The sequence below is a fragment of the Sphaeramia orbicularis genome, chromosome 5 (genome assembly GCF_902148855.1).
Source record: "Sphaeramia orbicularis chromosome 5, fSphaOr1.1, whole genome shotgun sequence".
NCBI classification, from domain to species: Eukaryota; Metazoa; Chordata; class Actinopteri; order Kurtiformes; family Apogonidae; genus Sphaeramia; species Sphaeramia orbicularis.
The window spans coordinates 8405283-8533054 of NC_043961.1; the positions used below are offsets into that span (position 1 = coordinate 8405283).

The following is a 127772-nucleotide window of genomic DNA, read 5'->3' on the forward strand; positions in this document are numbered from 1 at the left end:
CAATAATAATAATAATAATACATCGGTTTATATAGCACTGTTCTAAGTACTTAAAGATGCTTAAGTATTTGAGTATGAGATAGAGGGGTAATACATAATAATAATGAATATATCTGTAAATCAATGTGATATTCACGTTCGTTGCCATTGCGCAAATATAACTTGCGCATAAAAAATTTACCTAATGGAAAAACAGCAATTCCGCCAAAAGTCTCATTTTTCAATTAAAATTTTTTGCGCCGGCAGGAGGTGGTTTTTCAGGCATAACGCAGATGGTATATCATGCAAAACTGCAACAGAAAGACCTTTTTTCGCAACTAGAGTCAGGTGAATTAAAAAAACGGATGTTGGCGTATGTTGCAACAGGTGAAGAAGAAGAAACGTGTGTCAGTATGTGTGGACACACCAGGAAACCCAATCATTTTAGAATTTAGTAGGAGATAGAGGGGTAATATATAATAATAATGAATATATCTGTAAATCAACACCATATTTACGTTCGTCGCCATGTTTATGGAATGAGTTCTCGTGTCATTTCGCGAAAATAAATAAACAAATCATCGCGTTTGTGATTTAATGGAAAAACCGACATTACGCACTTCTGTTTTTTTCAATATTTAGTAAATATCGGTAAAGTTTTGCGACGATGTCCGATGGAAAAGCGACCCCTGTGAACCTTCTTCACAGCTGATAATAAAGCATAGATTTACTCCAGTAGATCCTCCTAAATCTTACATTTTGAACCTTTAACCCTTTCATGCATGAATTATGAGAACCTTGATCATGATTTTTGTCATTCCTCTTTAGACATGAAAAAAAATGCAATTGACAGCTTTTTATGAACCTATTTTTCATGGAGTTGCAAAAATGTCCACTCAAATGGATACGATGCGTTTAATTTTTGAAGCAAAGAAACATGTATTTACTGATATACAGTGAAAACTATGAAATATAAACACTTTTAATGCAGCTAATCTGATGTTTTCTCATATTTAAACATACTCTAATACTAGTTCTTACTCACTTCATGGAGATAATATACAAAAAAACCATTTTGTTAAAGAAAAAAATGATAATTACAGTCTAATAACAATTGATTTACACTCAAACATGTTACTGTAGAGCAGGTTTATCAAGAACAGCAAAGTTACATATGCGTAAGTGTCCACTGTGTTGGCTGATATGGAACGAAAACAACAAAACCCATGAATATACAAGAGAACAGCTAAAGAAGAACTGTCCACTGGAGTGACCAGTATGCATGAAAGGGTTAACTTCTGAATGAACTGACTTTTACTGGTTTCTTGTCACCGGTGGCTCCTCTACTGGTTTGAACATCACACATTCTACAAAAAGCTCAAACCGATTTGTCATCAGGAGGGTGTGGGCCTCATAAAAGGATCCTGAAAAAGCCTCAAACACATGAAGATTCTGCAGAACAAACTGAAAATACTGATTCAAGCAGGTCTTTCCATTGACATACATTAACATCATGTGAATCATTAACAGTTAATTCACTTTTGGACTTTATCCTGTAACAAGTAAAGATCAAACCTTTTAAATCGACCACCAGCTCCGAACATCTTATTTATTTCATCATCTGTGAGTTTTCAGGGTTTTTTTCCAACATAAATTGAAATTTTAGCTTTAATTTAGTGCTAAAATATGAAGCTTTTACCCTGATGGAGGATCTGCACATTCTGTTTTTGTGATATTTGGAGCAGATTCATACATATAGGACTAAAATACAACAGAATCTCTGAATATTCTGTAAAAATCCTCCTGTTTTCCTGTTGATCTTTTCAGTAACAGTCACACTTTTCCACCAGATACTAATAATAGACTGTGCAAATAAAATTAGGTCTGATCCTATATTTATTTAGGTCCATTAAAATAATTTAGGCCTCATTAAAAATAAGCAGAGCCGCTTTTTTTCTCTGTTATCAGTTGGAACATTTACGCATTCAGAGTTCTCTCTCCGGAGCCTCTCCAAAGCACTCAGAATAAATCCTGCTGGAGAGATACTGCTGCCCCACGCACTTTTACACCCACGGCGCATGCAAATTTCTTCTTACAATAAAAAAAAAACAGAAAAAAAAAGAGTTGGTTTATGGGCGTAAAAGATGCGTAATATCCAACCAAGAACAAGTGCAGAAAGTGTCCAAATATGAACACAAGGCTGAGATGTGCAGCGACACAACAAACAGACTTTCATGGAAAAATGCGCAGAAATGTGCGCGTAAAATGTGAATGTGTAACAAGTGCGTGGATCCGTGTTTTCTTTTTGTACCTGCAGGAGACGGTGACTTCAATCTTCGTGGCAGGTACCGTGGAGTTGAGTGGGTCGAATTCCCCTATTGTCGCCATGGCCGGTGTGTTTTCCTTCTTTCTTCTTCTTCTTCTTGTTCAATCACTTCTTGTCAATGTGTGAAGTTCGCAGTCAAAATGCGCAGCGCGTGTCCCCTGTGGCCGTGGGCTGTGCGTTCCATCCACCTGAGGAGGAAAAGCCGCCGAGTGGACGCGCGCGTCGGATCCGGTCTGAGGAGTTGGTGCTGATGCTGCAGCTGAGGGTTAGGACTCATACCTGAGGATGAGGATGAGGATGAGGAAGAGCAGGAGCCGTTCATTCATGGCGAGAGAGAGAGAGAGAGAGAGAGACGCGCACCGGAGAGCTCTAGACGCAGATCCGCCAGCTCTTCTCCTCTCTTCTCCCCTCCCCTCCCCTCCTCTCCTCTGTTCGTTTCTCTCCATCCATCGCCAGGTGGAGGCAGAGACCTCCACAACTTCAGCTGAAGGCGGAGGAGCGACCTGTGGACCTATGGTATGGAGGCAGAGAGGAGCCAAAAGGAGCAGCAGGAGGAGAAGGAGGAGAAAGGTGGAAGGAGGTGAAGCTCCAAGGGTTCCATGAGGAGGTCTGCTCTGAAATATGAGCCCTGGAACCCACGGGTGTCCAGCTGTAGGACCAGGAGCAAAAGTGGTGTTGTGTCTAGGTATGGATCCCCCCTCAGAATTGTTTTTAATCTTATAATTAGAAATTAGCATGGGGATGTTTTTGGGTTTTTTTCAGTGGAGGAAACAGGCTTCCATACATAGGAAGGTCTTAATTATGAGACATAAAGTCATAATTATGAGATAACAAAAAAAAAAAAAAAAAAAAAGTCATAATTATGAGATTAAAAAGTCATAATTATGAGAGGAAAAAAAGTCAAAATTGTGAGATGAAAAGACATTATTAGGACATAAAAAGTCATAAATATGAGACAAAAAGTTGAAATTGTGAGATAAAAAATACATAATTGTGAGATTAAAAAGTCATAATTGAGATAAAAAAAAATCATCATGAGATAAAAAAAAATCATCATGAGATAAAAAAGTCAAAATTGTGAGATAAAGAGTCATAATTACAAGATAAAAACTCATAATCATAAGATATAAAATCATAATTATGGAATATAAAGTGGAAGTCCTGCTCCCACAGCCAGGGGAAACACTTCTGAGCAGGGATCCATACCTTGGTCCCACACCTGCCACCAAAGGGTCTAGTGTGGCCCCTGGGGTGAATTTATGAAAACTCCACTGAAGACATGAATAATCAAAGGGGTCAAAGTCATTTTAGTTCAGGAGCAAAATTCAGACCAATATGATCTAAAGTAAAATAACAGCATCACCGATAAATAAAGACTAAACTAGTCCAGTTGAACCAAGAACAGTGACCACCAGAGCAAATGAGAAACTGAATGAGAAACTGTTGTTATTTTAGTTCCAAACTCCAAAGTTTTAATAATATTCGACCTTTTACCACGTTTGTGTAACACTGTGTGTAAACGTACATGTATATATCAGTTAAGGCAGAATATTGTTAAAACTGCACTGATTTTTCTTACAAAACTGAATTTTTTTTCAGGTTATTCACACGTTTTTTGTGAAAACATAGTTTGTAAATGTGAATATTTTCACAATTTAATGTTTTTATTGCATGAAAACAGTTTCTCAGCACCCCCCCGATGTTCGGTGGTAACATCCATTGTGCCCCCCCCCACACACACACACACTCATTTTATACTTTTTCCCTTGGAAACCCCTTTACCCGGATGTAAGAAAAGTTGAGCCTTGCCCAAGGACACAACGGCCAATAACCAAGACAGAGCAGGATTCGAATCTCCAACCCTTCTCTTAATCCTGGTCCTCCTTGACCTAAGTGCTGCATTTGATACAATTGATCATGACATCCTGATTAATCGACTAGAAAAGCTCGTAGGTCTCTCTGACAGTGTACTACAGTGGTTCAAAACGTACATTAAGGGAAGACAGTACTACGTCAGGCTTGGAGATCACGTGTCAAACACACATGATACATGCTATGGGGTTCCACAAGGGAGCTGCCTGGGTCCACTACTATTCTCCTTATATATGCTACCACTTGGAGATATCATCAGAAAACATAATGTTAGCTTCCATAGCTACGCGGACGACACACAAATATACATCTCCGCAGAACCCAATGACGTGACAGCCATCCATTCCATTACAAACTGCCTCACAGCAATGAATCAATGGATGTGCAGGAACTTTCTGAAACTGAATGAGGAAAAAACTGAAATCCTGCTTGTTGGCCCAAAAGCAAAAAGGGAAATGCTGATGAGTAGGATGGGCAAACTCACTTCCTGGATCAAACCAGAAGTGACAAGTCTGGGAGTCATTATAGACTCAGACTTAAACTTTAAGTCCCACATAAAGAAAGTCACTAAAACGTCATTCTTCCACCTCAGAAACATAGCCAAAGTAATGCCGGTTATAAATCGAAAGGATGCTGAAAAACTGGTCCATGCTTTTATCTCCAGCAGACTGGACTACTGTAATGCACTCCTTACAGGTCTCCCAAAAAGCAGCACAGACAGACTTCAGCTGATTCAGAACTCTGCAGCTAGGTTATTAACCAAAACCAAGAAGAGAGAGCACATTACTCCAGTGTTGGTTTCCCTGCACTGGCTACCGGTAACCTACAGAATTGATTTTAAGATACTACTCCTCACGTATAAAGCTCTAAATGGAACCGGACCAAGTTACATTGCAAACTCACTGATCAATTATGTACAAACTAGAACACTGAGGTCATCAAACGCAGGGTTACTAGCGACTCCCAGAAATATTACAAAGAAAATGGGGGACGCAGCCTTTACTAACTATGCACCAAAGTTATGGAATACAATTCCAAAAGACATTAGAGAAGCCAGTTCACTGATATATTTAAAACCAAATTAAAAACATTTTTATTCTCATTAGCCTTTGAAAGGAGATAAAAATGGGGTCACAATTCAGGAACCAGGAATGTGCGGTTTTTATTTTTATTTTATTTTATTGTATTTCTGTTTTTATTTTTTATTTTATTGTATTTCAAATTTCATCTTATTTCTTGCACTTCAAAGATTCTATGCATAATCAAATATTTTAATGTGCGCTGTTTTTATATTTATTTTTATTTTATTGTATTTCTCTCAAATTTCATTTTATTTCTTGATGTATAATCAAATCTTAATGTATTTTAATATTGTATTTTTTCAATCAATATGAAGCACTTTGGGCTACAATTTCTGTATGAAAGGTGCTATACAAATAAAGTTTATTATTATTATTATTATTATTATTATTATTATTGGATGGCCTGCTCTACCTCACAGGACAAATGCTGACATTTGATTGGCTCTGTGGAAATAGACACACCCATATTTGGTGCATCAGTTCTGTGGCAGTAGACACTGGCTAAAAATACATTTAGAGTTTTATAAAAGGCACGAGAAAGAGAGAAATGAGCAGAAAAAACCCAATGCATCATGGGAAACCCGTCATGACGTTCGTCCGTGGCGTGCGTCACTCGTTCCCAAACTCATCCCATCTGAACACGTTCCATAAGCAGCGAGAGCCGCCATTAAACATCCATTAACCAATGAAAGCTCTTAGTGTTCAAACCTCTGAGCAGCAGAACGACGGCGGCATGAACATGACCAACCAACCAACCAGACGGGTTTATTCCCAGCATGCATCTGGGGCTGACTTTGACCTCTGACCTCCTATTACACAGGGACAAACAGAGCAGTAAAAGGTCGCATTAAAGTCAGCGAAGCACAGATGGATTCGACCTAAATTCAATCACAGCGATCAGTAACAGGTTCCATTTAGAACCATGGAGCTTCTATAATACTGTTACAGGACACGCTGTGTTTATGTCGATTTGTCTGTCACAAAACCCAGTTATCAAGTCCTTTACAGTGACACACGTCTGTGTTTTTAGAATTTATGTTTCTGATACTTCCTACAGTTCTTATCCATCATTTCTACTTCTTACATTTTCAAAACATGCTTTAATTATTGATAATATTGAGACAAATATTAACTAATAACATGACAATAATGTTGAGAAAAGATGATTCCTCTGTGCACGTCATCCATGAGGAAGAAAACAAAAGGAAAGTAAAAGATGAAATTAATTTAAAGACAAAATAATATGAAGCGAGACAAAATGACAAAAAAGATGCAACAAGACGAAAAATAAAAAACAGGACACGGTAAAAAAAATAAAAAATAAAAAAAAGTAAAAGACATAAGGGGAAAGTGGTTTAAAAGATGAAACTAGATGAAAATGACAGAAATGCAATGAGATGAAAAAGGTGAAAAGGACGAAAAAAGACAAAAAGACTAAAAATTAAAATATATATATATATATATATACATATATGAAACTGGCCAAAAATGATAAAAAAAAAAAAAATCACCAGATGAGAAACATCAGAAAAAACACAAGACAGAAGCAGAAAAGATGCACCAGGACAAAAAAAGATGGAAAAAATAGATGGAAAAGAGGAAAAAAAGATTTTAAAAATTCATTAAAAAATTTGAACTTTGACCTACTTTTCCCAAAATGTAACCACATCTATTTTGGGTCCCTGACAATCTATAAACCCAATTAGATACGAATTCAACCAACAGTTTTGCTGCTAAAGTGTAAACAAACGAACCAAAAGCAATAGCCCCTCCCTCCCTTTGGGGTGTGTGTGTGTGTGTGTGTGTGTGTGTGTGTGTGTGTGTGTGTGTGTAATTGTTAGTTTCGTCTAAACAGTGGCTGATAGTGAATAAATCCAAAGGACTACAGAGCTACTTAGATCTGTTTTAAAAAACACTCATTAACAAAAGGAGTCAGTCACCTTAAAATAATGTTTTTGTCTTTATTCACAATTGCCACCATTTCCTCCGTTCACTTTTCAACGTAGCCTGTCACCTGCCGACAATTAAAAGCAATTTATAACAAAAAAAAAAAGTCAAATTGCTTAAAAATGCATCAGCTGTACAAAGAAGAAAACTCTTTACACAGAGAACGAGTGCAAAGCAGCAATTTGATAAAAGATTCTGAAATAGAATTCATTTCTGTAAAAACAAATGTCACATTACAACCGAGGCCGACGCGGAGGATGTCACGAAAAAAAACAACAAAAAAAAACCAGTAAAATAGAAAACACATGTTCTAACGAGCTGTTTTCAAAGGTCTGTTTTGCATAATTTCTGATTGACTGACGGCTCATCAGCTCTGATATGAAGAAACGACACAGATCCAAACGGGAAAGCCTTCAACGACCCGACGCCAGACTCGTCTGAAGTCGAACAGAGCAGATTGTTCTTCTGATATTTCGCTGGAAGAAGACGTTTAAACTAGTGGGACGGCATTTATTTCACGCCGTTACATGAAACAATACAAGTGACCTCATCAATCATGTGAAGAAATAAAAACATGCAGCTTCAAAACATCTCTAGTGAATCCGTCCGGTGGTAAAACAACAACAAACGTCTTTGAAAAATTGGTGCAGAATAAATGAAACGGTGCTCGTTTAGGAAAAAATGGTTAAAAGTGTAGATTTCTTTCCGACAGTGAGAAGAAAAGATTGATTATACTCGTTTTGGTCTGTATTAGGAGACATGATAGAGTATTTGTACTAATTTTACCCCATGAGTTAAATGTGTTTAGTGTGAAAGTCCTGCATAGACAAGAAATAACAGTTAGCATTAGCGTTAGCATCCTGGTTCCCTCACGTCAAAGCCCATGTGAATTTTTTTGTTTTTTTTTAGTTAAATAGGATCGGAGGTTGACACAAACTGAAGAGATTTTCACAAAATAAAAAATGCAATGGGTGAAAAAAATAAATCCCATGTAGACTTAAAAATATTTGCTAGCAAGTGACTGTTAAACATCATCGTGCTAAAAGCAAAAACTCCACATTTAAAGCTTCATGTCGAGTTCTCACATAAAGAAAAGGCTTTTGCAGATTTAATTGCATGACATCATTAAAATTGAACTTCAGTGGTGGTGACAGCCAAGTCCTGCCACCGCCGTTTAGCCTGTTTGTAGCTAAATGTTAGCATTTTACCTTTCCGATTACGTTTATACTTGAAAATGCTAAAGTGGTAAAATCACAGAGGTTGTTTTCAGTAATAATCCAAACGCCAATGGAAAAATGTGATGTTTTTTTTTTGGTCGAAGGAACCAGAGTGATGCTGTTTTTGAGGCTAGCTTAGCAAAACGCGCTAGCATTGTTGGTAAAGAATCAGATGTATTAAAGGCCTTTAAACACATATGTACCTGTAAAGCTAACAGGAATTCACTTCTGAAGAACATTAAGGGGCAACCTCAAGTGTAATCCATGCAATACAGTGGTTAGCATTATGATGACATTAGCTTAGCTTAGCATAAAAAAATAGAAGCAGACGGCCTCAAATCCAAGATACTTTAGTTCCATTCAAACAATACATACTTTTTACACTTTATCGACTAAAAGCAGAGTATAAATTAGTGAAGTGAAGAAATATCACTACAGAATTTAGCACTTAACAGCTAAGTCTGGCTTTTTGCTAAGCTAAGCTAGGCTAGGCTAATCACTGTCACGCCAAATGCCAATTCACCCCTTAGCCCTACCCCTACATTTTGCATGTTCACATGAAGGGGTAGGGGTGTCCTGATTCTTGATAAGTCAGAGGGGAGGGGCTAACAGGGAGGGGCTGTTTGTCTGAGAAATCTCCCATAATTTTGTTCAAATCATTGGCAAAATGGAGGTAAACACAGCCAAAAAGTGCAAAAGTTACGAAAGAAACACACAAATGTACAAATTTTCTTCGTAGACAACTTAATCATTTGATTGTCCGTTTAATGACGTTTCAATGTGTTATAGATCGCATTTCTGTGGTTTGCGGTTAAGTCGCAAAAAAATGAACAAAGCCCATGGAACAGAGATGGTTACGGCATGGGGAACTCTGTCGCAAACAAAGCTATCACATTTGTTTATAGCGGCATTAATGACTGATGATGATATAACAGGCCGAGGCCGTTTCAAGGGGGAGGGGCCAAGGGGGAGGAGCCATGGGGTGAATTGGGATTGGGTCTCAGTCTCCAACACAGACATGAGTATTATCAATCTTCTCAACTCCGAAAAAAAAACAACAAACAAATAACATACATTTTGTGAAACTGATCTTAGCAACAGGTTTTCAAAGGCAGATGTGAAATGTTTGTGTTGGCGTAATATTTCCACCTCAGCAGCCTTCGTAACAGAGTCCGTAAGACTCGGCTGTAATAAGTAACGACGCAGATTTAAACCTGCAATAAAGTGTGAAAATGGAAAAAGAGGCGTTTAACCCAACCATTATGAAATGCGTTATTGTAAAGCTAACGCCGTTAATGCTATCCGATCAAAACTTTTATTAACAATCAGCTGAAAACCCTCAAACACATGACAGAACACAAGGAAACACCTGAACCAGGACCAGGACCAGGACCGAAGAACCTGATCCACCGGTAAAAGTAGATTTAAAAAAAGGCACAACAAAAGGTCCTGAGGTAAAGCAGCAGCTGTTGAAACCGTTTGGCAACATGGACGACTTTAAAGTACGATCTCTGGAAAGGACTCTCGAGAGTAAGACCAGTTGTTGTGCCGAGTTAGTCCGGTAGAGAATGTGTCCACGTTGGCGCTGGAGGGAACGTCAGCACCGGCAGGATTCGAGCGGACCTCGGATCACGGTCCAGTCCCGGCACACAGAACGGTTTAAAGGCCTTCCGGTCACTAAAGGGGCTACCCACGATGCTCTGCGACTCCTGCGTTACCGTGTCAACGCTACAGAAGAAGAAGAAGACAACAGTGACGACTGGTTTGGACCGAAGATGAGCCAGAACATCCCAGTCTGGATCTGGTCTGGATCTGGTCTCCGTGGTTCATCTTCTGGTTTAGGATTTCCTACGTCAGGTGTTCCAGGGAGGAGCCCCCCTGAGGAGGCGGGACGATCCAAACTAGACTTTATTTAAAGAATCTATCACATAAAAGTCACGTTAATGTGTTCAAGTTTGTTTTAGGTTTGTACACTACGTATGTTGAATGACGTTTGGTCATGTGACCCTACCGGCAGGCGGAGGTGGAGCTTCTGGAGAAACTACGCTTTAACAGACGGAGAACTACGATAGTGAATTAGCGCCACATCGGAAAAATAAAAACAGTCACTACGAGAATAAAGCTGTAATGCTAGAAGAATAAAGTCATAGTTTAAAAAAAAAAACTCAATTTAATGAAAATAATGTCTTCATCTTGGTATTTTTATGTGATTACAGTCGTAATATTAGGAGAATAATGTCGTACTTTAAAAAAAACTCAATTTAACGAAAATAGTGTTTGTCTGTACTTTACTAAGATTAAAGTCGTAATACTAGGAGAATAAAGTCGTAGTTTGAAAAAAACTCAATTTAATGAAAATAGTGTTTGTACTTTAATGGGATTAAAGTTGTAATATTAGGAGAATAATGTCATAGTTTTAAAAAAACTCAATTTAACGAAAATAGTGTTTGTCTGTACTTACATGAGATTAAAGTCGAAATATAAGAATAAAGTCGTAGTTAAAAAAAAACTCAATTTAAAAAAAAAAATGTTTGTCTCTGTACTTTTATGAGATTAAAGTCATAATATTTTGAAAATAAATTCACAATAGTGCGATAAAAGTCATAATTTTTTTGAAATTGTAAGCCTTAAACCTTGTTGATGACAGTTTCTGGTTGCAGCGCTAGCCTTACAGTCGACCACTTCTAGTCAGTTCCTCCTCTATAAAACAGGTAGTTTGCTCAAAATCTGTTCGGTTTTATTGACGAAACAAACCCAAACATGTGCGAACTGTCTTCAAAGTCCTTCGATTAATGCTAATGTGTTGATGATGGGTGGGGCTAATAGGCTCAGTGTTTGGTCTTAGACGAAAACATATTTCACTTAAAACAATCCAGATGCAGAATCCTATTGACCTAGTGCTGTCGTAGATATAAAAAAAACCCAAAAAAACAGTCAAACAGATCCTAAATGAAAGCAGAATGTCACTAAAACTGTTTAAAATCCTTTAAAAATAACTAATATGGTGGCACTGGTAAAATCTTCTGGGAATTAATTTTCTTAGACTTAGACTATTTTTGCACAAATACTGTTTCGTCAAACCAACAAAACTAAACGTTTTCGCCTCGTGTTCACATGTTGTTTTTACGTTGATGATTTGCTTTGGGCCTTTGTTTTGTTTTTGTTGTTGGTTGCATTATGTGTTTTTGTACGTCCAAAATAAAACACATTCATTCACTATTTCTTAAACCACAGCTCCATCCTCTTGCCTCATTAATGATCACATTTGGTTTCCATATATATGAAAAAAACAGGGGCTTTTCTTTCCGTTTTTGTTCTATAACATACAAAGTCAAACCATTATTTTTCCAATTTTGTCCATCACTTATTGACAAAAAAGACCAACACCCCGAATAAAATTTTGTGTATTAAATTGAAAATCAAATGACCTTTCTCCTAATTTTAATTCCGCTTTCCAAAACAAACACCGACCCTGAAGCTTCCCATTAGTTTCAGCTCATTATCGGCAGCATTTTTACTCCATACACACATTGTGGAGTCGTGGGTTAAAGCGTAGTCTCTCCAGAGGAATCACCAAACAACACCTGTCATTTAGCTTCATATTAACGATTTTAGAATATTGTGTTATGGTAGACTTGAAAAACAAAACACTTTTTTAAAGTTTCCTTTCTTTCTACAGCTCACGTATAGAAAGCTAATTAAGTTTTCCCAAATCACTAGAAGACAAAGCTTGATGCCATTTGTGCGAAAACACATTAAGTGTTTCAACATCAATCTAATCTTAATTTCACTGTTTTGCTTCGATGAGTAAAGAATAGCAGCAAAAAAAAAAAAAAAAAAAATCAACTCAGAACAAATCGCTTCCTGTGTGGGACGGCAAGAGACTCCATAAGGGATTAAAAAGAACAAACAATACAGGGTTAGTTTGGTGTCAAAATATTCAAGTGCCTAAGATAGAAATGTGTTCATATTAGTTTATAGTTGTGCAAAAAATAAATCTATAAAAATAAATGAATTGTGTGCATTTTATCAGAATACGAATGAATAAGTTTAGACAAGAATTAAAAACAGGAAATACAACTGTACAATTGTGCTTTCGAATTCACCAACGTGACTCTACTGTCAACAAGTGGTACCAGGCACAACAAGCCCCGCCCCTCGCATGTATTTTGTCCATTATAAGTAAATGGGAAGATTTTTTAAAAACATTTTAAAAAATTGAACTCTGACCTACCTTTCCCACACTATCTATAAACCCAATTTGGTATGAATTGAAGTTTGGACAAGAATTACAAACAGGAAATCCAACTGTGCGATTGTTCTTTCTCCGATATCACAAATACAAACTCACCAACGTGACTCTGCTGTCATAAATCCGTCCTCACTTCACAGACATTATTTCTGGCGCAGAGGATTCACAGACTGACCATGAGTTCAGGTTCCTTCTCCATGGTCAGAACATCGGACTAATGGTTGGATTGGACCTGGTTTCGTTCTCGGACTTGGTCGTCCATCTTGGACAGTGATCCTGCCTGATCTGGACCCGATCTGGAACCTGAACTCATCGTCAGTCTATGAGTCCATGGATCCTCTGCTCCAGAAATAATGTCTGTGAAGTGGGGATGGATTTTTACCCCACCTACCCGAAAGGGAGGCAAGGGGTATTGATTCTGGTTCGGTTTGTTTGTTTGTCAACACTTCAGCAACAAAAACTATTGGTTGAATTCATACCAAATTGGGTTTATAGATAGTTTCGGAAAGGTAGGTCAAAGTTAAATTAAAAAAAATTTTTTTTTTTTTTAATCTTCCCATTTACTTATAATGGGCGAAATACGTGCGAGGGGCGGGGTTTGTTGTGCCTGGTACCAATGAATACTGTGAATTCGAAAGCACAATTGGAAAGCTGCATTTCCTGTTTGTAATTCTTGTCTAAACTTATTCATTCTAATTCCGATAAAATACACACAATACATTTAATGTATGACTGAACTCATTCAAGAGTTTACACAGATTTATATTTTTGCACATCTACAGACTAATATGCACACATATCTGTCTTTTGCACATGAATATTTTGATACCATTCTTACCCCATAGATTAGAGCAAAGTAGATCTAATTCTAATCTGACAGGTACAGACTCCACAGTTGTAACCATTTACCTGCCGGCAGCAAAAAAAACAAGCTTTCCCACTTTCCCTTTTTGATACTCAGGCTCGATCAGCTTCACTCTGAATCTGACGACTCAGACAGTTCAAAGTCCAGGGAAAAACAAACTGGTAACATATGAAATAAAGTAATTAAAGCATAAACAAAAAAGGAAATTAATGCTTCATCCCTGGACTGAACAGAGACGTTTGGCACTTTTTTGTAGTCCGGACTGGTTCGATGGTCTCGGATGGATGGATGGAAGAAGGAGAAGAGGCATGTGCGGTCACATTGAGGAAGGAGGGGGGGTATTCAGACGATGGCGTTGGTTCCTCGGAGGCCGACCCCGCGAGCGAACTGCTCCAGCAGCCCGGAGATGGCGCCGGAGGGGCTGGGGGCCGTGGACTTGAGGCCCACGGTGGAGCTGTAGGCCGCCAGGAAGACTTCCCGCACAGCTTCGAGACGGGCTTGGCGCTCGGAGGGTAACGGACACCTGGAGAGGAGGAAGCAAGAGGGAGGGAAGTCAGACGGATTAGGGAGGGAACCTGCTTTTTGAAGTACAGGAACTAGAATTACCAGCTCGCTGTTGTGCGCCGCCATCAACCAGACAGGTTACAGCAGTGGTTCCAACCTTTTTTGGCTCATGACCCCATTTTAACGTCACAAATTTCTGCCGACCCCTATACTATGTTGCAAATAAATGTTAATTTTAGAGGACATTTAGTCTATATAATGTATATTATTCTGGATGGAGGCAGAAAAGCCAGGTGTAGATTACTGCACAAAGGGAGACATTTATTTTCCATGGTCAGGATATGTACAGTCAGTCCAGCTTGGATTTACAAGGCTGACAATTAATACTGAACAAACAAGAACTTAAACTATGAATTATGAAAAAGCTGCAGCATCTGAAACCGACCACAATGAACATTTGACAGATAAACAGAACCACAGTGCTTCAGTTTCACACTCACAGTTTGTCATGTCTTTTATGGATTGTGATTGTCTCTCTCTACTCACCGTATACTTTTTATTAGTACTTTTATTTATTTTTTAAATTACTACAAATTTCAGGTGACCCCATTTGAATTCCAGGCGACCCCACATGGGGTCCCGACCCCAAAGTTGAAAAACATTGGGTTACAGTTTACGTCCAAGACTTACACTATGTGGACGAAAGTATGTGGACGGGCGTTTGTTTTCTAACAGGGGTCAAAACAGGGGATCCAAAACAATAAGGACTAATGTCAGAATATAGGTTTATATTATGGAATAAGTATCATTTCATTGGTTCGTTTGGGTTAAATTGTTATCTTTGTTTCCAAAATAACTCAGAGATGATTTTTATTTAATTTCTCTCAACACTGATTTTTCTTTTTTTTTGTTTTGTTTTTATTAAATCTGTGACTATGATTTTATTTTAAATGTTCTAACCCTAACCTTCAAGCCTGGACACATTTTCTTGCCTTACTTTTCTCTCATGCCCTCTGGGTGGCACTACTATACACCCCCTAGGGAACGAACAGATATTCAGACTCATTTACAGAGCTTTTTCTATTGCTGCCCCAAACCTCTGGAACCCCCCCCCCCCCACCTACCATCCGACACTGCTCCCACCTCAACACCTTCAAATCCCTTTGAAAAACTCACTTATTTAAGATTGCTTTTAATGTTTAACTGTTTTATATTCATATACCTGCCTTTTGCACCTGCTTTTATCTGTTTTTAAATGTGTTTGGTTCCTGTTTATATCTGCTTTATGTAAAGTGTCTTTGAGTTCCATGAAAAGCTCTATACAAATAAAATGCATTATTATTATTATCATTATTATTATTATTATTGTATTGGGGGGGGGCGTACAGTGAAAGTGAAACTAAAGAGGCTTTACTAATTCCTGTATTGCTGCATTTCCACTAAGTGTAACCGGTTCGACTCGGCCCACCTCCCGTTGTTGTGCACCTCATTTCCTTTCCTCTACCTTCGTAAACTTGTATTTGAGGGGGTACGATGTTTGTTGCCCGCACCGGAACTGGAACTGGGCCTGAATGATGGCCTGGTGTTCAGTCTGCCGCTAGATTCACAAGCGCCACTAAGTAGCGAATCAAATACGCGACATTCCTGTACATGAATCACACGCTGTGGACAAATGTTTGAACACACTGGAGGGATTCCACCCTTCTGAAGAAATGCAAGCTTTGACAGTGTTCCAGTGGACCTGGTGTCGTCTTTTTAGACCGTTTCTGCCTCAAAGCCATGTTGGCTACGTTCTGACTAAAACAATGCAGCGTACACGTGACGCCATCGCGAACGAAGGCGGAATCGATAAGCAGAATCATTAAGCAGCCAGACAAACGATTCCAAGGAATCGAGCTACTGGGATCCGGTTCTCAAAAAGAAGCGGTTCTCAATTCCCATCCCTACTGATATGATTATTTTCCGTATCGCCCAGCCTTAACACAAAACCTTTCGTAAATCAAGCTTTTAATGCTTTTGACACAGAGGCTTAAAAATAAGACATGGAGGTAAGAAGGTGAAGTGTGCCAAGGAAACACAACAGAGGAGCAGAATGACGCAGGCAGATGCAGACGGAGGCTCTTTGTGTTCGGATCAGCCCCACATGGGCTACAGTATCCTCCTGAATTAACCATCACACACATTCAAAACAATCTGTGCGCTCCCTCAGCCTCCACCGCATTAAGAAGGAAACACCAGACCAGACTGGGCTGGAATTATGCGAACACGCTCGATTTGGCAGTCAGATCAGGCAGAAATTAAAATGTGTCCCCCTTTGACAGCGCACAGAAGATGAGTCAGAGGGAGAACCCGGTGGAAAATACATCTCCCAGGATTCTCCATCAGTGGGTTTTTGTGTGTGGGACTCAAACTGCAGCTTCCCACAAGGATGGCGTTGGCGCTGGAACCAAACCACTGCAGTCGAGTGTCCATCACTGTGTGTTCATGACTCATTCAACTATAATTATTGTTATATTCCTGTATTTTTTGGCAGATGCACACATATACACACACACACACACAGTTTGTCAGTTAGCGTTCACATCTGTTCTGTCCTTTAAAAAAACAATGTAATATTTAAAAAAACATGGACCAAATGGTGGGATGATGCAGCTCAGTATTAATGCAGTAATTCAACAAACACACAACAAAGTTAGACACACATCCACTGTGTTCCACATTTTCTCTAAACCCCCAGGTGCTCAGATCATCTATGACAGGCCTGTCAAACTCATTTTAGTTCAGTTCCACATTCAGCCCAATATGATCTAAAGAGTAAAATAATAACAGTGAAAAAAGTTAAATTACATGATAAAAATATTATTAACAGGCAGAATATTGTTAAAATTCCACTAACTTCTCTTAAGAACTTTCATGTTGTTTATATTTGTAAATGTAAACAATTTCATGTCATGTTTTTTTAGTTTTTTTATACTAAAGCAAAGAGAAAAAAAATTGGATTTGTCATTATTTATTGGATTTTATGATAGTATTTTACTGGCTGACTCATTTTAGTTCATATTGGTTTGTATGTAGAACCTGAACTACAATGATTCTGACACCTTTAATTGTTAATGGTGGGTGCGAGAGGTGTGTGCATTTTTTCCTATATTGCTTAAAATCCCCTACACACCCTGATTACAACCAATTAATTAAATGCGCTAACACAAAAATAAAACATTTTAGTCACCTGTGGAACGGACAGGACTGAAAAAACACCATCCAATCATTTTAACTGACCCATCGAAATGATTGAATGGTGATATGTCTATCAAACTCAACTGTCATTTGTCCTTCCCCCCTCTGTTCGTACCCCTCTTCGTGCATGAATTGTGCGCTCTCAAAGGTTTGGAGCAACTGGTACAGGAAACAAAGACAGAGCTAGAGCTTGGATATATTAGTTATATTAGCTACATTAATTATATTATCTATATAAGCTATATTAGTTAATTAGTTATATTAGCTATATTAAATTAGTTATATTGGTTATTTAGTTATATTAGGATGGAAAGTTCACCAGTATACTGTTTAGTCACTAACTTAAACAAGTGTTCAGAGAACGCAAACCTCTGCCAAGCACCCCGAACGGTGTGCATGTGTAGATCGACTATTTCTTTTTAAATTAAACAGTTTCAAGCTTGTGCCATACAGCAGAAAAAGTTGAAGCTTGGATCCAGTCATGTGTATGTCAAATTATATTAAATTCCAATCATATATATAATGAAATGTGTGGTAAATGGGATTTTCAATGTTAAATTGAAATGTTCACAGAGTCCACATTCCACAGTGGACGTGGACAATTTTGTGCCAGATACAAGATATTGTTATAAGCTACAGGTGTGTCAAATTGGAGGCTAATCGGAGTCGTGTTGAATTTTTTATGAATTTTCGAAAATTGCTCAATGATGAAAGATAGGAAAATTTGAGAATTTGTGACCTTGCTGTGACCTTGAACTTTGGCCTACTTGGCCCAAAATTTAATGGGTTGGTCCCAGGGCCTAGGCCTATCTGTGGGTACAATTTGGTAAAGATGGTTGGAATAGTTTTCCTGTAAAATTGCTAACAAACAAACAAACACGCAAACAAACAAACACACAAAGCAAAGTGATCACAATACCTCCTGGCGGAGATAATCAGTAGGAAATGTAACATTAGTCTGATAGGTATGAACTGGGGATGTTCTGTAAGAGCGGGGGGGTCAGAGGAGACTGAGTGAGGTATGCATGGATCGGAGCCGGAACGTATCTCTCATCTCCTGATCCAATTCAGCAGCACCACAGACAGACAGACAGACAGGAGGGACTGTAGTGGTGGGGGTGTGGAGTGACTTACATGCGCCCACTGGGACCTTCATCCTGAAAACTGAAGGGCAGTGGGGAGTCGTAGGCAGCAGCGACAGCAGATGAGGTGGAGGAGGCCGAGGCCACAGGAGGAGGGAAGTGGGCGTGGTCATGGATGCTGCCGCAACCCGAAACTATCTGCCAACTGCCGTAGTCTGTGGAAACAGAGGAGCCGGACCGCGCATAGTCCACCGCTAACCTGAGAGACGTGAGGAGACGAATCAAAGATACAATAAGACACAAGAAGACTGGAGGCACAGCGACGCTTCACCACCAGCTCTGTCTAGTACTTTTAACAAAACCAGCTTGTTTTTTTAGTCAAGTCTGTGGCGAACACGGAAAAAAGAATTCTTTTTTTTTCTTGTGCTTTCTTTTTATGGTTTCTTTTTTAAGAACATGTAGCAGATATGGACATACAGAAGGAAGACAAAAACAATAGAAAAGCACTCATAGAGCGCAGACCTCCAACAAGGCAGATCAGTCCCCCTGATCACCACCAAAATGTAATAATTTGTTCCTGTGCCAGTATCAACATTTCCTGAAAATTTCTTCAAAATCCTTCCATAACTTTTTGAGTTATCTTGCTAACAGACAAACACTCAAACAAACAAACAACCCCCCCCAGACAAACAAACCCTGATGAAAACATAACCTCCTCCCTTTCTCTTTGTCTTACAGCTGTACTAGACTAAGGAACTGAAAACCCTTTGATTGACAAACAATGGACTGATCCACACCACTGCTTCTTCTTCTTGGTTTTTATGGCGGTTGCCACAGCAACAACGTGCACTGTGTAGTGGTGAAATGCATGAAATCTAAGCAATTTAGATTTATTATTATGGGCTGTATTTATCGGTGAAAACCTTAATTATCATAATTATGGTACTACAGTATTTTCAACAAAAGCAATGCAAGATATTAAAAAAATAAATGGAAAAATAGTTTTCAAGTGTCAAAAAGAAGTCAACAGAAAGTCACAACGTGACGCAAACACCTGTACTTATTATAATAAGCAAAGAAGAAAGTGATTTTGTCATTTAGGAATTTTTCCTGATTTTCTGACTGCCAAGTTTTGATTTACTGAAGTAACTCACCATCGTTTCCAGCCCTACAGTCAGGTTAGCTGATAACAGCCCGCTCTGTTATTCTATCTGTCAAGGTCACTTTAAACTGTATTTGTGGATTAGTCACTTCTTTTACTGTGAAAATAAGAGGGGATGACCTATATTGTGTTCCCTTGTGGAAACTGTCCTTCAGCACAAAATAGAATAAAAATTAAAGTACTGTGAGCTTTCATGTATCTGACCAGTACTGTGTTGGTACAAGGCTTTAAAGTGAACCACAGAACAGACAGAGGCTGCACTTTTATCAAACGAAAACTATTCTGTGGTTTGATGCTGTAAATGTACAAAGATTGAGACACTACAATGATCTATGTTTTAACCACAGACAACAACAACAACAACAAACTTGTCTGTTTGTTTATTTGTTAGCAAGATAACTCAAAAAGTTATGGACAGATTTTGATGAACTTTTCAGGAAATGTTGATACTGGCACAACGAAAAAATGATAAAATTTTGGTGGTGTACTTGCTCTATCAACATCAAATAAAATATGGGAGAGTGTTTCAAGTCTCTTCTTCTTCTCCTCCTCCTTCTTTTCATATAAAAAAAATAATTGCTATATAGTGATCATAAGGAATAGAGACTGGGGGTAGCAAAATATAAGTTTTTATTTCTTCCTACTCCTTTTCGAGCATGTATAATTTCATTTCATTTATTGTATTTATTTATTTCCTTTTTTTCCCCTTTTGTTTACTTATCAACCTTTTATGTGCCAGTATTAATATTTTGTTGGTTTATTTTTGTTTTGATTTCACCGTCTACATCTTCTAAATAAATATTTCAATCAACCAAAAAAAATCCCCAGTGGTCTACGTGACTAACTCCCAATGCTGCGACGTGTTAAAAATGTCATGTGATTCAGTCACGGAGGCCGTGACCGTGGACCCCTAAGGGCTAAATCACACATTATTAAAATTATTTAGTATTTTAATAAGGATGCTGCTCAAAAACTGATGATCCAGTCGTCAGCTGGTTCCAGCCTTATCGGTTCATTTCATTGGTGCTGGCATGTTTTTGCTGACAATTGCATCACGACAGTTGCATGTTTCATCTACGCCGCAGGGAACGAGTAAGAATATGGAGCCACAGTGAAGGGAAGAAACACACCGATGCACTGTTTCACAGAGAAAGATGACCACAGATAATGAGGAGGCTGTCGTGCTGCTGCTGAAAACCTGTGTGGGCCTAATTTTTTTATAAATGTGGGGATCATTAATCAGCTTCATCATTCTACTATTATGTGTGAAGCCAAAGAAAAGCCTGTCTCATTATCCATGTATGAGCTGTTTTTTCGTCTTCAGGCTCAGACAGTCGAGCTGTTTGTGCATAAAATGAAGGAGCTCCAGAGCGGCAGCACTGTGCCTCTGGTGATCATCCAAAATTTACACAAGTCTACTTAAGTGGGTGTTGAAAAAAAAAAAAAAAAAAAAAAAAAAAGCCTGTCACGCAAAGTTGGACTTGCTAATGAAGTTGTAAAGACTCTCACCTTCTCCCGGGGACAGCCAATGGACTACTGCCAGTGCGTGTGACGCCATGCTCTGATTGGTTGGATGATGAGGAGCTGGAAGACCTGGCCTCGTTCAGTTGATGGGATGCACATTCCTCCAGAGGGTTCTGTTTATTCCACACCACCATCTGAGGAGAAGAGGTGGTGCCTTTTCTCCTGAGGACATAAAGAAAACAAAAAAACAGCAACATCAGCAGAGCTTTTTGTTAAAGGAGGGTTTTTATACATACAGTAGGTCCTTTGTTTTTTTATTAAACATAGGTCTTTTTTATTTTATTTTTCTATTTTTTTTTTTTATTTTATTGTTTTATTTAATAGGGACCATGTACATTTTTGAACATTGCTGTATAAAAAAATATACCAATGCAAATACGCCAAAATTTACTGTTTTTTACTGTTTTTATCTGTCTTATTTGCTTTCAAAATTCTGAGAAAAAAGGCAGAATTCTGAGAGAAAAAAAAGCCAGAATTCTGAGTTTATAGTCAGAATTCTGAGATTAAAGCCTGAATTCTGAAAAAAAAAAAAAAAAAGTCAGAATTCTGGGGAAAAAAAGTTAGAATTCTGAAAAAAAAAATTCAGAATTCTGACTTTTCTCTCATATTTATAATAAAAAAATATATACTGGACCTTAATTATTTTTTTTTCCCCCAAATGGCCCAAATCGTCTTCCGTAGTGTTCACTTTATGACAATAACTGACTTTATTTGTCTTGAACCACCTTAAAATACCACAGAAAAGTTCAGTAGAAAAGCTACAGTTTTGACAATATGTTCCTTCTAATACATTGATCTTGGCTGTATATTAAATTCTGCCTGAACATCCGTCAAATATAACCCAGATACAAGTGAAAACCATTGAAACAATACAAACCCTCCAATTTTTGTTCCAATCCAATCTAGTAAAGTGACAACCGCTGTGGGAAATGTTCCCACACTATCCCCCTGAGTGGAGAACCCACACACTTTAATTAACATCTCTGTGTGATTACTGTTTGTACCAGAGTGCAGGAGGCTGTCAGGATTCAATCAGCTGTTCCAAGTCATTCCATCTGAGAATAGACCTTTCTCTGGACAATAAGACTGAGCCCACACCTACACCTTGTAAAACCAGCACTAGCAGGTAGTTTTGTCTAACAATGAACTGTGTAAAGACCCCAGCATGGGGAAATATAATGCACTTTCACTTCTTTGGTAATAATCTACTATACTTAGTAATTTTATAAAGCAAACCCAGTGCTTTTTATCTTTGTAAGTTATAAGACAAGGCAGATGTATTTGTAAAACACAATTCATACACAGGACAATTCATAGTGTTTTAGTTAAAAACACACAATTAAAACATAATCAATAAAAGTTAAATAATAATCCTTTAAAATAAAGTAAAAGAGCAGAGGTCAGATAGAACCCTTTTCAGTAGTAGAACCTTTTCAGTTGTTGTAGGTCAGAGGTCAGACAGAACCCATTCAGTTGTTCTAAGGTCTAAGGTCAGACAGAACCCGTTCAGTTGTTCTAGGTCAGAGGTCAGATAGAACCCTTTCAGTTGTTCTAGGTCAGAGGTCAGATAGAACCCTTTCAGTTGTTCTAAGGTCAGAGGTCAGATAGAACCCTTTCAGTTGTTCTAGGTCAGAGGTCACAGTAGAGGTCTGCTTCACTGTTCCACAGTTTAGCTCGTGGAACTGAAACGCAGTTTCACCTGTTTAGTCCTGACTCTGGGCTCCAGCAGAAGTTCTCAGGGTCCCAGATGGTTCCTATGGGACCAACATGTCCCAGGTGGACTTTGGTTCTAGACCATGGACAGACTTCTAGGCCAGCAGAGCTGTTTTAAAGTCTATTCTCTGAGCCACAGGAAGCCAGTGCACAGACCTGGACCAAGACTAATATGGTGGTCCTTCCTGGTTCTAGTCAGAACCCCAGCAGGAGTGTTCTGGATGTTCTGCAACTGTCTTACAGCTGGTTTAGAGAGTCCAATCAGAAGGCTGGTACAGTAGTCTTCTAACTTGCTCCAGATAAATGCAAAGATAAGTAACATGTAAAGACTGAACAAGAGAGGTCCCTGGATGGACCCCTGAGGGACCCCACATGTCACTGCCATTTGTCTGACACACAGTTTCCCATTTGAACAAAATACTTCCCGTCCTCCAGATAGGACTGGAACCATTTCAGGGCAGGACCAGACACTCCCCCCAGTCCTCTAACCTCTGAAACAAGGCTGTAATAGAACTGTATGTCTATATGATGCTTTACAAAATAAAATGCTATAGTTTATAGGACATGTTTTCATTGTTTTTTTTTAATCTTGTACTGTCTTTCATATCTTTTTTTTATGCTAAGCTCTTGCAACTTGTTTTCCAAAGTAGTTTTTCTACAAATGGCAAATAAACTGATTCTGATGTTTTGTTTGTTTTGGCAGAACATTGACTCCACACTGAAGTCCAGTTATAATTTTTATTTCATATGTGTGTTTGTAAATTAAATACTGACCAGCTGGAGGCCTGGGGCTGGCTGGAGTACGGGTCTACAGTGTCGTTGGTGAGGCTCGAGGCTCCGCCCACCTCCTCAGTGATGAGGGAGAACTCGCTGCTCAGACTCGTCACACTGCCACGATCCCTCGAATCTGGGAGCGAACACAGCAGGACCATTAGTTCAGGAGCACCATAAAGAAGCACTCTTACAATGAGAGATTAAACACTGAATAGAATAGTTCTGTTTCACTGCAACGTTGTATCTAATCCAACGCCTGTGTCGGGCTCTACTGAGAGCTAAAAGCCTGCAGACACGCAGCTCCTGACGCAATATGTTTTGAATTCATGCTGTGAAATTTTTCACAAAGATGAAAGCTCTGTGTTATCACCCAGAGTTTCACTCCTTTGTCTCTGCTCCAGCACTCGTTTGCATCAGACCAGAGGTATATGGCAGAAGATCCTGCTGCGATGGTACATTTCATACATTCCTTCAAAACTTTGTCACTTATGGATAAAAAAGTATCAAGAAAAACAGGAGACAAGAAGATATTTAACCCTTTCCCGCATGACGTCCATATTTGTGGACACATAGTTGAATTCACTTTTCAAAGGTAAGGTAAAGCTAAAGGTAATATTGTCCAAAGCACAAGGGTTCAGTCTGTACAGACCCTCAGACACACAATGAACTAAAGGATCGTCTGAGTTTTACAATGTGGACTGATCTGTGATCTCATAAAGTTAACCTCCTCAGACCCAGACATGGGTTTACTGTCCACATTTATGGGCAAGAGTGTCACAGCTTTAAAGAAAAAAAAAAAAATGTCCACCGCAAAAGGACATTCCATAAAAACTTTAAAAACTGCATCTGAAACTGTTGCATCACAATGTTTCCAATATCGGCAATTATTTATTTTTTTAAAAAAAGCCCAAACTTGTACTTTCCTGGGTCTGAGAAGGTTAAATATCTTCTTAATAAAACCATATTCTTAAAAACATTCAAAATGCATTTCAACTTCATCCTAATTTTGCAAAATAAAATCAATCTTAAAAAAAATCTAGATACTTTTTTCATAATTCATGCATGAAAGGGTTAATATTATGTATGTATTATGTGTTTGTAGTAGAACACACAGCTAGCTGGGACACATTATTTCTTTAATATGTCATGAAAATGAATGACTTGAATGTATTTCTGTAAAATTATTTTTTACCAAATCCTTTCCAAATTGTACATTAAAAACTCTACACTTTACCTTCAGCTCTTTTCTCCGAGAAATTAAAAAATATATATATATATATTAACAGCACACTACATGAGTGGGGAAAAACAACATAAAAAATAAATAAATAAATAATAATAATAATAATAATTATTAAGTAAAACAAAATAACCAGTTAAAGAAAAATGCATTTCTAGAAAATCATCAGGGGAAAAAAATCTAATGTGACCTGTGACACGAACTTCATCTGTATGTACGAGTCAAATCTGGAGACATTTACTGAACAAATATTCACTATTTCATATGTTCTCTGTATTTATTATTATGAATGAATGAATGAATGAATTTTTATTTTTGGTTTGGTTTGTACATCAATCATTGCACTTAGTACAATAATTATAATAAACATAAAAACCAAAAAAGGTATAGGCTAGAAGCAAAACCTTATTTTTTTGCCTATCCCTTTCACCTGATGCACTGTTTACATTAAATTAAATGTGTACAGCATCAAGCATTCACACCATGAAGTAAAAAAAAAAAAAAAAAAAAAAAAAAAACAACAAAAACATATCTACTATCTCAATTCAATATTCTTAAATAATTTTAAACTTAAGGCATTTTTTTTCTTTGCCAAAGGAGTGAATAACTTAAATTCATCATCAGGTCCACTCCATGATTTCACACCCACAACCCCATTATTATTATTATTATTATTATTATTATTATTATTATTATTATTATTATTATCATTATTATTCTATTGTCTGTGTAGATGTAACCAGCTTATTCATCTGTAACATGGATCTCTCTTTTTTCCACAGACTGAGCTTCATTGTTTCACTGGTTGCCAAGTTTCTTCTTTAGGAAACACCATGTGACGCTCATTTTACAAACTAAACAACTCCAAAGCCTTTTAAAGGTTTTCTAACAGTTCGAGTTGGAACAACAGGTTGAAGGGTTCGACCTCCTGTTCGTCACACACGGACTTACTTAACTGGCAGAGGTCTTCCACAGTGAAATCACTGTCTTTGAAGTGGGAGTTCTTCCTTCTGAAATAAAAAAAGAGACATGATGAAATAACATCAGAGATGAAAAGATCAAACAGCGTCTCATGTCTATTACTGTATCAGCACGTTATCTGATCACCATCTGCTTAAACTGTATCTGTGTCAAATAAAAAGCTGCAAACCAACCAGAAAGAATAAAAAAATGTAAAAGGAGGGCACATGGAACATCAGAAATGAGTGATAAATAATGAATGCAGAACACACCTCTGTTTCCTAACAGCAGAGAACTTCTCTGAGACAATGTGCTTCAAAAAATTGAAGCAAAAAAAGAAAATCTAAAGGAGGGGAAAAAAACATTTGGATCAGAAAAAGGACACAACAATCAAAACAAACAATGATTCATAATTTAATTTTGGACGACAGTGAAGCAAACCCCATGACTCAGAGGTCAGCTGACACAGTTCTGTTTGTGTCTTAAAAGGGCAGAAGAATTCCCCTCAAACCCAACAGTATATAATCCAGTCACACATCTACTATACAGACACGCTCGTGTGTCCAAATGCTGGAGACACACTTACCTCCTCCCCTTTGGAGAGTCGATCTGGCAGCATGTGACTGGAGACACAAACACAAGTCTGTTACATACAAGGTTAGGTTTCAATAAAACTACAAACAAAAACATTTAAATCACATTAAAGACAAAAGTACGGTTTCCACACAAGCATCACTTTACACTAGAGCTGGATGATACAGATTTAGGAAAAAAAATATATATATCATCTCTAAATATGATGAGGGTGAATAGTGATGATTGGAATCTCAGTTTTTATTCTGAAGTGAGAAAAGAATTCCAATTGTAAAACCAAAGATGTGACAAAGGCATTCATCAGGAGGCACCTTTAATCAGAAAAGGGTTAGCGTTAGATTTATCAACTGAATCCAAACTAATTTTCTGACAATAAGGTGGGCACTTGCATCTATCGAAATGAAGGTTGAACATGACAAATCAACACAGCCTACACCAGCGTTGCCAGACGTACAATAATTATCACATTTGTACGATAATTTCACCCCCTGTACGATTAACAATTCCAAAAATCCCATAACGTACAATAATTTCCATTTCGATGTCCCTAACATCAAACTCAGTTTCGTTTGATGTACTTTACATTGTACTGTGCTGTCAAATGACAATAAAAGCAATTCTGATTCAAATTTGACATACATGGTTATTAGCAAACACAAACAGGATACATCCTGCACTGCACCTGATGTTACCCATTGTCTCACGTGCCTCTTCACAGCCAGTCAGCGCAAGACATAGCACGAGCAATAATAATAATAATAATAATAATAATAATAATAATAGATTACATTTTTTATTTAACTCAAAGCGCATACAGTGGATCCATTATGCATTCACTCTCACATTCTCCCTCTGGTGGTGGTAAACTACATCTGTATCCACAGCTGTCCTGGGGCAGACTGACGGAAGCGTGGCTGCCAGTTCGTGCCTACGGCCCCTCCCACTACCACTCAACATTCATACACTAGTGTGACACAACAGCACATGTCTGGGATAGAGCGGGATTCAAACTGCCGACCCTTCAGCGACTCCGCCGACCCATGGCTCAGTTGGCTCTACCAACTGAGCCATGGCCGCCCCGAGGGAAGCACAACGTGGCACGGCAACACAAAACGTAAACAGCAATGGACAATGAGTGGGTCATGGCATAAAAAAAACGATCAGCTGTATAGTTGTTGTAGCTGCAAATGCTGTTTTTTTTTTTAAATGTATGTTTAAATGTAGCCATGAAGTATAATGTTGAATTAACCTAATTTGCAAATTGGTTTTACCTCAGGTCAAATGTTGTTCTTTGAAGGGAGGCATGATTGTTAATATTATTATTTAATATTATTAGTTTATTGTATCGTGGACAATCCCAAATAATGAACTATATCAATAACAATAAAAAGGGGCAGCTTTAGCCAACATGGCCAGTATCCTGCTGGACTAAGGACTAAGTGAGATTACTTTGTCTTGTTGCATATTCGAAATAAACTAAAAAAAAAAAAAAAAAAAAGTAAAACAGCGTTCTTCAGCAAGTTCTTCAATTATCAGCATGTTAGTGGTTGAAGTGGGTTGACTGGTGTTTATTTGTGATGTATAAACAGATTAAGTCTCCAAATATTTATGACACAGGACCTTGACACATGAGGATTCAGAGGATGGTTCAATCTTCTTGATATTCTGGGCTGTTCCTCCTCCTCCACACAGGTCAGGAACAGATAGGAGTAAATAACCTACTGCTAATGACATCTGTCATTACAGTCCTGCTGGGTTTGAGGTTTAATTAAGATAAACCGTAGTGTTAACGCAGCCCAGAGACACTGAATAACCTGATATAAAGGAACCAACTAATAATTCAGGGTCTGAGTCCACCTGTTCCAGTTCAGGTGTACTTCACTGACTCTAAAACTGCACTGGGTCAGGTCAGACTGATGCTAAGAGGAGCATGACATTTGTGATATAAATAAAAAGAAATGGAACATAACAGTAGGAGAAAGAAAATATCAGCATTGTCAGGTGGAAACCCCTTAAGTCCATTTTTGGTTGTTTTTTTTTTCTTTGTTATAAAACGATTCTCTTGGTCAGTTTTCATGTTGGCCTGATGGTTTTAGAAATATTTAACCAATGAAAAGTGTTGAAAACGGCTTGTGACTACATCTCTTAACTCCATTTATTTATTGAAAGGGTTCGTACACATTTATCAAGGTCAAATTCAAGCACTTTTAAGGGTCATTTTCATGTTTTTCCCAGCAAAGCACCTTATCGCTGGAGTAAAACACATATCTACAGGAAACACATAAACTCAGGATTAGTTTTGTCACTTTTTATCCCAATAATGTACATTGTTTTATGTATAAACATCTAAAATTATGTTTACCAATAGCAAAAATGTTAGAAATTAAAGGAGAACACTAAGTTTTATCCAAAAAAAAGGGAAGCCACTTGTTGTTCCTCAGACACACTGGCACCAAAGAGATAAAGATTCAGAGAAAAATGTACCTGGAGTCGACCTGAGAACACCTGGAATTTACTTTATGACATAAAGTTTTTTTTTTCTAAATGTATCACCTCTGTGTAAGTAGGTTTGACTTGAGTTAATATTAAAAATAAATAAATGAATCACATCACAGAGTTATAATTCCAAGCACGTTCAAGCACTTCAACTAAAATTCAGGGTTCGTACACATTTTTCAAGGTCAAATTCAAGCACTTTTAAGGGTTATTTTCACCTTATCACTGAGGTCAAATCCATCTCTACAGGAACACATACACTCAGGATTATTTTATTCACTTTTTATCACAATGATGTACAATGTATTATGGTGTAAACATCTAAAATTATGTTTCATAACAGCAAAAGTTCAGAAATGAAAGGAGAACACACAGTTTTATCCGAAAAAAGGAAGCCACTTGGCGTTCTTCAGACAAAGATTCAGATAAAACTGGACCTGGAGTCGACCTGAGAACACCTGGAATTTACTTTATGACATGAAGTTTTATTTTTCTAAATGTATCACCTCTATAAGTAAAGTTTGACCTGAGTTAATGTTAAAAATCAATAAATAAATCACATCACAGTTAGAATTCCAAGCACGTTCAAGCACTTCAACTAAAATTCAAGCACTTTTCAGACCTTGAAAACACAACATTGAAATTCAAGCATTTTCAAGGATTTCAAGCATCCGTACCAACCCTGTTTTTTGGTTGATTTATTTCCATATATTGTCCTTTTAAATCTGGAATTTATTTTGCCTACTTCTGTGTGAAATAAAGTCTATCTATATCCATATTTTTGGAGTATTTAAGTTTGCACCTACTCGCTGAGAGCTAAACTGATGACACTAAACATTCTTAAATCTTTTCAGCAGATAGGGTTTTGTTTTGTTTTTTTTTTTTAATTAAGCTGCATAATTTTTGTCCCCTACAGAGGACACAGATGCATTACTGGATCTCAGGAGGATATTAAAGTTTTGTACATTATTAGATTTAGCTTTGGTATCAGCATGAAGATAATAATATACCAGAGGTCGACCGGAGAACACCTGATAATGTTCTTTTTTGACATAAAGTTTTATTTTTCTGCATGTATCACCTCTGTAAGTAGCTTTGGTTTGCCATCTAACCTGGCAGAGTTAATATTAAAAATAAAAAATAAATAAATCACATTACAGAGTGATAATTCCAAGTACTTTAAAGCACAAACCCTGTATTTAGAACATAAATTGTTTTTCTAGTTTCCTGAAAAATAACCATTTTGGAAATACAAGGTTTCTGCCCGACTGGTCATAAATCACTCTACATTTGGATGGAAACCTGGCTGCTATCTGCTTCAACCCATATATTCTCTCGGAAAATAAAATCCAGGATGGTGTCTCCAAATGTGCGAAACATGCTGTGAAGTTCCAGACAGAGCGCGACACCTGTTCACCTTCGCTCCAACAGCACACCGAGTCGAACGGCCCGCTTTGGCAGCTAAAATGTGACTCACAGGGGAACACGTGGATCTAATCGAACTGGAAAAGGTGCAGAACTACTCCACAAATTGCATGTAATTTAGCAGCTCATTTACTGAGAGTCATTATGTAATCTGCCTATTGTCAGAGTTCTGTCTTCATGATCACGACTGGATTGAATATTCGGATATTTATGCAGGAGTATTGTTCGGCGCTAGCGTCATTTAAGATTCATCTGGAAACTGTGTGCAACTCACATGCTTCTGGTTTCATATCCTCTTGAGACCCAGGAAAGGAAAACTTTTGGTGTTTTTTAGATTTTAAATAATTGTCTTGATTGGAAACAGCATGAGACAACAGTTTATCAGAAACATTTTTAATTATTTATTTATTTATATATTTATTTATGGAGTGTCCTTTTGTCCATATTCTTATAGTGTGTTTTAGATTTATTTTATTTATTTTCCAGAGATACAGGAACAGTAAACAGGAGTAGAACAGTAATAGTTATTGATGGTATGTTCTCATTTGTTGTCTTTTCTTATAATTCAATAACTGTCCTATTCTTTGTATGGACTGTGTACATTAGCTGATTAGCCAAGTCATGTCAAACTGGAGTTGGACAACACAAGCTCGGCTTCTTCCTACTCTTTTTCAGATATTAGGTCAGTAGAACCCAACCTTTTTTATCTCGTGACCCCGTTTTAACATCACAAATTGCAGGTGACCCCAGACCTTCAAAACGGAGACTTTTTTTTTTTTTTTTTTTTTGCTAAAACTAAAACAGTTTGCTAAAATATGTTTCAAATAAATGTTAATTTTAGATGTTGGTTTGTTTGTCTGTCTGTCTGTCTGTCTGTCTGCCCGTGTGCAAGATAACTCAAAAAGTTAGGGACAGATTTGGATGAAAATTTCAGGAAATGTTGATACTGGCACAAGGAACAAATGATTAAATTTTGGTGGTGACTGGGGGGGTGCTCCAAGTGCTTTTCTAGTTAATGACTGTATTTGTAGTAAATCTTTAAAGTGCATAAAAATATTATAGTTTATATTAAAAACGGCTGATTATGTAAATCTGATGGTGTGTGAGGTGACTAAAACAGTGTATGTGAATGGTTTGTGTTACTGTAAAAATATACAGAAGAAAAGGTGTGTTAACAAAGCAAAGGAAGCGGATTTCATTTAATTATTAGTTTGTAAAAAGGGGTGGGAGTCTATAAGTTATACTTCTTCCCACTTCTTTTTGAGCGCAGAAAAATTTTCTTTGACCATGTTGTATGGTTCTGTGTCATCTGATGATTCTATGTGTTCAAAATAAAACTACACTACTACTACTACATATAAACACATTAGACCAAATGAAACTGAATCCAATATAAGTCATTTGTAGGTGATGAGGTGTAGTCCTCCGTCTGCCTCTCCACTTTATCCAACTCCTCCTTCCTTTTTCACACATTCACTCCAGCCTGGGCCAAAGTCCTCGGGGCTTTGGCAGGCCTGCTCATATATAATTACATGGGCTAGCTGGCAGTGAAGGGGGTAGCCTCTGATGAGCTCAAATTGGAGAGCTGCTGTCGGTAATTATGAAAGGAGAACCCCAAGAGGGAGCTTGTGTGCATGGGCGTGTGAGAGGCCGGGAGGATGGAAGACGCGGTCGAGAGCGAACACACAGTCGTACAAGTTGCTTTTTTTTTTGCTGGCGTTGTCCTCGACTGCCTCCCCCAGCGCTTCATTACGAGTCGTTTTTCAATTATGCGCGGCAGACAAACGCGGTACGTCTCAGAGCAGATGGCAGAGTGAAGCCGCAAATGCACCTCTAAAGTATTTATGCCGCCTAATGCGCTGTGAGTTACACTTAACTACAAACTCATCAAATTCTGAAGGTGTTCTGTGGTGGGAATGACTGTTTGTTACCCGAACAGAAACCAGTCGTAGGCGATGGTCAGGTACAGGATCTCTGCTGGCTCTAGACTGGAGTGCACCGCGCCGTCCTGTGAAAAATACATGACAACAACCCACGTTACGTACAAATAAAAGCCGTCTGCATGGAGCCGTACATTCAAAACCGTATTACTCATTCTGTCTGAGAAGCGTTATATAAGTGTGGTCTGCGGTTTAGGAGACGCTTGTGCAAACTTAAGTCTTAAAGGTTTAATTCATAGGAGTAAGAATCAATAATTAATGCCTTCTATAAACACAGGAGGGCAGCATTGTATCAGAAAGTTGAGGTGGTGGCAAACAGACTGAATAGAAAGGTGATCCTTAGTACAGTTTAAGTGTACACCCTGTACTCAGACAGCTGCAGTTTTTACTGTTGTGTTTCAACTATTGTTTTTATTTTTATTTTTTTAAGTTTGTGGATACTGCTGGAACTTAGGGGTGTAAGAAAATATTGTTTCTGCAATATATCGCGATATTTCATTTCACGATACCGTATTGATAATAAAAAGTACTGTATCAATATTTTTTGGTATTTATTTAAATGCAGATATTGTGGAGGCTCATTTTTGTTTTTTGTTTATATTTTATTTATTATTATTTAACACTGTTTTATTAAATAATGTTAGTTCCTTTGTTGGGTTTGCACAAAAATACTGTTCTGATGTTAGTTCTGAACTAATAGAATACGAACATTTGAACAGGATCTTAAACTGTAATGTCTGTAAAACAGAATTTCAGTTTTAACACAGGAACATTTTGTGATATAGCATTAGATCCTGTTGTGATCAAATAAGAATGTGTTTAGTATTTGTGCAGATTTCTGGTGTAATTCAATTCTTCAAGGAAATAATCAATCACAAAAAGAAAGAAACAAAAAAAATTGCCTTTTTAACAGTTTCATGATATATCGCGATATATCGTATCGTGATTCTAGTATTGTGATTTGTATCGTATCACCAGATTCTTGCCAATACACAGCCCTACTGGAACCTGGAAATTTACCTCTGGGATGGATGGATGGGTGGATGGGTGGATGGATGAATGGTTAGGGTTAGTTCTGTAGTTAATTTTGAATGACATGCTTTTCCAAATAAAGAATGGAAAGAAACTGATTTGAGATCAGGGTCCACATATAGTCCACTTGGTCTCAAGCGGGTCAGACTAGTACAATAATAGCATAATAACCTATAAATAATACCACTGACATGTTTGATAACCCGATCTTCTGATGTTTTTTCTTACCCTCTGATAGTTTCAGTTCATATTTTAAGGTTTTAAGGTAGAATTATAACACTGGAGCCAAGATGGTGAACACTGAGGGGGCTCATTAAGGTGCACGGAGAGGTATAAATGAGGTGGGGTACTGGGGCCGAGGCAGATGGATTCAGTGCGGGATTAGCAAAGTCGCTAATGAATGCTGGAAGGACCAAATGAGCTGCCGGGTGTCTGGGTGTCATGTGGAGCGCCACCGGGGGAGAAGAAAGGGGTTCTGAAAAAGCACAAGGAGAGGAAGGAGAGCGAACTTACTGCCCACAGGGAGAGCCTGAGGAGGGACACAAACAGAGGCGTCCGGTCCCAGCCTGATATGCAGTGCACCAGGAGGCCACTCTCATCTGAAACAACAGACAGGAGCACTTAGAAGAGCCTGGTGGTTCCAAAGCACAAATACACTACATGCACTTAAAGAAACAGAAAGATTTCTACACCCGAGAGACCACAAAACAAAAACACCTGAAAATAGAAAGGTGTCGCATTATGTTCAAGGCCCGGTGTGATTTTCAGTGACATCTAGGGGTGAAGTTACAAACTGAAAATACCTACAGACGTATGCACACTCTCTAACAGCTGTCCCACAAATAAAAACATTCCAGCATTGGAGTCTTTACTGTCGATTATGAGCTTTTATTAACACACAGACAAAGTAACTGATAATAAAAACAAAAGAAAGTAAAAGAGGAAGCATGTTCTCATCCACTGTAGACATATCCGGCTTTTTTACTCCCTGATATACTCATAAAAATATATGTATTATCATATTTATTTATTTAATATCTGTTTGATATATTTCTGCAATTATATCTTCCCCAAATCCTCCTAAATATTACACACTGGTCCTTCGAGTAAAAACCTCTTCAATGAGCTGTTTACAGGTCCTGTTTCCACCATATGTAGTGATATACAGACAACTTTCACTGGAATATTTCAACCCATAAAACCCAAAACATCCACTGGTGACCAAAATCATCTACTGATCTAAACCGTTTAATACATGTTGATCCACTAATCCTATCAATACATGTCAATAACTGGTGTAAAATACAGCCATTCATCTTTTCATGGTCATCAGATATGACCCATTTGGATGTTCAGACACTCCGTCGTTACCGTGGAAACACCGTCATCTTCTACAACATTGATTCACCAGTAAAACCTATGGAGTTGGATCAATGACAGTGGATGGACACACTGGGTTTATATATGAAAAAAGAAAATGGGGAAAAAAATAATAAAAGCTTTTCAAAATCCTAAATAAATTGAAAAATATTAGAAAAATTAAGTAAAAAAACAATAAAGTAAGCACCAAGATAAACACAAACAGCCAGAGTGATCAATAAAATGAATAAAATAAGCCACAAACTGAACAAAATTGAATAAACAATAATAAACCTATGGAGTTGGATCAATGACAGTGGATGGACACACTAGGTTTATGTTCAGTTAATGATATTTTTGCTGAAAAAGTCACTTTTTCTTCAGGTTTTTTCTATAATAACCTTTGAATTTACTCTGATCTTTAATGAACATCTACTTGATCAGTAAATTAAATATAAGAAAATACATATTTTACACTGAAAAAATGCAAAATACAAAGGATAATATTATAAATGGTGATAAATTACTTTAAAAAATTAAATATAGAAGAGAAATTCATTTGGGAGCTACTGGGTCTTCATGGGTTAATAATAAAACCTGATAACTGTGCATGGTAACTACACCTTCTACAGTTCATATTAAAGAGCCTAATATCGTGTTTATTGCTATTTTCTGGGTTGTGTTACATCATTAGTCCTGTGTTGTATACGCTGAAACAAAATCCTGAGATTTTTCATATTATTCTTCACTATGTGCTGTATCGAGTCATTTTAACACTTTCAGTGCCATGGGCCGATTAAATCGGCTTTACGAAAACAACCTGTAAAGTGCAACGGGCCGATCAGATCGGCTTTGGAGAACACGCCATATTTGTGTGCAAACAAACCATCCACCCCCATTTCTTTCTCACATTTCGATGACGTTCTTTCTGTGTCCCCCTTTTGAGACCAAGCAGACGGGAATTTGAGGTCACGCGACCGAATAATATTTTTATATCTTTTTGATGTTTCTTATTCTCCGGTGTTTCATCAGAGGGAGCCCTCCATGCCGGGGGGCGGCTGTGGACTCCGGGGGCTGTGGCGCCTTCTCTCACTGGGGTCCGCTCCTTTCTGGTGGGTGGGGGTCCCAGTTGGCCCTCTCCCACTAGTTGGGATGCGGGGCTGTGTTGCTGGTGCCTGGTCGCCGGGGTCGGCGGCTGCATCCTGGTGCGGATGGCTCCCTGAGACAGCGCCTCCTAAATTGATGTTTTACTTTTACGTGTACATTTTTGTTCTGGTCTACCCGTGCTCAGTCAGTCTTCTTAAGTATGTGTGAGCTTGTGGGTTTGCATGTGTGTGTGTGTGTGCGGGTGAGTGGGTGGGTGTGGGGCGGTACTGATTTTTAAACTGATATGTAAAGCACTTTATGCTACAGTTTTTAATGTATGAAAATATAAATAAAGATTACTATTATTATTATTATTATAAATTATGCAAATTACGATCAATAATGAATCGGCTGCGTCCGGTGCGTTTTGGATCTAATCAGCAATCGGTCGGATGTTACCGAGCGGTCTCCTGCAGGATTCTTCAAATATTATAAAAACGACGCGAAATACTGAAAAACGGCCAAATTCTGTGGCACTTTTAAGGCTTATTAGCCCCTTAACTGTCTGGCACTTAAAGAGTTAAGTTCATCACACCAAAGCCTGATTTTGATTGGTTCTGATCCAACAAACACACCTGAACCACCTACCATCACTGTTGATGATGTGGAGCAGCAGCTTCAGGTAGTTCTGGGTCTGCTCCACCAGGTCCCATGACTGAAATGCACAAACACACAATTAAACACACACACATAACACATTAACATTAGAGGAAATTTACACAATACAGTACATGCTGCATTAATGATGTTCAAAGGGATCATGTGGCTGTGGACAGGTGTCTGGATCTACACTTATGTGGATGTTAGGATGTTTTTTGTCCACAATGTCATGTTAACTATCACTATTAAATAAAAATAAAAATAAAAAAGTCTCATTCTGTGCTTCAATAACACACTATGGTTGACATTTTGATTTCAGAGTATTTCTATAAGTGAACTATAACGGGTTAAAAGCCTACAGTCGCAGACAAAAATGATTAGAGTCATCAAAAACAATAGTTGTGTAATCCAGTCCTAACTCCTGTGTGTGTCATGTAACTAAAACAGACAGAAAAGAAAACATAGAATGTCTAAAGGCACTGTTTTTGTCAGTACAATGCCATAGATATTGAAGGAACAACTGAAGTGATTTTGGTTATTATCAAGAAAACATGTTACATGGATAGATATCAGCTCTGAAATTAAACTACTATGAGCTATTTTTGTTATCATTATATTTGTCCAAACAAATGGACCTTTAGTTGGACCAGGCATTAATATGAACAAGGACTGAAGGAGAATGATCACTATAAGGACAAACAAACTTTGTTCCACGATTCAAGGCTTTTTATTTTTGGAACTCGTTTGCCATATGGCAGGGGTGTCAAACTTATTTTAGTTCAGGGGCGACATTCACTCCAATATGATCTCAAGTGGGCCAGACCAGTAAAATAAAAGTGAAAAAAGTAAAATTACATTATGATAATGTTTACATCTACAACGTTTCCTTAGAAATCTGAAAAACATGAACATCTTGAAATGTCTTAAGAAAAACAAGTGCAGTTTTAACAATATTCTGCCTCAGTTTATCATTTCCACATGTGTGTTACAACTTATGTTATAATTACAAATACACAAACCATATAGTACCAGGTATAATATTGGTAAAATTGTATTTACTTCTCTTAAGACATTTCAGGTTGCTCATATTTGATCAAGTTATTCACATTTTCTGTAAAAGGATAGTTTGTTAATGTAAACATTTTCATGTAATTTTACTTTTTCTCACTAAAACAAAGATAAAATCTGCAGTTGTCATTATTTATAAGTTATTATGACACAATTTTACTGATCTGACCCAATTGAGATCTAATTGGCCTGTATGTGGAACCTGAATTAAAATGATTTTTTTTCACCATTGATTTTTAATATCTTCAGTGTAATTTTTGCATTTCACTAATTCTTTTTACGGGCTGGATTGGACCCTTTGGCCGCATGTTTGACACCTGTGCCTTATGGGCTGTTGAAATGCATCTCCTGGACTTGACAAAAATTGGAATGACATTTGTCTCTTTTCTACCAGCGTCAATCTGCTGGTGAATTTACCTGTTCATTCTAAATAAAGATAGAATTGAAAAAAAAAAAAAATGTACAAGAAACTGAAGAAAACAAGGGGTGGTCTGATAATTTTTTTTCCACTACTGTATAGTGTTGTGATGAAATAATATTAATATATATAATATTTATGCATTTATGATAGTGTAAAGCGCTTTGACTGCCTTGAAAAGCGCTATGGAAATCTAATCCATTATTATTATTACTATTATTATTATTATTATTATTATTATTATTATTTCTGTGCACTCTGTAGAGCAGCTGGATGAGTGCACTGAATCCCAGTCCAGGCACTTTGTAAGTTGACCAACAGATGGCAGTGACACACCACAAATATGACAGGACAAACCACAGCTGAAGACACGAGCAGAGCAGAGCAGAGGGTCACCTGGTATTGTGTCCAGTCAATGTTCAAGTTCTGAGTAAAGCACGCAGGGATTGTCAAAGGAGCGTCCACATAATCCTGTCAGAGGGCAAAGGCACACGTCAGATTCAGAGCACAGAAGCAGGGGATCATTATTATAATCGCCCACCCACGGTCAGACCACGTACCTGATTCCAGTTGAACACCAGACCCTCAGCTGTGTAGTCTCTGTCTTTGTAATCCTTAAAAAACTCACACCCTTGAAAAGAAAAACAGATTATTATATTAATGTCCTCCTCTATCGTCATTATTTATTAATCCATATAGTTGTGATAGTGTTTATTCGACAGTTCCATAGATGGTACAGGTTTATATTACTGGTACTAACAGCTGTAGTAGTAGTATATCCACTGGTAGTACTTGGATTTGAAGTAGTAGTACTAACAGTTATGGGTATTTGTACTAGTTATTGGTAGTTATACTAGTAGCAGCAGTTCTAGGTTGCTGGGGTTTTTTTTGTTTTTTCAAATTCCCTTTTTATTAGGATATTCCCTGTTCTCACCCATTCATCTGAAAATTACAGCTGAATCACACAGCGACACCCTCGTAACTCCACAGACCATACAGATAAGGATGAGTGGTTGATTGGTCCACCCTCAGCAACACAAAAGATGGAATTTATACAGTACAATTAAGAACTAAACTCCCCAGAACAGGAATGCTGGAGTGCACATTTGTGATATTAAAAAATTAAAAGAAAAAAAAAAAAAGGCAGTTCTAGGTTTTAACAGTGCATCCATGTGTTTCCTGCTGTTTCCCCCCTTCCCTCCAGTCTCGCTCTCTCTCTCTCTCTTTAACCCTTTATCTGCTCCTATCTGACATCCATCCTCCACAGTCTGGGTCTACTCCAAATGTCAGCAAAGTACAAGCTTATTTTGTTTTTTATGAAGTAAGTGCCTGTATTGGAAACATCATGATGCAACGTTTTTTTTCAGATGCAGTTTTTCAAATTTTTATGGAATGTCCTTTGTGGTGGACAGTTTTCTTTTTTGTGTAAAGTTGCAAAACCCATAGCTGGGTCTTAGGAGGTTAAAGGTGGTTTTTCCTTCCTCTGTCTCTAAGTGTTTACTCCTATTGGATTCTGTTGGTGTCTGTGAACTGGCTTAAGAGTCTGGTTTAGACCAACTCTAAATGGAAAGGGTCATGAGATTACTTTTGTCATGATGTGGCACTATAGAAATAAAACTCGATTATTTGATTGCTTGCTTGATTGATTTGGCCTTACAGATAAAAAAAAAAAAAAACAAAACATCGTAATGAACATCCTTCCCCTGCTCTGATTCCACTTTATCAACTTTTCGTCATATTCAAGAAAATAGTGGCTGTAAGGTTAATGATTACGTTTTCCACAACTCCAAACTAAGGGTTTCTGTTTTTTTTTTTTCTCCAAATTTTTTTTTTATCAAATTTTTATAATGTACCAATCATAACTGTACAATTAAATGTACATACAGGTTGGGGAAGCAAAATTTACAATGAACATTTAGTTGTTTTTTCTCAGCAGGCACTACGTCAATTGTTTTGAAACCAAACATATATTGATGTCATAATCATACCTAACACTATTATCCATACCTTTTCAGAAACTTTTGCCCATATGAGTAATCAGGAAAGCAAACGTCAAAGAGTGTGTGATTTGCTGAATGCACTCGTCACACCAAAGGAGATTTCAAAAATAGTTGGAGTGTCCATAAAGACTGTTTATAATGTAAAGAAGAGAATGAGTATGAGCAAAACTATTACGAGAAAGTCTGGAAGTGGAGGAAGCAACAAAAAACGTACCAAAGCTTTTATTAAAGCTCTCAAATCCAAAATCCTGAAGGATCCAACCAAATCCATGAGAAAAATGGCAATTGAACTTGAGGTAGACAACAAGACCGTTAGAAATGCAGTAAAATATGATTTGAAGATTTAAATTCTCATGACTTTCAATAAACTAATTGGTCATACACTGTCTTTCAATCCCCGCTTCAAAATATTGTACATTTTGCTTCCCCACCCTGTAATAAATTACAATATACTCATTTAACCCCAGTCTAACAGAGTCCAACCAAAATACACAAACTCAAACAACCAAAATAAAAAAAAAACATAAAATTAAACAAAATTTATCCATAAATTAAAAAAAAATTCTTAATTACAATGAGAAGTTGTTTGTGTCCATCTTTTCAATGTAAGATAAGAGGCTGGTTGCATTGCCTCTTGTGGTATAGCTTATCTTCTCTAATGTCAGATGGTTCATAAAGTCTTTAATCCAGAGGTTGAATGTGTTTCCATTTAAGTAGAGCCGATGAGCTATTAAAGTTGAAAAGTGCAATGATGTCCTTCTTAAAATTATTGTTGGTGTGTATTCTGTGGAATCATTCCAAATATAATTTGTTTTTTTTGTTTGTTTGTTTTTTTACATTTTTTTTTTTTTTTAATCTTTTTTTGGTGTGAATTTAAGTTACATTGAATATTTGAATAATCAATTTCAGAGGCATTAAGCATGTCCACTTCTTCCCACCCCCTCACCCTCCCACTCCTGGGTCCTACAAAACATACTTACCGATAGTAATAAAAAATAGTAAAGTACTCATAAAAAAAAACAGGTAAAATAAAAAAGAAAACAGAAGCTAAGAAAAGAAAAACAGCCTAATAATAGACAAATCTGCTTATTCACAATCACATCTTACACACAAGATATGGACATTTAGTGTTATTAATATTATTAGAGAGTACACAAGTATATATACCACACCAAACAGGAAAAAAAAAGGTGTGTATGGGAAAACTGAACTAAAAGCATTTTCTGTTTTAAGACCATATGAGTTAAATACATATGATGGCTCCTCGTCTGCTGGTGCCTTTTTAATGGCAGCTTTACGTTTGTATTCCTGACTCTAATACCTTCCCCTGTTCGGTTCATTTCTTGCAGAGTGTAGCAGATTTGAACTGGGTACGACGTGTGCTGTTCTGAAGCCAGATCTTGTTGAACCCATATTAAAGGGAAGTGATATGAACAGGCACTATTTACTTCTAGAAGTTGCTATTTTCTAGCAGAGACGCTACGTTAGCACATTCTCCACATGGTGACACACTCAGTGGTTATGTTACCACAAACTGTGACAGTGCTGCACAGTTTGCATTCGTTCTTTTTACTTCCATGTTCCCTTTTGTGGTTCTGTAAAGAGTCTGATCAATACTAATTCAACCCCAAAACATATTTAAAAGGAGAAGTTAATTTAACTTTACAAAAAACATGCAATGCAGAGGAAAAAGTACATTTTCTAATTATTTTCTGTCTTTCCTGTTATTAAATTGACTCATTTATTCAACATTGCATGCATTTTTCTTTATGAATTTAAGGTGAAACTTAAGTTAAAATAGCTTCGTAAAATACCTGCCAAAACTGTATTTAACTCTTTCAGTGCCATGGGCCGATTAAATCGGCTTTACGAACACAACCTTTAAAGTGCCACGGGCCGATCAGATCGGCTTTGGAGAACACGCCATATTTGTGTAGAAACAAACCATCCATTTCTTTCTCACATTTCAATGACGTTCTTTCAAATCTTCTTGCAAATTACGATCAATAATGAATCGGCTGCATCCGGTGCGTTTTGAATCTAAGTAGCAATCGGTCGGATGTTACCCAGCGGTTTTTGACCAAGGAAGAGCTCGCGTTTTGTTTTCTGCTTGGGAAATTTTATGAATGAATTTATGAATGAAATCATATGCAAATTAGATGGCCATTTTGTAGTAATATCGTAAACACAGCGATCTGTCAAAACAGTCCCATCTCCTAGAAAATGAGTTCTGATGACGATTCAGACTTCGATTATAAAAACGACGCGAAATACTGAAAAACGGCCAAATTCTGTGGCACTTTAAGGCTTATTAGCCCCTTAACTGTCTGGCACCGAAAGAGTTAAGGCATTTTAACCCATAAAGACCCAAAAATCCACCAGTGACCAAAATAATCTACTGATCTAAACCAGGTAATATTCAAGAAATATTTTGTGAAAGAGAGGGAGTCTATGATTTACGGGGAAAATTGAATTTAAAGATTCATAAAGTGCAGACTACGTTAAAAAGTTTCTGTATTACCATCTGTGGAGTAAAATTGTGGAACAAATTGTGTGTGGAGATAAAACAAATATCAAACATAATTCAGTTTAAAAAAAGATATAAAGAACTAATTCTTGAGAGGTACAATATTTAATAATGACAATGAAGCCTGTTTGTTATGGATAATGTTGTATTGATAAATATGCTGTAATTATTGAAGAAAATTGTTGAGTCTGTTTGTATGACTGTACTGCCATGAACATTTTGTTGTGTATAATTCAGTTACTGCAGTATGTATTTGTTGTGGTTCGATGCAAAAATTAGGAAAATTGTATTGTTTGATTCTTGTATTAAGTTAGTGATAAATGTGTAAAAGCACAGAGGGGTTGGATTAAATTAGTTTATACTTCTTCCTACTCCTTTTCGACCATGCAAAATTCAGACCTGTATGCGCTTGAAGATAGATTCTGTTCATTTAAATGTTATTTTGTTTTTGTCTTAGTTTGCTTTGTTTTGTTTTATTTTGTTTCTTTGCATGTTCGAAATAAGTAAATAAATAAATAAAATGTTTAATACCTGTTGAATCACTAATCCTATTAATAAGTGTAATTAACTGGTGCAAAATGCATTTCATCTTTACATGGTCATCAGATATGACCCATTTGGACGTTCAGAGGCTCTGTAGTTACTGTGGAAACACCGTCATCTTCTACAACATTGATTCACCAGTAAAACCCATTGAGTTGGATCAATGACAGTGGATGGACACACTGGGTTTATGTTCAGTCAATGACAGATTGGACTGAAAAAGACACTGTTTATTCAGTTTTCTCTGTTTTTCATATAATAATCCTCAATTTTAATCTGTCTTTTTATGAACATCTACATAATCAGTGCATTAAATATAGGAAAATACATTATTTTCCACTGAAAAATGCAGAATACAGAGGATAATACTAGAGTAAATGTGGAAAATCACTTCAGAAAGGTTAAAAATAGAGGAAAAATTTGTTTGGGAACTGCTACAAAAAAGGCACTGGGTCATTATGGGTTAAAGCTTAAATTGAGGATAGTGGATTTTAGATTTAGGATTTTTTTAAAGCACCTGTAGAAACCCTAAAAACAGTTTGAGATACAATGCGTAAAAAGTATCTTTGTACAACTCTTTCGTTGTGATTCTGCAAAAGTTGATGTATAAGAGAAACACCTCTGGAATATAAATTTCCTTTTCTTTGTTTGCTTTTCTCTGGGAAAAATGAACTCTAACATCAATATGTTTTGCGAACTACAAGCCTGGATTGTAGGTCATGTGACCTGACAGAAAAAGGCCGGTGTAGAGGCAGGCGTGGTGGTGTTTTACCTGGATAAGGCACAGAGATCAAGGTAAAGTCTGCATAGCGTTGGGCCTTGTCTGCCTTCTCAGAAGATGTCACACTGTAGAGACAAACGGGACAAAACAGAACAGAAGGACAACTTTAACCTGCATGTGACTAGATCTGAAGCTGTGATAGAAGCCTAAATGATCCTCCACCCCATTCACTCCTACAGTTCAGTGGAAACAGTGACCTAAATAACAGGCAGCGTGTGAATGAATTAGTCCGTGCTGTTCCTTACTTTAGGCCAAACTTAACCTTCTTGTTCTCCACCATCAGGTCACAGATGTAGCGAACCGAGAGGTAGCGTAGCAGCTTAATGTCGTGGCCTCGGACCTTATCAAAGAGCTGGGAGTCCCCGTTCCTGAGCATGAAGAAAAAAATGATGTTTGGAATCAGCTGTAACTCAGGCTCCGTTCACACAGAAGGTCTTAGTGCACAATTCAGATTTTTGGGTGAAATCTGACTTTTTTTGTGTGTGTGTGCTGGTTCATATTCCACATTAAATGCGACTTCTATCAGTTTTGAGTCTGAACTGAATGTGACCCTGAAGTGACCCACATGCACTAAAGAGGTCCTGATGTCCTGCTCAAGGTTGTCTGGTTTCTGGAAGAATTTTTTTAAGATTCTGTCTACAGTTCTAGACAGTGATATAACACCTTGCCATCTTTGGAGTCCCTCTGAATTATCCAAAGTTCACCACACAGAAACTAAATTTATTAGCATTTGCTTCTTTGATTGCCTGTAGATGTCTCCTCCTTCTGAAAACCACCTAAACCTCCAGCAGAACACGCCGGAAATATGTTTTTCCCTCCACTCTTCTTCTGGGGGCGCAGAATTGTAACATTTGTCACATTTCAATCACGTAAAGGTCAGATAAATTATGACCTGGCTGTTCAGACAGGAACAGTTCTATTGAAATCGCATCTCAGTCTACCTCACTTAATAATATTCTATATAATATTCTATATAATAGTCTAGGCTTAGGACAGGGGTGTCAAACTTATTTTAGTTCAGGGGCCCCATTCACCCCATTATGATCTCAAGTGGGCCGGACCAGTAAAATAATAACAGTGAAAAAAGTAAAATTACATTATGATAACGTTTACATCTACGTTTCTTTAGAAATATGAATAACATGAGCAACTTGAAATGTCTTAAGAAAAACAAGTGCAATTTCAACATTATTCTGCCTCAGTTTATCATTTCCACATGTGCGTTACAACTTATATTACAAATATAAAACATTTAATAACAAGCTGAATGCGGGTCCAATTGTATTTACTTCTCTTAAGACATTTCAGGTTGTTTATATTTGTTTAGGTTATTCATATTTTTTGTAAAAGGATAGTTTGTTAATGATAACACTTTCATGTAATTTAACTTTTTTTTCACTAAAACAAAGATAAAATCTGCAGTTGTCATTATTTATAAGTTATTATGATACTATTTTACTTATCTGACCCAATTGAGATCTAGTTGGTCTGTATGTGGAAACTGAATTAAAATGATTTTTACACCATTGATTTTTAATATCTTCAGTGTAATTTTTGCATTTCACCAATTCATTTTACGGGCCGGACTGAACCCTTTGGTGAGCCGGAGTTGGCCCCCGGGCTGCAAGTTTGACACCTGTTGCTTAGGATATATCTGATTCATCAAATTTAAATTTTCCTCATACATACGCTCTCCCACCCATACACACACTTACACATACTCTTTTTCTGTTATTCTTTTTTTATATTTTTGTTGTACTTTATATATTATTGTTTTATTCCTTGTATCTTTCTTTAGGCTAATGCTGTAAAGAGGTGAGATTAATTTTATAAGTCCCACGGGGTTTTCTGATCTCACCTGCAGAATTTGTTTCTTTGTTTGTCCTAATGCTTGATTTGTTGTTGTGCAAAATAAATAAATAAATAAAAGACTGAAGTCGCATTGGAAAATATCAGACACGTATCAGATTTAGGACCACATATAAAAGTGGTCTGGGTTGGATTAGTGCTGTTCCAACTGTCTTTAACAGGTGGGATACAGGTCACATATGGGTGGAAAAAAAATGAGATTTGTGTCACATTTACCTGCAGTGTGAACGGAGTCTCACACATACCTTTATCAGATCCTCATTTAGCTCAGAGACAAAGCTGTGTCTGATCTCCATTGTGCACTAATCTAATTAAGTAGATTCGATTACCTGACTGCACTGTCGTCCTCAGGAACCTCCTCTGATTCGGTCCATGTGTCATCACTGCCCCCTAAAAAAACACAAGAAGTAAAAAATAAATATACGATGGTTAAAACCTCCACAAACCGAGGCTAATGGAAAGGAACCAGACTCTATTAAGGAAAAAGAAACTAAAGAGGAAAATGAGAAGCGATAAAAATACTCATAAAATAACAGATGTGATGAAATGTGTGTGAAATGATCGATTGCCTTATGAATTTATTTGAAACAGTCCTGCTCCGACTGTTTAACAGCCTTCATTCACACACATCTGACATTAATTTGCACAAAGACATCTGTTACTGTCATCGCTTCTGTTGTTAAAATTATTTATTCTTCCTCCCACTCGAGGTCACTATTATATTACATTACACTGTGAATGATTAATGATGAGGAAAAAACAGGGAACACGATGAGACGCTGCATTATACAAGATCAAATGAATCTGTGTATCATTCGTTTTTTTCATATTCAATGGAGAATCCACAATTGGAAAATGACAAAATGAGTCATTATTTCATTATTCATGTTCGAGGTGTTTTTCATTCTTTTGATTGTACGCACAAATTAAAAATTGGAAATAAGCAAATGGACCAAATGTGGGGATTCATGTTGACATTTTTGATATGTGATTTGTTATGACCCGAAAGTTACTGACTTCTTGGTGTGTTCCGTGAAGTGTCTTCTCCTTAGATTGTCTACCATGGACCCACTGTATTAGACTAAACAACAATACCTGGAAGATCTGGACCATTTTTTCAGTTGTCATGTCGTTCTCCTTCACAGTAACGCGTTTGCTGCCTCTGAATAACACCAAATTATCCATTATCGCTAGGGGTGTGTGTCGGCAAGAATCTAGCGATACGATACAAATCGCAAAACTGGGATCTCGATATGATATATCATGATACTGTTAAGAAGGCAATTTTTTGTTTGTTTCTTTTTTTAAAATGATTATTTCCTTGAAGAATTGAATTACACCTGAAATATGCACAAATACTAAACACATTTGTATTTGATCACAACAGGATCTAATGCTATATCACAAAATGTTCCTGTGTTCAAACTGAAATGATGTTTTACAGACATTACAGTTTAAGATCCTGTTCAAATGTTCATATTCTATTAGTTCAGAACTGACATCAGAACACTATTTTTGTCCCAGCAAATGAACTAACATCTGCCTCTCAGACAGTAAAAAGTGCTTTTAGGATGTTTCAAATACTATATGATAATAAATAATAAAAGTGTTAAATATTAATAAATAAGATATAAACAAAAAAGAAAACCAATAAACAAAAATGAATTTCTGCCATATCTGCATTTGAATAAATACCTAAAAATATCGATACAGTACTTTTTGTTTTTTTATGTTTTATGTTTATGCACTTGGCAGACGCTTTTTTCCAAAGCGACTTACAGGGGAAAACCAATCAAATCACTCAATCAATCAAATTTTATTTATATCATGCCAGATCACAACAAAAAAGCTATCTCATGACACTTTACATATAGAGTTGGTCGAAACCAAATTCAAAGCCAATTTACAGAAACCCAACAGAATCTTTTAATAGTCTTAGTATTATCTAACATACTGTTTCAAATTTTTAATATCGATACAGTACCGTGAAATGAAATATCGCGATATACTGCAGAACCGATATTTTCTAACACCCCTAATTACAGCAGAATACTAGCAAACCCACGATTGTCCAGCTCAACACACCAAGAAGTCAGTAACTTCTGGGCCATAACAAATCGATATCAAAATGGTCAACATGAAACCCCACATTTGGTCCATTTGCTTATTTCCAATTTTTAATTTGTGCGTACATTCGAAAGAATTAAAAACAACTCATTTTTTTATTTTTAATTTGTATATGAATAATGAAGTAAGTCATTTTTTCATTTCCAGATTGTGGATTCTCAATTGAATATAAAAAGAACGAATGATACATGGATTCAAATGGGCTTTAAATGAATACAAATCTTCCATTTTTCATGTCACATTTATTTATACTGGTATATTTTCCTCACCTTCATTTTTTTTACCAATTAATATTTGCAACCGCCACCTATAAATCTTGAGGACATCTATCCGCCTTTACCCATTTAGCAGAAATCAGAAAATATTTGACAGATGTCTGACCACGGCTGATAATACTCACAGGCCTCAGAGAACACATGGAACTGAAACCTCACATGGAAAAAAAGTCTAACAAACTTCCTTAAATACAAGTTTCCATATGTGTGCGTGTGTCTGTGTGTGTGTGTTTGTGTGTGTGTGTGTGTGTCTGTGTGTGTGTGTTTGTGTGTGTGTGTGTGTGTGTGTCGTACCTGAGAAGATATAGTTGTAGCCTGTGCGTCCGTACAGTTCCCCCCACCCCGCCAGTGTGGACGACCGGCAAATATGCTGCAATATCAAAAGAACAAATGCTTTAGAGCTGATTGACCCAAAAACAGCACCTCACACCTGAGCTGCTTGGTCACCTGCAGCAAAAAAAAAGGCACAGAAAACACCTTCACAAGAAACCTCTACTGAATAATGACCTGGGTAATGCGTAGAAGTCATGTGATAAATAGAGTTTTACTGTTTTCTTGAAAAAATGAAGATTTTGCCTGTAGTATATTCATTGTCAATAGGTTTCTCCAACAAATGTTAGCTTAACCCAGTGTTTTTCAACCTTGGGGTCGCCTGAAATTTCTAGTAATTGATTAAAAAAAAAAAAAAAAAAAAATTACTAATAAAAAATAGTTACCTCCGTCAAGGATGTTATTTTTTCATCTGGGTTTGTCTGTTTGTTTGTCTGTTAGCAAAATAACTCAAAAAGTTATGGACAGATTTGGATGAAATTTTCAGGAAATGTTGATACTGGCACAAGGAACATATGATTAAATTTTGGCGGTGATCGGGGGTGTTTTGTTTTTTTTTTTGGTTCATATTGTCTGGTCCTACTCATGTGAAACAGTACAGAATGGGCCTCATGACTAAACAGGTGTTAACTCTGTTCACAGTCTGGATTTAGAATATGTCACCGCACCGTGAGAGCTGGTTTTTGGTACATTTTTAAAGTGAAAAAGCAGACGACACACCTGGCTGTCACATATGATCTAGTACAGGACACAGAGCAGGAGCTGCACCCTTCACTGCTGCTGCTTATATTATCAGACTAAGGTATTCACTGAATAAACTTAGCATAATTTCTTAAAGTTTTTCTTTTTTTTTTTAACTAGTGTATGTTTTTATCTTTGAGTTGAAAAAGATAAGTAATCAGTGCATGCAACCTTAAATGTTTTTTACTTTTCTCCCTTTCCTTCTTTCTTTTTTTTCTCTGCTAAAAGCCTGACTAGGGACTGGAGATGAAACTAGCAATAGCTATAATATCTTTATGTGAATCATCAGTTACTACAGCTTGTTTGTAACAGGTAGAAGTTATACCATGGAATTTGCATAATCCCTATCGAATAAAAAATAAATAAATAAAAATCTCTCAAGCATACAGCCTAAAATCAGAAGTATAGCCTAATACTCAGGGTTCAAACACATTTTTCAAGGTCAAATTCAAGCACCTTTTTTTTGTACTATGATTATGAATATTACTTTGTGTGTACACATACATGCGTATTTGTGCATAGTTTTCTTTGTCTTATTTCCTAGAGGTGTGATCAGCTATGTGTACAAGCTTGTTAATATCATTATTATTATCCATTTTTTTCCTTTACTTCATTTCCATTACCTTTTTTTCCTCTTTTCAATGGGCATTATTGATATCCTTTTTTCTTTGCTAAACAAAAAAAACAAAAAAAAAACGGACAGCATGCTTTGTGCCATTGATGTCCTTTGTCGTATCTTATGAGACTGTTCTGAATAAAAATTTGAATTAAAAATAAATAAATTGTCCCTTTGGCTCCTTTTTTTTTGTACTGTGATTATGAATATTACTTTGTGTGTACACATATATGTGTATTTGTGCATAGTTTTCTTTGTCTTATTTCCTAGAGGTGTGATCAGCTATGTGCACCATCTTGTTAATATTATTATTATTGTCTTTTTTTTTTTTTTTACTTTATTTACATTACCTTTTTTTCCCTTTTTTTCTTCTTTTCAGTAAGCATTATTGATATCCTTTTTTCTTTGCAAAAAACAAGAACAGTGTGCTTTGTGCCATTGATGTCCTGTGTGGTATCTTATGAGACTGTTCTGAATTAAAATTTGAATTAAAAATAAATAAATAAATAAATAGTCCCTTGGGCTCCTTCTTCTTTTTTTTGTACTGTGATTATGATTACTACTTTGTGTGTACACATATATGTGTATTTGTGCAGTTTTCTTCGTCATATTTCCTACAGGTGTGATCAGCTATGTGTACAAGCTTGTTAATATCATTATTGTTACCTCCGCCAAGGAGGTTATGTTTTTGTCAGTGCTGGTTTGTCTGTCTGTCTGTTTTTTTGTTTGTGTGCAAGATAACTCAAAAAGTTATGGACGGATTTGGATGAAAATTTCAGGAAATGTTACTGGCACAAGGAACAAATGACTAAATTTTGGTGGTGATCGGTGGGGGGGGGCACTGATCTGCCTTGGTAGATGTCTGCGCTCTCCGAGTGCTTCTACTTATCTTTATTTTTTTTTTTTTGAATCAAGGTCTTTTTATTGAAGTTTTCTCAGTACAATACAAGCGCAGTGTTGAATGGTCCTTACAGAAATCTTAAGTAAGCATGGGAGAAATCATAGCTAGCACCATAGAGAAGAGGAAAAAAAAAAAAAAAAACAGAGCAAACAACAAACTGTACATAAAATAATCCCTCCTCAGTCATTGCCAGTGCACTAGAAATTATCGATCTTTTTTTTTTAAGTTTATTTATATTACTTTTTTTTTCCCTTTCTATTTCTTCTTTTCAGTGAGCATTATTGATATCCTTTTTTCTTTGCAAAAAAAAAAAAGAGAACAGTGTGCTTTGTGTGATTAATGTCCTGTGTGGTATCTTGTGAGACTGTTCTGAATAAAAATGTGAATTAAAAATACATAAATATATAAATAAATAAATAAATAAATAAATAAATGGTCCCTTGGCAGGTAAGAAACAGCCGAACATAAGACCGATCCGATCCATCTGACGTTTGTGTTTGCTCCATCGTTGTGCGTACCTTGCCGTTGTAGAGGATGACCGGACAAACGAACCTCCCTCTGCAGCGGGCCAGCTTACTCCGGTTCACCAAGTCCTGCAGTTTAGTGATCTGCACTGTGCTCTCAAACCTACACACACACACACACACACACACACACCACATGTTACCCATCATTTCAAACTTAATTTAGCTTATAATACGGAAAACACATTTACAAAGCACTTAACATCCTCGATTGGTGTTAATGACAAACAGATGGAGCTGCTGACACCACATCAAGGCAAAGAGATCACTGTTAAAAATGACATTCAGCGACACACAAACACCTCACACCTACTGATTATTAACGTTACAGTCACCGAAATATCTCAACTCAATGGCTGTTCCTTTTTCGGACACAAAAACACATACAGTTGATTGAATTATTCGAAGGTTAAAAGGGTTTAAACAAGTAAATAGATTTGTGTAGAGTACAAGCACAAAGGAGGAGACCACAGTTATTTCAGTACATATATGGTCCCATTAGACCAGGGGTGTCAGACTCCTGTTATCTCAGGTTCCACATTCAGTCTAATATAGTCCAAAGTGGGTCAGAACAGGAAAATAATATAAATAATAGGATAAAATCTGATAAATAATGTCAACTTCAAAGTTTTCTCTATGTTTTTGAGTGAAAAACGTCAAAATCTGTAATGAAAACATTTACATCTACGAACCGTACTTGAACGTAACATGAACCGCTTAAATGAAAACAAACTTGCATGAAAAAAAAATAAAAAATCTATCTCCCAAAAAATAAATAAATAAATAAATAAATAAATAAATAAATTTGTACAAAGAAATAAAATAAACTTGTGTCTGTAGAGGTCGATTAATTTATTTTATTTTATACTATTTTATTTTTTTTTTTTTTTTTTAAACTCATACAAGTTTATTTTACTTCTTTGTACAAATTTATCTTTTATTAGAAGTTGTTTTTTTTTTTTAGGAGCTAGTTTTTTTTCATACAAGTTTATTTTTTACTTAAGGGGTACATTTATTTTTCAGATACTTCCTTTTAAATAAATCACAATCTTTTTTTTTTTTTTTTCTTACAGTGGATAATTTTTTAGGCTGTTGCACCTGTGGGCCACCGTACAATACACACAATTTCTAAGAAAATACATTTCTAGTGCAATTCAGGCCAAGAACTAGGACTAGAGGAGGAAGAAAAGCGAATACAAAAGACAGACATCGAACTAAAAGCCTGATGGCAGTGGTTTCAAGGATGACGACGTCCTCATCAATAAGACACAAAGGTTCACTGATGGGTTTAATGAGTATGAAAATGATGTGAATCATATGCTATGGCTAATGGTTTGTGTTCAGACTGCAGATGTCACAGCAGGACGTCTCTGGTAGACAGTAAATCCTATTCTTTTACTAAAATCAACCATTCAGTCAGAAGATGCCTGCGTTAACAGCAAATCCTCTGAAATGCCTGGAAAGGAAAACATTTGAAATGCCTGAAAAGGAAAACATTTGGGTAAGAGTGTTTGTATATTCAGTGTATCTGATGGGGATTTGATAAGGACAGAGCTGAGCTTGAAAATAGAGTTAAACACCGATTTGTGCTCTGTGTTATTGACCAAAACCCTGTGTGTCCTCTTGGTGTTAGGTCTGTCGGGTTCTAAGTAAAGTGTGAAAAGCAATAACCTTTTTAAAGTGGACATCCCTACTATAATATAGTTAGAGTCCAAATATTTGTCTGATACACACAAAATCCACCATGTAAGGCGTTTATACAGTTAACTGAATTGGGATAAAAATCATATTTCTGACCAGTTTACTAAAGGGTGAGGTCAACGGTGTCACAGATGGACCACCCACTACTTCTGGATTCATAACTTTTCAACCAGACCAGTTTCAGACAAATATTCCACTTAATTGTAAAGGTCTAAATGGCATCTTACACAGACTCAAAGGGCAAAATTTAGTTTCAAATATTTTTAAATGAAAAATATCAAAAACTACTGCGTCATGGATGGACAAAAAATTAACATCTATTTTTTGCAAGAATTCCAAAGTTCTCCAAAGTGAAGTTCCTCTGACATTTTCATCCTCAAATGTATTCAGTGTAAACCTTAAACCCTCTATTTTACAACCAAATAATTAGTTAGAGAAAAAAAAACATTTGATCAAACCTAAATAGAAAGAGTTTAAACAAATGGCAGCGTCACAGATGGACAACAAAAGTAAATATAAAATTAAACATTTTGTATTTCTATTATCAATGCCATATACGTTTTTTAACAATATTTACAACATACAAATAATATTATTATATTCAAATGTAGCTTGCATAGATATATGCATTTAATAATTTTAAACACTGTGGGTTTAGAATATGACATAAATAATATAATAGTCAAATATCAGTGTATTTGGAATAGATGTAGTTTATGAGAGTTTATAAAAATGAACCCAGAATGACGGCACAAAACTGGGTCCCTAACTCAAACCCTAACCCACTTTACAAACATTCACACTCAGAAAACTCCTCAAATTTTTATTCATTTCAAAATGCATTTTCTTGAAAATATAAGTAATTACCTACCCAAAAATACACTATATTGCCAAAAGTATTCACTCACCCATCCAAATAATCAGAATCAGGTGTTCCAATCACTTCCATGGCCACAGGTGTAGAAAATCAAGCACCTAGGCATGCAGACTCCTTTTACAAACATTTGTGAAAGAATGGGTCACTCTCAGGAGCTCAGTGAATTCCAGCGTGGAACTGTGATAGGATGCCACCTGTGCAACAAATCCAGTCGTGAAATTTCCTCGCTCCTAAATATTCCACAGTCAACTGTCAGCTGTATTATAAGAAAGTGGAAGTGTTTGGGAACGACAGCAACTCAGCAACGAAGTAGTAGGCCACGTAAACTGACGGAGCGGGGTCAGCGGATGCTGAGGCGCATAGTGCGAAGAGGTCGCCAACTTTCTGCAGAGTCAATCGCTACAGACCTCCAAACTTTATGTGGCCTTCAGATTAGCTCAAGAACAGTGCGCAGAGAGCTTCATGGAATGGGTTTCCATGGCCGAGCAGCTGCATCCAAGCCATACATCACCAAGTGCAATGCAAAGTGCCGGATGCAGTGGTGTAAAGCACGCCGCCACTGGACTCTAGAGCAGTGGAGGTGTGTTCTCTGGAGTGACCAATTGCGCTTCTCCATCTGGCAATCTGATGGACGGGTCTGGGTTTGGCGGTCGCCAGGAGAACGACACTTGTCGGACCGCATCGTGCCAAGTGTAAAGTTTGGTGGAGGGGGGATTATGGTGTGGGGTTGTTTTTCAGGAGCTGGGCTTGGCCCCTTAGTTCCAGTGAAAGGAACTGGGAATGCTTCTGCATACCAAGACATTTTGGACAATTCCATGCTCCCAACTTTGTGGGAACAGTTTGGAGCTGGCCCCTTCCTCTTCCAACATGACTGTGCACCAGCGCAAAAAGCAAGGTCCATAAAGACATGGGTGACAGAGTCTGGTGTGGATGAACTGGACTGGCCTGCACAGAGTCCTGACCTCAACCCCATAGAACACCTTTGGGATGAATTAGAGCGGAGACTGAGAGCCAGGCCTTCTGTCCAACATCAGTGTGTGACCTCACAAATGCGCTTCTGGAAGAATGGTCAAAAATTACCATGAACACAGTCCTAAACCTTGTGGACAGCCTTCCCAGAAGAGTTGAAGCTGTTATAGCTGCAAAGGGTGGACCCACGTCATATTGAACCCCATAGACTAGGAATGGAATGTCACTGAAATTCATATGCGAGTCAAGGCAGGTGAGGAAATACTTTTGGCAATATAGTGTATAAGTTTGGTGTAGATTATTGTAATTTAATGTTTTTGACCAGATGTTAACCTTCCCTCGACTTCGCCCTAATATCAATTACTATTAAAGGAATAAAACAGTGCATCTTCTTGGACAGAATGGACATAGTCTTCAGTCTGAGTCAAAATCAGCCTATTAGAGAAACATGACACAAGATTCCTGCACTGAGGGATGGAAAAGATCATTTTAATTATTCATAGCAGCATCCAAGTTCAGCTCACATAATGTCAAAATGTGTTGGGTCAGCTGTTTTTAATGAAAAACAACTCAACCAATGACAGATCAGTAAGTAAAGACTCATTTTGTTGTATTTCACGATGGTCAGTGAAAGACGTTGACAGTTTTTCACATGTTTGTGTACAACTGCAAAAACAAAACAAAAAAAATCTGAAAAAGTACTACTGCACACTGGGAAATTATAATCTTAATGTTTAATAATTTATAGACTTAACCACAAATTAAGCAAAGAAGAAATGAAAGAGGGAAGAATCCTCATGATTCATGTCTAACATAAATTATCACTGGACTGATGGTTACAGAAGTTCTCCAGTTACTTTATTACAGTTTATGATGCCTCTACTGTAAAAGACCGTTTCTCTATTTATGAAGCATCTCTTCAGTTTCCAGCTCCTCAGTGGAAACAGCAGCCAGTCACAAAAGAGGATTTATTGAATCACTCTAAATCACTTCCTATTTCCAGCGACCGTGTGACCTCACGTGACTGAGCGTTTACTTCACCACTTTTTTGCTGCCTTGATATGATCAGAATGAATGAGACGAGGGCTGACCTTTACTCTCTGTACAACAGTGTAAGATGTGCACGACGACAAGAGAGAAACAAACAAACAGAGGCTAATCGGTAACTCAGTGGCCTGGACTTTGTATTGAAAAATAAGAGGTGAGGTACCTTTCTCTGTCAACCTCCGTGCTTTCATACTCCAGGAAAACGATCTGCCGGGGATAATGACCACACACTTCTCCGCTGGGGTTGTGGATGACACTGTACTTGTAATCCCTGGCGAATAACTCCAGACAACGTTTCTCTATTGCCTCCACCTGAGGAGAATCAAAAACAAGTGTTAATTTAAGAATTTTCTTGAAACAAAAATGCCTTGGGGGAGCTATTAAGATGAATTCATTATTAAACCAGTCAGTGGATAATGTTTTTATTACGTTCACTGATCCACTTAACTCCCCTAGATTTAATCCGACACTTAACAAGCACTTGTAGACAAAGACGTTTAGATGCAGACGGTGGCAAGAAGTGATGGCCCTTATCAAGTTCAAGTAGCTTAAATGACCCAATTCACTGTGGAATGTAGAAGAATCAAGAGTATTCCAGTCACTGCATGTGGCTTTCCAGATCAAAACCACCCAAAACTGTTCTATTTAGCAGAATATTATATTATATAGCTGAATGACGAGTCTCCTATTAACACACATGTCTGTATATTAGCCTTTCTTAAATTTGCACTGGTGATAAGACAACAGTACAGGTGAGAATGTATAAAAATAAAATAATTATAATACATTTTCTTTATAGGCGCCTTTCTTGGCACTCAAGGACACTGGACAGTAAACAGGAGAGTATAAAACAAGCAATAAAACAGAGTAAAAAGCAAAAAGCATTATAATATGAATACTGGTAAATCAAAGAAATACTGTTTATTTGTGCATGTGGAATATGCTGAACACAGTAATAGTTCCTGCATATTATTGAAAGTCTATATCAGGACTGTCAAGCATAAGGCATGCGGGCCAAAACCGGCCGACCAAAGGGTCTAATCTGACCTGTAGGATAAATGTGTGCGTGTGTGTGCTAAAATTACACTGAAGATACTAACAATCAATGGTAACAAACTTATCTTAGTTCAGGACCTACATACAGTCCAATTCAAACTCCTCTGTGATCTGTAAGCTGTAATGCACATATGAAAACGATGATGAGCTGAGGCATAAGAAGTCAGAATTGCACTTATTTTTCTTCAGAAATTTCAGGTTATTCATGTTGTTTACATTTTTTAAAAGGAAAGTTTGTAGATGTAAGCATTTTTAAGATGTAATTATCCTCTTTTCACACTAAAACATAAAGAAACTTATATTCTTATTTTACTGATCCAGTCCACTTTACTTCATAATAGACTGTATGTGGTCCATGAACTCCTGGTCTACACTCAATGTGATACTGCTTGTGTGTAACATTTTGCATTCAGGTCTGTATGATACTATATCCTCCTGAGACCCAGCAATGCATTTTTGTCCTCTGTGTGTGTGTGTGGGGGGGGGGGGGCAAGAGTTTCACAGCTTTACTTAGATAAAAAAAAAAAATAATTATGTCCACTGCAAAGACCATTTAATAAAACAATAAAATGAAAATAAAAACTGTATCTGAAAAACTGTTGCATTATGTTAAAGGGGAAGTTTACTTAATCCTTTCTGTTATACTCATCTGAATAACAAATGTATATACTGAACTTAATCTCTTGTCCTAAGAGGTTATTTTGGCCCCAACATTCCACTCAAGACAATTATTTAATGTAAAAAAAAATCCCAAACATGTCCTTTCCTGGGTCTCGGGAGGATATGAGGTTGGCTGACTGGTGTCCCAAACTTACCCGAGGAGTGACTTCCTTTGCTCTGTACTGCATCTTAGAAAACAAATCTATCAAATCAGCAATTTCCTCGCTCTTTCTGACCGACAGCCCTGAGGTCGTGAAGCCGCCGGCCGCGGAGGGCAAGGCGGCCATCATCGCGCCTTGACCCGCGGCGGTAGCCTGTAACCGAACTCGACCTCCTTCAAACACCGCTGCGCCTTGTCCTATGGAACGGGAAGACCGACCAGGCCATCCCTTCCCAGCCAGCTTCTTCCTGACTGCCCGCTTGAGGGGGCCGGAGCCGGGGACTCGTCTTGAATTCAGGGCACCGGCGAACGGAACCACTCTCCGAAACACAAGCCGTTATGCAGCCGCGCGGCTCAGCCAGCCACCGCCGCCGCTGCCGGAGTTAGCACAACAGGCTAACAGGCTACTGCAGCTTCCCTCGGGCCACAGGTTAATATGTACAAACACAAAACCAACTTGTAACTATTGTGGATAATTTCACGCTTGTTTAGTCTTCCCGTACGTTGGCATCGTTTAGTCGCAGCTCCAGACAGAAGGTAAAACCAGCCCCGGTGGTAAGTCGCTAAATCCGGTCAGGCGGACTCAGGAAAACCCCAGGATCCTCCCCGGCCTGCTCACGTTTCCTCAATGTCACGTCTTCATGTCTCCTCGGTAGCCGCGGCCATGGCTGTAAACGGATTAAAATTGCAGAATAAGGCTGCGGCTGCGGGGGCTCAACGCTGCATATGTTGTTGTGGCCGAAAACGGTGCCGTGAATAGTGATGTTGCAATCTGTGTACGAGTCCGGACCGAAGGTGCATCAGGCGGTAAACAGGAAGTGGATCTGACCACGTGACTGCCATCTCCCCCTTTAAACTGTGACGAGATCGGATGTTTTGAAGAGGAGCCACAGGTGGTGTTACACACACACAAAAAAAACAAAACAAAAAACTGGTAGTGTTACACATCCAAAAAAAAAAAAAACTGGTGGTGTTACACACACATACACACAAAAAAACAAAACAAAAAACTGGTGGTGTTACACACACACAAAAAAAATAAAACAAAAAAACAAAACAAAAAAACTGGTGGTGTTACACACACACACATACACAAAAAAAAACTGGTGGTGTTACACACACACACATACACAAAAAAAAACTGGTGGTGTTACACACACACACACACACACACACACACACACAAACAAAACAAAAACTGGTGGTGTTACACACACACACACACAAAACAAAACAAAAAAAACTGGTGGTGTTACACACACACACACACACACAAAACAAAACAAAAAAAACTGGTGGTGTTACACACACACACACAAAACAAAACAAAAAAAACTGGTGGTGTTACACACACACACACACACACACACAAAACAAAACAAAAAAAACTGGTGGTGTTACACACACACACACAAACAAAACAAAACAAAAACTGGTGGTGTTACACACACACACACAAACAAAACAAACAAAAAAAAAACTGGTGGTGTTACACAAAAAAAAAAAACAGGTGGTGTGACACACTGAGCCTCCACTAACATGTTTTGGAGGGAACTGGAGAAAGTTATTTTTAACAAAACCAAAAAACATATCTCAATATCTCCAAGGGATATGATAACGACACTTTAATGCTCTAATAAACCTTTAATTTTCTTAATTAATCTGATCATACTGATGGTAAATATCATATTCATAAGGCAAAGTTCTCCAGATCCTCCATAACATCAACATCTGAGTTAAAGAATCAAAAAGTTATTTTTTTTGGGAGAGGGGGTTAAATGCTTTATTTCAAGTCAAATTATCTGTCAGTGCAGTAAGAAAACTGCACTTATCAAGTTTTCTTAAAATAACAAAATATTAGCTAAGGGTTATAGAATGCTAAAATTCTTATTTTAAGCAGAAAATACTTGTCTCAAGGCCTCATAATAAGATACATTTTTATCTATGATATATATATATATATATATATATATATATATATATATATATAATCCCATTCCTTTTGTAAATGTGCTTTATTGTCGTCATTAGTCTGACTCAAACAAAGTGCTGCTACTGATATTTAGTGTTGGAATGAGCGCTTGTCAATCAATCCACCAGAGGGCGCTGCTCTGAATTAACCATACTGGACAAATACCACAAAGAAGAGTAAAGTTTTATGAGAAGAAGAAGAAAGTCAGTAATAATAAACATGTAGACGACTGTGGTGGATCCCTTGCCACCACCATCTTGTGTTAGTAGTTTTGTTTCATGAGTTTTATTAAGTTGCAGTTAATGATTACGTCGCACAGTTTAGTTTAAGTATTTTATTTAAACATTCTAACGTGGATGCACACATATTAGTTATGTTTGAATTATTTACTCATATTGTTCTTCAGTTGCAGACAAAAGACCAGAAAAAGGGGCTTGGCTAGTATTTAAGACAGGGAAAGAACTAATGTCACAAGGCTGAGGGGGAAAACACTGTTTGTTTCTTTGTGTTAATTTAGTTGTTTAAATCCTTGGTTTGAATCCTATTGGTTTCACACGGTTAGTATTTTGTGTCTAGTTATGATTATTATCCCACCTTTTTTTAAATTATGACATTATTCTTGTAATATTTTGGTTTTATTGTTGAAATATGATGACTTTAATCTTATAAACGAATGACATTTTTGTTAAATTATGAGGGTTTTTTTTATAACTACGACTTTATTCTCATAACATTGTGATTCTTTTTGTATTTGACTTTATTCTCATAAAATTACCGGTTTTATATCGATATTTTATGACTTTATACTCGTAGTGACCAGTGTTTTTATTTTCTTATGTGACCCTAATACTTTGTCGTAGCTTTATTCTCCAGTTCCCCCGTATTTGAAAAACTAGGTTAGCCTCAGTTTCAGTTAGTTTCCTAATCATGTAGGAGCACAAGGTTCAGAATCACAAAATGAAGACAAAAACCATGAAAGATCTGATCATGAAACCAAGAGCTTTACTAAGAAGGAACATTAGCCAAAACAATAGGTCATTTAAGGTCTGATTTTACCCAAAAATACAGCATAAATTAACCCTTTCATGCACAGAGGTCACTACAGTGGACAGCTATTCTACAGCTGTTCTCTTATATATTCATGGATTTTGTTTTAGTTCCATATCAGCCAACACAGTGGACACTTATGCATCATCCCATACAGTGCATTTCATACCGTTACTGTAACTATGCTGTTCTTGATAAACCTGATCTGCAGTGACATGTTTTAGTGTAAATCAACAAACAAAACAGGTTTGTTTTTTGGGGTTTTTTTTGCATATTATCTTTGTGAAATGAATAATAACTAGTATTAGAGTATGTTAAAATGTGGGAAAACGTCTGATTGGCAGCATTAAAAATGTTTTTATTGCATACTTTTCCGTATCACTTTCTGATATTAGGTTTTAAATACATGTTTCTTTGCTTGAAAAATTAAATGCATGGGGTCTGGCAGAGTGGACAGTTTTGTAACTCCTTAAAAAAAAAAAAAACTAAATCGCATGTTTTTTTCATCCCTAAAGAGTTATAAAAACACACAAATATTGTGACCAAGGTTCTCATAATTGCATGAAAGGGTTAATGTTAGCTGACACCAAACAGGATCCACAGATCTACAGGGTGTCCCATAAGTCTCCATACACAGGAGACATAATACATTCCATACATATGTGGTTCTAACATGTATTTCTTTATATTTCTTCTTTATAGTTCTTCAGCAGTGGAGGACACGCATTGAAATGTGTTCCCGACAAAATGGCAGTCATATAGAGCATATTATATAAATAAAAATGGTTTATGTCAAGAAACGTTTATTTTTCCTATGTATGGAGACTTATGGGACACCCTGTAGGTTTGGTTTCCTGGATTTGTGGATCCATCTACTTCTCTTTCTTCTTTGTGTTTCGGTGTCTGTAAAACGATAGCCCCGACTGCTTTAAGAACCTGTTCATACAATCAGTCTCACAACAGCTCTTCCCTATTTTTTATTAAATATTGGTCTTCAGTTTAGACCAGGGGTCAGCAACCCTGGTCCTACAGAGCCACTATCCTGCATGTTTTAGATGGGTCCCTCTTCCAGCACACCTGATGGTCATTATCAGGCTTCTGCAGAGCTTGATGATAGGCTTATCATTTGAATCAGCTGTGTTGGAAGAGGGACACATCTAAAACATGCAGGATAGTGGCTCTCTAGGACCAGGGTTGCTGACCCCTGGTTTAGACAGTATTGAAGCCAACGCTGTCACTCATCTCCCTCTTTCTGCCACTCAGTGGGCAGAACCGCAGTGACTTCTGCTAGCAGTGACGTCACGTGCATACCCTCTATTGGTGCTGTTTTCCATCAGCTTGAAAGCTTTTAGATGCACATTAAAGTTTTAAAAAGGTAAGTGACTGTTAGCGTCCTAGTCGAAGCACACAGATCAATACAGGCTGAGATGTGCATCTATCTCAGACTTGGGCAAAGTAAGGCCTGCGGGCCACATGCTGCCCGATAGCTGACCCTGAGCGGCCTGCATGAGGTCACTGGCATATTAAAAGTCAATGCAAATATATGTCATGATAATAGATGCAACCAATGCAACGGCACAGCTTTTATTTTGTAGGATCCACTAAATTAACGTTTTTTCGCACATACTTTCCGTACTCAGCATAAAGCTTATGGTTATAATAAAGCTTATTGGTTTGTTGGTCAGTTTTAGCCCATTAAGATGTCAGCTAACGCCAAAAAAAGAAAGAAAGTTTGATTAAGAATGCAAAGATTTTAACAAGACATGGACTTCTAAGTATTTCTTCACTGAAGTCAGACAAGGAGCTGAGATATGCAAACAAAGCTGCATTTATGGTTTTTAATGTAAAGTTAACATGGAGCTGGTTTTGCACATTTTCAGAAATGTTTTTGTGAATATTCATTAAATAGTTATATTCTGTGCTCCACATTTTCATTGTCATTGTATTGTTTCATTTACTGTTTTTATAGAGATATACTGTATATTGAGCAGAGCTGCAAGTGCATTAATTCTGCCCTTAATAATTGTCAAAGTTTCTCATGTGACCCCATAAGAAAATTAATTGCCCACCCCTGAACTATCTGCATGTTTAGGAATGGGTCAGTAGATGCATATTTACCTCCGCCAAGGAGGTTAGGTTTTGCCAGGGTTTGTTTGTTTGTCTGTTTGTTTGTTTGTTTGTTTGTTTGTTTGTCTGTCCGTTAGTGTGCAACATAACTCAAAAAGTTCTGGACAGATTTTGATGAAATTTTCAGGGTTTGTTGGAAATGGGATAAGGAAGAAATGATTAAATTTTGGTAGTGATTGGGGGTGGGGGGGCCCACGGGGGGGCGCAGACCAGAAAATTTCATCAACATCTGTCCATAACTTTTTGAGTTATGTTGCACACTAACGGACAGACAAACAAACAAACAGACAGACAAACAAACCCTGGCAAAAACATAACCTCCTTGGCGTGGGGGGGCCCACGGGGGGGGGCCACTGATCAGCCTTGGCGGAGGTCTGCGCTCTCCGAGTGCTTCTAGTTGAACATGTTTTTGTCTCAGTTGAAAGGTTCCGGAACAGTCCACTGATGACATGGAGGCTTTGGTTCGATAGCTCCCACTCTGGAATATTGTATCTCATTAGTTTCAGAGGATTAAGTTACTGTAGTGGGCGAAGTAATCTGGTAGTGACATTAATAAAAACAGCACAATGTGAACGTCGGAGGCAGTCGCTGACGTGATTTCGGATGAATATTTAATGAAGTGTTCAGACAAACATGAGCGTCGTGGGCTGTTTTCACACATTTCATGTTCAGCCGTGTGTGAATGAACCTCATGGACTCAGTTCTGTGCATCTCATTTGGAAACTCAAGCAGGTCATTTATTCACTGGGATCTTTTTTCATTCCGTGGCTGCATTCAACTTTTCAGAACACATTAGAAACCAAACTTTTAAGATGTGGGATTAACATGACTTTCACTCCAAAAGGAATCATAACATCCACAAATTACAGCAAAATCATATTTTTCTTTTACAAATACATTTCAAAATATGTGCAATGTTTAAAGACCCAAACGTCCACCTTTAACCCTTAAAGACCCAAACGTCCGCCTTTAACCCTTAAAGACCCGAAGGTCCGCCTTTAACCCTTAAAGACCTAAACGTCCGCCTTTAACCCTTAAAGACCCGAAGGTCTGCCTTTAACCCTTAAAGACCTAAACGTCCGCCTTTAACCCTTAAAGACCCAAACGTCCGCCTTTAACCCTTAAAGACCTAAACGTCCGCCTTTAACCCTTAAAGACCCAAACGTCCGCCTTTAACCCTTAAAGACCCAAACGTCCGCCTTTAACCCTTAAAGACCTAAACGTCCGCCTTTAACCCTTAAAGACCTAAACGTCCGCCTTTAACCCTTAAAGACCTAAACGTCCACCTTTAACCCTTAAAGACCCGAAGGTCCGCCTTTAACCCTTAAAGACCTAAACGTCCGCTTTTAACCCTTAAAGACCCAAACGTCCGCCTTTAACCCTTAAAGACCCGAAGGTCCGCCTTTAATCCTTAAAGACCCAAACGTTCACCTTTAACCTAAACCATCTACTGATCTAAACTGTTTAATACCTGTTTGATCCACTAATCCTATCAATCCATGTCAATAATTAGTGTAAAATACAGTTCTTCATCTTTTCATGGTCATCAGATATGACCCATTTGGACATTCAGAGGCTCTGTAGTTACCGTGGAAACACTGTCATCTTCTACAACATTGATTCACCCATAAATGACAGTGGATGGATACACTGGGTTTATATAAAATAAATAATAAATAAATAATAAATGAACAAAAATGAATGAAAAAAATTTACAAAATCCCAAATAAAATGTAAAAATAGGCAAAAAAAACCCGTTAAATTTAAAAAAGCAACAAAATAAAGAAAAACAAGAGTGAATAAATGTATAATAAATCAACAAAATAATAAGCAACATGAATAAAATAAGCCTCAAACTGATTGAAATTGAAGAAAAAATAATAAATCCATGGAGTTGCATCAATGACAGACTGGGTTTATGTTCAGTTGATGATAGATTTGCTGAAAAGTAACTTTTTCTTCATTTTTCAGTTTTTTTTTTAAGATATTTATGCCATCAGGGTTTTTCTTTTATATTTTAGTTTTTATACTCTTTTATATACTTTATTTAGACTTTTTTTATGGCACCTAGGATGCTTGCACTTTTTTAATTTCGTTGTACCTGTACAATGACAATAAAGACATTCTATTCTCTTCTATTAAGAAAGGCAGAAACAGAGAAATATGTATTTGGGAAGTGATATAAAAGTAGTACTGGATCTGTATGGGCTAATGTGTGTGTGTGTGTGTGTGTGTGTGTGTGTGTGTGTGTGTGTGTGTGTGTGTGTGTGTGTGTGTGTGTGTGTAAAAAAACAGTTTTGATAAAATTAACTCTGAATTTATTCGGTTTTCATGAACATCTACATAATTTGTGAATTAAATATAGGAAAATACACGATTTACACCCAAAAAAAATGCAAAATACAAAAGATATATATATATATTTTTTTTAGTTTTATTTATTTATGTTAATGTTTTGTGTCTTTTATACTTCTAGTAACACTCTTTTTTATGCTGCTTTTTTATTATTTATGCCATCAGGGTTTTTCTTTTATATTTTAGTTTTCATACTTTTATATACATTATTTACACTTTTTTTATGGCACCTAGGACGATTGCACTTTTTTAATTTCGTTGTACCTGTACAATGACGATAAAGACATTCTATTCTCTTCTATTAAGAAAGGCAGAAACAGAGAACCATGTATTTGGGAAGTGATATAAAAGTAGTACTGGGTCTGTGTGTGTGTGTGTGTGTGTGTGTGTGTGTGTGTGTGTGTGTGTGTGTGTGTGTGTGTGTGTGTGTGTGTGTGTGATAGGGATGGTTTATTGTTTTGGGGTGGGGGTGGGGGGTAAATGTTCGTTGTTGTATCAAAAATATGTGCGCGCCCTCAGCTACAAACCGTCGACGCGCCTCGGTTACGCGCACGGATGGAGCGAGCGAGAGAGAGAGAGAGAGAGAGAGAGAGAGAGCGGCTGAACCAGAGGCGCTGACAGTCGGACCCAGGGGCAGAACCTCCTCATTCCACAGCAGTCATGGCTCTGTCGGTGTGATCCTGCAGAAGGAGGAGCTGCTGCCGCTGCTTTCTTTGGAGTTTTTTGTGTTTTTTTTTTTTTTTTTTTTTTTTTTTACACATTTCTTTGTCCTCCACCTGTCACTCCTTTCCTTTTTGTCGTCATCAGTGTCCTCTGTCAGAGGCTCCTTGTGCGCCTCTGTCTCCTCTGGTAGATCTGCGCCCATCTGCGGACGATCCAGCGTCATCTCAGGGAAACTGGACCGCGTCTGTGCTGTTGTTCTAAGCCTTTTTTGTCTCAGGATGGTTGGATTGTAGAGACACAGACAGACAGACAGACAGACACAGACAGACAGAGGACCATGCATCTGGTCCGTCTCCGGTCTGCTTTGTGGGTTCTGTTGTGTCTTTACGCGCTGAGGAGGAGCGGAGGAGCGGAGGCTTTTCCCGTCAGTCGGATCACGCATCACTGCTTAATTGATTGACTGATCAGAGGAAGGAGGAGAAAGGAGGAGGAGAGGGAGGCATTTGGAGCTCAGATTAATCCAAAAACACCCAGATCTGCAGCTGGATTGAGCTGTCACTGCACCTTTGGATGTCTGATGCACAGCTGGTGCCTTTTTGATCCTTTTGTTCTTTAACATGAACATCTAATTCTTCAGTATTTACGGCTGGAAACTAAAGCAGAACAGAAGGAAAGAGGGGAAGAGGGGAGGGGGGGGGAACACCAGGTGGACGCGGAAGGGGGGTGGTGGGGGTGAGAGAGACAAAAAATGCTGCCCTCGCAAGAAGCCTCCAAAATCTACCATGACAACTACATGCGTAACTCCAGGGCCATCGGAGTCCTGTGGGCCATCTTCACCATCTGCTTGGCCATCATCACCGTGGTGGTCTTCATCCAGCCGTACTGGATCGGGGACAGCGTCAGCACCCCCCAGGCCGGATACTTCGGCTTGTTCCACTACTGCGTGGGCAACGGGAACGCCAACCGGGAGCTGCTGTGCCAGGGCAGCTTCTCGGACTTCAGATCCATCCCGTCCGGAGCCTTCAAAGCGGCCTCGGTCTTCGTGCTGCTGTCCATGGTGCTGATCCTCACATGCATCGGCTGCTTCGCCCTCTTCTTCTTCTGCAACACCGCCACCGTTTACAAGACGTGCGCCTGGATGCAGCTGCTCTGCGGTAAGAAGCAAACACTGTGGGACTGGATGAGGAGTGGGAGTCCTCTAACGCACAGGTGTCAAACATGCGGCCCGGGGCCCAAATCCGGCCCGCCGAAAGGGTCCAGTCCGGCCCGTAAAATGAATGAGTGAAATGCAAAAATTACACTGAAGATATTAAATATCCTTTTAGTTCAGGGGTCTCAAACATGAGGCCCGGGGGCCAAATGTGGCAAGCCAAAGGTTTCAATCTGGCCCCTGGAATGTTTTTTGCAAAGTGCAAAAATTCCACAGTCTTTAATTGAATAAAAGAAAAAAAAAATGCTTGAATTTAGGAAAAAATGTTGAATTAAGCAAAAAAAAAAAAAAAATCTTCAATTAAGTTAAAAAAAAAAAAAAAATCTTCAATTAAGCCAAAAAAAATCTTCAATTAAGCAAAAAATAAAATAAAATAAAATTATATATATATATATATATATATATATATATATATATATATATATATATATATATATTTTTTTTTTTTTTTTTTTTTTTTTTTTTTTTTTTTTTTTTTTTCTTAATTCAAGATTTTTTTTTTAGTTGAAGATTTTTTTTTTCTTTAATTAAGTAAAAAAAAAAAACTTCAATTAAGCCAAAAAAAATCTTGAATTAAGAAAAAAAAAAAAATCTTCAATTAAGTTAAAAAAAAAAAAAAAATCTTCAATTAAGCCAAAAAAATCTTCAATTAAAAAAAAAAAAATCTTAAATTTTGCAAAAAAAATCTTGAATTAAGCAAAACATCTTGAATTAACACCTTCAATTTTTTTTCTTAGTTTTAGTGCAAAAAATAACATTAAAGAAAATATTTACATTTACAAACTATCCTGTAACAATAAAATGTGAATAACCTGAACAAATATGAACAACCTGAAGTGTCTAAAGAAAATTACTAAAGTTTTAGTGTCTTTGTAGATCTGATCCATAATGCACATGTAGAAATCATAAACTGAGGCAGAATATTGTTAAAATTGCACTTATTTTTCTTAAGAAATTTCAGTTTTTTCAGGTTATTCACATCTTTTTTGTTTGGTTAGTTTATAAAAGTAAGTATTTTCATAATTTAATGTTCGTTTTTTGCACTAAAACAAAGAAAAAAATTTGGCATTATTATTTATAGGTCATTATGCTATTATTTTACTGGTCCGGCCCACTGGAGATCAAATCGGGCTGTATGTGGAACCTGATAGAAAATGAGTCTGAGACCCCTGAATTAGAGAAATGCAAAAATTACACTGAAGATATGAACAATAAAATATGTTAACTCACACAGACCCAGTGCTACTTTTGTGGTAGTTCCACAATTAAGTACCTTTAATGTTTTCATCAGGCTTTGTTTGTTTGTTTGTTTGTCTGTTAGCTACATAACTCAAAAAGTTATAGACAGATTTGGATGAAAATTTCAGGAAATGTTGAAACTGGCACAAGGAACAAATGATTAAATTTTGGTGGTGATGGGGGGGTGGGGTGGGGTGGTGGTTCTGATCAGCCTTGGTGGAGGTCTGTCAATGGTTTTGATCAATGGTAGATGTTTGGGTCTTTCTGGGTTCAGTGTGTTGACCTCAGTTTGTTCTGTTTTAAATACATTTGACATGGAGCAGCTGAGGACACATTATTCCACTCCCAGCTTGTCTTCAGTGACTGCAGTCTGTAGTAAAATGATAAAACGCAGACTTTATCCTCACGCCAGCTGTTAGCGGAGACAACGTGGACAGAAATGCTTGTGATGCAGGATCCGTGTTCAACTAACAGCTGGCAGTGAAGTGTGATGTCTCCACCTGTTTGGGTGGGGGTGGGCCGTCCTCCATCTGGACACCTGTCTGCTCCTCTTCCTCCTCACTTCTTTTAGATTGTATTTGGTTTCTGTGTCAGAAAATTCCCCAGATGTCCAAAGGCTGAGGACAGCTGAGGTGCATTGTTCTTTCTGTGCACAGGGGGCTGGTTTCTCATGTATAACAGACCCCTCCTCACTAGGGCTGTGTATCGGCAAGAATCTGGTGATAAGATACAAATCACAATACTAGTACCACGATACGATATATCGTGATATATCATGATACTGTTAAAAAGGCCATTTTTTTTTATTGGTTTTGTTTCTTTTTTATATGATTATATCCTGGACGAATTTAATTACACCAGAAATCTGCACAAATACTAAACACATTTTTATTTGATCACAACAGGATCTAATGCTATGTCACAAAATGTTCCTGTGTTCAAACTGAAATTATGTTTTACAGACATTACAGTTTAAGTTCAAATGTTCAAATGTTCATATTCCATTAGCTCATAAGTCATGTCACAACATCAAATATAAACAAAAAAGAAAAACAAAAATGAACCTCCGCAATATCTGCATTTGAATAAATACCTAAAAATATCGATACAGTACTTTTTAATATCGATACAGTATTGTGAAATGAAATATTGCGATATATTGCAGAACTGATATTTTCTAACACCCCTACTCCTCACCCTCACCTCCTGTGTTTCATGGCTGTCAGTTGACTTTGTAACATGTGAGGATTCCTCCCATACCTTAAGGGATTTACCAGGGATTTGGGGCTTTATGGAGGAACATTACATAAGGCTCCACCACCCCTAAACCACAGCCCATACTGATCTGAGAACAGTGTACAGTCATGTGCACACAAACACGTACTGATCATTCTTTGATTCAAGTTAGCTTCACATGTGGCAGTTAAAGCTGCAGTGCTCGGTAGTTTTTTAGTATCAGTGGTCAAAAATTAATTAAATAACCCAATGGTTTTCAACCTTTTTTGGCTCATAACCGCATTTTAACATCACAAATTTCTGTCCATCCCAGACATTCAAAACAGAGACTTTTTGTTTGCTAGTGCACCGGCTCTGGACCTGACACACTGCAGACAAAAACAGTTTAGTGCATTAAATATGACACTTTAAAACAGTTTAGTGCATTAAATATGACACTTTAAAACAGTTTAGTGCATTAAATATGACACTTTAAAACAGTTTAGTGCATTGACTATGATACTTTAAAACAGTCTAGTGCATTAAATATGACACTTTAAAAAAGTTCAGTGAATTAAATATGATACTTTAAAACAGTTTAGTGCATTAAATATGACACTTTAAAACAGTTTAGTGCATTAAATATGACACTTTAAAACAGTTTAGTGCATTAACTATGATACTTTAAAACAGTCTAGTGCATTAAATATGACACTTTAAAAAACTTTAGTGAATTAAATATGACACTTTAAAACAGTCTAGTGCATTAAATATGACACTTTAAAAAACTTTAGTGAATTAAATATGACACTTTAAAACAGTCTAGTGCATGAACTATGACACTTTAAAACAGTTTAGTGAATTAAATATGACACTTTAAAACAGATGAGTGCATTAACTACGACATTTTAAAACAGTTTAGTGCATTAAATACGACATTTTAAAACAGTTTAGTGCATTAAATACAACATTTTAAAACAGTTTAGTGCATTAACTATGACACTTTAAAACAGTCTAGTGCATGAACTATGACACTTTAAAACAGTTTAGTGAATTAAATATGACACTTTAAAACAGATGAGTGCATTAACTACAACATTTTAAAACAGTTTAGTGCATTAAATACGACATTTTAAAACAGTTTAGTGCATTAAATATGACATTTTAAAACAGTTTAGTGCATTAAATACGACATTTTAAAATAGTTTAGTGCATTAAATACGACATTTTAAAACAATTTTGTGCATTAAATATGACATTTTAAAACAGTTTAGTGTATTAAATATGACACTTTAAAACAGTTTGGTGTATTAAATATGACACTTTAAAACAGTTTAGTGAATAATATACGACAATGTAAACAGTTTAGTGCATTAAATACAACACTTTAAAACAGTTTAGTGCATAAAATACAACACTTTAAAACAGTTTAGTGCATAAAATACAACACTTTAAAACAGTTTAGTGCATAAAATACAACACTTTAAAACAGTTTAGTGTATTAAATACGACACTTTAAAACAGTTTAGTGAATTAAATAGAACACTTTAAAACAGTTTAGTGCATTAAATACAACACTTTAAAACAGTTTAGTGAATTAAATACAACACTTTAAAACAGTTTAGTGCATTAAATACAACACTTTAAAACAGTTTAGTGAATTAAATACAACACTTTAAAACAGTTTAGTGAATTAAATACAACACTTTAAAACAGTTTAGTGAATTAAATACAACACTTTAAAACAGTTTAGTGCATTAAATACAACACTTTAAAACAGTTTAGTGAATTAAATAGAACACTTTAAAACAGTTTAGTGAATTAAATACAACACTTTAAAACAGTTTAGTGTATTGAATACAACACTTTAAAACAGTTTAGTGCATTAAATACAACACTTTAAAACAGTTTAGTGTATTGAATACAACACTTTAAAACAGTTTAGTGAATTAAATAGAACACTTTAAAACAGTTTAGTGAATTAAATACAACACTTTAAAACAGTTTAGTGCATTAAATACAACACTTTAAAACAGTTTAGTGTATTGAATAGAACACTTTAAAACAGTTTAGTGAATTAAATACAACACTTTAAAACAGTTTAGTGTATTGAATACAACACTTTAAAACAGTTTAGTGCATTAAATACAACACTTTAAAACAGTTTAGTGTATTGAATAGAACACTTTAAAACAGTTTAGTGCATTAAATACAACACTTTAAAACAGTTTAGTGAATTAAATACAACACTTTAAAACAGTTTAGTGTATTGAATAGAACACTTTAAAACAGTTTAGTGCATTAAATACAACACTTTAAAACAGTTTAGTGAATTAAGTACAATACTTTAAAACAGTTTAGTGCATTAAATACAACACTTTAAAACAGTTTAGTGCATTAAATACAACACTTTAAAACAGTTTAGTGAATTAAGTACAATACTTTAAAACAGTTTAGTGCATTAAATACAACACTTTAAAACAGTTTAGTGCATTAAATACAACACTTTAAACTGTGTCAGGTTATAACTGTATATATCAGTGGTTCCATCCTTTTTTGGCTCGTGACCTCATTTTAACATCAAAAATTTCTGGCAACCCCAGACATTCAAAACACAGATTTTTTTTTTTTTTTTTTGCTCAAATCAATTAGTTTTTGATCCTGTAATGGTTTTCTATCCTATGTTTCAAATACAGGTTAATGTCAGATGACATTTAGTCTATATAATTTATATCATTCTGGACAGAGGCAGTAAATCCAGGTGTAGATTACTGCACAAAGGGAGAATTTGATTTTCTTTGGTCAGGATTTGTACAGTCAGTCCAGCTTGGATTTACAAGGCTGACAATTAATACTGAACAAACAAAAACTCAAACTATGAATTATGAAAGAGCTGCAGCATCTGAAACCGACCACAATGAACATTTGACAGATAAACAGAACCACAGTGCTTCAGTTTCACACTCACTGTTTGTCTGCTGTGGATTGGGATTGTCTCTGTCAACTCAACACAGGTTTATATTAGGAAGTTGTTTTTATTTTTATCAGTTACTAGAAATTCCAGGCGACCCCACGGTTGAAAAACGCTGTGCTAATCACAGGTGTTTCCAGGCAGGTGGAAGGGTTCCATACACCGCTGCTGTGGTTCCAAAAAAAAAAAAAAAAAAAAAAGCCCCACCCTCACCCCCACCCCCTATTCCTCTTCCATTCACTCCTGTCACACATTCACACACTCGTACGTAGTTCGGTGCAGACGACAGTGAGAGGGAAGAACAGTGTTTACAGGTAAACCCACCTCTAGAACCAGCATTCCCAGGGCCTGTTCAGATACGACTTCATTATGCATTTATGTGATCTGATCACAGGTGAACAGCTCCAAGTCCATCCTGTTCACACCTGCATTAGGATGCACCACCATATGCACCAGCACTGATCACATGTGACTGGGTCTGACTTCACTTTATATGCAAATAAACACCCTACACTGAATCTACTTTGTATTTCTAGAATGTATATTGGCTCCAGCACAATCTATCACGTTTAACAGACTGCCGGTGTATATTATGTATGAAAACCATAAGTGCACCATAAGTACAAAAATAATACGAAGGTAAAAATTGTACAAGACACCGCACCTTTCTGAGGTAATCGGAAGATCAGCACGTGAAGAGGTTTTATTTCTACACTGAGGTCTACTTATTGAATAAACAGGACAGAAACTGGCCGACCTGGTTGATATCAGCTGGAAAATCTTAAGAAACAGATTTTTCTTTTTTTTTAAATAAGAATATTTTTCATATGTAACAATTTCTTGGCTTTTTTTCTGTTTAGATGAAAAATAAGACAAATGTTCTAGAAATAAGGCTTTTTTTCACTTTCTTAAACATGATTTTTTGTAGTGTGAAAAGTAACCCCGTCAGTCACAACCTCTTAGTGCCATTCTAATTTTAACCCCATTCAACGCCTGGAGATACGAAGTATATTAAAGTAATGGGATGTATTCCAGATCACTCATTTACATTGTAATTGCAAAATAACATCCGGCTCATCCTCTTTGCTGCAGTGTAAAAAGCCTTTCCAGCTTCGGTGGCACTCTGGGTGTTTCCCAAACCCATTCTGACACTGACTATTCTTTTTCATTGGAATGGTTGAAATCAAGTGTCAGAGTGTAACTGTATGGAATTATGATAATCAAGTGCTTTCAGCAGTGTTGCATCAAAGATCACTGCTTCTATTTTTGTTGCCATATCTGCCTACCAGATTAGTCTACATTATGCATGATCTGCACATGCATTCCAGTAATATATCCTCACTGAGCGCGCTCATTCATTGATGCAGAACCGGAACAAACACCATGTAAATGCTGTATTGTGTATGTAATTGCATTAGAAGGTGCAATAAGCTGTCAGAAGGACACAGCAGATCACATCAGACAGGGAAAGTTTAGCAAGATTTACACTTTAATTGGTAAATATTTTAACCATAAGACCTGATCAATCGCTGATCCTTCTTCATCTATTTGTAGAACATTTTAATTTTTGCATCAGATTATTATGCAGATCAATCAAGACTCATCTTTAAAATAATATAATATAATATAATATAATATAATTAGGGGTGTGCAATATGCTCCTGAGACCCAGAAAAGTGAAAGTTTTGCCTTTTTTTACATTAAACAATTGTCTTGATTGGACACTGCATAATGCAACCGTTTTCTAAGATCCACCCACCCACCCATCCATTTTCTTCCTCTTATCCCGGGCGGGGTCACCGGGGCAACAGTCTAAGCAGGGATTCCCAGACTTCCCTCTCTCCAGACTCCTCCTCCAGCTCTTCCAGGGGGACCCCAAGGTGTTCCCAGTCCAGCCCAGAAACATAGTCTCTCCAGCGTGTCTTGGTCTTCCCCAAGGTCTCTTCCCAGTGGGACATGCCCGAAACACCTCCCCAGGGAGGCATCCGAAACAGATGCCTGATCCGCCTCAGCTGGCCCCTCTGGATGTGGAGGAGCAGCGGCTCTACTCCGAGCTCCTCCCTGGTGACTGAGCTCCTCACCCTATCCCTAAGGGTGCGCCCAGCCACCCTACGGAGGAAAATCATTTCGGCCGCTTGTATCCGGGATCTTGTCCTTTCAGTCATGACTCAAAGCTCATGATTTTTTCAGATACATTTTAAAAATTATTTGTACTTATTTTATTAATTTTTTAATTGAATGTCCTTTGCATTTAACAGCATTTTTTTAAGTAAAACTGTGAAACTTTTGTACCCTACAGAGGACAAAATGCATTGCTGGGTCTCAGGAGGCTATGACGATATTAGATGGTGAAGGATTAGACCATATCAATGATCCGACAAAGCAGAGAGATCGTAAAATCGTCTATAATCTGACGTAGTTGGAGCCATAGAGGATTCAACGGCTCTGATGGAGTTATATGCCGACACACAGATGCATCACATGGGTTCACATCACATGGATTTGACAAACGTTGTATAGCAGAAGTCATGGCTGACAGCGAAATGGATGAGTAACTTCCTAAAAAGACCTGCACTTCCATCGTATGGAATTGGTTTGACTTTTCCCCAAATGACAAAACGCAAACAAGAGTAATATGCAAAATGACCAGCCACCTGTCCTCTACGCCTGGAGTATCATTTCAAACCGGCATTTCCTCTGGATGGTAATATGAGGACAAAAAAACCAAGACAGAACAGTCGACCCACAGAAAGTATTAGACACACTCTGCAGGAAGGAGTTTAATATTCACCAAAGCACTTCCACATTCAAATACCACATTAACACCAAACATACAGTACGGTAGTCTGGGACTCTGTTAGCACCACGGCTAACGGGTCAACCAGCTTGGACAAACACGGTAAGTGCATATATATTAAATTCTTTCTTTTTTTTTTAATAATCTTTTTATTAGGACACATTTTCAGTATACATATCCTCTCAGCACAGGTCCAGTTTTCCAGTTTTCCAAAAACCAAATAACAACAGACAAAAACTTAAACTAAAAAAATTAATAAATCAATAAATAAAGGGAAAACGGTCCACACTGACTTAATTACAAGTGTTATAGCTCTTCTATTCTATTCTGTTATGTCTTCTATAGATGTTTTATCAAAGTAAGGGAGGAAAGGCTTCCATGTAATGACAAATTTCTCAGTAGATCCTCAGAGAAAATTTGATCTTTTCCAGTTTCAAGAAAGACATTATGTCCATTATCCAGGCATGTTCTGCTGGAGGTTTAGGCAAGTTTCAAGGGAGGAGGAGACATCTACGGGCAATCAGAGAGGCAAATACTAACACATTTAGATTCCTTTCTGTCTTCAATCATGCAAAATGAAACGGAACTAACATAGATTTAAAAAAAAAAAGACATTTAATCGTGATTAATCAAAAGTAATTCACAGCAACCCTGTGATTAATCTGATTAAAACATGTAATCATTTAACAGCACTAATAAAAACACTGCGTATAGACTCAATAATCCAGTGTTAGTGAGTGGTGGTGTATTTACGCTTCCCTTTGTCTGTATACAAGGAACACTATTAAAGTACGAGTTTCCTCTCCTTTGTCTCTTCTCATTTTCTGTGTTGTGCCTGACAGACAAAACTATGGGCAAAGCACACACATTATTTTTGTCTTTTTATTCACAGAGTTTTGCACAAATTGGGCCATTTTTATTTGTGTCTTTAGAAAATGACCACTGTAGTAGAATGCAGAAATAATGTTTTATTTTTATTTTTCAGTCTAATGCTCACTAACTGGCGTCTTTCACAGCGATAAGTGGGCGGAGTTTCAACAGTTCTGCTTACGAACATAAGCCTTCATGCACATTAATTCATCAAGACACAAACTCCATTTCTACCGTTGATATGACAGACTTGGCATGCCCATGCAGTCAGCTGTATTTTCCTCTCACTATAATAGACTCCTGTATGTGCAGTTGTATGTATGTACTGTATGTGTGTTCAATCCCAGCCGTGAACAGATTGTATGAGTCCAGGTGGAACCTACAAGTGTCTCCCACAAGCTCAGTCAACATCAAAGAATCCCCTGGCACATTCCTAATCACACAAAGCTCTAATTAACCAGACGTGATGCAGATGAAATTGGTCTCTAACGCCTTTAAAAAGGTGCCAAGTGATCCTGGCAGGTGGGAACGAGGCTTCACCAACAGGGAGATGAGGTTTGATATGGTTTTAGACGGGTTTTCTCTGTGCACTCGGCAAGATTACGTCAGCAGTCAGCGCTCTGGTTTCCACACACAGGAGGAGGAGGAGGAGGAGGAGGAGGAGGAGGAGGAGGAGGAGGAGGAGGGTGGTGTCTGTGTGTGTTTGTGTGTGAAATTACTATTATTTTCATACTTTTATTACTGTTATACTTATAGTGCTTGTAGGGCTGTAATGATTACCGGTATAACGATAAACCGTAGTAAAATTGCCGACGGTTAGTATTACCGTTTAACCCTTTCATGCATAGTGGTCACTACAGTGGACAATTATTCTACAGCTGTTCTCTTGTATATTCATGGATTTTGTTGTTTTAGTTTAATATCAGCCGACACAATACACTGCAATTGATAATATTACTGTAACTTTGCTGTTCTTGATAAACCAAATCAACATGTTTGAGTGTAAATCAGTTCCTTGTTATTGTTATTAGACTGTAATTAACAACAAAAGTTTTTTTGTTTTTTTTTGTTTTTTGGCATATTATCTCCATGAAGTGACTAGTATTAGAGTTCAAAGCAAACAAAAAGTTAAGGATATTTCTTTTCTTTTTTTTTGTCTTTTTTTTTTTTGTCATTTTTACCATTTGTAAATAAAACTATGTCTGGTCATAAAAAAATGTGTTTCAATTCAATTCACACACAAAAAAAGTGAAAAGTGTTGTGCAAAAATCCCAACTGAAAAAAAATAGCCCCCAAAATTTTAAATACCCATAACTTTTTGTTTGTAGTGTATATTAGAATGTGAGAAAACATCAAATTAGCAGCATTTAATGTCTTTATTTCATAGTTTTCACACAGTATATCAGTAAATACATATTTCATTGCTTTAAAAATTAAATGCGCATTTTTGCAACTCCGTGAAAAATAGCTTCATTAAAAAATAATAATAATCTCATTGTTTTTAAATGCCTAAAAAGGAATAAAGAAAAAAATCTTGATTAACATTCTCATAATTCGTGCATGAAAGGGTTAAATTCTAATTATCATGATAACCGTGTTTGATTACCGCACTTTTCCAGAGAAAACACCTATGTAAAGATCTGCTTTTATGTCAAATATTTGAGTATAGTTTTAATTTATTACAATTTTAATTTTATATACCTAATATTTGGAACCAATATTCACTTTTAAAGTCTTTGAAAATGTTCATTAAGCATCTTTGTGTTATTTATGCAATAAATTATATACATTTTTCAAATTGGATTTTTTTTTTGTGTGTGTGTGTTTTTTGTCCTTTTATGTTACTATAGTAGGTTAAAGTGAAAAAATAATGGGCAGATGATATAAATGAAGTTGTGCTGAAAAAAAAAGAGACCAAACATGGGTATAATAAACATTTGTTTATATAGTATATAAAGGCAAAATCAAAAGGACTGAAAAATGGACAAATTGGCTCAGACCACTAAGGGTTAATATCTGAATGTTTCTGCAACAGAAGGTACAGTACATTGTGCCTGTTATTTTATGTATTTTTTTTTTTTCCTTCAAAATACAACTTGGTTATATTATTTCAGTGTGTGTATTAGTACTTTTTGAACATTTTGAGCACAATTTCAACAATACCGATATAGTAATGATAACTAATAATTTTGGTCACAATAACCATGATATGGAATTTTCATATCGTTACATCCCTAATTGCTTGTACATCATTATTATGACCACTATTACTATTATCACTTTATCACTTTGTTATAACTATATTAAACTATACATGTTTTTTAGGTCTCTCAAAATTAACACGGATTAATCCATCCTCCTAATGAATGCGATTGTAAATGTTAAGTCCATGAACCCATCTATAGAATGACTGTGAACATCTCCTCCAACACATGTGGGTCCGTTTGTCTCAGTAGAGTTAGCGTTAACGCACATGAACAAATGGTCAGCTGATCCGGTAGTGACAGGCAGCAGAACCAACCCATAAAAATGGAAGAGCATAAACAGCACGTTAACCTTCTGGATGGAAATATGAGGAGAAAAAAAAAACAAGACGGAACAGTTGGGGACAGCTGAAACTGTTGAAGGTGTTTAATAAACCCATTAAGTGCAGATATATTCACTTCTTTAATGAGTCTGTTTGTTCATGCGAAATGAAACACGATTAATATAGATTAAAAATAAATTATATTTAATCGTGATTAATCAAAATTAATCCAGAACCCTACGATTAATCTGATTAAAAATTTTAATCATATGACAGCACCAATATATATACATATACATACTATGAATAATACAGGGTGTCCCATAAGTCTCCATACATAGGAGACATAATACATTCCATGGTTCTAACATGTATTTCTTTATATTTCTTCTTTATAGTTCTTCAGCAGTGGAGGACACGCATTGAAATGTGTTCCCGACAAAATGGCAGTCATATAGAGCATATTATATAAATAAAAATGGTTTATGTCAAGAAACGTTTATTTTTCCTATGTATGGAGACTTATGGGACACCCTTATAACATAATAAGCTATTTACTATTATTATTATTATTATTATTATCACTACTACTATCGCTAATACTTTCCAATGTGCAATTGTGTTTTTTTCACAACTGTTTTTATAGCTTTTTTATAGTTATATTATTGTATTGCTTTTGTATTACTTTTTTTTTTTTTCTTATGGGGTTTCTCATGTCAGACTGATCTCATGAAATCGCGTTGTATGCGACGCCGGTTTATTGCATTTAGCATGCTGTAAGTACGCATTTTCATCCTTTCGCGTGTTATTTAACGTCGTTTGATGGCGTGTCAATGCACTAGCCGCTAATCACACTAATCGCACTAATCACTAACCTTAAACCTAACCCTAAACTTAACCCTAACCCCTAATCACGCTAGCTGCTAATCACGCTAATGGCATGCTATTTTATGCGGCATAAATATACACACTGAACGCTTATAATGCGTACAGATAACACACCAATTAAAAGCGTCGTGTTATCTGTACGCAATTCATGATATCACGTTGCTCATGTGTATGCTTGGTGTTGGGTTGCTTTTGGAACCTCAATTTCCCACGAGTTCTGCCCAAAGGATCCATAAAGTTCAATCGAATCTAATCTAATCTAATCTAATCTAATCTAATCCCATGCGTGCTGGTCCAGACCCCTGTCCACATCCACATGAGCCCTTTGAACATCATTCCTTACATTAGTTCCATTACTTCATGGAACCGAACAAAGCACAGGTGGACCTGACAGACCCTAGAGACCACATTGGACCTGACAAACCCTGGAGACCACACTGAACCTTACAGACGCCGGAGACCACATTGGACTTTACAGACCCTGGAGACCACATTGGACCTTACAGACCCTGGAAACCACATTGGACCTTACAGACCCTGGAAACCACATTGGACCTGACAGACCCCGGAGACCATCTTGGACCTGACAGACCCGGAGACCACATTGGACCTGACAGACCCCGGAGACCACACTGAACCTTACAGACCCCGGAGACCACATTGGACCTTACAGACTCTAGAGACCACACTGGATCTCACAGACCCCGGAGACCACATTGGACCTTACAGACCCTGGAGACCACATTGGACCTGACAGACCCTGGAGACCACACTGAACCTTACAGACACCGGAGACCACATTGGACTTTACAGACCCTGGAGACCACATTGGACCTTACAGACCCCGGACACCACATTGGACCTTACAGACCCTGGAGACCACATTGGACCTTACAGACCCCGGACACCACATTGGACCTTACAGACCCTGGAGACCACATTGGACCTTACAGACCCTGGAAACCACATTGGACCTGACAGACCCCGGAGACCACATTGGACCTGACAGACCCCAGAGACCACATTGGACCTGACAGACCCCGGAGACCACATTGGACCTGACAGACCCTAGAGACCACATTAGACCTGACAGACCCTGGAGACCGCATTGGACCTTACAGACCCCGGAGACCGCATTGGACCTTACAGACCCCGGAGACCACATTGGACCTTACAGACCCCGGAGACCGCATTGGACCTTACAGACCTCGGAGACCACATTGGACCTCAGATTGGGGACTCACTGTCCTCACTGGAACTGGCGATGTCCCTGTCTTATAATGTGTGTGGAAATGACCAAAAATAGTCACTAACCCTCAGGTGTCAGTATAACCACGGTGTATTGTCACATCTTATTTATGAAGAAACACCTTAAATCAGATAAAAGTACAGATGTAGATGCAGTGAAGACTAAAACGATGCAGTAAAATGTCGTCCTTCGTGTCTTTGTTTTTAAAGCTCAGTCCTGGTGGTAAAAAGAACCTACAGTCCGTGGCATTTGGCTCTGACGCTCTTATCAAACCATTACTGACTGTTTGCGATGCTGCGTTTTCTCCCCTGACTGTCACAAAGGTTACATCTGACATCTCTGGATGAGGCTGACGGAACGCGAGGGAAGAAAACAGGACCCACCCACCCCCCCACCCCCCCGTCACTGTTTATGAGCAGTAGTTTTTCCACATTCGTTCCCTTCTCGATGCCTTACACATCCTATTCATCAGTCGGAATTATTCTCAGCCTTCGACAATCTGCTCGTGTTTCCCGTTTGGAGTATCAACAGTAGCTTCAGAGGTGTGAAACTGAGAACACACTTCATTCCCCAGTTTGACACCTCCTCTGTAAACACAAACAAATTCACAGAAATGTCACAGCTTTCAATATTCTTAGCTCTTCTTTCTTGTTTCTATATTTTATTACATAAATACCGGAACATATAAAGGCCTGTTCTCCTGTTGGATCTTTAGTATCTTGTCCTCATCATAAGGCTTTATGGTTGCAGACACACAGTCACTAAACCCATAAACACCCAGAGCTACTTTTGTGGCAGTTTTTTCTTCATATTCAACTTTCCTTAAGTAGTGGCTTTTCCATTGGACATATGCGCAAATCTTTACCAATATTCAGGGTGCAATTTGTCAAAAAAACAGAGGGGGGGCAGCAGTTGTATACGTGGGGCTGCAGTCCATAACTAATGGAACTAACACTGGCGTGAAACTACAGTGAAACTGTACACACTTTCAACGTCCAACTCCTGGTTCTATTCCTCTCTTATTCCGCAGATCTTACACAAAATTTTCACAACTTCTAACCTGTATCCACCGGACCCCCTCCACTGATCTATGACCGCCCCACACACATGCTAGGCCCCATGAATCTGCCACATTTACCCCCCCTTTACAGCGCCCCAGTGCACGGGGATGTTCGTGAATTCTGAGACAGCGACAGTTGGGTTCAGGTGAACGTTAGTGTAAGTAATGTAGGATATAGGTGAAAGAAAACTGACACAACCTGATGGTATTTACATTGGTTTGTTGTTGTCGCCCCCACCCCGAGGATGAAAGTCATTGAGCAGAAGTAGGGATGTAAAAACCAGAGGAGGGGTTGATCCTCCCATTCCCCCCATTTAATCACAAATTATTTATTATCGCGAGATGTCAGTAGAAGTCATTCCATAAACATATACTGAACATAAATATGTGTTGTTTGAATCTAGAATGCTCGTTACCCCTCTATCTCCTACTAAATTCTAAAATTATTGGGTTTCCTGGTGTGTCCACACTAGGGATGTAACGATTACCGGCAAAATGATAAACCACGGTAAAATTCCAGACTGTTAGTATTACTATTTAAATTCTAATTATCATGATAACCATGTTTGATTACTGCACTTTTCCGGAGAAAACGCCAATGTAAAGATCTGCTTTTATGTCAAATATTTGAGTATAGTTTTACTTTATTACAATTTTAATTTTATATACCTAATATTTGGAACCAATATTCACTTTTAAAGTCTTTGAAAAGGTTCGTTAAGTATCTTTGTGTTTTTTTGCCTAACTTGTATACATTTTTCAAATAGGATTTTATATGTATTTTTTGTGTTTTTTGTCCTTTTATGTTTTTATAGTAGGTTAAAGTGAAAAAAAATAAATAAATAATAGGCAGATGATATAGATGAAGTTGTGCTGAAAATAAGATACCAAACATGGGTATGGTAAACATTTGTTTATATAGTATATAAAGGAAAAATCAAAAGTACTGAAAAATGGCCCAAATAGGCTTAGACCACTAAAGGTTAATATTTGAATGTTTCTGCAACAGAAAGTACATTGTGCCTATTATTATTTTTTTGTTTTGTTTTGTTTTGTTTTTTTGTTGTTGTTTTTTTTTTTTTCAAAATACAACTTGGTTAAATTATTTCAGTGTGTGTATTAGTACTTTTTGAACATTTTGAGCACAATTTCCACAATACCGTGATAATAATGACAACCGTGATAATTTTGGTCACAGTAACCGCGATATGAAATTTTCATATTGTTACATCCCTAGTCCACACATACCCACACGTTTGGTTTAAATTCTTCTTCTCCTGTACTAACATCCATCAACACCTGTTTTTTTTTTTTTTTTTGTTCATGTGACTCTAGTTGGACTAAAAGGTTTTTCCATCGCTGTTTTGTGCAATGTACCGATTTCACTACGCCTGAAAACCCACCCCTTGCAAGCACAAAATCTTTTCATCGACAAACGAGAGATGTCATTTTTCCATTTGGCAAATATTTATGTGCAAGTTATATTTGCGCAATTTGAGGGTCAATGGAAAAACAACTAATGATTTATCATAATTTATTATAATATTATCCTCTGTCTTTTGCATTTTTTCTGTGAAAAAAGGTATTTTCATACATTTAAATTATTGATCATGTAATGTTCATAAAATCTCAGATTAAAGTTGAGGGATGTTATATCAAACAGAAGAAAAATGAAAAAAAAGTGACTTTTTTCAGTCTAATCTGTCATTTACTGAACATAAACCCAGTGTGTCCATCCACTGTCATTGATCCAACTCCATGGGTTTTACTGGTGAATCAATGTTGTAGAAGATGACAGTGTTTCCACGGTAACTATGGAGGCTCTGAACATCCAAATAGGGTCATACCTTATGATCATGAAAAGATGAAGAACTGTATTTTACACCAATTATTTCAACGTATTTATAGGTTTAATGGTTCAGAAGTTCTTAAACATTGTTGATCAGTCGATGGTTTCGTTCACCAGTGGCTGTTTGGGTCTTTAAGGGTTAATGCTCAGATGACTTACAAGTCAATAAGCAGCTGCAGATGTTTCCTTTTTGTGTTTTTTCAGATCTATAGAGGACTTTTCCTTAACTGGCAAGTGAGTCACGCCATGTTTGGGACTATTTTAAATGCTGGCATGAGCTCAGCTGTAAGCTCAGTGATCTATAAAAGATCGGCCCCATAGGTGGTTTGCTGGGTCAGTGCAAAATAGTGCAGTGCAGACAAGTCTCAACAAGTCTGAAAAATCGAATGTCACCTCCAAAAGGTGCCACAGAATTGAACCAGCAGCTTTATTTTCCCCATAACAACAATTGTGGAGGTATTCATGTATCCACCAAGAGGCTCTGTTGAAGTTTTTCAGTGCAGGCTGAGTGGATATGTGGTGGTCTGTGGTTGATTCTAGTAGAGCGCTGTGCAAAGTCATCCTCAGGGAGAAGACAGGAAGTCCGACGGTCTTTTACTTTATGAGTCCAGTCATTATCTGCTACTAAGACTTGATGATGCTGCAGAACTTTGATGCTGTTTTATTGTACGATGGTTGTTGTATTAGACTGAGTGCAGTACTGTTTTTGTTTAGATTCTTTAGTGTCTCCTTGTGCTTTGACAAACCTTTAGCATTTAATACAGGGTTGGCTCCAATCTTTTACCGACAGTTAAATGTGTTGTAGGAGAATTATATGATCAAAATCAATGTTATCTTAGTAGAACAGTGTTTGTAACTCGTAGGGGTTGGGTTGAAGCTACATACTGGATTATACTTGTAGGTATCACACTTTCACTCAAAAAAAGAGAAGAAATGAGACTACCAAAGCCCCTGACAGAGACAGTAGTGACTCCAGTCCACCTGGTGGCAGTAGTGGACCTCAGTAAACACTAAGTAATGACAAGAGGAAGCAGGACGGAAGCAACACTAGTTGCTTTTCTATTGAACGTATGTGCAAAACTGTACCGATATTTAGTAAATGTCATAAAAACAGAAGTGTGTAATGTCAGTTTTTACATTAAATCACACATGCGATGATTTATTTAATTATTATCACGAGATGTCACAAGAAGTCATTCTATAAACATGGTGACAAACAAATATCTGGTTGATTTACAGATATATTCCTATTTCTCTCACAGCACCCTCTAGGTCCTGGAAAACACTTGCATTTCTCTGTAGTTTTGACTCTAAAATGCTCGTTCCCTCTCTATCTGCTACTAAATTCTAAAATGATTGTGTTTCCTGGTGTGTCCACACATACCCACACATTTGGTTTAAACTCTTCTTCTTCTGTTGTTCTAACATCCATCAACATCCATTTTTTGTTCACATGACCCTAGTTGCACAAAAAGGTCTTTCTATTGCAGTTTTGCACGATATACCAATTTCACTACACCCAAAAACCACCTCTTACAAGAACAAAACTTATCAAAAAAAGAGTTTGGGTGAAATTGTTGTTTTTCCATTGGGCAAATTTTTGCCTGATCTGTAATAATTGATCTGTTGGTGTGGTGGTGGTGTGTGTGTGTGTGTGTGTGCGTGCGTGTGTGCGTGCATGCGTGCGTGTGTGTGTGTGTGTGTGTGGTGGTGGTGGGTGGGGTGTCATGTGCGGGTTGGACGGTTTCTGTCCTATTTATTCGATAAGATAACCGTGTTTGATTACCACACTTTTAGGGGAGAAAACGCCTATGTATAGATCTGCTTTTTTGTCAAATATTTGAGTATAGTTTTAATTTATTACAACTTTGATTTTCTATACCTAATATTTGGAACCAATATTCACTTTTAAAGTCTTTGATAAGGTTCGTTAAGCATCTTTGTGTTATTTATGCAATAAATTATATACATTTTTCAAACTGGATTTTATATTTGTTTTTGGGTTTTATGTTTTTATAGAAGGTTAAAGTGAAAAAATAATAAACAGATGATATAGACGAAGTTGTGCTGAAAAAAAAAAGATCCCAAACATGGGTATAGTAAACAGCTGTTTATATAGTATATAAAGGCAAAATCAAAAGTACTGAAAAACGGCCAAAAAAGGCTCAGACCACTAAGGGTTAATATTTGAATGTTTCTGCCAAGAGAAAGTACATTGTGCCTGTTATTTTATTGTATTTATTTATTTATTTTTAATATAACTTGGTTGAATTATTTCAGTGGGTGTATAAGTACTTTTTGAACATTTTGAGCACAATTTCAACAATACTGTGATAATTATGATAACCGTGATAATTTTGGTCACAATAACTGATATGAAATTTTCATATCATTACATCCCTAAATAGAACTATTATACTGTATATTATACATATGTAGAATAAGTCTAATACAATGGTGAAGAGTTTTTGTATCAAATGTATGGAGTGGTGGTGAGGACTTTAGTGCAGTACCCATCTCCATCGGTTTACTGATGTAGGACACTTTTCAACTGATATAATGAGAAATGTCAGGTTCAACCCTTAAGGTGGAAAGAAAAGTCAGCGCTCTACGAAGTCCAGTTCTGAACAACACCTCCGTACATGTTTACAATCAGGTCGGAAAATGCCTTCAAATTAATGCCACAAACTAGACTTTTTCATGTGTAACAGATTCACAAAATAAAGCTTTGCGAGTCCCTACATATGTTCCACCGGAGGCTCGTGTTCAAAGATCTTGCTGTAGGTTTTCATCAGTGGTTTTGGTGAAAAAATATGACTCTCATTAGCGACTCCTCTGGGATCTTCTTATGGATATACGGGGCGTGAAGAACCACAAATTAAATGGCTTTATTATGGTTTTCTCTTTCATCCACAGCTGCCATTTCTGTAGAAATTGTAATTTAATGATTAAATAGTGATCTAAAGAAAAGGATAGATAGAGAAATAATTAAAGGAAGGTGATGGATGCTTAGAGGCATGAAAGGACAAGATCAAATGTGAGTTAGGAAGAGCAGTAATTAAAGCAGGAAAGAAACCCAGCAGATAACAGAGGGGATTTCTCCTATGCATGGTAGGTGAGTGTGTGTGCGCTGCCTGTGGAGATCCAGCTAATGCACAGCTAATCTCCAATCAGAGGGGTTTACATCACACTAACCCACTCTACGTACCCATAATCCTCGGTTCTCTCCCCAGAGGTTAAGCTCCAACCAATTATTTTCCATGCGATGCAAACCCCATCAGTTCTGACAGATCAAGGCTCCGAACTCACCTCTTACCTCCCAGAGTAAAGAGAGGTAAAGGGGGAGGGAAGTGAAGGATGCTGGGATTGGGATAAATATTTTTGTTGTATGTAGGGATGCACCGATACTGATGAGAGTATCAGCATCGGCTCCGATATTCAGTGTGTGTACTCGTAAAAGTAATCCGATACAAATGCACCGATACCACTTACGGCCATTTGACATTCCCAATTCAGTGCAGCAGGTATGAGGAGGAGGAATAATGTGTGAGGAGTGTGAAGAGTGTGGAGATTTTTCAAAATAAATGATGGTGATAAAAGTAACGCTGACTGAAAGTCACGTTACAGACACAGACAGATACAGACGCAGCGTTCTGTCCGTCCTCTGCGTACATTCCATCCGTTTTCCAGGTGCTCGCGGATGCATAAACAGAATGAGAATACCAGCAGGTGTATGGAGCGGTACGGACCGCCGCCAACACAAGTGAAAACGAAACTTCTGGCTCATTTCTCTTTTCTCTTCCTGCTGAAGCTAAGCTGTTAAACCTTACCAGTGAAAACGCTGCAATATTAGTATCACATTAGTGTTGCCTCTGTCGTCTCCATGTTTGTTATTACTGACTTTCTTGTTCTTCTTCTCAAAAACTTTCCTCTTCTTCGTGGTATTTGTCCAGTATGGTTAATTTAGAGCAGCGCCCCCTGGTGGATTAATTGACAAACGCTCATTCCAACACATTAAATGTCAGTAGCAGCACTTTGTTCCAGTCAGACTAATGACAACGACAATAAAACACATTTACAAAAGGAACTAAGAACTGGAATGGGATTATTAAGTACTCGTATCGGTACTTGGTATCGGCAAGTACTCAAATGTAAGTACTTGTACTCAGTCTGGAAAAAAGTGCATCCCTAGTTGTATGTTTGGCTGCTGCTGTACTCTTATAGTGAGTGAATATCCAATAGGACGCCAGGGATCAGTCCAAGGTTCTAATAGTTTTAGATTTGTCATTATAGTTTAGTTTTATTTAGTTTTGACTTTTTTTTCTCTAATTCAGTTAGTTTTAATTCGTTTTTAGAGCAGGTTTGCTAGTTTTTATTAGTTTTCATTTTTTTCTAAATGCTTAGTTTTAGTTTCGTTTTAGTTTCGTCATATCTTTTCTCTTCCTCGCCGTCGTATTCAAATAAATCCCAGACAGGACTCTGCTGCTTTCTCCAAACTTTAGTCTCCATGTTTCCAGGTAGAGTGGGGACCAGAAGACAACTGTAAACGACAAGTGACGAGAAGTGACGGATCGTGAAGTGTCGTATGGTGCCGCTAGCTAAAATTGCTCGAGCGAAATAAATCGATTTCTTATCAATCCGGCATTGACAAAGATGAAAACTAAGGGAATTTTATCCATAATTTTTATATGTTTTAGTTAGTTTTGTAAGCACACAATACAGTTTCAGTTAGTTATTGTTTTTTTCTTTTAATTATTAGAAGACCTCGGTACCGAAAATGTACTGAAAATGTATCGAACCAAAGACCCCCATACCGAAAACGTACCGAAAATGTATCAAACCAAAGACCCCCGTACCAAAAACGTATCGAACCGAAGACCCCCATACCGAAAACGTACCGAAAATGTATCAAACCAAAGACCCCCCAACCAAAAACGTATCGAACCGAAGACCCCCATACCGAAAACGTACCGAAAATGCGTCAAACCGAAGACCCCCATACCAAAACTGTATCGAACTGAAGAGCCCCGTACCGAAAATGTATCGAACCGAAGAACCCCGTACCGAAAATGTATCGAACCGAAGACCCCCTGCACTGAAAATGTATCAAACCAAAGACCTCCGTACTGAAAACATACCAAAAATGTATCAAACCAAAGACCTCGGTACCAAAAATGTACCGAAAATGTATCGAACCAAAGACCCCCGTACCGAAAATGTACCGAAAATGTATCGAACCGAAGAACCCCATACAGATAACATACCATAAATGTATCAAACCAAAGGCCCCTGTACCGAAAACATACCAAGAATGTATCATACTGAAGACCCTGGTACCAAAAACATACCAAAAATTTATCGAACCGAAGACCCCGGCACTGAAAATGTATCAAACCGAAATATTTTTGTAACGTTACACCCCTAATGAGACATAATCTATTGTTTACCATCACTACGTACATGAGCTTTGAAAGGAATTCAATAATGGACGGAAATGTCTAAACTTGGATCTTCCTATCATTGTATTTCTGATTTACATGTAAATGTATCAGATGTGATTATCTGTTTACTCCTAGTTATTGGATTTTTAATGAACTTTTACTATCACAAATAAGCTGTCTCTCGCTCTGTCTCCCTCTTTATATAATATATATATGTCGAGGCCCAAAACGGAATCTGGCCCGATTCAGAATCGGGCCGGCTCAGAATGGAATTCTATTCTAGGCCGGCCTAGAATGGAATCCTGCTGCTATAATGTTATTTTTAAACCATGTTTAATGCAAATGATCCATAATTCCATAATTTGTCATAATTTTACATTTTCAGTCTTACATACCTTGAGTAACTATTGTCAATTTCAGTCGATTTCACTGTACCATATATTGGTGGGGAGTACCACTAGGTTTTATTTGTAAATAAAGTGTATTATAGTTTACAATTAAAATGTTGTTTGTTTCTTTTTTTTTTCACATATTTGCAAATTCCATGTATTGATTTTTGTAATAATTTAGATCATTTGCATTAAACATGGTATAAAAATAACATTATAGCAGCAGGATTCCATTCTAGGCCGGCCTAGAATAGAATTCCATTCTGGGCCGGCCCCATTCTGAATCAGGCCAGATTCCGTTTTGGGCCTCGACATATATATATATATATATATATATATATATATACATACATATATATATATATATATATATATATATATATATATAGATAGATAGATAGATAGATAGATAGATAGATAGATAGATAGATAGATAGATTATATACGTGCAGATGTAAAAGAATTAAATAAATCAGATTAACCTGCATACATGCACATAAACATTGGAGTATTGGGGATAAATCTAGGTGTGTTAATCTGATTTCTCATAACCAGATAAATCACATTATGCTGTTTACATGATCACCTGAATAATCTGATTACATTAGAATATGGATAATGATAGGACGTCTAGGGCTCAGTGACTCGTCTCTACTTCTGAACTCATCTCATACATATCGCTACTCAAATACAGATCATTCATCGTTCCGCTGACTAGAACAGTAAATACAAAGACGGAGTGGGTTTAGTCTGACACATGGTTGTCCAAGCTGCCTCTGTTCCCCTGCCAACAGCTCAGGTGGGTAAAGGCAGGTGTGCAGGTGCAGGACCAACACTAACCATGTTGTTGTAAATGTCTGTGTACGTCAGTCGAAGCCTTTACTTTATTGAATGGTTGTGTGTGTTTGTGTGTGTTTGTGTGTGTTTGTGTGTGAGTGGATGAGGAAGCGTCCTAATGGCCTTGGCACCGGGCCTGACACTCACTGGTCGGGTCCAGATGATAGTTTAATCAGTTCTGTAAATGGAGCTCTGTGGTGGAGCTCCGTATGGGCCAGAGGAGTGCAGACCGACCCGACAGACGCTCACACAGTACGAGACGGCGAAGGGACATCTGCTGTGAACGGGACCGAACGACCAGGCCAACACTTAAACTATCGCATCAGGAGACAGACGCAGGAAGGACGGCACCAATAGGGTTCTACAACAGGGAGTTATGGTTTCAGCATTCGACAAAACAGGACATATTTAATCTATATTAGAATGAAGTTGATATAGGGCAGTAGTTCCAACCTTTTTTGGCTCGTGACTCCATTTAACATCACACATTTGTGACAACCCCAGACATTCAAAACTGAGACATTTTTTTGGTTTTTGATCATGTAATAGTTTGCTATACTTTGTTGCAAATAAATGTTAATTTCAGATGACATTTAGTCTATATAATGTATATTATTCTGGACAGAGGCAGAAAAGCCAGGTGAAGATTACTGCACAAAGGGAGAATTTGATTTTCCTTGGTCAGGATATGTACAGTCAGTCCAACTTGGATTTACAAGGCTGACAATTAATACTGAAAAAACAAGAACTTAAACTATGAAATAGAAAAGAGCTGCAGCATCTGAAACTGACCACAATGAACATTTGACAGATAAACAGAACCACAGTGCTGCAGTTTCAGCGTCAGAGTTTGTCATGTCTATATAGATTGTGATTGTCTCTTTCAGCTCACCATACATTTATTAGTAAGTTGTTTTTTTTTTTGTTTTTGTTTTTTTATCAATTACCAGAAATTTCAGGCAACCCCATTTGAATTCCAGGCGACCTCACGTGGGATCCCGACCCCAAGGTTGAAAAACACTGATATAAGGAGTGGAAGGCTCCATCGACCCCAACTTTCCCTTTAACGTTGAAAAATGACCAATGAACAACAAAAACAAAGATGTCAGTCATCTGGAATTATTTCAGCTGTTGCCACAATGAGAGGAAACACAACTAATTTTTTGACCATTAACGTCAGCACCACACAGCTGTTATATACTCCTGAGTATTTTTACATATCGCAATATATATCACAGGATTAAAAAAAAATCACAATGTCAGTTTTTTCCATTATCGTGCAGCCCTAGTACACGGATTCAAAACTATTGAAGTCCAGTGCTCTTGTATCGTTCTCCAACTGCTAATATGCATCAGTAGACAAATGGACGTTGCAGAACCCAAAACCCCCCTGTGAGTGCAGCGTGTTAACTCACTATCTGTGGACCTCAGAGTTCTTCTGTACGCGACATGTATCAGTAAACAAAGGGTCTGGAATCCAAACTTTTCTGTTTCTTGTCTTTACTTAAAACAAATTGATACAAACGCAAGATGAATTCCTAAATTAAATTACATGACGGTCAAAAGACTGTGATGCTCCTGGGCTCCAGGATTCCACTTCCCTTTCTTTACGTTTTTATAATTTTACCAGCCAATAGGATTGCATCACACAATGACATCAAGACTGATGCGATTATTACTCAAACATTCATATAATATGCATAAATTATTAATAAGAAATCAAATCTAAACATAAATAAATATTTCAAAACCTACAAGTACCTTGGACATATTGTATGTGATAATCTTAGTGATGATAATGACATTCAAACTAAGGTTAGGAGTCTTTATGGCAGGAGTAATTTTATCTCTCGCAGGTTTTATTTTTGTTCCACTACTGTTAAGAATAAATTGTTCATATCTTTTTACTCGAATATTTATCTCTGTCACTTATGGGTTAATTTTAAACGTTGTACTGCTCACTCAGTCAGAGATGCATTCCCTGTTATACATGGTTTTTATCGTAGCTGTAGTGCTAGTGGTATGTTCTGTTTTAATAATGTTTGCTCTTATTATGAGATGTTACGGAAAGCAATTTTTAATTTTATACTGCGTTTAAGTCATTCTAGAAATGTTGTGATTTTTACAATTGTTAACTCTGACTTTTATACTGATTCTATACTTGTTAAATACTGGCACCAGCATCTTTATACTTGTTATTGAAGACAGGGTATGTGCATGCATGTTTACATTTATAACCCTTTTTTTATTATTTTTTTAATGCTCATTATACTCTGTGGCACAGGTGTCAAACATGCGGCTCGGGGGCCAAAACTGGCCCGCCGAAGGGTCCAATCCGGCCCGTGGGATGAATGTGTGAAATGCAAAAATTATACTGAAGATATTAACAATCAATGATGTTAAAGTCATTTTAAGTCAGTTCAATTTAAAGTGGGTCAGACCAGGAAATACTATTAAAAGAATCTATAAATAATGAAAAACACTAATTTTCCTCTTTGATTTAGTGTAAAAAAAAATCAAATTACACAAAAATGTTTACATTTAGACTAGCCCCTTTACAAAAAATGTGAACCAGAGCAAATATGAACAACCTGAAATGTCTTTACAGAAGGATGTGGAATTTAAATAATATTCTGTCTGTTATTAAATGTTTTGTGTATTTGTAGGTCCACTGTGATCTGTAAGTTATAATTTACATGTGTAAATGATAAACTACGGCATGATATTGTTAACATTGCACTTATGTTTCTTTAGAATCTTGAAGTTGTTCATATTCGTTCATGTTATGTTCAAGTACAGTTTGTAACTATAAACATTTTCATTACAGAATTGGACTTAGGAGTTGACATTATTTATCAGTTCTTATTTATAGTATTTACATCATATTAGGCTGAATGTGGCCCCTGACTTACATGTCTGATACAAATAAATAAATGAAAAAATTAAAAAAAAAAAAAAACCATGAATTTTTAACTGAAGCACAAAAAATGGCTCTAACACACCCATAAACAGTGCCCAGTCATTACTCAGATCCTGAATATCTGCATCCATTCCTGTTCCTGAAGGCAGAAACAACAGCACATTATACAGTATGTAGACGAGTAGTTAACGTTGCATGGTCAGTTGTTGTTTCATTGTGTTATTTTGTGCCAAGTTGTTTTTTGTTTTTCTTGTGTTATTTTGCTCTAATGAGCCCTGGCTGTTTATTTTCTGAAGTGGCCTGAGACATTTGGACACTGACTGTTGATTCTAATCTGGTGGCCGCTGCAGGGCACATGATGATACATGAGCGAGCTGCTGTGTCTGTCTGCGGTCTTAGACACAGTTCACTGGACCCACTGAATCCAAACATTACATAAAGACAGTCTATGCCGGATTTAATGCGCTATTTTTGGAAGCTTGCTAGTTTCTTGTTTGAGCGTTCGGGCTAAAGCGTAGATAACGTGGCACAATCCCAGTTATGTTAAAAAAATAAAAACACAAGCGAAACGGCTGTAGCAGTACGGCGTGTGTCTGCATGTGTGATGTCAGTGTCATTTCCATGTGTCATTCGTCATATGGAACCATGTGATTATTTCCGCTACATAGGGAATGACTCAGACGTTGGATGCGCTTCATTAGTTCTGGACATTTGGTGGATTGTATCAGTTGGATCAACTTGACTCCGTCTTCCATATGCTACTTCCTTATCCCAGCATTTATACAGCGGAGAGCTGCACACACTGGAGCCTTCACTGAATGGAGGTTATGTTTTGTTTTTTTCTTTTTTGTTTTTTTTTTCCCAGTTATTTTTTATTGAATTTTTCACAGCAGTAGTACAAAAAAATGTCAAAACAATAGGAATTGTTTTTTATACACAACAGAACATATACAAAATAAATAAATAAATAAATAAATAAATGAATAATAAATAAATTTAAAATGGAGGTTTTGTGATTGACAAAAAATAATAATAATAATAAATAAATTTAAAATGGAGGTTTTGTGATTGACCAAAAAAAAAAAAAATAATAATAATAATAATAAATAATAAATAAATTTAAAATGGAGGTTTTGTGATTGTTCTCAGTTATAGATTGACTCGTGCGTTGACCCGTGGGGAACCCGGGTTCTAGATCCTCTGATCCAGTTCAGTCCTTTCCTTTCTTGGTAAATTCCTCTGTCATTTTCAGTTGAATAACCTCTCAGCTGACATGTCTGTTTCTGCACAGGAAATCTGACACCATGGCAACATTGCCCTATTGTTTATCTGTTGCTAGGTAACCCACTTCAATGATGATTCTATGATTCTGGGCATAGCAATGTGATTGCAAGGCTATTGTATTCCAAAATTACTAACATCTCCCAAAATATTGGTCCTATCAATTTGCTGTTTTCACTAGTCTGTTCACTGACCAAAAATACATAAGTATGACAAGCTGCAGCAGTCAGCTCTGGACGGATTTAGTGTGATGACCCAGGCACACACACACACACACACACACACACACACACACACAGAGTCCACTTCCCTTGTATAATATAGAAGTTATTTTACAGTACTAAGAGATGGAAAAATATGGAATATATTTCAGTCCAATTATTGGAAAAGTTTAGCGTCTTTTTGCAGTAAAGTGTTTGGATTCAGTCCATATTTACACATTAAGAGTTTGTGTTATCCGCTTCTAAACTTTGACGTGCAATGAGGCTGATTTACAAACACTTTAGAGTCATAATAGAGTGGAAAAGCATTTTGGATTTATTATAATCTGGAAAAACTCTAATGAATCAAAGTTTTATGAAAATGATCTGATTTGCGAAGCTGAAAGGACCCACATTTTTAATAGTATTCACTCAGGTTGTGTCACATATTCCATTTGTATCACAGTGTTGTGAATTTTACTAATACAAACAGATCCACGGCACATTTTAGATTCAGAGAAAGACAGATTCATACAGTGAAGAAGAAGAAGATGATGATGATGATGAAACCCACTCACACAGTCTGTTTTCCACCTGATCTTTGACTTTCACAACATTAGGATACAGGACCCAGCCTTAGTTCATCAGTGTGTTTGGATTTCATCCAGTTTAATGTTTATCTCCTGCCCCTTATTGTAATTCACACACACGAAGATGAGCGTTAGTGTTCCAGTGTTTGTGCTGGCTGTGCGTTGTGTTTATGCTGCCAATATGTACTGTTACTGCAGCCATGTTTTCTTTGGTTTTTCTCCCATTCATGACTCATCACACACACACACACACACACACACACACACAGAGTGTCCTTTCTGTGTGTTCATGTCTGTTTATTATCTTGTGTGATGGCATATACAGGGTGGGGCAGCAAAATTTACAATGAACATTTAGTTGTTTTTTCTCAGCAGGCACTACGTCAATTGTTTTGAAACCAAACATATATTGATGTCATAATCATACCTAACACTATTATCCATACCTTTTCAGAAACTTTTGCCCATATGAGTAATCAGGAAAGCAAACGTCAAAGAGTGTGTGATTTGCTGAATGCACTCGTCACACCAAAGGAGATTTCAAAAATAGTTGGAGTGTCCATAAAGACTGTTTATAATGGAAAGAAGAGAATGACTATGAGCAAAACTATTACGACAAAGTCTGGAAGATACTATTAAAGAAGAATGGGAGAAGTTGTCACCTGAATAGGGAACACTTGCGCAAGTTTCAGGAAGCGTGTGAAGGCAGTTATTGAGAAAGAAGGAGGACACATAGAATAAAAACATTTTCTATTATGTACATTTTCTTGTGGCAAATAAATTCTCATGACTTTCAATAAACTAATTGGTCATACACTGTCTTTCAATCCCTGCCTCAAAATATTGTAAATTTTGCTTCCCCACCCTGTATATATATTAGACCTGTTAAAATTAACTCATTAACTCAGATTAATCTACAGCACAATGACTGTGAACATCTCCCCCAACACGTGGGTCAGTTTGTCTCAGTAGAGTTAGCGTTAACGCACATGAACAAACGGTCAGCTGATCCGGTAATGACAGGCAGCAGAACCAACCCATAAAGATGGAAGAGCACAAACAGCATGTTGGCTCTCTGGATGGAAATATGAGGAGAAAAAAAAAACACAACAGAACAGTCGACCCACAGAAAGTATTAGACACACTCTGCAGGAAGGAGTTTGCTATTCACCGAACCACTTCCAGATTCAAATACCACATTAACACAAAGCATACGTTAGCCTGGGATTCTGTTAGCGCTACGGCTAACGCATCACCCAGCTTGGACAAACACGTTAAGTGCAGATATATTCCCTTCTTTAATGAGTCTGTTTGTTCATGCAAAATTAAATGCGATTTACAGGGGTTGGACAAAATAATGGAAACACCTTCACCTCAAGATGATAATGCCCCAATCCATTCAGCTAGAACTGTTAAAGAATGGCATGAGGAACATTCTAATGAAGTTGAGCATCTCGTATGGCCGCCACAGTCCCCAGACCTCAACATTATTGAGCATTTATGGTCAGTTTTAGAGATTCAAGTAAGACGTCGATTTCCACCACCATCATCTCTAAAAGAGTTGGAGGGTATTCTAACTGAAGAATGGCTTAAAATTCCTTTGGAAACAATTCACAAGTTGTATGAATCAATACCTCGGAGAATTGAGGCTGTAATTGCCGCAAAAGGTGGACCTACACCATATTAAATTATATTTTGTTGATTTTTTAAGGTGTTTCCATTATTTTGTCCAACCCCTGTATATAGATTGAAAATTAATGATATTTAATCACGATTAATCAAAATTAATCCACAGCAACTCGTGATTAATCTGATTCAAAATTTTAAATTGGTGGCACTAATAGACGGACGGACGGACGGACGGACGGACAGACAGACAGACAGACAGACAGACAGACAGACAGACAGACAGACAGACAGACAGACAGACAGAGACAGACAGACAGACAGACAGACAGACAGACAGACAGATAGATAGATAGATAGATAGATAGATAGATAGATAGATAGATAGATAGATAGATAGATAGATAGATAGATAGATAGATAGATAAGCCCCTCCCACCCTGCTTTACACAGGTCCAGCCAGTTGCCAGGGCAACAGCATCCCTCCCTGTCCTCCCTCCACCCTCTCATCCTCATCTCATCCTCTTGTCTCTATTTCTCTGTCACTGTCTGGCCTTCATCTAGTCCTGTTGGCCTGGTTTTCCATCTACACACTTCCTCCTCCTCTTCTTTCTCCCTTTTCTCACAGATTCTCCATTTTCTTCTTTTGTTCAGCCTTTGTTTAGTTGTCTTCTTATTCCCTCATCATACTACTCATGCAAATGTGACTTGCATTCTATGTTTAACAAATCTGGGACCATATGGTCAGTGTTTATTTACTGTGTATACACTGCAAAAAAGAAATATCTGACTTAGATAAACTGACTTGAATTTGGAAAACTTATCTTAAAAGATCTTTTTTTTTTTTTTAATTTACTTATTTAGTCTTAATCTTGTCCAAATTATTTGACTTGTTCCAAGAATTTTCCCTTGTTCTACCCACTGAGATATGACAACTAACTTAAACAATATTTATAATAAAACCAGCTCCACTGTTGGAGGATGAGGATGGAGGACACAGGAACTGTTTACCCTCAGAAAATTTACACTTGTTTTATGCAGTTTTCCCTAAAAATATCTACTTGGTCATTTTATGTATATATATATATATATATATATATATATATATATATATATATATATATATATATATACACACACACATCATTCTATAATCCTTAGATAATATTGTTTTATTTTAAGAAAGCTTGATAAGAGCAATTTTCTTACTGCACTGGCAGATAATTATACTTCATTCATTCATTTTCTGAACCCGCCTTATCCTCACTAGGGTCACGGGGGTCGCTTGGAGCCTATCCCAGCTACTTACAGGCGAAGGCGGGGTACACCCTGACATTTCATCACAGGGCTGACATATAGAGACAAACAATCACTCTCACATTCACACCTATGGGCAATTTAGGTTAACCAATTAACCTCTCAGTGCATGTCTTTAATTATATTATATTATATTATATTATATTATATTATATTATATTATATTATATTATATTATTAATTACTTGAAATAAGAAATTTTAACCCAATAAAAAGTTTAATTTCTTATTTTGTCCAGGCCTTTTTGTACATTTATGTCAATGCTCATTCACATTGAAGTCACATTATGCCTTCAGTTTAAGAAATGGGGACTAACTGACACATAAACCACTGCTACACGTCTGTTGTACTAACTGAGACGTCAAACATACATGCAAACATATTTCACCCTGTCTGTCTTTTATTAGGCCTTACATATACTGATAATGGACTTGCATCTGTGCTGAATCGCTTGTTCTTTCCCATCTGTTGGCCTACAGTCCATATGTTAGTTTCCACACTGAATACCAGATAAACAGTAGTTTTTAGTGACTTTTGAGTGACGACTGTTCACCTCCATCTGATGCCATATCCACATGTCCTTACAGGTCAATTTAACATTTTAACCCATAAAGACCCACGTGGGGTCCCGACCCCAGGGTTGAAAAACACGGCCCTAATTTATAATATTAACTCAGGTCTGATTTCCAGCTAAAGCTACTTACAGAGAGGTGATAGATTTTGAAAAATCAAAGTTTTTGCCAAAAAAGTAAATTCCCAGGTGTTCTCAGGTCGACTCCAGGTACATTTTATCTGAATCTTTGTCTGTGTGTGTCTGAAGAACACCAAGTGGCTTCCCTTTTTTGGATAAAACTTTGTGTTCCTTTTTAATTCCTAAACTTTTTGCTGTTATGAAACATAATTTTGGATGTTTATACATAATACAATGTACATCATTGTGATAAAAAAATGGAAAATAATCATGAGTATATGTATTCCTGTAGATGTGGATTTTACTCCAGCAATAAGGTGCTGTACTGGAAAAAATTGGACATTTTCCTTGAAAAAGCTTGAAAAGTGCTTGAATTTGACCTTGAAAAATATGTACGAACCCTGTAAGATTCTAATCATTAAAAAATATATAAAATATAAAAGTGTGCAGTCAAAAAGTATGTGCAAATTGAAGGTATACTGTATGCAAGGCAAAGATTTAACAAGTATTCAGAGAACGCAAACCTCCACCAAGCGCCCTGAACGGTGTGCATGTGTGGATTGACTATTTCTTTTTGAATTAAACAGTTTCAAGGTTGTTCCATACAGCAGAAAAAGTTGAAGCTTGGTACCAGTCATGTGTATGTCAAATTATATTCAATTCCAATCAATATTTGTTGAGTTAGAATGAAAAATGTGTGGTAAATGGGATTTTCAGTGTTAAATTGAAATGTCCACAGAGTCCACATTCCACAGTGAATTGTGGACAATTTTGTGCCAGATACAAGATATTGTTATAAACTAAGGGTGGATCAAATTGGAGGCTAATCGGAGTCGAGCGTCTCTGGGGGTAAATGGAGCTGTGGGCGGAGCTCGGCCGGGCTGGACACCAGGATTTCACGTGCTGATTGGAGGATCGGTCAAAAGGCTGAATCCCGTTTGATTGACAGCTAGTTTGAGATCTACTCCTTCACTGACAGAGTTCGGTTTAATATGTCACGCATTCTGCTGTGAAATCGAGAGAGAAACCACTACGAAATTACTTGTTCATTTCTTGCACCGTAAATAAAACACACTCATTGTACTTCCTTGTTTCAATGTAACATAATTTCAACGTTGTTTACTTGGTACGATACGACCATTTTCTTAAAAAGGAACGGAGGGCCAAATTTATGTTTAAATAACTTGACGTTTTTTTTTTTTTTTTATGTAAGCTGACAATGAGCTTCCCCTGTCTGAAAGACGAGCAGCTGCCATTGCCTTGCTGTGACCTTGAACTTTGGCCTACTTGGCCTAAAATTTAATGGGTTCATCCCAAGGCCTAGGCCTATCTGTGGGTACAATTTGGTAAAGATGGTTGGAATAGTTTTCCTGTAAAGTTGCTAACAAACAAACAAACACGCAAACAAACACACAAAGCAAAGTTTTCACAATACCGCCTATAAAAGTAGTATAAAATGTGCAAATGCAGTAGCAGTAAACAATGTAAATACACATGTAACAGTGTCCCAGTGTAAACAGCTGTATAAATTTAATCCATCATTATAATATTATTATTATTATTATTATATAATGTAGACAATGTCACATATGTAAATGGACGTGGGCCAGTGTAAGTGGTGTAAACAGTGCAATCAAAGGTTTCAGTAAGATGGACAAGAGAAATAAGATGGTGAAGTAAGATTCTAAATAGTATATGTACTTAAAGAAAAAAGGATAAAATCATGAAATAAGAAAAAAACAAACAGCAGCTAACAGAAAACCATGCAGTGAACCTGAGTCGGTGCTGCTGATAAATGAGACTCAGAGTCAGTGCAGATCAGAACAGGATGGGCTCATGTGTCCAGTGTGTTCCTGTGGTCGTCTATTAGAGCAGAGAAAATGCTGAAGTGAAGCTCAGTGTGTGTGAGGAGACGACCACGGAGCTGGAAGATAAACCACTTCACTGTATCCGCTCTCAGTTCCACACTGATACACACACAATTGACTTTTCTACCTCAGAGCACTGACCGGCAGACACTTTGGATTCTTTCCGTCGTAACACGAACACACATTCAGGAGGTTTCTCTGCTGAGCTCTGGAACCTCCCAGCATCCCTGACACAGATTTAATCGAGGCTCAATGAATTATTAAGAGTGAGCGTTGTTCCCTTCTGTTTCTCAGGCAGGACTAAAGGAAAACCACAGGGAACACACAAACTCTTCACACCACATTAGATCTGTTGTGTCCACACTGAAACTGCACACACTGCAAGTGTTCTCACTCAGATAACACAGTTTACACGTACATTATTTAGACTTTTGTAATGTATAATTCTACTGGATGCATACTGGGAGTTTTCCAGAAGTTTGTGGCTCATAATTTTTTTTTTTTTTTAATATAAACCTTTTTTTAACCGGGAAAAAAATGACTCATTGGAAATAAAAACTTCTTTTACGAGCAGCAGAAGTAAAAGAAAATAGAAATTTCAGCCGTACATCTAAACTAAAACCATCCATAAAACACCACACGAAAAACCTACAAATAGAATAGAATAGAATAGACTTTGCCATTTGCACAGATAAATCACATTATAGGTACACTGGAATTCTTGTACGCTTCCCTGAGTCACAGAATCCAAAAAAAAAGACATGAACAAAAACAGAAAAACATAAACACAGCTAAAACATATAAAAACAGTTATAACACAGACAGACACAAATACACACTTGTAAAATAGAATACTGTATCAGAATAAATCAATCAATCAATCAATCAATTAAAAAAAATAAATAAATAAAAAATAATAATAAAAGTACTGGGAGGTAAAAACTGGTTATTACACATTCGGTTAAAATACCGAGGTAGAACATAAACACCACCAATTATTACCCCGCCCCCTGAAGGGCAGCCAATGGGGGATTCGCTTTTGGTTCAGTTTGTTTGTTTGTTAACACTTCAGCAACAATATATTGGTTAAATTCATACCAAATTAGGCGGTTGTTTGTACTTTGTATACTGGTCAAAATCTGAAGAAAGTCCTAAGCACATAATCTACAATCGCAGAAAAAATAATTATTCCATCCAAAGTCATTAAAAACACTGGTTCTGTAATCCAGTCTAACTCCTGTGTGTGTCATGTGACTAAAACAGACAGAAAAGAAAACATGGAATGTGTAAAAGCACTGTTTTTGTCAGTACAGTGACATAGATACCGATAGAAGAACTGAAGTGATTTTGGTTTTTATCAAGAAAACATGTTAAATGGATAGATATCAGCTCTGATATTAAACTACTATGAGCTATTTTTGTTGGTATCATTATATTTGTCCAAACAAAACAAAAAACACCTTTAGTTGGACCAGGCAGTAAAATGAACAAGAAACTGAAGAAAACAAAGGGTGGTCTAATCCTTTTTTCCGTGGCTGTATGTTTCCAGCGTGTGCAGATCCCATTCAGATCATCTTTCACTCTTTCTAAACCACCTCCTCCTTTACACTGTTGGGACTTCCTCCTCTTCAGTATCTTTTCCTTATCACATCCTTCCGGTCCTGCACATCTCATAACACACAGTTTCATTTGGAACAACCTCAGCTCCAACAGTGGTTCACAGTCAGTGATGCGTTCAGGGACCCATCTGTTCGGACCGGCCTGGCCTCAGCTGGACCATCCAGGCACCAAGAGACCGCTCGGCCTTATGGGAACGCACTCGCACATACTCCACACAGACTGGAAACATTTATGTGCCAAATGTGCTCAAACACTAAGGCCTTTACCAACCGGAGATGAATCTGAGTTAGAGCAGAAGAAGAGGAAGGGATGTCCCAAGGCACCATGGGTAATGTAGGCATCCAACTTAGAGACACTTTACAGGAAGCTTCATTTATTCTGGCCATACACACTTATTATCCCTGAGGGAAATCTATCTATCTATCTCTCTATCTATTACAGATCTATCTATCTATCTATCTATCTATCTATCTATCTATCTATCTATCTATCTATCTATCTATCTATCTATCTATCTATCTATCTATCTATCTATCTATCTATCTATCTATCTATCTATCTATCTATCTATCTATTCTAGATCTATCTGTCTGTCTATCTATCTATTATAGATCTATTTATATATCTATCTATTACAGATCTATCTATTATAGATCTAGCTGTCTATCTATCTATTACAGATCTATCTATCTATCTATCTATCTATCTATCTATCTATCTATCTGTCTGTCTATCTATCTATCTGTCTGTCTATCTATCTATCTATCTATCTATCTATCTATCTATCTATCTATCTATCTATCTATCTATCTATCTATCTATCTATCTGTTTGTCTGTCTGTCTATCTATTATAGATCTATCTAACTAAATAAAATTTAATAAAATTAAGTGCAATAATATTATCAATAAACTCGTAAAAAAAAAACATTAAGTACAACAGCGTATTCAGGCCACATCGGAAAAATAAAAACACTTGTCACTATGAGAATAAAGTCGTAGTTTAAAAAAAAACAACTCATAATTTAACAAAAATAATATTAATGTCGTAACTGTGTTTTATTTCATGCTGCCTATTGGCCAGGACTCCCTTGAAAAAGAGGTTCTTAATCTCAATGGGATCTTTTTTCCTGGTTAAATAAAGGTAAAAAAAAAACAGACAAGAAGAAAAAAAATCCTGTGGTATTGTAATCAGTCATGCACAGAAATCCTCTTTTTGGCTTCTTTATCAGGCTAAACACAGACATATGATGCTATTATCTGACTCCAAAAGTAACCAAATGTTCCCATGAATTTGTTTTTAAAGTCTAGCAGAGGTTTGGTGTAAATGAAAGCCACAGCAGAGGTGGATCATGTGCTTTGTACTGTTTCCTCCATGTTGTCAAGTCACATCTGTCCATTTCTTACTCCGCTGCTTCAAAGACATAAAGAGAATCGAACAGAGCGAGGAAGAGTGAGATTGAGTGATGAGGCTCAGACCAAACCAGACCAAACCGCTGCAACCGACGCTCCAGCCCAGACTGAAATGGAAAACTAATATTCTGTCCTCTCTCATCTGCCTCCCCTCTTTTCTTGCACTTTCATCTTGTTAACTCTATGGAACCCTCTGCTGTTTTACACCTAAACCTATTTTCTCTCCCCACCTGCTTCGCTCTCCTGTTTCATCGCCCGGACTTTCAATCTTGCTTTGTTCTACAGCTCGACTGTCTTCCCGTATTGATTTTCTTTCCGGCGCTGCTTTTCAGTGGAACTCCATCCTGTCACCTTGACCCATAACTCTGCACGTTATTACTCACGCTGCTCGACAAAATCCAATATTACACAAACCACATCCCATCACTCTGCTCCATATGTGACCGCTGTATCCACCCTCTACTGCAAAGGTGTCAAACATACGGCCTGTGGGCCAAAACCGGCCCACCAAAGGCTCAAATCCGGCCAGTGGGATGAATTTATTACATGTGAAAATGACACTGAACATATTAACACTCAAGGATGTTCAGATCATTTTAGTCCAGGTTCCACATACAGACCAATATCATCTGAAGTGGGTGGAACCAGTAAAAAAAAAAAAAAAGTGGTTCCAATCCCAACAAGCCCCGCCCCTCACACATATTGTAGCTTATTTTGGCATCGATCCAGCTGATGTCATCATGTCTATGCATGTGCTGATGTCATATCAACTGCCTCTATATATGTGCCAAGTTTGAAGTAAGTTGAAACAAAATTGATGATTTTATCGACATGTGAACATTTCTGCCATTATAAGTAAATGAAGAAAAAAAAGATTCAAAAAATGAATTAAAAAATTTGAACGTTGGCCTACTTTTCCCAAAATGTAATCACATCTCTTCTGGGTCACAGACAATCTATGAACCCAATTAGGTCTGAATTCAACCAATGGTTTTTCTGCTAAAATGTAAACAAACAAACAAACAAACTGAACTAAAAACAATAGCCCTTGCCTCCACTTTGGCGCGGGGGTGAGGGGTAATAACATAATAACCTATGAGTAATGACAACTCCAATCTTTGTTTTAGTGAAAAAAAAGTAAAAATCACATGAAAATGTTTACATTTACAAACTATCCTTTGACAAAAATGTGACTGACCTGAAAAAATAGAAAAAGCCAGAAACAACTGAAGAAAAGTCAGTGTAAGTGGACCCAATGTTTCTGTGGAAGTGACCTCTTGGTATGGCGGTGTGTAATCTGGGGGGGGGGGGGTACGGGGTGGTGCGGTTTCCATCCTACCTATAATACTATTGGGGGGGGGGGGGGGGGGATGCGGGGTGGTGCGGTTTCCATCCTACCTATAATACTATTGGGGGGCGGGGGGTACGGGGTGGCAGGGTCTGTGCCACGTGTACCCGTTGAATCTTTGCTAACTTTCATTTGAATGGGTAGGACATTTGTCCAAGAGGGTATGCACGTGACGTCACCGCTAACGGAAGTTACCGTGCTTCCGCCCACTGAGTGACAGAAAGAGGGAGATGAGTGACAGCGTTGGCTTCAATACTGTCTGAACTGAAGAACAATATTTAATTAAAAAAAATGGGGAAGAGCTGCTGTGAGACTGATTGTATGAACAGGTTCGAAAAGCAGTTGGAGCTATCGTTTTACAGACACCGAAAGACAAAGAAAAGAGAAGTAGATGGATCCACAAATCAAGGAAACCAAACCTAGATCTGTGGATCCTGTTTGGTGTCAGCGAACATTAATTACCTCCGCCAAGGAGGTTATGTTTTTGCCAGGGTTTGTTTGTTTGTTTGTCTGTCTGTCTGTCTGTTTGTCTGTCCGTTAGTGTGCAACATAACTCAAAAAGTTATGGACAGATTTGGATGAAATTTTCAGGGTTTGTTGGAAATGGGGTAAGGAAGAAATTATTAAATTTTGGTGGTGATCGGGGGTGGGGGGGCCCACGGGGGGGCCGCAGACCAGAAAATTTCATCAAAATCTGTCCATAACTTTTTGAGTTATGTTGCACACTAACGGACAGACAAACAGACAGACAGACAAACAAACAAACCCTGGCAAAAACATAACCTCCTTGGCGTGGGGGGGCCCACGGGGGCGCCAATGATCAGCTTTGGCGGAGGCCTGCTTTCTCCGAGTGCTTTTCTAGTTTATGCTGTACTTTTGGGTCCAATCAGACCTTAAATGACGTATTGTTTTGGCTAACGTTACTTCTTAGTAAAGCTCTTGGTTTCATGATCAGCTCTTTCATGGTTTTTATCTTCATTTTGTCATTCTGAACCTTGTGCTCCTACATGATTAGTAAACTAACAAACTGAGGCTAACCTAGTTTTTCAAATACGGGGGAACTGGAGAATAAAGCTACGACAAAGTATTAGGGCCACATAAGAAAATAAAAACACTTGTAACTATGAGTATAAAGTCATAAAATATTGATATAAAACCTGTAATTTTATGAGAATAAAGTCGAATACAAAAAGAATCACAATATTATGAGAATAAAGTCGTAGTTATAAAAAACCCCTCATAATTTAACAAAAATGTCATTCGTTTATGAGATTAAAGTCGTCATATTCCGACAATAAAGCCATAATATTATAAGAATAATGTTGTTATTTAAATCTTGATTTAAATTTTTTTTTGTTTTTGGTATGAAATGTTTGGTGTGGTGGCAAAGATTTTGCTGTGGTGCTGCACCACGGCTAAAACCTTACCAGTGGAAACACTGATTGTACCAATATTCAGTCTGTTCTTAAATGTTTAGTGTATTTGTAGATCCACTGTATCTGTACGTTACAACATGAGTAAATGATCAAATGAGGCAGAACACTGTTCAAATTGCACTTATTTTTCTGAAGACATTTCAGGTTGTTCATGTTATTCACATTTTTGAAGAAACTCTGTAAATGTTTACATAATATAATTTGATTTCTTTATCTGTTCTTATTGTCCTGCTCCGGTCTGGTCCAGTTCAGATCATATTGGTCTGAATGTGGACCTGAACTAACCTGAGTTTGACGCCCCTGCTCTACTGTAGAGCTGCAACCGATTAATCGATTAGGTGCTTGAAGCGAATGCAAAAATTCACGATTCGATTAATCGACTTGAATTGACTGAAGGGAAATATTCTATTGCAGTTTTCCTGAATTGAAGCTTCTTTGTGCGTCCCAATAAGCGTCCGTGTGAAACACAACAGTGGAACCAATGTTTAACAGCAGAGAAATGAAGGAAACAAAGCTTTGATTCAGGAGAATTGTGGTTGAATGATTTTTTTGGATCAGTTTGAGTCGATTAATCAGTTGTAGCTCTACTTGCCTTCAGATTGATCTCTCACACCTCCACCCTACTCTACTTTATTATTGTTTAGGTATTGTTGTTTTTTGTCGTAATTTGTTCTGTCTACCAATTATTGTCACATTTGATACATCTAGGTAATGTCTAATATTTAAAAGTAAACAGGTATCTACAAGCTATGACTTAATTTTTTTTAAAAAATATTTATATTTATTTTTATTTATTTTTATTTTCTTCTATTTCCATTAGCTCAGTTAATTTTCTTGTACACCACAGATTTGATACTGCTTGTACTTATTTGATTTTCTACTGCTCAGAGACTGTTATGATGTTCTTGTTTCTGCTGTTGCCCCTTCTCAGAGGGCCTTGGGGTTGGATTGGGCATGAGGGAAAATGATATAAAAGGCAATGTATAATGAATACACTGTAATTCTGCTCCTTTGTATGTACTGTTACATTGCTCATAAAAAGATAAATAAAAAAAAAAAAAAAAAAAAAAAAAAAAGTTGTAGCTCTACTCTACTGTATTCATTGATGAGTTTCTCTGTTCTGTTCCTCAGCCGTGTGCCTGGTGCTCGGTTGTATGATCTTCCCAGACGGCTGGGACGCAGAGGTGGTCCGGGACATGTGCGGCGAAGACACGGGGAAGTACACCCTGGGCAACTGCTCGGTGCGCTGGGCCTACATCCTGGCCATCATCGGCATCCTGGACGCCCTCATCCTTTCTTTTCTGGCCTTCGTGCTGGGCAACCGGCAAAGTGACTTCCTGCACGAGGAGATAAAGAACGACAATAAAGGTGAGGGTGATGACTCTAAAACCTAGTGGCCCACGGTTCCTGAGGAAGCCACAGTTCCATCTGTGTTACCATGGCAACGCTGCACATATACATACATCTATATACAACTAGTGCGTTGGCCCATGGGGAAGCACGGGTTCTAGATGTGGTGGTTTTGATACTAGGCAGAGCTGACTTTTGGGAAAAAAAGTGAGTCTACATTTTATAAGTACTGACATAAAAGTTGCTGGTAAATGATTCTTTAAAATTTAAACAACAAATAATATATTAATACTAATATCTAGAGACTGAAGTAGGTAAACGCATCGTTCTTATTTTTAACTTCATTTCCCATCATGCAGTGTGGTACTGTGCTTCCCGTCAACCGTCATGAACATAGTAATGTGATTATAAGGCTGTTGTATTAAAAATGACTGATATCTGCTAAAATATTGGTCCTGTCAACTTGCTGTTTTCATTAGTCTGTTCACTGACTAAAAATAAATAAATATGACAAACTGCAGCAGTCAGCTCTGTACGGAGTTAGTGTGATGCCCGAGACACACACATACAGAGTCCACTTCCCTTTTAAATTCTAAAGACAAAAATAGATAAAGATAAAAATAAATAAATAAATAAATACATACATAAATTCAGAATCAGACTCGTTTTATTGTCATTGTACAAGTATAATGAAATTGAGGTAGAGCTCTCAAGTTTAGTGCAAGAAATTACAAAGCACAACAAATGACAGTAACTTATTTACATTAGAAAAAAATAGAAAATAGAAGTACAACTAGGAATGTTTGTAAAATATGTATATATATATATATATATATATATATATATATATATATATATATATATATATACACACAGGGTGGGGAAGCAAAATGTACAATGAACATTTAGTTGTTTTTTCTCAGCAGGCACTACGTCAGTTGTTTTGAAACCAAACATATATTGATGTCATAATCATACCTAACACTATTATCCATACCTTTTCAGAAACTTTTGCCCATATGAGTAATCAGGAAAGCAAACGTCCAAGAGTGTGTGATTTGCTGAATGCACTCGTCACACCAAAGGAGATTTCAAAAATAGTTGGAGTGTCCATAAAGACTGTTTATAATGGAAAGAAGAGAATGACTATGAGCAAAACTATTACGAGAAAGTCTGGAAGATACTATTAAAGAAGAATGGGAGAAGTTGTCACCCCAATATTTGAGGAACACTTGCACAAGTTTCAGGAAGCGTGTGAAGGCAGTTATTGAGAAAGAAGGAGGACACATAGAATAAAAACATTTTCTATTATGTACATTTTCTTGTGGCAAATAAATTCTCATGACTTTCAATAAACTAATTGGTCATACACTGTCTTTCAATCCCTGCCTCAAAATATTGTACATTTTGCTTCCCCACCCTGTATATAATTAAGTAGTGCAAGTAGTATGACAATAGTGCCAATGGTATTGAAAACAGTCCAAATGACGACAAATAAATATTGTAGGATAAATAGAGTGAAAAAATTATAAAGATACACACAATTCTATACATCCATTTAACTAGAAGATCAGCTAAAAACTCAACAAAACCAGCGCTTCAATGGACAACTATTTAAACCAAGCTAACGGTCTGAAACCAGGACGTTGTGAATAATTTCATAAAACAACAGACCACTGTTACTTTGCAGTGCTAAGCAGATCCAACAGTACCAGTGTTATTTCTCTACCATTAAAACTCACTGAACGAAACAAAGAAGAGCAAAAAGTACAAATTTTCCACTGTCTTGTGTTACATTGAAATGATTCCCACTGGAAACAGGTTAACCACCAGAGTTCCAAGGTTATTTTTTTGGTTTTTACAAACTTTTTTTAAATTCACCTTTTAAAGTGCTTGCAAATAACACAATACTTAAGTGTTTTATATCAAACTGGTCAGGACTATTTCAGATTTATGTAAACTGACACCTAGAGTACTGTAGAAAGATATAATTCAGCCCAAAATCTTGGACATTTGAAGTCAGATTTCTAAAAAATTTTTAAGTGTCTTGTGAAAACACACCATCACTCATGTCACTCAAGTCCTAGTACTGAGAACACAGAATTAATTCATCATAATTTCTTAATTTTAGTCAATAAACTGCTCTAACCTGCTTTGGAAAGTTTAAATATATACAAAAAAAAATGCAGTTGTAAGTCTAAAGTATCCACATATAGTTAAGAAATAAAATAGAAAACAAAATATGAACCAGCACTTGAAGCATTTTTATATAAAACAATTACATTTTTAATTCAGGTGCTTAAAATATATTTGTTTCTTTTCCACAGATTTTGCCGTTTCAAGGGTAAGTTCTACATTTCTTTTTTCATCTTTTAACGATGTGATTGTGTGATAATATGTCATGTAGGGGCGTAAGAAAATATCGGTTCTGCAATATATCACCATATTTCATTTCCCAATACTGTATCGATATTAAAAAGTACTGTATCAATATTTTTAGGTACTTATTCAAATGCAGATATTGCAGAGGCTCATTTTTGTTTTTTCTTTTTTGTTTATATTTTATTTATTATTCTTATTTAACACTCTTTTATTAAATAATGTTAGTTCCTTTGTTGGGATCGCATAAGAATAATGTTCTGATGTTAGTTCTGAACTAATAGAATATGAACATTTGAACAGGATCTTAAACTGTAATGTCTGTAAAACATCAATTCAGTTTGAACACAGGAACAGTTTGTGATTTAACATTAGATCCTGTTGGGATCAAATAAAAATGTGTTTCATATTTGTGCATATTTCTGGTGTAATTCAATTCTTCAAGGAAATAATTATTTAAAACAAACAAACAAACAAACAAAAAATTGCCTTTTTAACAGTATCATGATGTATTGTGATATATTGCATCGTGATCCTAGTATTGTGATTTGCATTGTATTGCCAGATTCTTGCTGATACACAGCCCTAATGTCATGTGTGTATCCACTGGTTAAATTAATACTGAATTACCCTCTAAAATTCTCACATTCTCTTCCGTACATGTGAAAATAAACACAGGAGAAAGTCATTTTTGCCCAAAACACATTAAAACAACTAGTGGTGAAAGCTGAAAAAAACATTAGACATGTAGAATATTTATTATACATGTGAACATATTAACGCTGCAGCCACACATTCACAGCAGCCTGTGTTACGTAACTGTGTCCCTGAGCACGGACTGTCAGGCGCCTCCAAACTGAGGAACAAGTATAAGAAGTAATTGGCTTCATGTGCAGCCTTTAAGGAAGCGCCACCTTTAGTTTCCTCCACCTTTAACCCATAAAGACCCAGAGCTACTTTTGTGTCAGTTCCCACATTTATTTTTCTCTCTATTTAACCTTTACTTCAGTGATTCATCATCATTTATTCTAATATTACCCTCTGTTTATTGTATTTTTCACTCTAAATCATGTATTTTCCTGTATTTAATTTCCTATACTTCAGTTAGACGCTCACGAAAACTCAAAGTTTATCGTATCAAAATAGTTAAAACTGCTGAAAAAGTCACTTTTAACTGAACATAAACCCAGCGTGTCCATCCACTGTCATTGATCCAACTCCATGGGTTTGACTGGTGAATCAATGTTGTAGAAGATGACAGTGTTTCCAGGGTAACTACGGAGCCTCTGAACATCCAAATGGGTCATATCTGATGACCATGAAAAGATGAAGAACTGTATTTTACACCAATTATTGACATGGATTGATAGGATTAATGGATCAACAGGAATTAAACAGTTTAGATCAGTAGATGGTTTAGGTTAAAGGTGGACGTTTGGGTCTTTAAGGGTTAAAGGTGGACGTTTGGGTCTTTATGGGTTAAAGGTGGACGTTTGGGTCTTTATGGGTTAAATTAAATACATTTAATAAAAATTCATGTGAACAAAGATTGTGGCAAGTCCGTATTTCAGCAAAAATAGCGCTAACATATTTAAAAATGAAAATGTTACTATGGTTATAATACAGATAATCTCGTTTTCACCATATTCACCTTTGTAGTTGTGCCTGTTTTTATGCTAAAACGTTAACAAATAGGCAAATGGACCGACTACTTTAATCTGCTGCAGTGGAAAAACTGATTACTAATTTGATATTAAAGAGAAGATGATGATTATATTAAATATATTTAATTATAGTTCACTGTATGACCTGGTTAATTTATGTTCATACTGAAAACATGATCAAATATGGACTGAGACACAAACAGAAAACTGAATTTAACATGTTTTCCTGTCACAACACATTTATAAAGCACCACATTTATGACATTAGAGTGTGGACTTTGGCAGATTAAAGTCAGAATTCTGACTTTTTTTTCTCAGAATAATAATAATAAAATATTTATTTATTTATGGGACCTTATTTTTTTATTTTTCCCCAGTGGCGCTAATGCTCTTCTATAGAATGTGGAACCTGAACTAAAATGATTATTTTTACACTACAACAAAGAGAAACGTGTAGTTGTCATTATTTATAGGTCATTATGATGGCATTTTACTGATTGAATTGGTCTGAATGTTACGGAAGAGGATTAGGGCCACTGGGAAAAAAAAAAAAAGGTCCAATGTATTTTTTATTATTATTCTGAGAAAAAAAGTCAGAATTCTTAGATTAAAGTCAGACTTAAGACTTTTTTCTCAGAATAATAATTTTAAAAATATATTGGACCTTATTTTTTTTCCCCCAGTGGCCCTAATCCTCTTCCATATAATGTGGAACCTGAACTAAAATGATTGTTTTTACACTAAAACAAAGAGAAACATGTGTAGTTGTCATTGTTTACAAGCTATTATGATGGTATGTCAATAATTGAATTGGTCTGAATGTTACGGAAGACGATTAGGGCCACTGGGAAAAAAAAAAAAAGGTCCAATGTATTTTTTTATTATTATTCTGAGAAAAAAGTCAGAATTCTGAGATTAAAGTCAGACTTAAGACTTTTTTCTCAGAATAATAATTAAAAAAATATATTGGACCTTATTTTTTTTTTCCCCAGTGGCCCTAATCCTCTTCTATATAATGTGGAACCTGAACTAAAATTATTGTTTTTACACTAAAACAAAGAGAAACATGTGTAGTTGTCATTATTTATAGGTTATTATGATCGTATTTTACTGATTGAATTGGTCTGAATGTTACAGAAGACAAATAAACTGGACAAAAAAAATTTTAATTTAAAGTCCAATGTATTTTTTTTTCTCTTATTATTATTATTATTCGGAAAAAAAAGTCAGAATTCTGAGATTAAAGTCAGAATTCAGACTTTTTTCTCGGAACAATAATAAAAAAAAAAATATTGGACCTTATTTTTTTGTTTTTTTTCCCAGAGGCCCTAATCCTCTTCCATATAATGTGGAACCTGAACTAAAATGATTGTTTTTACACTAAAACATAGAGAAACATGTGTAGTTGTCATTGTTTATAGGCTATTATGATGGTATGTTAATAAATGAATTGGTCTGAATGTTACGGAAGACGATTAGGGCCACTGGAAAAAAACATTTAAATTTAAGGACCAATGGATTTTTTTTAATATTGTTATTCGGAGAAAAACGTCAGAATTCTGAGATTAATGTAAGAATTCAGACTTTTTTCTCAGAATTTTAATAAAACATATATATAGTGGATCTTAATTTTTTTTTTTTTTCCCCTCCAGTGGCCCTAATGCTCTTCCATTGAATGTGGAACCTGAACTAAAATGATTATTTCACACTAAAACAAAGAGAAACGTGTAGTTGTCCTTATTTATAGGCTATTATGATGGTATTTTACCAGTTTGACCCACTTCAGACTGAATTAATCTGTACATGGTCTAAAACGAAAACAACTGTTCATATCTTCAGTGTAATTTTTCCATTTCACACATTCATCCCAGGGGCTGGTCTGGACCCTTTGGCGGTCCACATTTAGCCCCGGGGCTGCATGTTTGCCCCCCCCCCATTCTAAACAGTGTGAGCAGTTTCTCCTGAGCCGACTCTACCTTCTGTCAGGTCACATATCCTGCACTGGCCCTCAGACGACACATGAGGTTTGGTCATATTAGAGCCGTGGTGAAGGCCGTACGTTGACCTGAGGGGACGTTAAAGGGGAGGCTAAAGGGGGCACAGGGGTGAGGAGAAGAAGAAGAAGAAGAAGAAGAAGAATAGGAATCACAGCCAAACAAAAGGTGGCAGCCTGTTGTGGGAAACATCCTGGGGTCCAAAGCTTTCCCAAAGGAGCGAGTCCGACTGCGATTAGAGACAGGACGTCAAGTCGAGGAAGGCCTTCCACTGAGGAGTGTGTTTTCAGTTCACACCAGGCCCTGGAGCTGTGTGGACTCCAGCATCAAAGACGGAAAGGACACAGCGGAAAAAGAAAAAAAAAAAAAAACAACTAAAAAAACATGCAAGCCTAATTACATCTTTAAAGAGAAATCCTGTAAACACAAATGTGACATGAGCAGCTGGACGCCTCAGTGCATGAAAAAGACATTCTGAAAATCACCAGCATGAGGAAGAATATCTGCAGTTCTGTGGAGAAAAGGAAGGAAGGGACGAAAATGGTGTCAGGGAATCCTTTACATCCAAACTAAGGCTACGTTCAGACTGCTATTCATTAATTAATAATAATAATAATAATAATAATAGTTGTTGTTATATTATCTTTTTTTTCCTAACCTTTGTTTATTTGGAGTTTTGCAAAAATTGGGCAATACAAACACTGTATCATATGTGACAAAACAATTGAAAATGAACTGTTGCTCAATTTCCATTTTTTACATGCACTGTAAAAAAAATCTGTAATTTAACAGAATTTTTACTGTTTATTTTACAGATTTTTTCTGTATTTTCCAGATACAGGAAAATGTCAATGAAATTACGAAAATAGACTGTGATTTATTTACATGTCAAATGTAAAATAACAAAAAAAAAACTGTAACTGTGAATAACCAAAAAATTTCAATTTTTTAAAAGAATTGTTTTCTTTTTTTCACAGAAAAATACAGTTAAAATATATTTGCAAATGTATCATAATTTCACAAATATTTTCTATTTATGAGATTAAACTGTTAATTTAAAATTTAATATGGTAAAAAAAAAATAATAAAACAAGATAAAATGACTGACAATTAACCTTCAAACAAGTATTTGTTCTGTAAGTTTAACAAGACTTGTTTGTTAATTGACAAATATCTAGTGTAATTACGGGAGGTTTCACAACAAATATGTTGAATAAATGTATTTTTGTGAATGTATAACATGTATAAGCACTGATAAACTGTCCAAATACAGTTTTTATCAGTGGATTGGACAACTTAGTCTCATTGAAAATTATTTATATATATATTTATAGGTAATTTGATTGTTTTAATACATGTAAATATTCTTTATTAAACAATAGAAAGTTTAAAAAAATGAGCAAAATCTCATGTAAAGTTAGGGCAAAAAACTGTATTTTAATTATGGAAAATTACCGTATTTTTATGAGATGGTTGTTTTCCGTTATTTAACAGTATTTTTTCGGCACCCCTGCTGCCAGAATAATAGTTTTTTTATGTTTTTATTTTATTTTATTTTTTTTTACAGTGTGTATACAAAACAAAACAAAACTAGAAAAGCACTTGAAGAGCGCAGACCTCCGCCTAGCCAGATCAGTGCCCCACAGTGCCCTACAAACGTGCACAAACAAAGAACGTACATGAAAATAACTGGAATTAAAACTGAAACTAAATATTAACTGAAGCAAAGATGCCAGTATTTGGTCAAATCCAGTCTTTTAACAAGACTTTTAACAATAAACAGGTCAATATGTGTAAATACTACAGTTCCCATGATGCCTCTCACCTCTAAGTCAACCCTGCTGACCTGCTTTTCCAACCGTTTCCTTCCTGCAGTACCATCTGGGCTCGACTCTTCGAATGGACGGAGTAAGTTCAACTCTTTTATGCCTGAGTTTGTCTGACGTGTTGATGCTGCAGCATGTGATCGACCTCATGAACCCTCCTGTTGTCAGATTCACTCCATAAACCAGCACTTCTACTGTTAATTACAAGTGTTTTAATAAGAACCCTTCTTATGATTAGTTTTCAACATGTGGATAAGTTGTTTTACTGTGTTTTTTTTTTTTTTTTTTAATTTTTAAAGGAGTTCATCCTGTCATTTCCAGATGTGATCACTAGCTACTTAAATAAAAAGCAATAAAATTAATCTTGTTGTGTTAATTTTAAAGCCCTAAAACAATTAAAATGTCACGTGTTCTCAAAAATGGCTCAATACAGTCAGGGAAAAAATTATTAGACCATCCAGAGTCATCAAAAACAATAGTAATGTAATCCAGTCCCAACTCCTGTGTGTGTCATGTGACTAAAACAGACAGAAAAGAAAACATGGAATGTCTAAAAGCACTGTTTTTGTCAGTACAATGACATAGATATTGATGTAACAACTGAAGTGATTTTGGTTATTATCAAAAAAACATGTTCAATGGATACATATCAGCTCTGAAATTAAAATACTATGAGCTATTTTTGTTGTTATCATTGTATTTGTCCAAACAAATGGACCTTTAGCTGGACCAGGCATTAAAATGAACAAGAAACTGAAGAAAACAAGGGGTGTTTTAAGAATTTTTTCCACGACTGTAGTTCACGTACATGTCTTTCTTTACTGTAGCATTCAGTTACATTTACTTGAATAACTGACATCACTTTATTCATTTTCCAACAGATGCAAAAATAAAAACAAGTAAAAAAAAAAAAAAAAAAACTCTTTAGTTTTACAGTTGTGGCCACAAGTTTAGGCAATTACATTTATTTTATTTGCATATAAGTGATTTATATGCAAATTAAAGTCTTTGAAACTTTTTAAATGCATACAATTGTTTTTCAAAAAATCTCAGAAATATGTTAAAAAAGATATTTTAAAAATACTGAATTGACCATGACTGAAAATACTTTTTAAAAATGCAAAATCATTGAAAACACTGGCTTTAAAATGAGCTAAATAAGTCACTTTTTACTTTTTTATTTCCTGCATCATTATTTTGTTGATGTCATTTTAGAGAAATTGGTTCAATCACTTGGACTGACTCTTACAAAACTGTTTAAATATTTATTTAAATATAGGAAAATACCTGATGTTCACTGACAAAATGCAAAATACAGAGGATGACATCATAATAAATGGTGATAAATCACTTAAAAAATTTAAATATAGAGAAAAAAAAATATTTTGGAAGTGCCACAAAAGCAGGACTGGGTCTTTCTGGGTTAAAGTGTCAGAGGACGAGCAGATTCCTGATGTTTGTTCCTGGTTTCTGTCATTTTCCACATGTGGTCGACTCACACTGACTCATATGTCAAAGCTGTAATTCTGACTCTGTCACAGCATCAGACACGGAAGGAGATTAAACGTGCCAATAAACATCAGAAACCATCATAATCAATGAAAGACCATGTGTTGAAGCGGGTAATTTAGGACAAACAAGTTTATTATTTATTATTTTGTTCAGTTAAAGCTTTAAGACCAGAATAAGTAAACACACGCCGTTCTGTGACTGAAGAAGGACGACGAAAAAATAAAAAATCTGAGTTATTGGAGTATCTGACATAATCTGAACAGGAATCCTCTAATTACAGATTTAATAACACATCGTTAGCCTCATATCATAATTACCTGTAAATCAAACACTATATGGACAAAAGTCTGTGGACACGTTGAATTCAGGTGTTGAAGGTCTGGGACACAAAACAATAATAATAATTTACATTTGTTTCTGGTCATAATGGTGCAAAAATGTTAATTTGTTTTTTTTCTTTTTTTACTAAAACACACTGTTTTAATTTCTCATGTATTATTTATAATAATGATAATTAATGGCCAAATATTGAAAGTTCAGTTCTTCCTGAAAACAAAGATGCAAAAAAATTAGCAAGACAAAAAATAAAATAGGACCAAGGCTCCTGTAATCCAACGGCATATTTAAAGACACTGAGATTCGTTTGACCTTTCAAGGTCACTCAAGGTCAAAGGTCATGGCACCACATGAAAGCCCATATGTGACTTCCTATCTATTACCAATAGTAATTATATTAAAATCTTCAACTGTTTTCAGGTTCTAGCTCTTTGAAATGTGTCCCATTATAAACCCATGGAGATTTGGAAAATTCGAAAAATTCGAAAATCCATTCTTTGACCAAACTTGGTAGACCTTACCCCAAAGATGTTCCACAATAATATAACAAAACAAAAACAATAATACCATATCAAGTCATTCTGACAGTTTCACAGAAAAAGATTATTGAAATATTGTTTACAGATGGACAGACAACAGCTGATCCCAGTAGTCCATCAGACCGTCAGACCGCTGGACATTTTTGGACACTTTTATTCAAAGACAACATGAAGACACAGAGGCACCTGTTATAACGACAGTCTAGTAACAGACCTGTTATAACGACAGTCTAATAACAGACCTGTTATAACGACAGTCTAATAACAGACCTGTTATAACGACAGTCTAATAACAGACCTGTTATAACGACAGTCTAGTAACAGACCTGTTATAACGACAGTCTAGTAACAGACCTGTTATAACGACAGTCTAATAACAGACCTGTTATAACGACAGTCTAGTAACAGACCTGTTATAACGACAGTCTAATAACAGACCTGTTATAACGACAGTCTAGTAACAGACCTGTTATAACGACAGTCTAGTAACAGACCTGTTATAACGACAGTCTAATAACAGACCTGTTATAACGACAGTCTAGTAACAGACCTGTTATAACGACAGTCTAGTAACAGACCTGTTATAACGACAGTCTAATAACAGACCTGTTATAACGACAGTCTAATAACAGACCTGTTATAACGACAGTCTAGTAACAGACCTGTTATAACGACAGTCTAATAACAGACCTGTTATAACGACAGTCTAATAACAGACCTGTTATAACGACAGTCTAATAACAGACCTGTTATAACGACAGTCTAGTAACAGACCTGTTATAACGACAGTCTAATAACAGACCTGTTATAACGACAGTCTAGTAACAGACCTGTTATAACGACAGTCTAGTAACAGACCTGTTATAACGACAGTCTAGTAACAGACCTGTTATAACGACAGTCTAATAACAGTCCTGTTATAATGACAGTCTAATAACAGACCTGTTATAACGACAGTCTAATAACAGACCTGTTATAACGACAGTCTAATAACAGACCTGTTATAACGACAGTCTAATAACAGACCTGTTATAACGACAGTCTAGTAACAGACCTGTTATAACGACAGTCTAATAACAGACCTGTTATAATGACAGTCTGAAAAGGGTTAACATTTATGACATAACTGTCATAAAAGTCCAGTGAACACAGTCTATTACAGTCTGTCTGCATGAAATAATACAACAGAAACATAAGTGTGTCCCCCCACCACCACCCCCACCCCCACCAGGCACGTCTCAGAGCTTTTCCTTCTCCATTTATTCCATGTTGACAGATAAATAAAAGTCTCACTCACTCCTTTTTCTCTGTTTTTCCTCCAGATTGAAATCCGGGACGCAAAAGATCCACGGTTCGCAGTCCAGAGGTTCCACTGAGGAACACAAGACTACTACTACTCCTCCCTTCCCCCTCCTCCCCTCCTCCTCCTCCGCTTCCTCCTCCCCCTCCTGCTACTCCCCTCCTCCTCCTCTTCTTCCTCCTCCTCCTCCTCCCTCCTCCTTCTCTTCCTCCTCTTTTCTCTTCTTCCTCTTTTCTCCTCAGCTCTTCAGGTTAATTCCTTGATTCCGGCTCAAAGCCCAGGAGTTTATTCAAATAAAAACAAACAGAACTGAATGAACCAAACTAGAACAGACTGTGTTTTGAACACAAACCCTGTAGATCCTGAGGAAGTTTTACCATCGGTTTGATCAAACTCTGGGATCCAAAGTCTGTCACACATACAGTCTCCTAACCTTCTGAGAACAAAGACGATGACGTTACTGATAATAAGAATAAGAATAATGCTTGCTGTCGGGGTATTCTATGAAAATATACATATTTTTATGAGTGAATAAAGTGATTTCCAGCTTTAAACGTTACCGTTCTATAAAGTGCGTATGTTAAAGCACACAGGTGCTACTTCTGAAATACCAACTTTAAAAAAAACATAAAGAACAGTTGACTTTTGTACAGCCACAGTGTAATTTTGAAATCCTTTTTCAACTTCTCTTTGTATTTGACAAAGTCTGGTCTGAGGAACTAACAGAACATGTATGTAAATGGTGTTTCTATGGAAACAGGGTAAAAAAGAGATACTTTGTCGCATTCTTTTGCCCTCCCACATGAAGCATACACTGTAGATTAGTGTTCCTAGTTCATTGTTCTATCATTAACAGGTGTGGCTCCATGTGTCTTTAGCCCACAGTGGAACCTCTTCAGTTTTGGAAGTCTCCTGTTTTCAGACATTTCACCACATTCTGCTTTGGTTTCCTCCTTGTTTCGTCCTCCACAAACAAAGGCCCTGCATGCTGCATCTATCTCAGGCTTGTAAACGATTCCAGGCTTCCTCTAGACTCTCTTTCTGTTTTTCTCTCTGGGGGGTTCTGACCCCGATCAGCCCGACAGGGGGTTCTGCTGCACTATCCAGAGCCACCAGCTGAGGAGCTCACAGCTCAGCCTTCCTCCGTGTGGACGCCACAGACCCAACACAGACTCTCACCAGGACGTCCACGTCACACTGTGCTGGTCCAAACATGTCCGTGATCATGTGACCTTCAGCTCCGTCGTGGTCGGACTCATTCCATGTTCGGTTTGTTTAAGAGCTGGTCTGGAAAGTTCAGACTTCACCAACAATAACTGTGACGGGAATGTTTTTGTAAATTACAGTGGTGGAAAAAGGTTTGGGACGCCCTGTGCATTTGTGATTTATTACATTAACAATCACCTCTACAGAGGGATGCACCAATGCCGATACCAGGATCAGGTATCGGTCCGATACTGAGCTCATGTACTTCTACTAGGGATGTACCAATCTGATCTACAGATCAGAATCAGCTGCCGATCTGGCATTTTTTAAAAAATCAGATCAGATTTAGTCACAAGGTTAAAACTGTTAAGAATGTAGTCTTTACATTTCTACTTGATAATAATAAACAAAAAAATGTATTTTCATTAGTGTCTGTCTGATGCAGCCACACCTTTTGAAACACATACACAAAAAAAATCCACAAATATTTCATAATAATATTTGAGATTGTGTACAATTTTTAGGGGTTTCTGAAAACCTTTTTCCACCACTGTAGATAAAGTCAATGAACCCATAAAGACCCAGAGTGACTTTTGTGTCAGTTCACCAATTCATTTTCTCTCTGTTTAACCTTTCCTGAGTGATTCATCACCATTTATTATAATATTATCCTCTGTATTTTCCAAATTTTACAGTGAAAATCAAGTATTTTCTCATATTTAATTTATTGATCATGTAGATGTTCATTAAAGGTCTGATTAAGGTTAAGGGATATTATATCCAAAACAGAGAAAACTGTGTGAAATAAACAGTGTCTTTGTCAGTCCAGTCTGTCATTAACTGAACATAAACCCAGTGTGTCCATCCACTGTCATTGATCCAACTCTATGGGTTTTACTGGTGAATCAATTTTTTTTTAAATTAATTTTATTAATTTTATTTATTGTTTTACTTGTTTTTGATCCTTTTCCTGTCTGTGTCCACACATACCGACACGTTTGGTTTAAACTCTTTTTCTTCCCTTGTTGTAATGTCCATCAACACCTTTTTTTTTTTTTTAAATCACGTGACTCTAGTTGCACAAAAAGGTCTTTCCGTTGCAGTTTTGTATGATATACCAAATTTTTATGCGCAAGTTATATTCACACAATTTGAGAGTCAATGGAAAAGAGACTAGTGTTTTGGAGACTTAAACTCTGTAGTTCAACTCCATTTTACTGTAACTTGCTGGGAGTTCAACTACATTCATATTTTGTACCGCATCAAGTAGTTCAAGTACCTTTTGGGTAATTTTTTGTAGTTTACTCAATTTGCAAACAACAATTTTGTGCGACAACATAAAATTAAGGTTTTCTTTTAAAGATTTATTTTTGAAATATAAATTGTATTTCCAGGCAGTCCCTTTTTCTTTCCTCCTAAATGTCTTTAAGCCATGATCATGTCATGACATCACAGCCAATGCTGCTCTGATTGGCTGGCCCTGGCACCACTCCATGTGCAATCATTGCTAACATCCTGTGGTCGCTAATCACTAACCCTAACCGTGCTAATGGCATGCTATTTTACATGGCGTAAATATACACACTGAAAGCTCATAATGCGTACAGATAACACGCCAATTAAAAGTGGTGTGCTTTCTGTACGCAATTCATGATATCATGTTGCCACCCCCGATAACCATGTCCATATTTGGTGTCATATTCACCACATCCACATTCTCAATATAGCACTGAAAATAGAAAGTTGTTGCTAAAACGACTTTTTCCAGCTGTAGTTTTACAAACTCTATTTGTCCAGGGGTAGAAATAGAGTTAGTTTGAACTACTGCCATGATGAATGACTGTAGTTTTACATGATACCCTTATAAAGTAGCTTCTCCAACACTGCCTTTTGATGTGAAATACAACAGAAAATAAATGCTACTTTATTCTCTTAGGAGAAAATAGGACTTTCATAACTTGCAAAATAGTCTTAAATTGTACATAAATGTTGGTATAAGTCAGATCGGTCCAAAAATCTTTATCTCTCACTACTGTCGACCATATTTTCCTTCTTCTGTTGGCCCCATTAGGCTCCGTCCTCATTTCCACCCTGCTCTGGGATAGGATATTTAATTCTTTTATTTTCCATAACTGATGCATATCTATGTCATCACCGGACAGTGAACGACAGTGCTTTGTGTTTATTTCCTGCGATTCTGTGATGCTTTGTGATTATATTTGACTGCGGCTTAAATCATTTCTATTTATGAACCATTCACAGATTAAAGTTAAACATATCCATGACTGAACATTAGGTTTTTCATTGTACGTATTATTGCCTTTTTACTTTTATCTCGGTGTATGAAGTCGTCCCTACAAACAGGGAATGAAATTAGTCTAAAACATTCTATTCTACTGTGAAAGTGTTTATTTATTGTTTTTATTTTCAGGCTGATTTAACATTTGACTCTTATTAATGTATCATCCACTTGCAGGTCAAGTCTGTTTTCTTCCACTGACACCAGTTTTACTTTTGTACTTGTTCCAATACAGGAAGCATTAGCTCTAAATTCAGAACTAAATGCATTTTTATTTATTAAATCAATGCGGAACATGACAGCGTTTACTCTGAATAAATAACGTCACAGCGATAAAGACTTCACTTCTGTTTGTGCCAAACCTAAATAACCCATCGAACCTGTACTTTTGTATCTGAGCCCTTCTCTTGGTTCTGTTTTCTGTTCTTGTTTGTTGTTTTCTTCTTCAGTTGTTTCTGCTCTTGTTCTTGTAATTTTTCTGTCTATGGTTCTGTGAGGTTTTTATTGAAAATGGACGGTCGTCACTGAGTTCAGCATGAGCAGCCAGTGTCCCCACATGTTCCACTGCTTTACTGAGGAAAAGAATAAACTGATTAACCATTAATACTCCTTGTCTTTTATTGGCACATATTCACTGTTCTAATGTCACTAGTCACTTTTCCATTGACCCTCAAACTGCGTGAATATAACTTGTGCATAAAAATCTGGCAAATTTCAAAATTTCACCAAAACTCTCATTTTTCATTTAAAAGTTTTTGCGCTGGTAAGAGGTGTAGCACAATTGATATATCACGCAAAACTGCAATGGAAAGACCTTTTTCAATAACTAGAGTCACATGAATAAAAAAAAAACCTGATTTTGATGGACCCTACAACAAGAGAAGAAGAGTAATTACCTCCGCCAAGGAGGTTATGTTTTTGCCAGGGTTTGTTTGTTTGTTTGTCTGTCTGTTTGTTTGTTTGTCTGTCCGTTAGTGTGCAACATAACTCAAAAAGTTATGGACAGATTTGGATGAAATTTTCAGGGTTTGTTGGAAATGGGATAAGGAAGAAATGATTAAATTTTGGTGGTGATCGGGGGTGGGGGGGCCCACGGGGGGGGCCACTGATCAGCCTTGGCGGAGGTCTGCGCTCTCCGAGTGCTTCTAGTTTTGTCAATATTTTCATTCTTTCCTGCCACAACATTAAGAGTTTCAAGACAATTCAGACTCATTTCATATTTTATAGACATGTTCTTGTTCAGACATGTTTTTTTTGTGTTATTTTTTCATTTTTTCAAACAATTCATGGGAAAATATTTCAATGTCATAAATATTTTTAAATGACATTTTAAATACATATTTCAGTATTTAAAGACACCTCTTCCATGATGCCCCGTCCGTCTCCAGAAGCCACAGGTGTTTCTTTTTCTTCTTTCCCTGGAATTGTCATAGGTGGTAACAGAAAAAAAATTATCAACATTAGTCAAAGAAAAAATTGGCAGCATGATGAGTCAACAGTGAAAGCTAATATACAGATGAACGAGGCTTTGCTTTAACCATTATTTTCACTGTATTTATTCAGTTTGAACTGATGTTTCTTTGTGTTGATGAAGACGAACATTGTGACCAGACATTACAGACAGTTAACGTTACAATCACGATGCATAAGTTAACAAAACTGTTACTGTTAATTTGTGTAACTGCTGTTAGCAAGATGTAGGGTTCATGTTAACATTAGCTGTCTAATGTTAGTTACCACATGATTAGTTAGTAACGGTCGTGACCACAAAATCAGGGTTGACATTAGCTCATAATAATGTTAGGTAGTGAATTACTAACTTGCAAACAAAACAAACATAAACTACATGTAAATAAACTACATGTAAAACCTTTTAATGAAACAGATAACTTACCTGGTGTTTAGATTATTGTCAACAATGTCGTCAATGAATTCCTCCTCCTTCATTTTCCGCATTTGTCTGAAAGTTTGTCTGTCAGACATTTTCAGCGGTGTTGTCACAGAGTCTCGACCACTTAACAACACGGGATGTGATTGGTAGCCTTGCAAAAATTCTTAATTGATTGGCTCAGAGATAGAACCATATAAAGCCAAGCTGGAGTTTGATATATATATTTTTTTCCTTTAGAGTTTGATTTTGCGGATAGATACCGTCAGAAATAACGTCACAGCTGGGGGTGGGGAAACCTGAGGGGGAAAACAGTCCTTCCCCGTCCGCTATACTATAAAATGCAAAATTTAAACTGGTTTTGCTAACGCTAACAAGACTTTTTTCTTCTTAAAAATGACTCAAAATTAGGGCTGAACGATATGGACAAAATTTCATATCTCGATATTCATGCCAGATATCTCGATATCAATATGATATATGACATGACTACGGGTTCGGTGAAAACCAAGCATTTTTCAGAAAAATACTAACATCATAATACAAAAGAATGTGGAAAGTGCAGTTTTATTTATAAGAACTCACTGCCAGTCATCAACATTAACAAAGTACAAATAAATCAAATTTGTTGTGACTTCCAGAGCTGTACATGCAGGGCGAGCGTGGGGGAAATCTATATCGTTTATATCGTTGCTTTTTCGATATTAATATCTCGAATGTTCATAACTCGATATCGATACGATAACAATATATCTTTCAGCCCCACTCAAAATGATTAATTAACCATAAAATAAACATCTAAACAGTTGGTGACTGATTCAAAAGTTGGCAATAAATGGATCAATCATCTAACTGTTGTTGGTCCAATTATGACATGATGTTCTGCACAGAAACAAACAATAGAAATGCTTTCAGAGGGCTAGATTTGATTATATTGGAGTACAATTCAGAGCCATCACTTTTTTTTTTTTTTAAACATATACTGTACTCAGTAAAGAACTTTAATCAGTACTTCTGCTTCTACCAGACTTTTGTACAAATATCTGTACTTCTCCTTAGGTACTGAATGAGCACTTTTGTACATTTTTGGAGGAAATCTACACAAATTACAAATGTAGCACAAAGTTCACTAGTGCTTAAATAATTCATTTAATATTCCTGATTCGGCTGGCACAGTCTAGGACTGTTTGTAAATGGCTCACATTAAACTGACCTGAATGAAGCACTGACTGTAAACAGACACATGTTCTGTTGGGTCCATAATCTGACAAACTCGTCCCTTCTTCTGAAGCTTGAAGCCATTTTGTCCTCCTGTGTGCTTCCGTTTTAAAATTTGGTAAAATGTAAAACTTTAACTGGCGATTTTTTTTTTTTTTATTTTCGGTGCAAATGACCACACAGTGACTCTTCATCATTATGGCTAATGTCAGTCACCGGTTTGTTTCCACCGCGGCTCAAACCGGATGTAACGTTTGTGGGCGTTCCCGTTGTTGCCAACCGAACTTTTCTTTTTGTTTTAAAGCAGGAGTTTTTAAAAAAAAAAAAAAAAAAAAAGCAAAATCAAATACACATCACATTTTAAAAAAATAACCCATATAATATTAAGAATGTGTGAATAACTCAGATAGAACCTTATTTATAATTTGAAGGGGACGAGAGTGGACGGTTGCCAGGCGGTCCGCCTCTTCCGGTCCGCCTCTTCCGGTTCGTCTTTTTCTTTTCTTTTTTTTTGAACTTGTGAAAAATACAAACTCTCAATGAGGACAATAGCATAGTAATACAAATGAACATAAAATAAAGTACAACAATCATGGGGATATGCAGGGCAAGAAAAAAAATACATAAAAAAATACATTAAAAAAATACATTCAAATACAATACAGTGTAAATAATCAGGCAATTTAAATTCAAGTAAAGGAGAAGAGATGCAACATAGAAGACTTTTTTTTAAATTAAAATAATAAGTAATGATCAATGTTCTGGTTTATTTTCATTGCAATTTTGTTTTTTTTTTCCCAATTTTCTTAGGGCCAAGACAAACATTTTAAATTTGTTTATCAAACCAGGAAAGGAGGACTTTTTATTTTTCCATTTTGCACAGTGGATATGATATTTACCTAATAATAAAATTATATTAATCATATCTGAAACAGATGAGGCCAAATTATCCATATAAAAAATAATATGATATAATTCAAAACATGGAATATCATTAATTTTTTGTGAAATCTGGTTTGTCTACCCCGGTCCACCTCTTCCGGTTCGGCAGCTGAAGTCTGGCCGGTTCGCCTCATAAACCTACATGGTTCCTTATCATGTGGTGATGGTGGGAGGGGTTAATCTGTGTAAGCCCTCCCCCTAAAACTGTCACTCATCGGTACAAGTTTATAATGATTTTGATGCTTCGTTCATTCCCAGTTGTAGTTTATCATCAGAGCTAAAGCCTTATGTTTTATTTATGACGAGAACAGCATGTTTTGGACGTTTGAGTAAAGTGAATAAAACCAAATGTTCCTTTTGAGCTTTTAAGGAACATTGTTGTTGTACTTTTAGTACCTTTTAAAATAATGGTGATGTTTTTAAATGTGTGTTCTTATCAGTTTTCAGTTTGTTTTTAGTTCTGACTTTCATTGTGTTTTTGTATGCTCGTGTGGATGTTTGGATGTGGTTTCCATTTTGTGTAACTTCTGCTGTTGTAAAGACTCGTGGCAGAAAATCCCTCATTTCCTTGAATCATCTGCTGGTATGTTGTGTTTCTTTTTTGGAGCAGCCTCTGTGTGTCTGGGTGGGTTCCTGGGTAGGTTCCTGGGTAGGTTCTTGGTGGGGTTCCTGGGTAGGTTCCTGAGTGGGTTCCTGGGTGAGTTCCTGGGTAGGTGCCTGGTGGGGTTCCTGGGTGGGTTCCGGGGTAGGTTCCTGAGTGGGTTCCTGCGTGAGTTCCTGGGTAGGT

The 127772-nt window shown here is 36.8% G+C and overlaps 3 protein-coding genes across 4 annotated transcripts in view; 1 reads left to right on the top strand and 2 right to left on the bottom strand.

Moving 5' to 3' along the window:
• The window catches only part of LOC115419135 (copine-9-like), a 399664-nt gene extending 397046 nt beyond the window's left edge, over positions 1-2618 (bottom strand). Inside the window, exon 1 of the mRNA XM_030133771.1 lies at positions 2291-2618. Within this exon, the coding sequence (XP_029989631.1) occupies positions 2291-2367 (77 nt within the window). The 5' untranslated portion in view covers positions 2368-2618. The remainder of the gene's footprint in view (positions 1-2290) is intronic.
• Positions 2619-10349: 7731 nt separating this feature from the next.
• mtmr14 (myotubularin related protein 14) lies at positions 10350-58349 on the bottom strand. Its single transcript, XM_030133769.1, has 19 exons — positions 57514-58349; positions 55806-55954; positions 51043-51151; positions 48231-48306; positions 45864-45924; positions 43911-44033; positions 43657-43730; positions 38375-38445; positions 38211-38285; positions 36317-36383; positions 33737-33822; positions 32183-32259; positions 26323-26359; positions 26009-26079; positions 25728-25786; positions 23537-23669; positions 21035-21211; positions 18416-18622; positions 10350-14063 (listed from the first exon to the last, which is right to left on the bottom strand). Exons 1-19 carry the CDS (start codon positions 57646-57648, stop codon positions 13883-13885), a joined length of 1968 nt encoding a protein of 655 aa, XP_029989629.1. The 5' UTR covers positions 57649-58349; the 3' UTR covers positions 10350-13882.
• An 8073-nt stretch (positions 58350-66422) lies between these two features.
• On the top strand, positions 66423-120058 carry lhfpl4a (LHFPL tetraspan subfamily member 4a). Of its 2 annotated transcripts, XM_030133814.1 has the most exons (7): positions 66423-66836; positions 107664-107900; positions 110210-110226; positions 115795-115827; positions 119455-119514; positions 119585-119613; positions 119659-120058. In XM_030133814.1, exons 1-5 carry the CDS (start codon positions 66431-66433, stop codon positions 119506-119508), a joined length of 747 nt encoding a protein of 248 aa, XP_029989674.1. In that variant the 5' UTR covers positions 66423-66430; the 3' UTR covers positions 119509-119514; positions 119585-119613; positions 119659-120058. The 2 variants fall into 2 exon arrangements, with proteins under 2 accessions (XP_029989674.1, XP_029989673.1); XM_030133813.1 differs by having other exon boundaries at positions 119455-120058.
• The last annotated feature ends 7714 nt before the right edge of the window (positions 120059-127772 follow it).

Coding starts and splice junctions, on each gene's coding strand:
- lhfpl4a (XM_030133813.1), top strand. CDS start 66,431: ATGCTGCCCTCGCAAGAAGCCTCCAAAATCTACCATGACAACTACATG. Junction 66,837..107,663: donor CTGGATGCAGCTGCTCTGCG/GTAAGAAGCAAA, acceptor TCTGTTCCTCAG/CCGTGTGCCTGGTGCTCGGT. Junction 115,828..119,454: donor CGACTCTTCGAATGGACGGA/GTAAGTTCAACT, acceptor TTTTTCCTCCAG/ATTGAAATCCGGGACGCAAA.
- mtmr14 (XM_030133769.1), bottom strand. CDS start 57,648: ATGATGGCCGCCTTGCCCTCCGCGGCCGGCGGCTTCACGACCTCAGGG. Junction 26,080..26,322: donor GACTCTCCAAAGGGGAGGAG/GTAAGTGTGTCT, acceptor CCCCTCCTTTAG/ATTTTCTTTTTTTGCTTCAA. Junction 25,787..26,008: donor TCTGCTGTTAGGAAACAGAG/GTGTGTTCTGCA, acceptor TTTTTATTTCAG/AAGGAAGAACTCCCACTTCA.